The sequence below is a fragment of the Talpa occidentalis genome, unplaced genomic scaffold (assembly GCF_014898055.3).
Source record: "Talpa occidentalis isolate TD23 unplaced genomic scaffold, MPIMG_talOcc4v2.1 talOcc4.5, whole genome shotgun sequence".
Classification (NCBI taxonomy): Eukaryota; Metazoa; Chordata; class Mammalia; order Eulipotyphla; family Talpidae; genus Talpa; species Talpa occidentalis.
The window spans coordinates 77,666,397-77,788,292 of NW_023604861.1; the positions used below are offsets into that span (position 1 = coordinate 77,666,397).

At 40.6% G+C, this 121,896-nt stretch overlaps 1 protein-coding gene and 1 long non-coding RNA gene across 5 annotated transcripts; one reads left to right on the top strand and one right to left on the bottom strand.

Annotated features, from left to right (window-relative positions):
- Positions 1–38,881: 38,881 nt before the first annotated feature.
- LOC119259843 (uncharacterized) lies at positions 38,882–41,933 on the bottom strand. Of its 2 annotated transcripts, none has more exons than XR_005128582.2 (3): positions 41,555–41,933; positions 40,080–40,166; positions 38,882–39,036 (listed from the first exon to the last, which is right to left on the bottom strand). It is a non-coding gene; the product is annotated as an uncharacterized LOC119259843 (long non-coding RNA). The 2 variants fall into 2 exon arrangements; XR_005128583.2 differs by lacking the exon at positions 41,555–41,933 and adding an exon at positions 41,309–41,438.
- An 89-nt stretch (positions 41,934–42,022) lies between these two features.
- Positions 42,023–97,327, top strand: ACTR2 (actin related protein 2). Of its 3 annotated transcripts, XM_037527501.2 has the most exons (10): positions 42,023–42,238; positions 49,868–49,934; positions 69,987–70,097; positions 75,632–75,847; positions 79,106–79,178; positions 83,532–83,668; positions 86,683–86,832; positions 89,577–89,722; positions 93,629–93,761; positions 96,804–97,327. In XM_037527501.2, exons 1-10 carry the CDS (start codon positions 42,225–42,227, stop codon positions 96,972–96,974), a joined length of 1,218 nt encoding a protein of 405 aa, XP_037383398.1. In that variant the 5' UTR covers positions 42,023–42,224; the 3' UTR covers positions 96,975–97,327. The 3 variants fall into 3 exon arrangements, with proteins under 3 accessions (XP_037383398.1, XP_037383400.1, XP_037383399.1); XM_037527503.2 differs by lacking the exon at positions 49,868–49,934 and having other exon boundaries at positions 42,208–42,238; XM_037527502.2 differs by lacking the exons at positions 42,023–42,238; positions 49,868–49,934 and adding an exon at positions 61,867–62,002.
- The last annotated feature ends 24,569 nt before the right edge of the window (positions 97,328–121,896 follow it).

The window sequence follows — 121,896 nt, forward strand, 5'->3', positions numbered from 1 at the left end:
TATCTCACTTCTATGTTGTCGGTATCACTTGGTATGAAAGAAATCACAAAAGTTCCCTTTGCTTCCAAAGAGAGCCCTCAGGTAAAAAGCTGAATCACTCTGAAATCAAGCAGTTACTTGGAATATCAATGTCTCTTTGCAACAATTAGATATATGTGACTTGCTTCAAGAAATTAAGTGAAATACACATAGTTCTCAATGTTCAGGTCTAAGAGTCACTGGTTGAGAGAAAACAGGAGGGTTCCTGTGGCCTCCAATGAGACCTAATGAGGAAATGCTGAAACACTGAAAACCACACTTCTTGGGACTGTTCAATGTCCAGGTACAAGAGATACTTATGTGACTGTGCACAAAAAAAGTAAGTGAAATGCAGAGATATCTCACTTCTGTGTGTGTGTTACTTGGTATGAGAGAAATTACAAGTGTTCCCTTTGCTCCAAAGAGTGCTCTCCAGTTGTAAAGGCAAGAATAGACATGGTGCAGGTTTTCTGATCCCATGCAGACCGGGTAAAGGAGCAGTCAGAGTCCTCAGTGGTTTTTTGCAGGTCTTTTATTGGGATTACCAGGTACATGGCAGGCAGGGGTGCTGGGGGGCTGGGAGGCCAGCAAATCTTCACTCTATCTGGGCTCTCTAGCATTCTCTGCTTCTGCTTCGGGTTTCTTCTCTTTCAGCTTCTGCTGGTGTCCCCGTGACACCACCCTTAAAAGCACAGTCTTAGCACAGGTGTACCCACTTCAGGTGCCCACCATCAGGCATGCATTCAGGATCACAGGGTTCCCTCATCTATCCTGATGGCGGGAGGGCAGAAAAGCCTGATTTTTTACCTTACCCTACACCAGTAAAATACTGAATCACTCTGAATACGTGGAGTAACTCTGAATATCAATGTCTCTTTGCAAGAATTGTATATTTGTGACTTTCCTCAAGAAATTAATGATGTACACATACATCTCCACTATCAGTTCTAAGAGTTACTGGTTATGAGAGCAATCCAAAGTGTTCCTTTGGCCTCCAATGAGACCTAATGAAAAAAAGCTGAAACACTGTGAAAACCACCACTTCTTTGGAATGATCAATGTCCAGGTATAAAAGTAACATATATGTGACTTGCAAAGAAAGTAAGTGAAAAACAGAAATATCTCACTTCTGTGTGTGTCACTTGGTATGAGAGAAATTACAAGTGTTCCCTTTGCCTCCAAAGAGTGCTCTCAGATAAAAAGCTGATTCACTCTGAAATCAAGCAGTTACTCCGAATATCAATGTCTCTTTGCAAGAATAAGATATATGTGACTTTCCTCAAAAATCTAAGTGAAGTACACATACATCTCTGTACTCAGATCTAAGAGTCAGTGGTTACGAGAGAAATCATGTGTTCCTTTGGCCTCTAATGAGACTTAATGAGGAAAAAATGAAACACTGTGAAAACCTGCACTTCTTTGGAATGTTCAATGTCCAAGTGTAAGTTTTTGTAAAGGCAGGACTGGACCACTGAGCAGGTTTTCTTTGATCCCATGCAGACAGGGTAAAGGAGAAGTCAGAGTCCTCAGTGGTTTTGCAGGTTTTTATTGGGGTTCACCAGGCATATGGCAGGCAGAGGTGCTGGGGGGCTGGGAGGCTGGCAGTCCTCCCAGCTCCCAGCAAATCTTCACTCTATCTGGGCTCTCTGGCGTTCTCTGCTTCTGCTTTGGGCTTCTTCTCTTTCGGCTTCTGCTGCTCCTGGCGTCCCCATGACACCGCCCTTAAAAGCCCAGTCTCAGCCCAGGTGAATCCCATCTACCTATGCCCACACCCTACTCCAGGTGCCCGCCATCAGGCATGCATTCAGGACCGCAAGGATCCATCATCTATCCTGATGGTGGGAGGGCAGAAAAGCCTGACATTTTTCCTTACCCTACAGTATTACATATATGTGACTTTACACAGGAAAGTAATGAAAAAAAGAATGAAAAAAATGCCTCAATTGATTCAAATTGATGCAAATTTTGACAGCAAAAATTTTCTACCAGGGACTACATAGACTGTTGGAGATATACCTGTTTTGTTTGACATAATACTGAAAATGTTTTTACATTTTGCTCTCATTCAACAAAGTTTTCTTGTTTTGACCGACCAGGATCTGAGCAATGCTGTATTTTTTTTTTTTTTCAACAAAGCTAACTTGTATTTACATTTTGTTGTCTTTTAGTGAAATTCTTCCAGGGAGTTGACATAAAAGCTAAACCAAAAAGAAAAAAAAAAAAACTGCTGCTTTGTTCATAGGGTTCCAGAGACCTCCAAAAAAAGATGAAAAATCTTGCCTTCATTGACAGGACTGGACAACCTGAGAAAGGAAAAAGTCCTGGTACCCTCGAGAAGAGGAAAACCCAGGTGGAGTCTGGCGAGACCAACTGTGTTCCTGAAGCCTACGTGGACTGGATTTTAAGAGTTCACTCTGATCCTATATGGAGTATTCTAACAAAGCCAACAAAAATTGCTGTTTGGTTTTTCTGCCTTGTGATTTTATACAAAAATAGGTAAATTGGTCTAAAAGTAAATTTTGTTCACAAATATTTTGCTGTACTGTTATATAAAATTGGGATCAAGGTGGAGAAAACTTGCTTTTAAATAAGTTTAACTAGTTTTAACATTTTTCTTTTTGCTTCTTTTTTTCCTGTAATTTGATATATTTACTGCTTTGTTTTGGCTAATGCCTCCTGATGCTTTTTTTGGCATGGCCTAACTAATTTCCAGTAATGAAGGACTGTCATATTGGACCTTCATGGGCAATACTGGTGACAGACTTATTTTCTAACATACACTAAAACCCTGAAAAAAACCGTTTCCTAAGACTACATCCTGGGATCTTCCCTTAAAATTAAAAAAAAAAAAAAAAGGGAGATTCCCCCGCTACACCGATTGCTCAAGCACTTATTACTCTAAATATTTTCAATTTGCAGGCTGATAATGACTGTTCTGCAGCTGAAAACGGCATTAAAAGCGGCTATAGTAAGCCAGGCGTTTGGTGGAAAGTTGAGATGACAAATCAATGGGAAAAGGGAGAGGTGCTCACATGGTGAAGAGGGTTTATTTGTGTTTCTCCAGGTCCAGAAGCCAGAGAGCGGTGGTTACCTTCAAAACTGGTTAAGCCTCGTTATGGCCAAGATGGGGAGATTCGACATCTAGCCTCCGACTCAAGAGATGAACGGCTTGAGCCTGAAAGCAGTGACCAACCCCACTTTAAACACCAAGAAAGCAGATCCTCTGACATGGGGACAGCTGAGGAAGCTGGCACAACAAGCTAAGAGTCTGGTGGCCAGTATGGGGAAACCTCGAAATTCTGTGATATTGTTTTTTGCCATGATGGCCATTGTGGAGGTAATTGCTGCAATATCTTTTTACTGGACCTATGTTCCTAATCCTCCACTGCTGCAGACTGTGAGCTGTAACACAATGGCACAAGGATTCCAAGCAGCTTTGGCAATAGCAGGTTCATCTACATGAGGAACTGGAGGGTCACCTGGGCAAATTACAACAAGCTGTCCAATGGTTAGGTGACCAGTTTGTAGCACTTCAACATCAGATTATGCTGCATTGTGACTAGGCTGTGTCAGTGTACTGTGTGACTCCAGTGTAGTACAGTAGTTTGAACAACTTCTGGCGTGCAAACCAATTCCATCTGGAGAGAATATCTAGTAATATGTCCTTAGATGTTCATGCTCTTCAACAACAGGTGTTGGCTTACTTTTGGCATGACCTACGCAAGGAGACATTTGAAGGAGTGGCTCAAGAAATAGCCGAGGCGCTTCAGGGAATGGACCTGTGGTCATTTATGCAGAGCATGACCCACAGTGTTAGCAGTGCTGGGATTGTTTTACTAATATGTGTGATTTTTTTTGTGTAAGATACTCCTGCCTCTGTTGAACCATGCATGAACAATATTCCAATGCAAAGGTCTTAACCCTCTTTTTTTTTTTTAAGATTTATTTATTTATTAATACAAGCACTGAGTACAGTCAGAAGCACGGGAGGGTGAGAGAATTCACCAGAGCCAGAGCGAGGAACAGAACAGGCAGATGACCAAAACACACTGCTGAGGGGAGCAGTGGGTATGGCAGGAGAGGTCTACACGCCATGTGGGACCCTCGCCTGCGGCCAGGGATCAAACCAGCACTGCAGAGGTTGTGGCAGCTTCGCAGCCCAGCACTCAACAGCTGCACCATCAGGGGAGGCCCTTTAACCCTCTTCTTAAAGAAAAAGAAAGGGGGAGATGGTGCATAAGGATGATCTAGAGGTGACCTGAGGACTTCAGGGAAAAGAGCTGACAGAAACGCTGAGCAGACTTGCATGTGCTAGGACGGCAAAATGCCTGGGAGGAATGGCTCTGTACTTGGCCATCCTTGGAAGACTCCTCAGTCATAACTTAGTGCAGCAGTAGTCCACAAGGACAGGCATGTCCGGATAAACCCAAGGGCTCACATACATAGTGTGCCTGGACTTATGTAGATGGCATGCTTGGGCTCACATACATGGCATGCAAGGCAAGGTTGTTTAGTTTTCTCTTACTTATGATAAAACACAGATGTCCTTGTTCACAATACCTATATAACCATGCTGAGAAAAATAATCATTGCTTGTAGCTGACAGCAGTCTCAGTCTGGTAGATCATTTGCCATCAGCATCCCAGGTCTCAGAGCCCACTAGAGGCTCACACAAGTGACATTGACAACACAGAAGTGATATATCTCTGTATTTCACTTACTTTCTTGAGAAAACTCACATATAAGTAACTCTTGCACCTACATATTGAATATTCTGAAGAAGTGAAGGTTTTCATGGTGTTTCAGCTTTTTCTCTGTCTCATTGGAGGCCAAAGAACACTTGTGATTTCTCTCATACAAGTGACACAACACAGACGTGAGATATATCTGTATTTCACTTACCTACTTGAGAAAGCTCAAATATATGTAACTTGCATCTAGGCATTGAACATTCCAAAGAAGTGCAGGTACTCATAATGTTTCAGTTTTTTCTCATTAGGTCTCATTGGAGGTTAAAGGAACACTTCTTATTTCTCTCATAACCAGTAATCTTAGAGCTGCAAATTGAGATGTATGTGTATATCACTTAATTTCATGAGGAAAGTCCCATATATAAATTTTGCAAAGAGACATTGATATTGCAGAGTGAGTGCTTGATTTCAGAGTGATTCAGCTTTTCACCCGAGAGCACTCCTTGGAGACAAAGGGAACATTTGTGATTTCTCTCATACAAAGTGACACAAAGCAGAAGTGAGATATATCTGTGTTTCCCTTACTTTCTTGAGTAAACTCACATATATGTAACTCTTCAACGTAGATATTGAACATTCCAAAGAAGTTAGGTTTTCATATTGTTTCAGCTTTTTCTCATCAGGTATGATTAGATACCAAAGGAACACTTCTGATTTCTATCATAATCAGTGACTCTTAGAACTGCGAATTTAGAAGTATGTGTATATAAATTAGTTTTTGAAGAAAATCACATATATCTAATTCTTGTAAAGAGACATTGATATTGCAGTTACTGCATTTTTCAGAGCTGAGAACTGAGGTGTATGTGTAAATCACTTAGTATATTGAGGAAAGTCACATATATCTAATTCTTGCAAAGAGATTGGTTATTGCAGAGCTACTGCTTAATTTCAGAGTAATTCAGCTTTTTTTTTAAGATTTGTTTTTATTTATACAAGAGCTGGGGTACAGGCCAGATGCAAGGGAGGGTGAGGATTCACCAGAGACAGAACAGGGAACAGAACAGGCAGACTGACGAAATACACTGCTGAGAGGAGCAGCGGATGAGACAGGAGAGGTCTGCTCGCCATGTGGGTTGCTCTGAGACCGGCGGGGATCAAACCAGCACTGGAGAGGCTGTGGGCAGCTTCACAGCACTGTGCTCAACCTCCTGCGCCACCAGAGAGGCCCCTAATTCAGCTTTTTACCCAAGAGCACTCTTTGGAGGCAAAGGGAACCCTAGTGATTTATCTCACACCAAGTGACCCAACACAGAAGTGAGATATAACTGTGTTTTGCTTACCTTCTTGGGCAAAGTCATAAAATAAGTAACTCTTGCACCTAGATATTGAACATTCCAAGGAAGTGCAGGTTTTCATAGTGTTTCAGCTTTTTCTCATTAAGTCTTATGGAGGCCAAGGACACTTGTGATTTATCTGATACAAGTGAAACTCACAAAAAAGCAGTGAGATACCTCTGTTTTTCACTTACTTTCTTGAGCAAACTCACATATAATTAACTCTAGTACCTAGACATTGAACATTCCAAAGAAGAGCAGGTCTTCATAGTGTTTAAGCTTTTTCTCATTAGGTCTCATTGGAGGACAAAGGAACACTGCTGATTTTTCTCATAACCAATGATTCTTAGAGCTGCGAATTGAGATGTATGTGTATATCACTTAGTTTCTTGAGGAAAGTCACACATATTTAATTCTTGTCAAGAGACTTAATATTGCAGAGTTATGGCTTGATTTCAGAGTGATTCAGCTTTTTATCCAGAGCACTCTTGGGAGGCAAAGGGAACACTTGTGATTACATACCAAGTGATACTTACAACACAGAAGTGAGTTATATCTGTGTTTTACTTATTTTCTTGAGCAAAGTCACATATAATAACACTTGCTCCTAGACATTGGACATTCCAAAATAGTGCACGGTTTTTCATTAGACCTCCTTGGAGACCAAGAAAACTTGTGATTTCTCTCATACCAAGTTACAGTTACAACACAGAAGTGAGATATATCTGTGTTTTGCTTACTTTCTTGAGCAAAGTCACATATAAATACACTTGCACCTAAGGAAGTACAGGTTTTCAAGTGTTTCAGCTTTTCTCATTAGCTACAAACTCTTGTGATTTCTCTCACACAAATGACACTCATATCACAGAAGTGAAATATCTCTGTATTCACTTACTTTCTTGAGAAAACTCACATATAAGTAACTCTTATACCTAGATATTTTAACATTCCAAGTTTTCAGGTTTTCATAGTGTTTCAGCTTTTTCTCATTAGGTCTCATTGGAGGTCAGAGAACACTTGTGATTTCTCTGATACAAGTAACATTCACAAGTGACATTCACATTCACACAGAAGTGAGATAGTTCTGCTTTTTACCAGTAAGTCACATTGGAGGCCAAGGGACACTTCTGGTTTCTCTCATAACCAGTGACTCTAAGATCTTCGAATGGAGATGTATGTGTATATCACTTAGTTTCTTGAGTAGAGTCACAGATTTCTAATTCTTGCAAATAGATTTGATGTTGCAGAGTTACTGCTTGATTTCAGAGTAATTCAGATTTTCACCCAAGAGCACTCTTTGAAGAAAAAGGGAAAACTTATGATTTCTCTCATACCAAGTGACACAACACAGAAGTGAAATATATCTGTGTTTTGCTTACTTGCTTCAGAAAATCACATATAAGTAATTCTTGTACCTAAGTATTGAACATTCCAAAGACGTGCAGGTTTTTACAATGTTCAGATTTTGCTCATTAGGTCTCTTTGAAGTCCAAAGGAACACTAATTTCTCTCATAATTAGTGACTCAGTGCTGCGAATGAGATGTATGGGTATATCACTTAGCTTCTTGAGGAAAGTCACATATATCTAATTCTTACAAAGAGACATTAATATTGCAGAATTACTGCTTGATTTCAGAGCTGCAAATTGAGATGTATGTGTATATCACTTAATTTCTTGAGAGAGTCTCATATATCTAATTCTGCAAAAAGACCTGATATTGCAGAATTACTGCTTAATTTCAGAGTGATTCAGCATTTTACCCGAGAACACTCTTCGGAGGCAAAGGGAACAGTTGTGATTTCTCTCATACAAGTGTCCCTCACATCTCTGTATTTCACTTACTCTCTTGAAAAAGAGTTAAATTTGCACCACTAAGTTAAATTTGCACCTAGACATTGAGCATTTCAAAGAAGTACAGGTTTTCATAGTGTTTCAGCTTTTTCTCATTAGGTCTAATTGGAGGCCAAAGAACACTTGTGATTTCTCTCATACAAGAGACTGTCACAACACAGAATTTAGATATATCTGTATTTCGCTTACTTTCTTCAGCAAACTCACATATTGGTAACTCTTGCACCTAGACATTGAATATTCAAAAGTGGTTAAGGTTTTCATAGTTTTCCAGCTTTTTCTCATAAGTCTGATTGGTAACATCTATGGGATTTTTGTAAAGAAAGAAATTAAAACACACAGTTATCTTAATGTCATGTGTAAGACTCAAGGAAAGAATGAACTAAATTGTCCTCCACTAACTCCAGAAAATGCAGAATCTCTGAAATTTGCACTAATTCAGTAACTTCAATGCCTGTTAAATTCTATGAGATTGTTTTCCACAAAAAAATACGCAGGTTTCTTAATGAAGTGTCTAAAGAATCTCTAGGAAAGAACAAGCTCACTAGTCCATCAACTAAGGCAAGAAAGTGCTTTTGGGGGTAATGCTGACTTACTCTGACAACTGGTATTAACTCAGTAAGTTCAATGTCTGGTACAATTTTATTTCTCTCCAGAATGAAAATAAAATACACAGGTATCTTAATGTGGCGTCTAAAGACTCTCTAGGAATGAACAAATTTACTGGTTCTCCAACGAACTCCACAGAGTGCTTTGGGGCAATAAGGCAGAATGACTATGAAAACTTGCAGCAACTCAGTAAGTTCAATATCTGGTAACTTCTATGTGATTTGTTTTTCTCCAGTACCAACCTGATAAACAATATCTTAATGTGATGTCTAAGACTCTTCAGGAAAGAACCACTCACCGTTCCTCGAGCTATCTCTTCAGGAAATATGAATGCACTTTTCCTCGAACTAAATCCAAAGAATGCTTGCAACCATTCAGTAAGTTAAATATCTGAAAATTTCCATGTGATTTTTCTCCAATACCAAATTGATAAACAAAATATTTTTTAATGTATTTATTTTTTTCTTTTATGTATTTTTACATCATTTTTCATTTTTGCACAATGTATGCATTTTCATCTTGATTATTGTCCCCATACAATTCCCACCCCCTTTATTTTGACCCTAATCCTCCCCCCACCCCATAGAGTGTCTCTGGTTTGTAGTTGCTTGTTGATTTTGATTTTTACTTTAAATAGTTTTTCCCCTGATCCCTTATTTAGGTATTCTAAATTCCTGCTATGAGTGAAACCATCTGGTATTTTTCTTTTCAGAAGGAAATAGAGGCAAAACTTACATGACATACAACTCAGTAACATCTTTAAAGAATCATCACCCAAAGCAGTGATAGCGAAGGCAAAGATGAACAGCTGGGACTACATCAAATTAAAGAGCTTCTGTACAGCAAAAGAGATGGTTACCAAAACAAAGAGACACCCCACCAACTTGAAAAAATTTTTTGCACACAACACTAATGGTAAGGGATGGATCATAAAAATCTACAAAAAGCTGAAGAGACTCAACAAAAACAAAGTAATAATCCAGTCAAAAAATGGGCAGATGAGCTAAAAAGGAACTTTTCCAAAGAGGAAATGCAAATGGCCAACAGGCATATGAAAAAACGTTCAGCATCACTTGTAATCAGGGAAATGCAAATCAAAACTGCAATGAGATACCATCTTACACCAGTGAGAATGACACATATTAAAAAAAAACTACAAAAAATTTGGCAAGGATGCAAAGAAAAAGGAACTCTCCTACACTGCTGGTGGGAGTGCAAAACTGGTCCAACCACTATGGAAAGGTGTGTGGAGATTCCTCAACCTGTTGAAGTTGGAGCTTCCATATGATCCAGCAATTCCACTCCCAGGTATTTACCCAAAGGACACAGATATATTAATTCAAAAGGACACCTGCACCTTTATGTTTACAGAAACACTATTTACAATAGCTAAGCTATGGAAACACCCCAAATGCCCAAAAATAGATGACTGGATAAATAAAATCTTAATGCAGTGTCTGAAGACTCTTCAGGAAAGAACCACTCACCATTTCTCAAACTATTTCTTCAGGAAAGACCCATACACTGTTCCTCGAACTAACTCCACAGAGTGCTTGCACCAACTCAGTAAGTTAAATGTCTGTAACTTCTATGTGACTTTTCTCCAGAAGAGAGTAAAATATGCAGTTACTTAATGCAGTGTCTTAAGACTGTCTAAGAAAGAATGAATCCAATGGTACTCCAACTACCTAAAGAGAGTAATTTTGGATGATAATGCTGAATCACTCAGAAACATTGTGATATCTCAATAAGCTCAATGTCTGGTAACTTGTATTGAATTTTTGTAAAGAAAAAAATAAAACACACCATTCTCTTAATGTTATGTCTTAAGTTTCAAGGAAAGAATGAACTCAATGGTACTCAAACTAACTCCAGAAAGTGTTTCCTGGGGTAATGCTGAATCACTCTGCAAACTTGCAGCAACTCAAAATTCTTGTCTAGTACCTTCTATGGGTTTTTTGTAAAGAAAGTAGGTAAAACACACAGTTAAGGTCATGTCCTAAAATTCAAGGAAAGAATGAACTCAATGTCCTCCAACTAACTCCAGAAAATTCAGAATCACTCTAAAATTTGCACTAACTCAGTATCTTCAATGTCTGGTAAATTCTATGTGATTTCTTTCCAGGAATAAAGTGAAATCCACAGGTTTCTTATTGCAGTGTCTAAAGACTCTTTAGGAAACAAAAAACTCACTAGTCCTCCAACAAACTCCAGAAAGTGCTTTTGGGGATAACGATGCTTCACTGTGAAAACTTGCACTAACAGTGAGTCAGTGTCTCTAAAATATTGTGTTTTTACTGAGAAAGAAAGAAATATACACATGTATCTTAATGTGCTGTCTAAAGACAAACTTACTGGTCCTCCAACAAATTTCACAGAGTGCTTTAAGACAATAATGATAAATCATTCAAAAGTGCACTGTCTCAGTAAGTTCAATGTCTGGTAACGTCTATGGGATTTTTGTAAAGAAAGAAAGTACAACACACAGTTATCTTAATATTAGGTCTAAGACTCAATGGCCCTCCAACTAACTCCAGAAAGTGCTTTTGGGGGATGATGATGAATGACTCTGAAGACTTCCACTATTGACTGAGTCAATGTCTCTAAAATTTTATGTGATTTTTCTCCAGTAAGAAATAAATATGCAGTTATCTTAATGTGGTGTCTAAAGCACTCTAGGAATGAATAAACTCACTGGTCCTCCAACTAACTCCACAGAGTGCTTTAGGGTGATAATGTTGAATCACTCTGAAACCTTTCAATAACTCAGTAAGCTCAATGTCTGGTAACTTCTATGGGATTTTTCTCTATATCTTAATGCACTGTCTAAAGACTCTCTAGGAAAGAACACACTCACTGGTCCTCCAACTAATTACACAGTGTGCTTTTTGGCAATAATGCGGAATCACTCTGAAAACTTGTATAAATCAGTAAATTTAATGTCTGATAACTTCTCTGTGATTTTTCTCCAGTAAAAAAAAGTAAAATACACAGGTATCTTAATGCAGTGTGCAAATACTCTCTAGGAATGTACAAATTCACTGGTCCTCGAACTAACTCCAGAGTGCTTTTGGGTGATAATGCTGAATCACTCAAAAAACTTGCACTAACTCAGTAAGTTCAATGTCTGTTAACTTCTGTTTTTTCTCCTGAAAGAAAGTAAAATACACAGGTATCTTAATGAGGTGTCTAAAGACTTTCCAGGAAAGAAAGTCCCTAGTCCTCCAACTAACTCCACAGAGTGCTTTTGGGAAATAATGATGAATTACTCTGAAAATTTGCACTAAGTTCAATGTCTGGTAACTGCTGTGTGATTTTTCTCCAGAAAGAAAGTAAAATACACAGGTATGCTTATGCACTGTCTAAAGACTCTCTAGGAAAGATTGCACTCCATCTCCATAGTACTCCAACTACCTGCACAGAGTCCTTAGGGTGATAATTCTGAATCACTCTGAAAATTTGCACTAACTCAGTATTTTCAATATTGGATTACTTCTATGTAAAACAAATAACCCAATGAAAAATGCATAGAATAACCAATGAAGACATTAGAATGAGCAGCAGGCACTAGAAAAAGTATTCACAGTAACTTAGAGAAATGCAAATCAAAACCATAGTGAGATACTATCTCACATCTGTCAGAATGGCCCATATAAAAGGGAACAGAAACAATAATTGTTGACGAGGATATGGAGGAAAATGAATCTCCTACACTGTTGGTAAGAATGCTAACTGGTCCAGCCCTTGTTAAATGTAGTATGGAGGTGTCTCAAAACATTAAACATGGATCTGTCATTTGAGCCAGTAATTGCACTCATAGGCATCTACCCCTAAAATTCAAAAACACTACTTGGAAAGGAAACTTGCATTTTATTGTAGCACTATTTACTACAGCTAAACTGTGGAAGCAACCTAAGTGTCCCAGAACAGATAAGTGGAGCAAAATTATATATGCACAATAGAATACCACTCAGCAATCAAAAAAGATAAATTCATGCCATCTACAGCAACATGGATGGAGCTTGAAATGATAATGCTAAGTGAAATAAGTCAGAAAGAGAAAGGCAAATACAGAATAGTGCCATAGTCAGATAGGGGCCTTCCTGGTGGTGCAAGGTGTTTAGCACTGCACTGTGGAACAATCCACAGCTTCTGCAGCATGAATTCAATCCCCTGCCTGCCAGGGAGCAATACACATGGCGAGGTAGACCTCTCCTGTCTCACCTGCTGCTCCCCTCAGCAGTGTATTTTGGGCAATCTACCTGTTCTGTTCCTCACTCTGCTGCTAGTGAATCCTCTCACGCCCTGCATCTCTGGCCCTTACCACAGCTCTTGTATGCATAAATAGATATTTTTTTAAAAAAAAGAGTCAGATAAAGACAGGCTGAAAAACTAACCCTTGAATGCTGACTATAGAAGTGAAGCACTATGGTGAGGAATTGGTAGGAGAGCGGAAAGAGCAAAAAGGAAGCACAATTGACTATGGTGGTGGAATAAGTGTGTTGTTGGTAGGAACACTAAGGTAGTAATACCTGATTGGGGTACCCCAATATTACCTCAGTGAAAGATTTTTTTTAAATGAAGGTAATGTATTTCCATTTTGAAAATTAAATTTTGACAGTATTTTCTTTTTTTTTTTGTTCTCTGCTAGTGAATATGAAGAACTAGGCAGAAATTAACAAATGAAGCACTTATGAGTTTCAGTGTAACACAACTCTTCTCATTATCTTTAAATTATATTAACCCAATCATTGTCTTATATTTCTTACAGGATCTTAAATACTGTCATTCTTTTTAGTCTTTCATCCCCAACTCCATCACGTCTTCCCTATGAGAAAAAAATCCCCCATAAGACCGTGGCCTCTTCATTAAACCCTAAAACTGATATTCCAATAAAGGAATAGAAAGAGTCTTGTAATTTCCTTATCTCCAAAGAAATTAATTACATCTCCAGAGAACTTTGAAAATAGTAAGATCAAGCTCAAATGTTTATACAAACAAGTCACTTTCGTTCAATCTCTAGTCAGAATAAAAGGGAGTATGTATATATATTTTTTACACTATCTTTTAGCATTCCTTTTTATTAAATACATGGATGGAAGCATGCCCCAAAAGAAGTTGTCAAAAAAAAATAGCATAAGAGAGAAAAAAATCATTTCTTTGGATATTTATTTGCCAACTGGTAGGTTTTCTTAATCGAATGGAGGTGACTTATTTTGGTAAATTCTAGTTCTTCATGAAGACTGAGTTTGTAAGAAGTCTTCACAAGTACTTTTCATTTCTAAAATGAAATGAAAATTTCAGTCCCAAATTTGAGATTAAATTCTGATACACTACTGAAATTAAAATATTCTTATGGGAAAAACTAATTTTTACAAAGGTCTTCCTTTATAATTGAAAATTGATGTTTCTAAAGGATTATTGCTGTCATTGCTAATATTAGTATAAAATCTGCAAACACAAGATGTGTAGTTTAAATTATTGGATTTTTCTAGAAATAGTTTCTGTTCATATTAAGGAGAATCTGACCTTACTTTTACTTTTTCTCTCTGTTCCTAGCTTAGCTTTTGTTCTTTTGTGCCCTTGCCACAAATGGGATGACTAACAAATACATTATACATTGGCTGGAGAAATCTGCTTCTTTTTCTCTATAACTAAGTCAAACTATGAAGAGATGTTATGACTCTCCTTACTGCCAAATTATCAACAACATGCACAGAAGGCATCCATGCTACTCTTCAAAGCTTTTAGCCTTGTACAGGAGTTTTCCTGTACAATAGATGAACAATGACTCCTGTGGTTGTAATTTCATGGACTAGTAAATATCAAAAGACTGCGACTTGCCAACTTTTTATGTTGCCAAAAATCAAAAGTCAATCTACAGTCTATCTACCAACATCACTTTATAAAAGAAAGGCCTTTTTATTTATTTATTTTTTCTAAAGAAGACCTTTTATTTATTTATTTATTTATTTATACAAGCACTGGGTACAGTCAGAAGCACGGGAGGGTGAGAGAATTCACCAGAGCCAGAGCAGGGAGCAGAGCAGGAAGAAGGACCGAAGTACACTGCTGAGGGGAGCAGCGGGCGTGGCAGGAGAGGTCTGCGTGCCATGTGGGACCCTCACCCTGTGGCCGGGGATTGAACCGGCGCTGCGGAGGCTGCGGGCAGCTTCGCAACCCAGCGCTCAACCGCTGCGCCACCGGGGAGGCCCAAAAGAAAGGCCTTTTTAGCACCAAAATAAGACATCTCTTAATAAGTAAATAAATAAATAAATAAATTCATTTAACCTCAACTTTTGGTGTTTTAATGGTGGGCATGCTGTGAAAGCATACATTTATTGAAGTATGAACCTATACCACTGAAACATATCTGTGTTATAAATCAATGTGAACTCAAAAAACATAATTATATAAATAAAAATTCTTTTAACATCTCATAAACATAAAATCAAAGAATGAAAGCTTCTTATGGTTGTCATGGGAATTAGGTGAGATAATGCTTACAAAGTGTTCAATGCCTCCTGCAAGTAGGTGCTCAATAAACAGTAATGTTTATTATTGTTTTCTCTAATTATTGGAAACAAATTTTGAGAGTTACTTACAAATGCAAAACTTTATGGTAGTGTTAGAATCTTTTAAAAAATGTGAAGAAATGGGATCTCTCAAGAACATTTCAAGATATTTACTGAACACTTTACAAGCTAGAAATTATCTTGATGATGCCTCTACATTTAGTGGTAGATATGGTGAGATATATCAGTTACTGAGAAGAAAGTGAACTATTGTGAACTATTACTCAATAAAAAGAAAAAAGATGTTATTAAAAATGACACTGAAGGGGCCTCCCTAGTGGCACAGAGGTTGAGCGCTGGGCTGCAAAGCTGTCCGCAGCCTCTGCAGCGCCAGTTCGATCCCCAGCTGCCAGGCGAGGGTCCCACATGGCTCACAGACCTCTCCTGCCACCCGCTGCTCCCCTCAGCAGTGTATTTCGTCAGTCTGCCTGCTCTGCTCCCCGCTCTGGCTCTGGTGAATTCTCTCACCCTCCCATGCTTCTGACTGTACCCAGTGCTTGTATAAATAAATAAATAAATCTTTAAAAAATAAATGACACTGAATACTCTCACATGTAGAATATCAGATCATGAAAAAGAATAACGATTTCCTACCTAGAGATTAGATGGCCCTTAATGGGTTATGAAGGCAGTTCAAAAATATTTGCACAATGTCACATAGGGAGAAGGAAAACTGAGATGGAACATGAGGTCCTAACTTCATTGTTGGCAAGAGAAAGGACAGCTGCTGACAGGAAATGAAGGACCTCAGCATCCTCTCTTAGGATCCTAGCTTTGGGTCTCTGGACTTTTCTACCCTGTAAGGTGGTTGTTTTTATATCCTCTGTTCTCTTTTGTGGATCTAATATTCCACCACAAAACCTAATATATGTAGCCATTTGATGAAATATGGCATATCTCTGTACCAGGTCCCCTATCCCTGCCCACCCTCACCCAGGAAACCCCAGCCTCCCCATGATTTAATCCCACTACCACTGCTACCCGCCATCTATTCTGAATGTTGATGGCTATGCCATGCCAGTTGCGAAATATTTCAGTATCTCTTCTGTCCTTTTGGCAAGATGTTGGACTAAAATAGCAAACTCACTTTTAGAGTCTGATAAATGATAGTGAGGTGATGGGAAGTCACAAAGTCCCACTTTATTAATAACTTACATCATAAAACATGATTGTGTTGAGTAGTTCAACAAGTGTTCATGTTTTTTTATTAATCCTTTTTAAAAAAAGTTTTATTTATTTATACAAGAACTGGGGTACAGGTCAGATACACAGTAGGGTGAGAGGATTCACCAGAGACAGAGCAGAACAGGCAGATGGACTGAAAACACTGCTGAGGGGAGTGGCAGGTAAGACAGGAGAGGTCTGCTGTGCCATGTGGGTATCAGCCTAGAAGAACCCAGAGGGGTACAGAATGATTTCCTTTGCACCCGAACATGTAGGACTTTTGACACCAGGATTACCACTTCACTACACTGCCCAGGATCTCTGCTCCTCCTTCCCACCCTGTTAGAGGACAGTTAGGGGCAAACAAGGGAATGATGTCCCGAATGAAATCCACTCCTTGACTTTTTTCACAGGCTTTAACCCCATCTCTCTCAGGAGCCACGGACTGCAAATCCCAGCATGTCCTGCACTTCCTGAATAGGTCACCACTGGGAGGGGGTGGGCAGAGCTAAGCAGCTGTACTTGGCTTATAACTGAACACATGTATGATGACGCTTTTGTTTTTCCAGCTTCAACTTGTAGCCTCAGATGGCATTGCTGGTAGGATGTGTCTCACCTCAGATGGCATTGCTGGTAGGATGTGTAAGCCAATTAATCTTGTGAGTGTGTGTGTGACTGTATTCTCCCTTTTCTCATTCTGCTTGTAAATGAGCCTTTTTATTAATTTCTCTCTGAGTATCTGCACTTGGATTTTGTCCTAAGTTCTTAAAGTGAGCAGATGAGGACTCACAACTTAGGTCACGCCATTGTCCCCTGGAGTCAGCCCTGTAGGCCTCACACTGATATGGTGATTCATAAAACTCAACCTGAAAAATTGATTGTGGGGTTATTATGGTTTGAGAATTATCCTGGTAGTTGGGGAGAGGAGGAGAAGCAACAGAGGGGTTGAAGAAGCGAAGCCCTGTGGGTGGAAGGCAGGGGGTGGTGTTTCTGTCAGTGGGCTGTGAAGGGATAGGAGCAAGGCTTGGAGGGGCCTTCTCAGCCCCTCTTTCTCTGAGTGGCAGCATCAAAATAGGGGAGGGCTTGGATTAGGGGTTCCTTGCTTCATTCAGTCATTTTCTATTTTTCTTTTAGTTCACAGTTCTTTTTTGTTTTTACACCTATCATGCCATATATTCTTTTTTTAAAAAAGATTTATTTTTTGCTTATACAATAGCTGGGGTACAGGCCAGAGGCGCAGGAGGGTGAAGGGGAGCAGAACAGGCAAACGGACCAAAAGCACTGCTGAGGGGAGCAGCAGGTGAGACAGGAGAGGTCTGCCGCGCCATGTGGGAATATTCCTGGCCGGCCGAGAATGAACCTGCACTGCAGAGGCTGTGGACAGCTTCACAGTGCTGCGCTCAACCTGCTGCACCACCAGGAAGCCCGTATATTATTTTTTTTTAAGATTTATTTTATTTATTTATGCATATACCAACTAGGGCAGAGGGCCGGGGGTGAGAGGATTCACCAGAGACAGAGTGGGGAGCAGAACAGGCAAGCGGACCGAAAGCAGTGCTGAGGGGAGCAGCGGGCGAGACAGGAGAGGTCTGCTGTGCCTTGTGGGTAGCTCCCTGGCATAGCTGGCAATAGCTTGATAGGACTGAGACTTTAACCCCTGCACCACCGGGGAGGCCCAAGCCATATATCCTTAAGATTTCCAATCACCTAGGTTCCTTTCCATGGGTTCTCACAAAGACATGTGAGTAGATCTAAAACAGACATAAAAACATGTTTCTTCTAAAAGCCCACACCTCCATTTAGTGAGCATGCCCACAAGGACAGGTGATGGAACATTGATTGCCTTCCACTGCCTACCCCTTTCCTGCCAAGCTCACTAACATTTCCTACTTTACCATCACAGTCTTTGACATAAAATAATGTTTTATTTCACTTGATTACTAAGTTTTGTGCTGCCAGCTCTTTATAAATAAGCAGCCATTCTTGAATGTTCATTTTCTCTTAATTTTCTTGAAAATTTTTTTAAAGATTTATTTATGTATGCATACAAGAACTGGGGTACAGGCCAGAGGTGTACGGGGTGAGAGGATTCACCAGAGACAGAGTGGGGAGCAGAACAGGCAGACTGACTGAAACACACTGCTGAGGGGAGCAGCGGGCGAGTCAGAAGAGGTCTGCTGTGCCATGTGGGTGACTCCCTGGCCAGGGATCAAATTCACGCTGCAGTGGCTGTGGATAGCTTCATAGGTTGCGTCTTAACCCCTTGTGCCACCAGGGAGACCCTTAAAATTATTTAAAGGCAAAATGTGTCAGAGATCTTTAACCCAAAATCCAGTAACTGGTTAAGTCAAAAGTGCCTTCATTACAACAGTACAAGATTGTATGTCACATCATCTAAATGCTCAATAAATATTTCTTGAATTAAAAATGAAGCACGAGGATCACCACACAGGGAATTAAAAGACCTTTCTCCCTTCCCCCTCACTTATTTGCTGTATGATCTCAAAGCAGCTATTTAACCAACATAATGTAAAACTACTAAAACACACTAGTTCAAAGTTCATAATGGGGATGTGGAAGACAAAATAATGCCTCCCACCTTTCCCAAGGAAAAAAAATCTGTGAACTAATCCCCAGATCCTGTAAATATGTTAATATCCAAGTAGGCTAATTAGATGGTGGTAATAGTTGCACAATACAAAAAAAAATTATTGTTATAAACTTTAAATTATGAATTTTATTGCGTGTGATTATATCTCATTCAAAAATAATTACTTAGAAACACATGCAGGTTTTAGCAAGTCAGATAATAACACAGTTGACTGAAGAAAGGGCTGTACTTTATTCTCCATTTAATCTCACCCTCCCATATAAAATTTTGATCTATTTACTTATAATCTTTTCTTCTTGCTTTTATAGACACACATGCAGGTAAACAGGCTTTATCACTGTTTCTTATCCTTACAAAAATAAGATCAGCTTATACATAATTTTCTTTTTTAATATAATTTCTCAGGCTATCCTGTCTCTATGTATTACATACATATGTAAACATACACTTATTGACTTTAATATATATTTCACATCTTTGATGTAGCATAAATTATCCCTTTTTCCATAATCTGATGGTATAAAATGATATCAAAATATACCAGAACATCAAGTTGCATATCTTAAATATATTTAATTTTATATGTCAAAGATATTTCAATAAAAACTGTTCTCATCTCATCCTTCCTCAAGGGCAATAGACATTTAAACAAGAAGAGCGGGAAGGAGGAAGTGATGTCGTTAAATGCAAACTCATTACTCTCACTACCCAGACTCCTACAATGTACTGCATCTGATTTCAGATTTTCCCAGCAAGGACCAAAACACATAATCCCGCTTATATGAGCAGTCATCTTAAGCTAACCTTGAATATTTATTAAGCAATTGAGAGCGGCTCAAAGTTTTGGGCGCAGTTTTACCCTGGTTCACTTCAGATATTCAATAATTGAATCAGGCAGTCATAATCCGAACATAAACCGATCTCGTTCTTAATTGAAATCCTGGGTAACTGTTCCTGCTCGCCCCCTTCTGGCTGAGTAGCGCACAGCACCAAATGACCCGTTTTGTTCACTGCAGCTGCTGACAAAGGCAGACAGAAATTGCCGTCAACCAGGGGAGAGGAAAGTTCGTTTTTTAAATAAATCATTCGGACTTTCCTTAGATCTTTTTTCAGCATTTCTTAGTAAATAAACCAACAGCCCATTCAATTGCTCTGAAAGTTTCCTAGGGGCTAACGGGGGCACTTTTCTTTACAGTCATATAAACTGCTTTCTTAAAGTTTTGTTGTTTTTTTGGTGATTCCCCCCTCCCCATCCCACCCCACTCCCTTAGAAATCAGAGGAAAGACTTGTTAAGGAGTGAATCAAAAGCTGGGCTGGGACACGTGGTGCTTGGAACTCCACCAAGTTATTTCTCTTCCCTTATTGATGGGAGGCAGCAGCCCCAGACTGCTTTTGCTGCGGGGCTTGGTTTATAAGGATAGTCAAGTAACCTGCACCAGGGTGCCTGGGTTAATAATTTCTCTAACTGGGACGAAAGCCATATGCCACTGCGATGCTGCACTTTAGTCTGTTTTCCAAACTAGTCAGCTATGTATGCTGATGCTAAAACTCACGTGCAATATATGTTCATAGTGCTGCAAGGAGCAACAGAAAACTTCCTTTTCTGATAGTTCTGTGATTATTCTGATAATCCTGAAAGGAAAAAGTGACAGAGATGAGAGCATTTGGGTAATATTTAAATCAGGGTTGGATCTCAGATCTGCGGTAAATTTTTATTGACATGTAAAGTGAATTTTTATTGACATTTTTTTAAAGATTTATTTATTATGCATACAAGAACCGGAGTGGGGGGTGGGGGAGGTGGGGAGAGAAGATTCACCAGAGACAGAGTGGGGAACAGAACAGGCAGACTGACCGAAATACATGGTTAAGGGGAGCAACGAGCAGTCAGGAGAGGTCTGCTGCGCCATGTGGTAGCTCTCTGGCAGGGGAGCCTGTTAAAAATCTACTGAAGTCTCTTTTCGTCTGCGAGAACTGAAGATGCACCTACCCAGCCTGGGGTGGTTGCAAAACACTCATGTCTTAATATCTATGTTCTCGAGCCTCCCCGGTGGCGCAGCGGTTGAGCGCTGGGTTGCGAAGCTGCCAGCGGCCTCTGAGGCGCCGGTTCGATCCCCAGCTGCTCCCCGGCCACCGAGGAGGGTCCCACATGGCACGACAGACCTCTCCTGCCACCCGCTGCTCCCCTCAGCAGTGTACTTCGGTCCTTCTGCCTGCTCTGCTCCCCGCTCTGGCTCTGGTGAATTCTCTCACCCTCCTGCGCTTCTGACTGTACCCAGTGCTTGTATAAACAAAACAAACAAATAAATAAATAAAACATGCCTCTATTAAAAAAAAATCTATGTTCTCATCTTTAAGTTTGTAAAGTTCATCTGTTTTGCTGCATGCAGTTGTAATTTTTTATTCTCACCAATATACAACATTCCATTATCTGTATATATCACAATTTATTCATCCAATCTACCATTGATGGGCACTAGGGCAATTTCTAGCTTTTAGTTATTATTTTTTTAATTTATTTTATTTATTTATGCATACAAGAGATGAAGGTGTAGGCCAGAGGTTGGGGGAGGGTGGGTGAGAGGATTCACCAGAGACAGAGTGGGGAACACTCTGTCTGACCCCCGCAGGCAGATCTACTGAAATACACTGCTGAGGGGAGCAGCAGAGGAGACAGGTCTCTGCACCATGTGAGTCAGCTCCCTGGCCTGGGATGGAACTCATGCTACAGTGGCTGCCAATAGCTTCATAGTGCTGAGACTTAACCCCTTGCGTCACCAGGGAGACTCCTAGCTTTTGGTTATTAAAGATACTGCTGCTATGAAATTCATACACCATAGATACACATTTCTATTGTATATGTATATTTAGGAATAAAACTGCTGGGTAATACACATAAAATCACATATATATGTAAGCATTTGTATAAATTTAGCATTAGCAGATAACATAAGTTTTCCAAAGGGATTGTACGTATGTGCATTTTTGTTGCCCTTGCTGTCTGTCTTTGTCAATGCCTAGTATTTTCTATTTTAAACTTTGGGTAGGTAGATAGTGATATTGTATTGTTTTCCTTTTTAAAAAAACCTTTTCATTAAAATATACTCAACATATAGAAAAATAGAAGTATCACAAGGGTAGAGCACAGCAAATTTTCATGAACTCAACACAACTGCCATCATCAGCACCCAGATCCAGCACCACTATATTGCCATTCCAGAAACTTCCTCATATTCACCTTTAATTAGTACCCTCCCAACTGTTATAGGACTACCCTGTAAATGGGTTGCTTGACTGTGGGTCCTCACCTACGTGCTTAAAAGGGACTCAACTGCAGGCACACACAAAAAGGTTAATAAAGGGCTTATTTACAAAAGATGGGGAAATGAAGAAATGATTAACTCAGGGAGAAAGGAAGAGAGGTAAATTGGTAAATGTGTCCTGCCAGTTCTACTGAGCTGGAATCTCAAAACATAATGACAGCTGGCAAAAAAAAACAAGGACCGCCAACACCCACATGTCCAGTTATATACCAAACCTGGGTGCTTAACTCCACCCTCAGTTCCCAGCAATCCTCCCTTCAGTGGTGATGACATTATGGGATTTGTAGTCCTTGTAGTCTTGGATCTCTTTGGTCTGGAGTGGGGTGGGACCCATAAAACCTATTTGTGGAGTTTGTTCAGGACATCCTTTCCCCCCAACACTTCCACAGAGATAATTTCTGTGCTGACTTCAAACTCATAGATTAATTTTAACTTGTTTTTGTACTTTCTGTAGGTAAAATAATAATGAAAACACCTCTGCTTCCTACTGCTCAACTCTAGCAATGTATGAGGGTTCATTCTTGTTCCATCGCCTCACGAATTCCTGGTATTTCCATCTCTTTAATTCAGTCATCTTCATGGGTATTTAATGTATCACACTAATTTTGTAGAATATCACATTGTAATTTTAGTTTGCTTTATCTTGATAACCAATGAAATCAAACTTTTTACATATTTTTAAACTATTTCAATCCCTTCTTCTGTGAAGTTTGTTCAAGTGTTTTCCCTATTTTCTGTAGGGTTGTCTGTCTCTTATTGATCTGCTAGTTTATCAGCTTCTCATAAAGTTAAACATACACCCATCCTATCACCAAATTATTCTAGGAATTTAGTTGAAATAAAACTATACATCTACAAAATGACCTGTATATGGCTGTTCATAGAAGCTTTACCCACAGGGCTTGTCAAATATTGCAAACGACCTAAACAACCATTAACAAAAGAGTGTGTGATCAAGTCATAAAGTGAAATACTATTCAGCAATAAAAATAAATGGACTACTAATAATGTGCAACATTATGAATGAATTTTAAAAACATGCTTTGTAAAGAGGCCAGTACAAGAGCACTTACTAATCCATCCCATTTATATAAAACCTAGAGCAGAGAAAGTTAGCCTGGTGAAAGGAATCAGGGCAGTGGTTGTTATGGGGGTGACATATGTCATTCTACTGCCTTCTGAGCTCCATTGTTTCAGATAAAAAACCAACAATTAATTTTATTTGGCTTCCCTAGTTCATGACTAATTCATGTGGAAATTCCTGGGACAAGAATAGCCAAAACAATCTTGAAAAGGGGTAACAAAGTTGGAGGGCCCACACTTCTACTTTCAAAATTTACTAAAAGCTATAAAAACTAGGAGAGGATGAAATGTAATTGAAAATCTAGAAATGAACCCTCGTATTTCTGGTCAATTAATTTTTGACATGGGTGTTAAGACAATTCAGCAGGGAAAATGGTACTAGGACAATGAGATATGCACACACTTAGGGAGGAAGTTGGCTCCCTACCACTGAGCCTATACAAATTTAAATCAAGATGAATCAAAGACCTACGTGTAAGATCTGCAACTATAAAAATCTCAGAACAAAACATAGGCTTAAGTCCTCAAGACCTTGGATTAGACAATGATTTCTTAGCTATGACTTCTGAAGCACAAGCAACAAAAAGTAAAATACACAGAGGGACCCATATCTAATATATATAAATAACCTGTTAAAAATGAGTAAAGGATCTAAATAAAATGTTTTCTTCAGAGAAAATACACAAATGGGGCCTCCCCAGTGGCGCAGCAGGTTGAGCTCCGCTCTGTGAATCTGTCCACAGCCTCTGAAGCACAGGTTCGATTCCCAGCAGGCCAGGGAACAACCCACATGGTGCGGCAGACCTCTCCTGTCTTGCCCGCTGCTCCCCTCAGCAGTATCTTCAGTTCATCTGCCTGTTCTGCTCCCCACTCTGTCTCTGGTGAATTCTCTCACCCTCCCACGCCACTGGCCTGTACCCCAGTTCTTGTATAAATAAATAAATCTTTAAAAAAAAGTTCTCATTTAAAAAAAAAAAAAGAAAATACATGAATGGCTAAGAAGCACATGAAATATGGTCAACACCACTAGCTGTCAGTAACATAAACGAAAACCACAATGAGATACTATTTCACACTCACTACCATGACTATGATTAAAAAGGACAGATAGGGCCTCCCCTGGTGGCTCAGGCTGCTGAGCGCCACCCTGTGAAACTGTCCACAATCTCTGCAGCACCGGTTCGATCCAGGCCGGCCCGGGAGGGTCCCACATGGCTCAGCAGACCTCTCCTGTCTCGCCCGCTGGTCCCTTCAGCAGTGTATTTCCTCAGTCTGCCTGTTCTGTTCCCCATTCTGTCTCTGGTAAATTGTCCCGCCCTCCCACGCATTTGGCCTGTACCCCTGCTCTTGTATAAAAATAAATAAATCTTTAAAAAAAAAAAAAAAAGGACAGATAACTAGAGATACTGGCAAGGATGTAGAGAAACTGGGACCTCACATGTTGCTGATGGGGATGTAAAAGGGTGCAGTCACTTTGCAAAACAGTCTGGAATTTCCTCAAAAGGTTACCATAGCTCTTCTGCCCATATTTTTACTGGATTATTTTCTTTGTTTTTGTTGAGTCTCATCAGATCTTTGTAGATTTTTGTGATCAGTCCTTTATCATTAGTGTTGTGTGCAAAAATGTTCTCCCAGTGGGTGGGGTTTCTCTTTGTTTTGGTTATTGTCTCTTTTGTTGTGCAGAAGCTCTTTAATTTGAGCTTAAAACAGTAATCCCAGCTGTTTATCTTTGCCTTCACTATCACTGCTTTGGGTGATGTGTCTGTAAAGATGTCTTTGATGTGCATGTCATGTAGTGTTTTGCCTATATTTCCTTCTATGTATTTTATGGTTTTAGGTCTTATGTCTAGTTCTTAATCCATTTTGAGTTGGTTTTTGTGAATGGTGTTAGGTAGTAGTCAAGCTTCATTCTTTTGCATGTAGCGACCCAGTTTTCCCAGCACCATTTATTGAACAAACTTTCTTTGCTCCAATGCATATTCTTCGCTCCTTTGTCAAAGATTAGTTGACCATAAATCTGTGGGTTTATTTCTGGATTTTCTATTTGATTCCATTGGTCTGTGTGTCTGTACTTGTTCCAATACCATGCAGTTTTGATGATTATGGCTTTGTAGTATAGTTTGAAGTCTGGGCGTGTGATGCCTCCATTCCCTTCTTTTTTTTTTTTTCAGAAGAGCTTTGGCTATTTGGGGTTTTTGGTGATTCCATATGAATTTCATCAATAATTGTTCTATTTCTTTGAAGAATGTCATTGAAATTTTTATTGGAATAGCATTGAATCTGTATATTGCTTTTGGTAAGATGGCCATTTTAATAATGTTTATTCTTCCAATCCATGAGCAGGGGATGTCTTTCCATTTCTTTGTGTCTTCTTCTATTTCTTTTAACAGTGTTTTATAGAAACTTCTCTGAAGAGGAAATGCAAATGGCCAACAGGCATATGAAAAAATGTTCAACATCACTTGTAATCAGGGAAATGCAAATCAAAACTACCATGAGATACCATCTTACACCAGTGAGAATGGCACATATTAAAAAAACTAGCAACAACAAATGTTGGCGAGGTTGTGGAGAAAAAAAGGAACTCTCCTGCACTGTTGGTGGGAGTGCAAACTGGTCCAACCACTATGGAGAGCTATGTGGTGATTTCTGGACTACTAAACATAGAGCTTCCATATGATCCAGCAATTCCACTCCTAGGTATTTACCCAAAGGACACAGAAACATCAATTCCAAAGAGCACCCGCACCCCCATGTTTATAGCAGCACTGTTTACAATAGCTAAGCTTTGAAAACAACCCAAATGCCCAAAAATAGATGACTGGATCAAGAAGATGTGGTACATATACACTATGGAATATTACTCAGCATTCAAAAAAGATAAACACATGCAATTTGCAGCAACATGGATGGCGCTGGAAGGGATCATGCTTAGCGAAATATGCCAGAAAGAAAAAGAAAAATACCAGATGGTCTCACTCATAGCAGGAATCCAGAAAACTTAAATAAGGCACCAGGAAAAAGAATAACTATAAGAAAGTAAATATCAAAATCAACAAACAATTATGAACCAGAGACACTCTATGGGGGGGGCAGGGAAAGGAGGGATTGGGTTCAAAATAAGGAAGTTGTAATTGTATGGGGAATATAAAAATAAAATTTAAATTAAATTAAAAAAAGGTTACTATAGATATAGAAAATATATGACTCAAAAAATTCTACTCCTAAGTACCTAAGAGAAATAAAAACATATTTGCATAGCTTGTACAGATGTAAAAAAATAACTAGCTTATGTATGTTTCTAGCAACATTATTCATAATAGTGAAAGTCAAAATGACCCAAATGTCCATCAGCTGATGGACAGATAAATAAAATGTGGTGTACTCAGAAAATGGAATTATATATTCAACAAGAAAGAGAAATGAAGTAGTGATACATACTACAATGTGGACAAACCTTGAGAATATTCTAAGTGAAAGAAACCAGTCACGAAGAGTCATATAATGTGTGATTCTATTTATATGAAATACCCAGAAAAGGTAAATCTACAGAAGTAGAAAGTATATCACTATTGCCTAGGTATAGAGGGAATGAGGGCCTTAGGGGTGATCGTTAAAGGATATAGGGGTTTTTTATACAGTAATAAAATATTCCAAAAGTCATTGATGATGGTTGTACAACTCTGTGAATATACTAAAAATCAAAGAATTGTACATTTTGAATAGGTGGATTGTATAATTTGCAAATTATTTCTCAATAAAAAAGATTGCTTGAAGTAAAAGCGAATGAATTACAAAGTTCTAAAAAAATTTTGATGAAATGATCATTTAAAACGAGAAAGGAGGGCCTCCCCGGTGGCGCAGCGGTTGAGCGCTGGGTTGCGAAGCTGCGCGCGGCCTCTGCGGCGCCGGTTCGATCCCCGGCTGCTCCCCGGCCACCAGAGGAGGGTCCCACATGGCGCGCAGACCTCTCCTGCCGCCCGCTGCTCCCCTCAGCAGTGTACTTCGGTCCTTCTGCCTGCTCTGCTCCCCGCTCTGGCTCTGGTGAATTCTCTCGCCCTCCCGCGCTTCTGACTATACCCAGTGCATGTATAAACAAAACAAAACAAAAGAAACCAGCAAACAAATAAATAAAGCATGCCTCTATTAAAAAAAAAAAAAAAAAAATCGTGGTATAAAAAAAAAAAAAAATAAAACGAGAAAGGAAACTGTTTTCTGATAACCTTACCTAAAAAAAAACCAATGAGGGGCCTCCCTGGTGGCGCAAGGGGTTAAGACGCAAACCTATGAAGCTATCCGCAGCCACTGCAGCACAAATTCAATCCCCGGCTGGCCAGGGAGCAATACACACGGTGCACCAGACCTCTTCTGACTCGCCTGCTGCTCTCCTCAGCAGTGTATTTCAGTAAATCCGTCTGTTCTGTTCCCCATTCTGTCTCTGAATCCTCTCACCCCCTGCACCTCTGGCCTGTACCCCAGTTCTTGTATGCATAAATAAATCTTTTTAAAAAATGAAAAAATCTGAAAAATTATTTTTTAATCCTGTAAGATGTTTGAACAATGAGAATTTTAAAATACTGATTATGTTATTTCTCTATTTGATCATTTTCTCTTCTTTCTTTCACCAAATTATATTTTTATGTCTTTGTAAGTCTAATACTACATTGATTTCAAAGCATTTTCACTTTAAACAGAACTGCATGTATAAAGGACACAGAAACAAGAGAATTACTTTACTATACATACATTTTAAGTTATTACAAATTAATATAAATGATCCTAGTTAAAAGAAATATAATAGGTCTCCGCATTTGAATCTCCCCTTAGAAAAAGCTACCATGTATTTAGAAGTCTAGTTTTTCTCTCTTGTTTTTCTTTATATTGATTTCTTAATGGGACTATGAACCCCTTAAGTAAAGTGAAATTAAGGACATTATTTTGAAAGATTTGCTCTACTGTTTGAGAATCATGTGTCTCCTTTGATTAGATCTAAATTCTTTAAACTTTTTTTTCTAAACTCTCTATCATTAGCAACTGTCACAATTCCGGAGTTGTTAACAATTTGGCTATGCTTTATGTCAGTAATCCTTTTTCTTTTAAACTTATTTATATCAGCTGTCCCCTGGGTCTAATAATGCTCAAAAATGTATGTATGCCTTCTTTTATATATCATGCTTTGGCAACCAAAACTGAGACTGAAAAAAATCCTATAAAGTCAATAATGTATTTTCTGTCTTTAACTCTTTCGTAACTACTTCATCTCATACTTGCACTGGACAAGAGCTTTCACTGGGGCTCAGGTCTTTGATATTTAGAGGCCGGGGCATCCAGGCATCAGGAATAGCTGTAGAATCTCTAAAGGAGGAGAGGAAGGAAGGAAAGCAGTGACAAGAAGAGTCTCCAAGAACCAAGACACACATTCTGCTTGCTGAACTCTGAGAAAACAATTATTGAAGATGACAGCAACACATGCAGTCAGCATGGTGAAGACCTGTCTCTTCACACAGAAAACTAAGAGACACTGGTCTGAGACCCAGGAAACATAATAAAAGAAAAGCATATCCAAATAAGAGAAAGGATGACAGCAGAAACAAAGAAGACTAAGAATAACCAGCAAAAAATATAATGCAGAAGATCACAGATGAGAAACGGGAGCACAGAACAGGGTGGAAACAAAAGTCAACAAGATGGATGAGAAGGCACCTTTGATGAGGAGGCTTGGTCCAGCCACTGAAGCGGCAGAGGAAAGAAATTAGCCAGTAGAACAGCCTCCGGAGAGGGGGAGAGAGATGAACTGGGAGAGAGGAAGGATTAACACCTACACTTGGTGATATTTTTATCCCAGAAGACAGGACAACTCTACAGTTTGGGTGAAGAGGAGAAAAGCAGGTGGGGGAAGTTTATAAAGGGCTGTGACATACTGAATTACTATTCCTAATTCTAACATTTCCCTTATTATACAATTCCCACCTCCTTCACCAGGGGAGGTGTGAATAGCATGAGCAAAAGTGCAAAATTGCAAGGTACAATGAGGAATAGAAAATAGATGAATTTACTTGTAATGGAAGGTACATAGAGGATGAAGTCAAATAGCTTAAGTCTTCAAATGTCAGAATAAAGAACTAGACTCCAGCAAGCAGAAAGGAAGGTGTAGCGGCAGGATGGCTCAGGGCAGGATCTCTATGACCTCAACAGACGGAGTAAAGGAGGAATCCTGGAGTCCTTGATGGCTTTTTCAGGCTTTTATTGGCAGGGGTCTCGGTGGACCGAGAGGCTGGCAGGCCTCCCAGCCCCCAGCAAGTGTTCACTCTCTCTGGGCTCTTTGACGTTCTCTCGTGCGTGGCCTTCGCTCTCGCTCTGTTGTTCTGCTCTCTCTGGCTTCTGCTCTTCCTCTAGCTCTGGTCTGCTGCCGTCCCTGTGATGCCGCCCTTATAAGCCCAGTCTCTCAGCCCAGGTGTACCCACTTAAGCATGCCCACACCCTACTCCAGGTACCCCCCCATCAGGCATGCATTCAGGACTGCCGGGATCCATCATCAATCTTAACGGCAGGAGGGCAGAAAAGCCTGATACTTTACTTACCCTACAGAAGGGTTTTCAGCAGGGAAGCAAAAGGGTGAGCAGTGTTTTAGGGAGAAAAGTTTACCAGTAGAGGGAGGGGGAAACTTTGGCAAGAAATGAGCTAGAAAGTTAAGGAGCTATAGTCCAGAACAAAGGCCTTGAAGAAGAATGGGAATGTATATCTTAAAGAAATGTATACAACATATTTATCTACTAAGGTGCTTATTATGATGTCCCTATAAAGTATCTATAATACTTCCAGTAATACTTTAAAGAAAATCCTTAGTGGCCATCTTTGCACAGACTAATCATTGTTTCCCAGAGTTCTATCTATGAGAGCAAAAAAATGAAGAAACAATTACCATTAATTTATATGGAGAAATTTTATATTCTGCATGATTAAAAATGTATGGTGTCTACCTTTCCCCATCTAACTTATCGCAATTAGCATAATCCCTTCAAGGTCCTGCAATGTCTCAAATGACAAGATTTCAGGGGGTTTGTATTTACAGTTGATTAGTATTCCATTACACACACACACACACACACATACACGCACACACCCCATATCTTCTTTATCCTTCTATCTGCTGATGGACACTTAGGTTACTTCCATATCTTAATTATTATAAATAATTGTAGGGTAAGGTAAAAGGTATCAGGCTTTTCTGCCCTTCCGCCATTAGGATAGATGAGGGAACCCTGTGGTCCTGAATGCATGCCCAATGGCGGGCACCTGAAGTGGGTACACCTGGGCTGAGAGACTGAGTTTATAAGGGCGGCGTCACACGGACGCCAGCAGAAGCCAAGAGCAGAGAAGCAGAGAGAACATTAGAGAGCCCAGAAAGAGTGAAGACTTGCTGGGGGCAGGGAGGCCTGCCAGCCTCCCGGCCCCCAAGCACCCCCGCCTGCCATGTATGCCTGGTAAATCTAAATAACTGACCTGCAAAAGCCATTGAGGGCTCCAGGACTCCTCCTTTACTCAGTCTGCTGGATCAGAAAACCTGCACTGTGTCCATTCCTGACCCTACAATAATGAACATAAATATTCATATAGCTTCTGAATCAGTGTTTTCTTTGGCTAAAACCCAGAAATGGACTTGTTGGAGGGGAAGGATGTCCTGAACAAACTCCACAAATAGGTTTTATGGACTCCACCCCCACCCCAGACTAAGAGAGTCAAGATGACAAGGACTACAAATCCCAAAATGTCATCATCACCGCAGGAGGATTGCTGGGTGGAGTTAAACAGCCAGGTTTGGTATACAAGCAGACATGTGGGTGTTGGGTGGGTCCTTGGTTTTTTTGCTGGCTGTCAGCGTGCTTTTGGGGTTTCAGCTCAGCGGAAATGGTAGGACTCATTACCAATTTATCTCCCTCTCTTTCTCCCTGAGTGATTCATTTCTTCATTTCCCCTTTTTTTGTAAATAAATCCTTTATTAACTTTTTTGTGTGCCTGCAGTTGAGTCTTAGTATCAGTCCCTTTTAAGCGCGCAGGTGAGGACCCACAGTCAGGCAACCCATTTCACATCAGGGTTGCCCTGTAACAGATTTGCTGGATCTATTCTATTCCTCTTTTAGCGGAATCTCCATACCATTTTCATAGTGGCAATAGCAATTTGCATTTCCACCAACAGTGTACAAGGGTTCCCGTTTCTCCACGCCCTCGTCAACACTTATTTCTTGTCTTTTTGATTACCGTCATTCTAACAGGTGTGAAGTGATATTTTGGTTCTTTCAATTGGCACAACCTTCTATTTATTCATATTATTAAATTGAAATAATAGAAATAAAAGCAAATTCATGAAAAAGGAACTCAGGAATGAGGTCATTAAATAAAACTAATACATCTTAACTATAAATACCATATATTTCCAGATTAGTATCAGATAAATACCTAATCTATCCCAAATTCCGGTGTCAGAGGAAAAGGTCAGAGACAATTATAAAGAAGGTGCTTTATATTACCAGGTCCATTTTTAAAACACTGAGATTCTTTGGAAAAATCCCTTTAGACTTTCTTTTTTATCATAGATTTCTGTTGGTCCTTTTGTTTGTTACCCATTTATATCTGCACCCATGTAGTCTCCTTTGCCTTTGTTTGTAACATTGGATTCTTGTAGAGCTTTTGAGGTTTGGTTTTTTTTAAGATTTATTTATTTATGCAAGAACCAGGGTACAGGCCAGATTTGCGGGAGGGTGAGAGGATTCACCAGAGACAGAGCAGGGAACAGAATAGGCAGACTGACGAAATACACTGCTGAGGGGAGCAGCGGGCACGACAGGAGAGGTCTGCCACGCCATATGGGACCCTCTCCGGCCAGCCGTGATCCAACAGGTACTGCAGAGGCTGTGGACAGCTTCACAGTGAGGCGCTCAACCACCTGCGCCACCAGGGAAGGCCCTCTTGTAGAGCTTTTGAAGACCACGTACAACTAACAAATAAAGATCAGAGGGTAGATGTATGGTCCCAGGAATTATTTGCAGAGGATACAAGGAATGCACACCACTGGCCTAGGTTTGAGCTCCTTAACCGTGACCACCAGGCCCAAAGGAAAAAGTCTGCACTGCCTGAAGGAGGGCTATGGGATTGTTTTCTTAGTTTCTCTTTCTGTTAATTCATTGTTTATATATAGACATGCAATGGTTTTTGTATATTTTGTAGCCTGCACCTTTGGTGTATTTATTTATTATTATTTCTAATAGCTCTTTTGTGGAGTCTTTAGGGTTTTCTATACCTAATATGTCATCCACAATGAGAACAGTTTTATTGATACTTTCTCCATTCCAATTTGGATGCCTTTTATTTCTTTTTCTTGACTAACTGACTATCGCCTTGCAGGGTGGCAGTGTTGGAAGTGGCACAGTATGAAGAAAAGATTACTCAGAGTCCATGTGAAGCAATGAGAAGCCTAGAGGGGCTACACTGGAAGTAACGTGCAGCCCCATCCAAAGGCAGTCTCACATTTATTCGCATTGAGTACAAAGGTGGGGGAAGTACATAGGGACTGTAAACATGTGGGTGATGGGGTTAGGGATGTAAACTAGGGTGGAGTGACCAGGGGTTATTGCCTGGGTGAAAGACTTTTGCCCTTGGTGAAAGGCGCCTTGTATGACCCTACACCTAGATGACAAGCAGGAACTCTGGGCACCAAGACAACTGAGAATAAGGAGGGCTGGGAATTCGACAACTGCCCCTGCCAGGGCTTGTAATACTTTGTTGAATAATAGTGACAAGGGGGCATCTTTGTCTTGCTCCTGATCTTAGAAGAAAGGCTTTCAGTTTTTCACCATTGAGTGTGATAAATACAATTCTCGATGGCATACATGCCTAGTTTGAGAGACTCAAAATAAGTCAGCAACAATGACCATGTAATAGTTATCCCAGAATAAAAATGTCTGATAGTGTCTATAAAGCATTCATAGTGTAGTGGACAGCTGTTGCTTTTGTTTCCCTATGTCCATTCCCCATTCTTCTGAGAAAAGCACACACAGCCACCTCTCCTGTTCTCAGTTCCTGTGGCTGGAGCAAAAGGGGCACTCCCTACATCAAGAAGCAATTTACATCCCCTTGGCCACAGTTATTGTGTAAATCTGGTCAATAAGAGCGAGGACCAGGATTTTGCATGGCAGTTTGAAGAAAGCAGCTTTCCTTTCCTTCTGGTCTTGAAGCAGAAAGGATGTAGAAAAGTGTTGCTGCTGTCATTTAGGCATTATGGCTGGGCAGGAGGAGAGTGCTGGAGTCTAATTGAACGGCGCCACTAGGTGGAGCTTGAGCATAACAGAGTTGACATTTTACTCGGTATCTAGCTAGATCTGAAATTTTATTTCCTTGGATTTTTCAGTTATGGAAGCTGAGTTGAGTATAGCTTCTTATTTTCTGTATTCTCAATGTTCTGGCACCTGGAACCTTGATGCTGGGGAAAATGCTTCTCCCAGAGCTAGCTAATGCCATAGCAAATTACACACCCTACACCGTCAGCACCACCATACCACACACACCCAGCATGTGCTTTTGATATATAAACCAACCCATCCAGAGGCCACATCAGCCATCACTCCTTTATCAAAATCTCCTGCACCAAACCAAAATTCCCCTGCCCTAAATCATCCCAGGGCCAAGGACCAGACAATTAGAGACTGCCCTTATAACCTGGAGCCTACTGAAATTAATTCAACTTTCTTATCCTAAATTTAATCAGCCTACCTACCCTGTTTTGTCCATACCTTCCCATGGAAACCCCAGTAAAGACTCTGGGCAGCCTCTCCTTTCTTGCCCCTCTGTGCCTCCTGACCAACCCTGTCCCGTCCCCATGAACACATGGCTCACATGCCTCCGGTTTCCGGAGCTCTCTGAGTATAAATGTCTTCCTGAATCACAATCATTTCCACATAAATTACCATACATAATGTAAACCCAAATCCTGGATGTATTTTAGAACAGAAGCTAATAAATAACAGGAGCTAATAAATGTCTTTCTTATTTTAAAAAGACAATTCGAGTTAGATTGTTTTAGTTGTGTCAGAAAAAGTCCTAATTGTACATGTAATTATTTATTGCATTATAGTGGTCTCCTGAGGCCTTTGGTTGTCTGGAGTGCATTCTTTTTCCCTTTTTAAGAGCACTCTGACTTCCTTTTAGCATTTCTTCCCTTACTTAGTCCATGTGCTGGAAGTGGGTGTCTCTCCTCAATCAAGGATTGAGGGTGTGACTAGGAATTTCTGTGACTGGTTCAGGGAGATCATTTGACCAAATCTTCTTCATCGTGGCGAGTTATGGGAAGACTTCTTTTCAACTAACTTAAGTTTCTCTTAATTTAGATAAGTTCCCCTTCCATTCCCATTATGTATGTGTGCACACACATGCAAACACATTTTTTCATGATATTGATGTATTGCAAAACCTGTGTTATTTATCCTGTAAAATATTCTACAATATGGATGCATCACCATGCTTCCCTGTGGTATCATTTATTTTCTATATTTTCATTTCCTCTAAATTTAAGTTAACTCTAGAAGCCTGATCAATTCAAGTTCAACATTTTGGGCAGGAATATTTTACAGGTAATGTTCCAAAAACACTTGTGCTGAAATAAGTATTTATCTCGACATGCTAGAATTATTGTCTCAAATCAACAAAATTAAATTAACCAGAATAAATTTTAAAAAACACCATTTTAAGTTGAAAGATAAATTGCAAAGTACAGATGGGAGACACCTGCATAAACATTCAGGGCAGACCACCAGGAGATTCTAACTGAGCTCTGCTGGAGGCAGCAGTGCACAGCAGTGGTTACCATCTCAGGTTGAAGTTGGACAGGATGGCCTTGATCCTTGACTCTGTCACCTACCGGCTCTGGGACTTTTGGTGTGTTAGTTGCCGTCTCCATTTCCTCACCAATTGTAATTTTTTTTTTAATTTTTTTTATATGGTATGGGCTTTTCTTGCTTTTTTTTTTTTTAAAGATTATTTATGCAAAGAAGAGCCAGGGTGCAGGCCAGAGGTTCAGGGGCGGGAGAGTGAGAGGATTCACCAGAGACAGAGTGGGGAACAGAATAGGCAGATCTACTGAAAATACACTTGCTGAGAGGAGCAGCAGGTGAGACAGGAGAGGTCTGCTGCACCACGTGGGTTGCTCCCTGGCCAGGAATCAATCTCATGCTTCAGATAGCTTCCTAGTGCTGAGGTTTAACCCTTGCTTCACAGGGAGGCCTCAGATTGTAATATGTATTTTTTTATTTCACCTTATTTTAATGTTTTCATTGGAGTAACATTGTTTCATAACATTATCTAAGTTTCAGGTGTGCTTCATTCTAAATCAACACCTGTTGATTTCATAATCATACATAATAGTATAGCCAGTGCTCAATAAATATTGACAGCTGGCATTTTTATTAAGTATGGAAAGGATGAAAAATATGACACTAGAAAAATTCTTGCACAGATGCACACAAGTCACATACAAGGATAATCATCACAGCAAGTTTTACAATAGGAAAAATTCTAAATATTCAGAAGTTGGTGAAGAGAGAGATAAAATGAAAGATTTTCATGTAATATAATCTTAAACCTTAGGACTAGGTGTCTATGTATTAACTTGGATGGATCCCAAAAACAGAATGCTAAGAGACACCAAATGACACCTTTAAGTTAGTTAGCCAAATGACACCTTCGATATGATGCTATTTATGGAAAAAATACATACACACAAGATCAACACTGAAACTTCGAACAGGAACGAATTTGTATATAATTGATTTTTTTTTTTGGCTTTGAGTTTTAAATTTTTAAATAATTATAAATTCATAGGAAGTTGCAGAAAATAGTACAGTGTTGTCCTATGCCTGTGCCTTTATCTAGTTTTCCCCAATGAAAACACATTACGTAAGTATAGTTCAATATCAAAACCAGGGAAATGAGATGTTGCCACATCTCACAAACTTTAGATTTCACCAGTTTCTTTTTTTTTTAAGATTTATTTATTTATTTGTTTGTTTATTTATACATACATACAAGAACTGGGGTACCAGCCAGATGCCCAGGAGGGTGAGAGGATTCACCAGAGGCAGAGCGGGGAACAGAACAGGTAGATTGATGAAATACACTGCTGAAGGGAGCGGCGGGCATGACAGGAGAGGTCTGCTGCGCCATGTGGGACCCTCGCCGGCGGGCCAGGATCGAGGCTGCGGACAGCTTCACAGCGCGGTGCTCAACCACCTGCGCAACCAGGGGAGGCCCAAGATTTCACCACTTTCTTATTCAGTTGTGTGTGTTTGTGTGTGTGTGCACTTCTATGCAATTTTATCACCTATGTAGATTTGTGTAACCAGTGCCACAATCCTGATACAGATGTGCTCCTTCACATGCCAGGATAGCCTTTACAGTCATATCTGTCCTGCTCCTCTGAACCTATTCCTAATGCCTGGTAACAATGGGTCTGTTCTCCAGCACAGTACTTAGTCATTTCTAGAAAGTTATGTAAATGAAACTAAATAGTATGCAACATTTCAAACTTTTTTTCACTCAGCATAATTCTCTTAAGATCTATTCAAGGACCTCCCTGGTGGCTCAAGGGGTTAAGTCCCAGCACGATGAAAATATCTGCAGCTACTATAGTATGAGTTCTATCCCCAGCCAGGGAGCTGACCCACACATGGCCCCAGGAGACCTTTCCTGTCTTGCCCACTGCTCCCCTCAGCAGTGTATTTCTGCTCCCCACTCTGGTGAATCCTCTCACCATCCCCCTGTACCTCAGGCCTACACCCCAGCTCTTGTATGCATAATTAAACAAATCTTTAAAAAAAAAAAAAAAAAGATCTACTCAGGCTGTGGTGTGCATTGACAGTTTGTTTCTTTTTATGGCTGTATGGAATTCATGGTAGCATGGACGTACCACACTTTGTTTTACCATTCACTCATTGAAAGATAGTTGTATTGTCTCTGGTTTTTGGCTATTACAATAAAACTGTTATGACTGTTCTTGTATATGAGTTCTTGCAAATGATTTTCTTACTGAATGTTTTTATTTCTCTGGGGTGAAATTTCAAGTATGCAATTTATGGGTTGTATAATAAATATATGTATAGTCTTATAAGAAATTGATGGACTATTTTCCAGACTGAGTATGTCAGTTTACATTCTGACCAACAATGTCTGATAGTTTCAGTTTCTATAGCCTTACTGTTATAGGACAGGGAGAGGGGCAGCCCAAACCCCGCAAACCTGCCTATTCTAAATGGGTTCTGCCATCCGCCGCATCAACAGAAAACATAGGAGACTTTAAGGGGAAGGAACTTTAATAAAACTAGGAAACAATACAGGAAAGGCAAATAATCTAGTTTCTAAATCAAGCACCCAAAGTTACCCGTCCCCTCGTGGGTAAAAGTCCATCCATATGGGATTGGCCCAGAGCAAGGCCCCAAAGCCTGCCACAAGTCTAAAGCATCTTCCAGTGGGGACCCACAGCAAAGGGTCAGAAACAAGCAGACAAGCCTGGAAGGAAAAGAGCAAAATCAACATCAAGATAAAAGCTGCCATTGTCACCTCCCCACGGGTCTCACCCACATCTGTGTCACCCAGTCCACGACCAAAAGACAAGCGCGGTTTCTTCACGTGTCTCTAGGCTCCATGCGCCTCCTCCAGGTCTCCTTCTGGCTCCATCCTGCTTCCTTCCTCAGTCTCTTCTGCCGCTTCTCCTCTTCCTGCTCAGCTCCACCCTCCCTTGGGTGGGGCAGGGAACCTCCCCCTTTCCTGGGGACCACCCTGTTGCATTACCATCATTTGGTATCATTGCTATTTTTTTTTTCAGTCATTCAAGTAGTCTAGAATATATGTAATGGCAACTTATTGTAGTTTTAATTGCATTTCCATAATGGCTAGTAATGTTGAATATCTTTTCCTTTGTGTCTAATGGATATTTTATTTATTTATACAAGCACTGGGTACAGTCAGAAGCGCAGGAGGGTGAGAGGATTCACCAGAGCCAGAGCGGGGAACAGAACAGGCAGAGTGATGAAATACACTGCTGAAGGGAGCAGTGGGCGCAACAGGAGAGGTCTGTGCACCATGTGGGACCCTCGCCGGTGGCCGGGGATCGAACTGGCGCTGCAGAGGCTGCGGGCAGCCTCACAGCCCAGTGCTCAACCACTGCACCACCAGGGGAAGGCCTTCTAATGAATATTTTTTAAAATCACCTCCAAGGATCCACCAAGACATGAAACAGGTTTTTTATTTATTTATTTATTTATTTATACAAGCACTGGGTACAGTCAGAAGCGTGGGAGGGTGAGAGAATTCAACAGAGCCAGAGCGGAGAGCAGAACAGGTAGAGTGACGAAGTATACTGCTGAGGGGAGCAGCGGGCAGCAGGAGAGGTCTGCGTGCCATGTGGGACCCTCGCCCAGTGGCCGGGGATCGAACCGGCGCTGTAGAGGCTGCGGGCAGCCTTGCAACCCAGTGCTCAATTGCTGTGCCACCGGGGAGGCCCCACAACTGTAATATATTCTTAAAGACAAATGATTCATATATTGTTTATATAATTAATCACTAACTAAAATTTTAAGAAACACAGAATACAGAGCTGAAGTAGTGTTTTATCATGGAAAGAACTCAGGCTTCAAACCAGGCAGGCTTGGGTTTGAATTCGTCCGTTCTTATCAGGTGTAACACTTTGGATAGGTGACTTTAACTTCTCAGTCTCACTTGTCTTACCTGCAAAATAGTAATAATAGTACCAACTTCATAGGATTCTTGTGAGAATCTATTTAAATGAGATAATATATTAAAAGGGTGAAGATAGGGCCTCCCTGGTGGCACAAGGGTTTAAGCATCAGCACTGTGAAGCAATCAGCAGCTGCTGCAGCAAGAGTTCAATCCCACTCCAGGGAGGTGACCCACATGACCCAGTAGACCTCTCCTGTCTCATCTGCTGCTCTCCTGAACAGTGTATTTCAGTCAATTTGCCTGTTCTGTGTCTGGTAAATCCTTTCGCTCCCCCTCCCATCTCTAGACTATACCCCAGTTCTTGTATGCATAAATAAATAAATCTTAAAAAAAAAAAAAAGGGAGGGGTGGTGAGGATAGAGTGTGGTGCAAATGAGCTGCACAATAAATTGTAGCTACTATTGCTAATAATGAGATTTTGTTATCTTCTTTGCTGCTAAATTTATTTAGATCATTGACTCTTCTTAACCTAAGCATGTGCTGTAGCATGGTTAGTGATCTCATTTCATGCTTTCTGGATGAGTAATAGCACTTTCAAGTTGTATTAACTCGACACTAGCAAGTCCCTAGTAAACTCTTCCTTGAGGTCCTGCAAATTTATGAAGACATCTGTAATGCTTAACAAAGTTTTTTTCTACACCAATGTGATTGTTAGGTCAAAGCAACAATGGAAAGTATTTCAGTTCCACAATCTTACCAAACAGTAAACAGCAATCATTTAGCCTTACATATATCCAGACTGGTTTGAACAGGTCTACTTGTTTTTCTGTGGCAACCTCACATTCCAAGATAAAATCTCATCCAAATATTCAAAAGGAAACTCAAGCTCTCTGTACTGTGGGACATATAAGGGTGTGTGTTACCATAATTATGTGACAGGTGTGCAAAGTTTGTCTACCATAGCATACCTAGGTTTCTTTGTCACTGGGGATAACTAGTCTATCATCAATGACAACATTGATTCAGGCACCTATACAGGACATCTATAGTTTACAGTGGGAATTTCAGTTCAAGGGCAATGTATCAGTTACCTGTGTCTACCTGGAGAAATATAAAGATGTAATCACAGTTCTAGGAATGTCAGTACAGGTCACAGATTAAACATGATGAATCTTATTCTGAAAATTAAGGAGAAAAAGAACACAAGGGAAGGAAATAAGGAACATTGTTTTTTCTTCTTCTTCTTTAAAGGGCTTTTCTCTCTTTTTTTTTAAGAATTATTTATACAAATGCTGGGTACAGAGGCGCGGGAGGGTGAGTGAATTCACCAGGGCCAGGGCGGGGAGCAGAGCAGGCAGAGGGCCCGAGGTACACTGCTGAGGGGAGCAGCAGGCGACAGGAGGGGTCTGCGCGCCATGTGGGACCCTCCTGCGGTGGCCGGGAGCAGCCAGGGATTGAACCGGTGCTGCAAAGGCTGCGGGCAACTTGGTGCTGCAAAGGCTGCGGGCAACTTCGCAACCCAGCGCTCACTCGCTGCGCCACCGGGGAGGCCCGGAAATAAGGAACATTCTGATAGTCATAATGCTCCTCTTAACCAGAATATCACCGATGAAAAAATAAAAAGGAAAAAAACAGAAATTTCAATATTATAACTGTAATTTATAAACTAATAATAACTTTTTAAATTAAAAGAGTAGTAACACTTATTGGGGGCAAATGAAAAATAGAATTATATAACATGAGAAAGTTCAAAAACCCTGGTCAGGATCACAAAGCTAAATCTTTTTTTTCTTTTCCTTTTTTTTTTTTTTTTTTTTTTGATAGAGGCATGCTTTATTTATTTGTTTGCTGGTTTGTTTGTTTGTTTTGTTTATACATGCACTGGGTACAGTCAGAAGCGCGGGAGGGTGAGAGAATTCACCAGAGCCAGAGCGGGGAGCAGAGCAGACAGAAGGACCGAAGTACACTGCTGAGGGGAGCAGCGGGCGGCAGGAGAGGTCTGCGCGCCATGTGGGACCCTCCTCCAGTGGCCGGGGAGCAGCCGGGGATCGAACCGGCGCCGCAGAGGCCGCGGGCAGCTTCGCAACCCAGCGCTCAACCGCTGCGCCACCGGGGAGGCCCTTCTTTTTCCTTTTTTATAGTCCAGGGCTTATTTTTTATTATTAGCTTTTTAATTTTTTGCCTTACATCATCTGTCACCTTTGTACAATAATTGTTCCCCGTAAGTGCAGTCCCGGCCACCCTCCCGCCACCACCCCAGTCCTCTATGTCCCCCTCCCCGGCTCCAACACCTCCACTCCAACCCTCCCTCGCTGCACACCCCAAATCTATGGTGGCCCCATGAGACTTGTCCTGTCCCTGGACCAGGATCTGCACTGCTGGACCACAGCAGATTAGGCTGCTGCAACTGCAGAGCCTTTCAGGAGCTTCCAGAAGGGCAGAGGTGAGGAGTGGCTCCCCAGGGGCCGTGATTCTGGAATTTCCTATGGAATAGGAGACTGTCCTGTGTTCTCCAGACCAATCTGGTCTCTGAGTTCCGTGCCTCAGTGGTTTATTTTTTCCTCACCTATTATGCCATGAATTCACAGGGAATGGCCCCAGCAGCTCAGGCTCCTTTCCACTGGTTCTCATAAAGTGTCCTGCTCCAGGTGGAGCAGACTGATACTTAAGTTAAATCCAAGTTCCTTTCCCTTTGTCTTTCTTTTCCCTCTGGTCTTTCTTTCTTTTTTTTTTTTTTCCTTTCCACATTTCAAAAGCTATCTCAGCTCTTTCTGTGCTTAATATGCTCAACACAAACATTAATTATCTTGGTAAGAATCTTGCCCTTTACTCATTTGTTTACCAACATGCCTGCCGGGAAACACAGATGCTCCCAGTTTTGCCATGGAAACATTAGTGGGATATTCCTTTTTCTTGAGAAACCAGATCTATACCTGTGTCTATTCTACAGTAGGCACACATAAGTAGTAAGTGAAGGACAATGAGGGGCATTCTAGAACTCTGTCACTTTTCTAGAATGGACCTGAAAGTGTCTATAACCCTTTTCATGGCAAAGGAGAACATTTTCTTATTTGTGAGTCATGCAAAAAGTATATTAAATCATAAAGGAAAACTCATACAAGTCCTCTTCTGTACATCTGTGTCTTCTGCCTTACTCCAAGCCATCAAGTCACTGGAACAGCTTAAGATGCCAAGTTGAGAACCACACACTCAGTTACACCTTGAAGTTCAAGGGTATGGGATGCATCAGGTACATATTCTTTTCCTTACCTCTGTGGCTTGCCCTCATGGCTCACATCCCCCCACCCCACCCCATCTAGTCTCTAGTAATCCCGCTGCCTCTTCCCAGGCTTTATGACCTTTGGTATTTGCTCCATTTCTGACCTCCCCCTCATTCAGAACTTCACTTTCATTTCTAAATATGTAGCTTTAATGACTTATTATATCCTTGTTACAGTATGACTTAGAAGTCCATCTTGATCTTGGGTTCGCTCTGTCTTTGTAGCTTTGAGAGCTCTATTCCATAAAGCATTGTTGGCAGAGAGAGCACTACCATGAAGCTGCTGAAACTTAAGCTTCAACTTCCCTCACATATGTGAGCTACTGTGAGAGCTGCCAGTTCCTAAGAATGCTAGAGTATTTTAGAGACGAGAAGTCAGGTTGCATTTCTGTGTGAACATTTCTGAAAAACTGTCTAAAGCAAATCTCAAAAGAAAGGAATGTGGCTAACAGAGACTTCAATAATGTTCATAATTTTTTCTCATTGAAATATTCTCTTTATTCCATTTTGAACAGTGCCCATCCCCTTGATGTGCCCAATATCACCTTGTACATTCACATGCATATGGCCAAACCAACAGGTTCATGTTTTTTTTTTATATATATATATTTTTTACATCATTTTTCATTTTTGCACAATGTATGCATTTTCATCTTGGTTTCATTCATACAGTTCCCGCCCCCCCTTATTTTGACCCTAATCCCTCTCCCACCTCCCCGTAGTGTGTCTCTGGTTTATAGTTGCTTGTTGATTTTGATTTTTACTTTATTATAATTAGTCTTTTTCCTGGTCCCTTATTTAGGTTTTCTAAATTCCTGCTATTTTTACAGAGAACACGTAGGGGGCGCTTTTCCTCCTTTCTCCTCTCCCTGGGTGGGTCCTTTTGGCCATTCCCTGAAAAAACGGCAATTCCAGGGACAAAACAGAACAGAGAATCAGTGAGACTAATTAATTAGGGTGTGTGCCACAGTGGTTATTGGGGCACATAACAGTCCCCAGCACAAGCTGAACACAGTATGTGCTCTGCTTGGCAACAGTTCAGAGCAAGAGCCAAAATTAAACAGGAAAGTATACTTCATAGGATCCTCTTGCTGAAAAGATTGAAAACCACCAGACTAGATTGCTGTGTTGCTTAAGCAGAAGTAGAGAGTTAACTCCCTGCCAAATGTTGTGCTGCCTACACCTTACCTGAAAGTTAAAGATTAGAAGATGAGTCAGAGTTTGAAGAGAGTTCATGGCTTCATCTGGGAGTTGTAGGTGAAATCTCAGCTGAGCTCATAAAGACCATAATCCAGATAAAGAGTAATCCCAGGAAGGTAGAAGAAACAGACCTTAGGCCTCCAGGCCAATAAAAGCAGCAGGGCCTATACTTAGTCTTATTAGGTTCTATTTGCATATTTTTATTTTAGACTTGTTTGTTAAGCTTCAAGGTCTGAAACAGCTTGTGACAAAAGCTCATGCTGTTCCACACGCTGCTGTTGGGGGATCTGGCCATGGAACATATCCTTTTTAATCTTTTATTGGAAATTTAAATTTATCATGGCCCCCACAAGCCGTGTGCATCTTCTCTTTTCACTAGCAAGTTATTAACATCAGATTTTAATCACAAGGTTGCTGCAACAGAATCTCTTATTTAGGTGGAAGATTGGTGTGTCTCCTGAATTTGATCAAATTTCATGCATTTTATCTAGATAACTCCAATGATTAAATTGAAATCTCCTTCTGTTCTGACCCTTTATTTATCCTTTGGTGATTACAGACCTGACCTGATGGTCAGGTACTTACCTCTGATGTTGGATGGTATTGTTAGGCATAGTGTTTCCCCTTAAAACTTGGGAAAAGAGAAGCTCAAATCTACTTAGTTGTCTTAAAAAATGATTCAGGGGCCTCCCTGGTGGTGCAAGGGGTTAAGTCTCAGCACTATGAAGCTATTTCGCAGCCACTGTAGCATGAGTTCAATCCCAGCCCAGGGAGCTACCCACTTAGTGCAGCAGACCTCTCCTGACTTGCCTGCTGCTCCCCTCAGCAGTGTATTTCAGTAGATCTGCCTGTTCTATTCCTCACTGTCTCTGGTGAATCCTCTCCCTCACACACACACACCCCTACACCTCTGGCCTACACCCAGCTCTTGTGTGCATAAATAAATAAATCTTAAAAAAAAAAGACATAGGACCCCAATTGAAAAGTCATCTAATAGTCAAATTCTGAGAGCAATGGCAGCCTCAGGCAATAACATGAGTGAATGAATCTCACAAATAAAATGTTGGGGAAAAGAAATGAAACAAAAAATATATATTATAATGATTGCATCTATATAAATTCAGAAATAAGCAAAGTTAATTTATGTTCTTTGAAGATGAATGTTTACCTTTGGAGTAGAAAACACTAAATTACATAATGTGTTGGGATAGTGATAGAGAGGGGGTGCAAATGCATCCTCTAGGGTGTTAGTAACATTCTAATCCTTGACCTGGGTGTGGTTACACAGCTGTGATCACCTCCTGATAATGTCTTGAGCCATAAAAGTATGATTTGTGTACTTTTCTACATATGTATTATACACAACAGAATATATTATACATTTTCTTTACTTTTTTAAATGTTAATTTTTAATTGCATGGGACATACAGGAAAACATTCCCTGTATTTTAAAAAACAGGAATTTTTTAAAGTAAGTCCTTTTTAATCACTTTCAAATGTGTATTCCCCCAAGAGGGTATTAGTTTATCCTTTTTATGTATACATAAATGTGCATTTACATACCCAAGTAAGGACATATAGAAAAATATAAAGTATCATTTTATGTGTATTTTAAGAGCTCTGCTCTTTTTAAAACTGTCTAGATTGATGGATTTTGCTTTACCCCTTTCAGTAACACAGGGTGTCAATAAAATCTTTCAAAAAGAAACCTCTGACCATCTTCACTAACATTATAAAGCTTTATGTAATAGGTCCTATGGACATTTTATCATATATGTTCTATTGGATATATATTTACTTATATATTTTATGTGATAGACATTTTATCTTCGTGTACCTCTGTCATACAACCGACAGTAAAACACACAATAAAAGAATCATTTTGTACCTATGAGTCAGCAATCCTCAAAGACAGAAAATTTAATTTGGAAGTGGCAGCCTATAATGGTCAAAAGTAAGTGGTTGAGTTTAAGTAGCAACATATAGAACAAAGTTGTAAAAGTGCTGCTGATGAGATTATGTTAGAGTGTTTTCCATTATGGAGAAGTTTATGGTTGCTCCCAAATCCAGGATTAAATTCAAGCAGGATACTCTTGAATTTGAATATTTGGTAATTTCTACTGTGTAGAATAATGGAGCCTTGATAGAAAGGAAGTCAAAAAGCTTAATTTAGTACTGAACATTCCATATACACTGTACAAACACACGCACATAGACACACACACACAGAGGTGAAAAAAAAATCAAATGCTTTAACAAAATGTATATTTGTGAACATCAGATCCCTGCCCTTTTCTCTCTCAATTTAGTTCCCCAAGGCAACTACCTTGAACTCCTTTGTATTTATTTTTTAAATTTTTTTATTTTTTACATCATTGTTCATTTTTAAACAAATGACTACACCCCCTCACTTGTAGTCCCCAGTTTCCTTCACCAATGCACCCGGGCACCATCACCTCAGTCCCCTGTGCTCCTCCCTCCCTCCCTCTGATCCCTCTCCCACCCCCTCCCCTGCAGGAGTTCCCTGGTTTATAATTGTCTGTTTTTGCTTTGTTGTGTTTGGTAGTATTATTTTTTTACACTGATGTCTTATTTGGTTCCCCTATATTCCTGCTATAAGTGAAACCATCCGATATTTTTCTTTTTTCCTTCTGGCTTATTGCACTAGCTTATTTCACTGGCTTATTTCACTAGCTCCATCCACATTGCTGCGAATGGCATGAGTTTATCTTTTTTGATTGCTGAATAATATTCCATTGTGTATATATACCACATCTTCTTGATCCAGTCATCTACTTTGGGGCATTAGGTTGTGTCCTTTGGGTAGATCCCTAGGAGTGGAATTGCCAGGTCATATGGTAGCTCCATTTTTAGTAGACTGAGGAACTTCCAGACAGCTTTCCATAGTGGTTGGACCAGTTTGCACTCCCACCAGCAATGTAGGCGAGTTCCTTTTCCACCACATCCTTGCCAACATTTGTTGTCTTCTGATATTTAATTCTATATTTCTGAACATGCTTATTCAGCTATTTCTTGATTTTTTTTTTTCAGATTAGGTATCATCTATTAACCATTGACTCTACAAGATCATTTAACTGCCTTACAACTCTTCTCCACACACATAATTCCTTTCCTTTCATTCTCCTAACAGCAACATTTCATATTTGATTTGACAATTACCTATATTTACATCTATGCTGAGCCACATGATAAACAGGATGACCTTTCATATTGCAATTATTTTTTCCTGAATTTAATCGATGCATCACTTTTCTTTTATTTACTAAGTTATCAATACTCACCAAACTCTCTGCTAAAAGTATCTATCTTTCAAAATCTTGACCCACATCAGAAAATCTATAGTTTGTCTATGCGTTGAGTATGTGGGGGGGGGTGAGGAGGAGAGAGAATGACTTCCCTCTTGAAGCATTCTGTCCTGCTTCTAAATTGATCCCTAGCTGATATTCTTGAGATTTTTGTTCCACCATCATTCTTAAGAATTTTTTTCCTCTCTCTTCTCTGGTGAATCCCTATACTCCTGTGATTTCACGTATCTTGAAGAACTCCCTTGTTATCTAGGAGTGCACCCTTCAATAACTTCAGGGAAAAGTCTAGAAAATTGTTTCTCACTTTCTGAAAATAACCTTATGCTGTTTCTCAAACTATTTCCTTTAGCTTCCTGTTCTGGAAATTAAAGTGATTTTTTTTAATTGAATTTCCTGGCCAGATACGCTCATTTTAAAATCTGTTCTTTTTTCCATTTTGTTGTCTTTTTTCTCTACTTTCTGGATAACTTCTTGAACTTTAAATTCTAGCTTGGGTATTGAATATTTTATTCAATTATACTTAATTTTTTCTTATCCCTCCAAAGGTCTGAAGACATTAATTATAATAAGCTACTTTTTTTGTTTTCTACTGTTCTCTACATTGTGAATGTTTCTTTATTTTGCATGTTACAGCAGGCCTCCAAGCCCCCAGCAAGTCTCCACTCTGGGCTTCTCTGGCTTCTTTCTTCCCTTCTCTCTCCTGCTTCCCTTCTCTCTCCTGCTTCCCTTCTCTCTCCTGCTTCCCTCCTCTTGGTGACTATCTCAATACTCCTCCCATAGCCCACAGAAGTAAATAGGACAGCTTGCAACAATATAACAACTACAGATACCCCATCAAGCAGGGCAATCCTAATGGTGGGAGGGCAGAAAAGCCTGAAAACCATTTACCAAACCATTTACCCTACAACCTACTCCCTCAGGGTTCTCTGCTAGACAGTTTATATATATACAGTTTTCCCTTAACAAACATAAACAATGCAGCCCACAAAAGAAAATAAACAATACAACAGAACACAAGTGAGTCCAGGCAGGGCACCCACCTAGTGGCAAAAGACAATTATTGGCACCAGCAGATGATCCACCATTTTTGCTGCAGAAGGCACTGCTCATATGAGGGAGGGAACCATGCGGGCATCTGCCCTCACACACCAGGATGCGTCAGGTTTCCTGGCCTTCTCTGGCTGTGGTCTCAGCCACAAGCCACACTGCATCCACCCCCAGGACGCAATCACTCTTGGATTGGTGATTTTGTACTTTGGAAGTAATCGCCCAATCCTCAGGGTTCTGTCTGCAGTTGCTCCAACACTTGGCTTTCATAGCCACCAATGCAACATGCAGGCCCCTGTACTCAGGCCAACCCATTGCACAGGCACATGGGTCAGGGATCAGTGGATACAAGCTCCACATGCGGCCTCTCTCGGGTCCCCTCTTTGGCTGTGGGCTCCACCACAAGCCACGTTCTCCACCGGTCCCCCAAGGACTGGCTCCTCAACAACTCACCTCACTCAACCATGAGCAGGGAATCACCCACAGGTGATTTTAAAAGACTCACTGACCTTCTTCAACATACTTAGGCTGCTTAGCAGCCGCTCAGGACTTCCCAATCTCAGCACCAGCTTTTGCCTTTTCCTCTGCCTAGCTGCTGTTCAGTACACAGGTTGCTTTTGGCCATCAAGGCCCACTGGCCACCCCCAGATCAGGGAGTACAAACAATACCATCCTCCCCCAGTGTCCCCAAAACAGAACATTACCCTGCCAAAGTTCCTCCGCCTTCTGGCAGGATTATAAGTCCAAGTCCATCAGTCTTTTCCTGCATCAGCACTGGTGAGCTCCAAATCGTGGTCCTTTCTTCCCCCAAAATTCTGCTGCCGCAGGGGTCGTGGGCTAGTCCTTGCCAGCCATCTCTTCCTCCAGGCGAGGTCTTGTCCCACAGCTCCCAGACCTTGTCTTTTGCTCCTGCAGCTTCTTTTGCCCTTCCCACAGCTCCTGGACTTTGGTCACTACCTGTGCTGCCATGGCATGTCCAGCGTTGTCACAGGCAAACACAGTCTGCTCCTCCTCAGTCCCTCCTGAGGTCTTCAGAGGGCTCCATACCCATCTGCTTCGCATTATCTTGCCGAATTACGCCAGTTGTAGTGGCAGGAAAGCCACTGAGCAGGTTCTCTATGATCTGAGCAGACTGGGAAAAGGACAAGTCCTGGAGTCCTTGGTGGGTTTCTCAGGCTTTTATTGAGCTGTTACATGCAGAGCAGCAACCAGGTACACAGCCTGCAGGGGTGCTGGGGGCAGGAGGCCAGGAGGCCTCCAAACCCCCAGCAAGTCTTCACTCTGAGCTTCTCTGGGGTTCTTTCTTCCCTTCTCTCTCCTGCTTCTCTCCTCTTGGTGACTATCTCAATACTCTTCCCATGGCCCACAGAAGTAAGTAAGACAGCTCGCAACAATGTAACAGCTGCAGGTGCCCTATCTGGCAGGACTATCCTAATGGTGGGAGGGCAGAAAAGTCTGAAAACCATTTACCAAACCTTTTACCCTATACCAATATTTTTGAAAGCCAAACACACAAAAAAAAAAAAAAATGGCGAGCAGCTGTTTTTAGTGCTGATTTGTGTTGACTATTGGGTTTTATTACAATGATAACTTGCAGGGATTTGTCTATTTTTATAGGTGACTCCCACCTATTTGTCTCTGCAGGTCTTCACTCTAGACAGGTTTTCATTTATTTTCTCAAGAAAGGATGGAGGAGTGGGATGGGCAGGGAGTGGAATGGAAGTAGAAAACTGGTTACCAGCTATTGGCAGTAGGAAGAAAATAGTTTGTTTCACCCACTTTGATATACACTTCCCCATCCCCCCCCCCTTTTTCAGTAAGGTCCCCTGTCCACAGCTGTGCCTGTCTCTGAGAACAGAGTGGAGTCTCTTTAACCTTAATCTAAAGTAAAGTCACTCTATTTCATGATGTCATGACAAGCAGCGGGGGTGAGAGGTAGGGCAGGTTGCTATCTGGTTACGAAGACTGTAGGAGGATATTTAGGAGTGCATTGATTTTTGCCTATTTTCAATCAATTCCTTTTCAGGATTCTGTCTCAGCAATGGGCTTACTTCTTTGCTCCCCGTCCCAACCCTGGGCATTTACTTTCTAAGGTTAGTAACAATCATTTCTCAGTTTTCTCTCCAGTTTATAAATAGTTATTGATATTTCTTCTCTTCTCTCTTTTTTCACATTTCTTTGTCTTGTGGCTTTCATGCTTTGTCATTTTAGTGGATTTAGGGAGAGTGGTGAGCGTGTCATGCTTAACTTGTCCTTACCATTCTCCAAGTTCAATTTTAAAACCTTCCAAAGATGTGCCAAGTGACTGGAATAAAATCTCATCTTTTGTGTGGGCTATGAAGCCCTATATGTACCACTCTTCCCTTTTTCAATATGCTCCAACCACACTGGCTGCCTTCTGTGTCTTGAATCAACACACCAACCTCACTGTTTTCCCCCCTTCCTCCCTGCCTCCCTCCCTCCCTGCCTCCCTGCCTCCCTGCCTCTCTGCCTCTCTGTCTCTTTCCCTTCCCCTCCCTCCCTCTCTCCCTGCCTTCCTTCTTTCCTTTCTTCCTTCCTTTTTTCCTCAGAATCTCTGTTCTTGCAGTTCCCTTCACCCATAAGTATCCAGCTCCCCCACCCCCACACACAATCACACAGCTGGATCCTTCTGATCAAATGCCTTAAATAAGGCAAACATCAACATCCTCCAGCAGCCATTCTGTTTTCTTACTCAGAAATAGAATGCCCAGTTTTTAACTTGGCATATGGCCATCCAAGATATTTTCTAGACTCTCTAACAGCTGATAAGGCTAGATTAGTGCTAGCCAGTGAGTATCTGGGTATCGCATGTGTAAGTTTCAGGAAGGGTCATTGAAAGTAAACTGCTTGCCCTTCTTCATTCCCTCCCCTCCCTTCTTCCTACTGGCTGGCCTGCGGAAATGACACCTGGAGAAAAACCTTCAGATACTGGGAGCCAGGATGGGGGTGGAGAGGGCAACAAGATGAAGAAGGCTAGATCCATGATGCTGCTGAGTCATTCAGTCCTAGAATGCTCACCTACACACTCCATTTACGCGGTGGAGAAATAAACACTTATTTTTTTTAAAGTCACTTCTATTTTAAGATTTCTGTCACTTACAGCCAAATCTAATCCTAATGGAAAAAAAGGTTCAGGTTAGTATCCCCAGAGTAGTATCCCCTATTTCATCACTTCTTATAACATCCTTATAACACTTTAGGTTACCTGGATTTACCATACTTTTAAGTTCTATCTTGGTTTAGTATTTTTCTCTCCCAGCTAGAACGTAAGCTACGTGAAGATTGAGAACACATCCAGGTCCTAGAATGGGAGCTGGCATAGACGAGATGTTTTAAACATTTGTTGACCAAATAATGATTCCTGGTCAGTCAAGCCAGAGTCCTGCTAGTATTAGGAAAGCAGGCAAAAGGCTCTAGATTCTCCCAGCGTGGAACAGTTTTTTAATTCTCTCCGCTCAAACTCCACACTCATTCATCAGATTTCTGACTACTAAGTCAATTTTCCAAGTCTTCGAAGCAAGAAAGTAAGGCCTCAAAAGAGATGACTCAAACCTCTTGGACAATAGAAAGGTTATGTCTCCTGTTATAAATTAATCAACTGGCCTTGTAATTTATAGCAGAACATGGGCAGACAAAAATTTGAACAGCAGTTTTACCACATAGAAATGTGAACTTGTAAATGCAATGTTACTTAGATCTGCTGAGGTTTGTTTCCTCATTTGTAAAAACTTAATTGGACTGATTTGAGGACCAAATGAGACAATGCTCTCAGGGGATTAAGCGATTTACTGGAGGAGAAGGCCTAGAAGTAGGAAAAGTAGATTTTAAATTCATATCTATATGATGTTGGATTCCTAGTCTTTCACCTCTATTCTATGCCACCACTAAAGAGGCCCCTGTGACTGTCCTTGTCAGTCTTATGTTCCTTATTTTTTAGAACATCTCTGCAACTAATTTAGAAAGAATGCTAATGTGTATGTGTGTGTGTATATGCATGTATGTATGTATGTATGCCGGCATGCTATAAATCTCAGCTTTATTTGGTTAAAAGAGACTCAGCATTTAAGACCTGGAGTTTGTTTAGTTATATAATTAGCGCATTTGGTAGGAAGAATAACTTTTGGTTTAGAAGGAAGTATGGGTACGTAGGGTAAATGATTGTTCGGGCTTTTCTGCCCTTCTTTGGTTAGGATTGCCCTGCAGTTGTTACACAGTTGTAAGCTGTGTTGTTTACGTCTGTGGGCCATGGCTCAGTATTGAGATATTCCCCAAGAGAAGCAAAGGCAGGAGAGAGAACAGAAGACAAGGGGAGAAAGAATGCCAGAAGAGAGAGAGAAGCCCAGAGAGAAGACTTGCCAGGGGCTTGGAGGCCAGTGCCTCCTGGCCCCCCGGGTACCCCTGTGTGCCATGTACCTGGTTGCTGCACTACATGTAAAAGCTCAATAAAAGCCTGAGAAAGCCACCGAGGGCTCCAGGACTCTCCTTTACCCGTCTGCCGGATCAGAGAAAACCTGCTGTGTGCCTATCCTGCCCCCACAATTGGCAAAGTTGGCAAGATAATTCGGAGCAGTCAGGTATGGAGCCCTCTGAAGACATCAGGAGGGATTGAGGAGTAGCAGACTTTGTTTGCCCCTGACGGTGCTGGACGTGCCACGGCAGCACAGGAGATGACCAAGGTCCAGGAGCTGCAGGAAGAGCTAAAGATGCTGCAGGAGCACAGGAGGTGGATAAGGTCCGGGAGCTGGGGGACGAGAGAGACCTCGAGTGGAGGAGGATATGGCCTGTGAGGACCAGCCCACAACCCCTGAGGCAGCAGAATCGTTGGAGAAGAAAGGACCACGATTCGGAGCTCGCCAGTGCTGACACAAGGAACAACGGATGGGCTTGGACTGACAACCCCGCCAGAAGGTGGAGGAGCTTTGGCAGGGTAATGTTCTGTTTTGGGAACCCTAGGGGAGGATGGCATTGTTTGTACATCCCAGGAGATGGGAATCTGGAGGTGGCCAGTGGGCCACAGTGTTTAAAAGCAGCCTGTGTCCTGCCCAGCAATCCTAGGACCACCGCCCAGAGTAGAGGCCAGAGTAGAGGAAGGGGCAGGTATGAGAAGAGCCCAAGAGGCTGAGGGAGGAAGCCCTTACCAAATTCTCTGCAGCCAGGCAGAAGAAAAAGCCAACATAGATAAGGCAAAAGCCAGTGCTGAGATTGGGAGGCCCTGAGCAGCTGTTAAGCAGCCTAAGTATGCTGAAGAAGGCCAGTGAGTCTCTTAAAATCACCAGTGGGTGATGTCCTTTTCATTGTCGAGTTAGGGTGAGCAGCTTAAGAACCTGTCCTTGGGGGACAGGTGGAGAACGTGGCTTGTGGTGGAGCCCACAGCCAAAGAGAGGACCCAAGAGAGGCCGCATGTGGAGCTTGTATCCACTGATCCCCGACCCATGTGCCTGTGCAGTGGGTTGGCCTGAGTGCAGGGGCCTGCGTGTTGCATTGGTGGCTATGAAAGCCGAGTGTTGGAGCGACTGCAGACAGAACCCTGAGGATTGGGCGATTACCTCCAAGGTACAAAATCGCCAATCCCAGAGCTAGTGCATCCTGGGGGTGGATGCAGTGTGTGGCTTATGGCTGAGACCACAGCCAGAGAAGGCCAGGAAACCTGACAGCTCCTGGTGTGTGACAGCAGACCTGAGTGGTTCCCCTCCCTCACATGAGCAGTGCCTTCAGCAGCAGAAGTGATGGATCATCTGCTGGTGCCAGTAATTGTCTTTTGCCACTAGGTTGGTGCCCTGCCTGGACTCGTGTTCTGTTGTATTATTCAGTTGTATTTTCTTTTGTGGGCCATGGCTGCAGTGTTTACGTTTAAGGGAAAATTGTATATAAGGTATATGTAGACTGCATAGCAGAAAACCCTGAGGGGGTGGATTGTAGCGTAAATCATTTGCAGACTTTTCTGCCCTCCTGCCATTAGGATTATCCTGCCTGGTGGGTACCTACATTCGTTACATTATTACAAGTTATGGTGTTTACTTCTGTGGGCTCAGTATTGAGACAGTCACCAAGAGAAGCAGAAGCAGGAGAGCTAAGGGGAGAAAGATGCCAGAAGAGAGAGAGGGAGAAACCCAGAGTAAAGACTGGCCAGGGGACTTGGAGGCCTCCTGCCTCCCTCCCCACCCCTGTGTGCCGTGTACCTGGTTGCTGCACTACATGTAAAAGCTCAATAAAAGCCTGAGAAAGCCACCGAGGGTTCCAGGACTCTCCTTTACCTGGTCTGCTTGGATTAGAGAACCTGCCCTGTGCCCATCCTGCCACCACAGGTACAATCAGTGAATTCCAGTTCTAGTCCACCATTAACAGTATAGAATTTGTCTCTGAGAGAACTGCTTTAATAAGTTTTATTGTGAAAGCTAAAACAAATAGTGTTGAGATATAATACACATGCCACATAATTTGGTTATTTACAGCATACAAATGAAAGTAGAATTTTGCTACAATCATCAATTAATTTAGAACATTTAATTACCCCCAAAGAGAAGCTCCATACCCATTAGCAATCATGCTCCATTTCTCTGCTCCTCCTCCACATCCCGCCAATCCAGTCATAGACAACCACAACTCTGTCTTCAGTCTCTGTAGATTTTCCTGTTCTAGATAATTCATATAAATGGAATCATACTTTATGTGGCCTTTTGTGATTGTTTTCTTTCACTAAGCATAACATTTTTCTTCCTTGTAGAACCTTGTAGCAGTGCTACATTTCTTTTTATGGATAAACAATAACCCATTGATTGTATATTCCACATTTTGTTTATCAACTCATCAGTTGTTTCTGTTGTTTCCACATTTGGGCTGTTAGGAATAATACAGCTATGAACACTTATGTTTAAGTTTTTATATGGACTTGTTTTAGTTTCTCTGATATTTAACCAAGAGTGGAATAGCTGAGTCATATGGTAACTTTTGAAGATTAACCTTTTGAAGATTTCCAGATAGCTTTTTAAAGCAATTGCATCATTTCAACATTCCAGCAATTTCTTCACATCCATATAGCACTTATTATCTGTCTTTTTGCTAATAGCCATTTTTTTTTTAAAGATTTTAGTTATTCTTACATAGAAGAACTGGGGTACAGGCCAGAGGTGCAGGGGGCAAGGGGCAGACGGGTGAGAAGATTCACCTGAGACAGAGTGGGGAACAGAACAGGAAGATTGACTGGAAAACACTGCTGAGGAGAGCAGTGTTAGGAGAGGTCTGCTGCACCATGTGGGTAGCTCCCTGGCGAGGAAGCTACCTGCTGCAGTGGCTGCAGATAGCTTCACAGTGCTAAGACTTAACCCTTTGCGCCATCAGGAATGCCGTATATTAATTTTTATTTATTTTTTTATTTATTTTGGTGGGACCCTCACCAGCGGCCTGGGAACGAACCGGCGCTGCAGAGGCTGTGGGCAACCTCGCAGCCCAGTGCTCAACCGCTGCGCCACCAGGGGAGGCCCCGTATATTAATTTTTAGAAGAGTTCTTTATAGATTACATGTCTTATATCAGATATGAAATTGGAAAATATTTTTTCCTAATATAAAAATTGTCTTCACTCACTTAATGGTGTCTTTTGTAGCACAAATGTTTTTAATTTTGATGAAGTTCAAATGATGTTTCTTCTTGCATTATTTCTTTTTTTTTTTTTTTTTAATAGAGGCATGCTTTATTTATTTATTATTTGTTTGTTTGCTTCGTCCATACATGCACTGGGTACAGTCAGAAGCGCGGGAGGGTGAGAGAATCACCAGAGCCAGAGCGGGGAGCAGAGCAGGCAGAAGGAGCGAAGTACACTGCTGAGGGAGCAGCGGGCGGCAGGAGAGGTCTGCGCGCCATGTGGGACCCTCCTCCAGTGGCCGGAGAGCAGCCGGGGATCGAACCGGCGCCACAGAGGCTGCGGGCAGCTTCGCAACCCAGCGCTCAACCGCTGCGCCACCGGGGAGGCCTCTTCTTGCATTATTTCTAAGAAACCATTGCCTAATCCAAGGATATGAAGATTTAGTCCCTATGTTTTCTTCTACTAAGAACTACCTACCTCAACCCTACCTCTCCAACCAAAGGAAAATATTACCTAGCTTCTAACAACAGAAATTAATTTTGCCTATTTTTGAATTTATATAAATGCAATCATTACAATGTATATTTTGGCATTCATTTCTTTTGCTCAATACTACATTTGTGAGATTCATTCACTGATGTTGTTGCCTGACGCTGCTATTGCTCTCAGAATTTGACTATTAGATGAAGTTTCATTAAGGGACCTATTATTCCAAATCATTTATAGTTTTTACCTCTTAAATTTACATCTTTGATCCATTTCAAGTTAATTTTTGTATATGGTAAAGTGGGGAAGAGAGATTAACCGATTGAGGAATAGTACAACTAAAACCATAGCTTATATACATTAAGTACCTATGGGATTTATTTTTCTACTTTAAAAATAATTTAACTATCAGCGAAATAAGCCAAAAAGAAAAAGAAAAATACCGGATGGTCTCACTCATAGCAGGAATCTAGAAAACTTAAATAAGGGACCAGGAAAATGAATATAAGAAAGTGAAAATCAAAATCAACAAAAAAACTATGAACCAGAGACACTTTTTGGGGGGTGGGGGGCGGGAGGGGAAGGATTGGGGTCAGAATGGGGCGTTTGCAATTGTATGGGGGAATATAAAAATAAAATTTAATATTTAAAAAAAAAAATAATAAAAATAATTTAACTAACCTAGTTTCAAAACTATAATTTTTCTAGTTGAAAGCAATTACAGCAATTAGGTCAAAACCTGATTTAGAAACAAATTGTAGGTCAGACAAGCTGTACTTGATTGTTCTCTGGTCGAATCAGCAACAATCATTGATGGCTGCTAAAACTGTTAAATGAACTCTGGGGAACTCTGTAGATTGTCCAGTTACACCAAAAATTCAATGAATAATCTTAATATTATTAAATGTGAGACACCCAGATGTTAGGTTCCTTCAACTGTGATACAAAAATAATTTTGGCAAATTTAAAACCTAAGTCTAATCAGATTTCTAGCTTTAACTAGCAGTTTCCAGATAATGCAGAAGCTAGAAGAACAAAAAAACAACAATACAATACTGCAGTGATAAAATCGGTCAAATCTGGAATGTGGGACATTCTAGAAGTTAAATGAAAGTTTCTTCACTAAAAAAATGTAATAAGAAAGGAGAGAGAGGGCCTCCCCGGTGGCGCAGCGGTTGAACGCTGGGTTGCGAAGCTGCCCGCGGCCGCATTCGATCCCGGCTGCTCCCCGGACACCCGAGGAGGGTCCCACATGGCGCGCAGACCTCTCCTGCCGCCCGCTGCTCCCCTCAGCAGTGTACTTCGGTCCTTCTGCCTGCTCTGCTCCCCGCTCTGGCTCTGGTGAATTCTTTCGCCCTCCTGCGCTTCTGACTGTACCCAGTGCTTGTATAAACAAAACAAACAAACAAACAAACAAATAAATAAAACATGCCTCTATAAAAAAAAAAAAGAGAGAAGAGTGATAGACTAAAATAATCTTAAGAGACATATCAACCAAATGCAATGTGTGGAATTTGCTTAGATCCTGATTTGAAAAATCAACTCTAAAAGGAAAATTGAACATGGACAGAGTATTAGAAGATAAGAATTTATTAATTTCATTAACTGTAATGGCATTACAATTATGTTTTTGAAGTTTTTATGTGAGAAACATTCTCAGTTATTGAAAGGAGAAAGTGCATGATGCTCCCTCGAGATTTGCCTTCAAATGCTCCAGCAAACAAGGTCAACAACAAAATTGTAGAGGGAAATAGATGAAATAAGAACAGCAAAAAAAAGGGTGGCTACTGAAGTTAGTGGCATGATGCAAGACGGCTACTTGGGTTCATTTACTATACTGGTGTGTTTGAAAATTTTCCCAATAAAAATGAAAAATAGTAATCAAGTAGATTACTACTGATTAATACATTAAAACATAATTTAAAGCTATTAAATTTTGAAACACACAAAAATTCTTTAGAATTATTTTCTTCCAATGCTAAGATGTACTTCTACATCAGAGAATCTAAAAGGAAGCAAGAGACTAAACAAAGCCAGGAAATTGGATAGTAAATTCATTAATTTTCATTATATTGACTCCCTTTCTCAAGCATAGATCCCAAATCGCAGATCCTTACTTTTATTTATTTTTGGCAGAACAATTGTACTTTTTTTGGCCAGATCAAATCAGGACAAAAGCAATGTTTGCAGAATTACAAGATCTTCAATTGATTTGATGAGAATACAAGGTTAATTTTAGCAAATAATATCCAGATAGCACACCCTGTCTGTAGCACTCTAATATGTGACAATAATGTTACTTACAAATGTCACAAAAATTTAATTAACCACGAGAAAACAATCAGACAAGTCCAGAACATGGCACATTTCAAGAAGCCAAAATGACCTGACCTCTCAAAAAGTCAATGCTTAACATTTTAGAGGACACATTTTGGGGAGTGTATATTAAAAAGGCAATGTCACAATTAGTTGAAAGACATCTAGATAAAGAGATTAAAGACACAACAACAAAGCCACTATATGACTCCTTGTTGAATGTCAATTTGGGGAAAAACAGCTATAAACACTTTTTTCTTTTAATTTTAGTTAATTAATTTACATATATTTTACATCATTGGTAATTTTGTACAATGTATGCTTTCTCCTCTCAGGTGTAGTCCCTATAAAATTCCCACCACCATAGTCCATTGTGAACAGTTATAAATGCTTTAAGGACAACTGGTGAAGTATGAATATGAACTGGGTATTAGATGACACTGAATCATTACTAATTTTTTAATATATGACTACATATCATGGTTTTGTAAGCAATTGCCCTAGGATGGGCCTGCTGAAGAAATTAGTAGTTAAATGACATTGCATCTGAAAAACTTCCCAAATGAATTATTTGCTTCCAACCAACTTGATTTAGCACTATTAATATAAGCATGAATCTTAGCAGCATAAATGAGAATAACTTAGAAGAGCTTAAATGGATACTTTTCTGTGTTAAGTACACATCTCTTTATTTGATAACTTTTTTTTTTTTTTTTTAAGAATTATTCCTTTAGGGCCTCCCTGTTGGCACAGGGGTTAAAGTCTCAGCACTGCCAAGCTATCACTAGCCACAGCAACTTGAGTTCAATCCTGGCCAGGGAGCTAACTCGCACATATGGTGCAGCAGAATTTATACTTAATAACTTAAACTGCAGTTATAAATAGCTACATATTTTAAGGAGAATCTGAGATCATTCTTAGCTTTAAATTCAGAGATGAGTTCTTTTTTGTTTTCAATTACCAGTAGACACTGTTTTCCTTCTCAAGTACAGTACATACCTATGTGTATGGGTCCATTTTAACAGCCACTGTATTAATCTGTAACCATAAAAACATACTCATCTATTTCCATTCAAGAACAGAAGTTATATCAGGTTCAAATGAAATGCAGAATCCCTCAGGAAAGTCATGTGCAATGCTACCTCATACTTCCAGTTTTTATAACAGATCCTTAGGGTAGAAACTCAGGCTTTGGAGTCAGACACACTTATGATTTATCCCAGTTCTGACACATCATAGTTAGGTGTGTTAGGGTAGGTAACTTAATTTTTTTAAACTTTGTTGACATTACAAGGTGTAATTATGTATCTCAAATGTACAGTTTATTTTTAGTAAATTTATATAATTGTGCAATGATCAGCAAAATCTAGTTTTAGATTTCCATCACCCCATGAAGTTCTCTCTTGCCTACTTGCAGCCAAACCTGGTTCCCAGCCCCTGCAATCGCTGATCTCCTTTCCATATCTAAATATTTTAATTATCTAGAATTTCATATAAATGATATCATGCATTATGTAGTCCGTTGCACCTTGTATATTATTTTTTTAGTTTCATCCATTTTCTGGCATGTTTTTACTTTTTTATTGCCAAATACTATTCCATTACATAGATATACCATATAGTTTAGATTACTCATTCACAAACTGATAGACATTTGAATGGTTTCCACCTTTTCCTACGATAACATTTTTTTGTGTGTACAATTCTCAACCAATATTAGCTGGACTGGATCCAAGTTTCATTCAAGTCATTGTAAATGTACAGCCATGGAAAAGGTACAATTATAGTTCTCACTTCTCAAAAATGATGGCTTTTTTCCTAGATGAATTTTAATGAATTTTAAATTTACCCAATATTTATTGACTGTTAATAGCATTCCAGGATGTTCCACTGGATGATCTTGGAAGGTGTAGGACCCCTTAGGCCCAAAACAAAATAATGTATTCATATACCCATACTAAAGTTACTAGCAAAAAGAGTAAAGCGTATGTTGAAATTTATCAGCATAGATGTGTCAAGATGGGTCTTAGAGATCTAATAGAAGTCTCCCAAATGATTAAAAAGAAAACAGGTGGGCCTCCCTGGTGGCGCAGCGGTTGAGCGCTGGGTTGCGAAGCTGCCCGCAGCCTCTGTAGCGCCGGTTCCATCCCCGGCTGCAACCCGGTCTCCGGAGGAGGGTCCCACATGGCGCGCAGACCTCTCCTGCCGCCCGCTGCTCCCCTCAGCAGTGTACTTCGGTCCTTCTGCCTGTTCTGTTCCCCACTCTGGCTCTGGTGAATTCTCTCATCCTCCCGTGCTTCTGACTGTACCCAGTGCTTGTATAAATAAATAAATTAATTTAAAAAAAGAACAGGTAAGGGCATTATAGGTAGAACCGCACTTTTAAAAATATGGAATTAATAGTTGCTACTATGGGCCTCCCCGGTGGCGCAGCGGTTGAGCGCTGGGTTGCGAAGCTGCCCGCGGCCTCTGCAGCGCCGGTTCGATCCCCAGCTGTTCCCGGCCACCGGAGGAGGGTCCCACATGGCGCGCAGACCTCTCCTGCCGCCCGCTGCTCCCCTCAGCAGTGTACTTCGGTCCTTCTGCCTGCTCTGCTCCCCGCTCTGGCTCTGGTGAATTCTCTCACCCTCCCGCGCTTCTGACTGTACCCAGTGCATGTATAAACAAAACAAACAAACAAACCAGCAAACAAATAAATAAATCATGCCTCTAAAAAAAAAAAAAAAAATAGTTGCTACTATGGAATGCTTACTCTGTGCACAGAATTCCATATTCTCACAACCCACAAAAGTACAGGTTAGCTCCATGCACATACAAGGGCATGTCCAAATCACAAAACACTTGAGCAGCAGAACCAGATTTGAAACTGGGGTTGCCTGGTTTCAATCTGCGACTGGGTTCAGATAGGTCCAGGGGTTGCTGCTACAGATGGGGTGACCGACGAGCGTGGACATGCAGGCACCCGAACGCTCACTCGCTTGACCAAGGGCCACCGGGGCTAAGAGGGAGAGTGTCAGGCTGCCTCGCGAGCAATCAGCATAAACGCATGTTTTCAAGTCTTGCGTGTGTGTGTTGAGCACAATTCTATGTCTGCTATGTTCAATGGTGGGGTCGGCAGGGACGGCCGGCTCTGCGCCCCGCCCTCCCGGCTGACTTCGCCGCCACTTTGCACAGCCGCCTCGCCGCAGCGGGTGTCACCACCTGCCGGCGCCTCTGGGCCCCTGGGCCGTCGGGGCGGGGGGCGCGGGGCAGCGCTTTCCGCCTCCACGGACGTGGGCTGACCTGGCCCGTGTCTTCCCGAGCCTTCCACTCCCGCAGTCCTTCCACACCTCGGGGAAAAGGCCTCAGCACAAGCCAGGTGGACTGCCACTCACGCTCGAGAAGCCACAGGAACGAGACACAGAGAGGAAGAACCCGGGTGGGAGGGACCGTGACCACGAAGCGAATCGGCCTGCGGGCGGGCCTTGGGGCTTCTCCGCTTCTTATTGGAGCTTACCGCTGCCAGTCACGGCTTCCTCCCGCTAGTCCCCACCCTTTCCGCACAGGCTGTCAGTTAACTGCTGGGCGGCGTGGGGGGACTTCCGGTCGGGCTGAAAGTTGGGCCGTGGGCGGGGCCGCGCAGAGGGAGGAGGCGGAACAGGACGGGGCCGGGCGGCGGCGGCGGCTCTAGGTTGCTCGGTGGCGGCGGCGACTCCTCTCCGCGCGGACGATGGACAGCCAGGGCAGGAAGGTGGTGGTGTGTGACAACGGCACCGGGGTAAGCGGCCGGAGGGGGGCCGCGGCGGCCTCGGGGCCCGGCCGGGATGTGCCGGGGGAGCGCGGGCCCGCGGTACCGGCCCTCGGCGCGGCGCCTCGGGGCCCCTGGGCCGTCGGGCGGCGGGCGCTGGGGCGCGGGGGGCGCGGGGGTCGCGGGGAGCGCGCTGACCCGGCCCGAGTGTCCCGAGCCTTCCCCCGCGGGCCTCGGGGGTCGGGGCCGCGGGCGAGGCCGTGTGGACGGGAATCCCACCTGCTGCTCGGCTCGGGCCGGCTGCGCGCTCGGGCGGGGACAGTTTGGCTGAAGTGCCCGGAGGGCTTGAAGCCCGGGGTGTTCGCTCGAGGAGGGCTCCGCGCCCCGGGCCGCGCTGTATGAGAAAGGAGAAACCAGCGAGGCCTTCCTCTTCCTGTGTGGCTGGAGATCCGAATCGGAGGCAGGAAGCGGGCTTAAAGAAAAAAAAAAAAAGGGAAGTGCTGTCATGTAATGAGCCTCACCCCTTTCTCGGTGTTTCAGGTTCTTTTTCCTTTTCTTTAGAGAAGGGGAGTCCAGACCAGCAGTTCATCCCTTTTTATTCTGCATGCTGGGAATTTGGCCCTGATGCAGCCCCGCAGAGACCAGGGTGTTCAAGGGATGATCTTGGGAGGTGTAGGGCCCCTTAGGCCCAAGTGTTAATTTCACTGACTTTAAGGGGAAGTTAATTAGTTTTGGTTTCTCCCCCCCTCTTCTTTTTTTTTTCTTTAGGTGTAGAATACAGATAATGTTAATCTTTAAAAGTCTAGTGCAAATAATTGTAAAAATTTGACTGAAACACTGATTGAGAAATTGTTTGAAAGTTGTTACTTTCAAATGTTCCCCTTCCTCACTATTTTTTGGAAAAATGTCTTGAATTACAAAGCCAGCAAATAAGGAGACAGAAATGTTACTTATCTGGATGAGTTCTGTACTGGTCTTTTCCCCATCCATGACAAAGATGTCTAACCGTTTTGGAGTTGCAGTATTTTGTGATTTTTTTCTCTCCTTCCTTCCATGTGACATATGAATTAAAATAGGTTTTATTCGATCTTTAGTACAATTTGGAAACTAGATTGTTGAGGGGAAAAAAGGGTGCATATTCACTGCTGTAATATTGCTCTTGATTGAATTCGTTACAGATTTTTACAAGCAATAATTACACTCCTTTTATTTGAACTTAATTGAAAACAGACAAGAGTAAGAAGATTGTTATCGTATAGTGGAACAGCCATACAAAATGGAATACTTTTTTTTAAAAGGCAGCATATCCATCAGTATGGAGGCATGTCAGAGATTTATTAAGTTAAAAAAAATGTTTAGAATGAACACATTTATGTGTTTCTTTAATAGAGGTACTTACATGTCCACAAAGGTATCTATGTATGAAAGTGTTGGAGGGATACATAAGAATGATCATAGGGATGAATGATCATAGGGATAAATGATCAAGAGATAAAAGTAGGAGGTGGAAACGTCTTTCTCACTCTTCTGAGTTACTGGGGAAAAAAATTTTAAGCAAAACATTGTTAAATGATCTTTCAACTAAATTAAATATAAATATGTATTTTACAATGAAAGCTCGATAAAAGCTACTTTAAAAAATATTAGCTTGATTCCCACTGTAGTCTCACAATGATCTCTAGATAAATTTAAAGCTTTAAAAATTGAATTTAAAATATTTGGTGAATATGTCAAGTAGTTGCTTTAGAAATTGCACTATATTATATTTTAGTGGATTCTTCCTTTTTGAAGGGCAATGAATCCCATATTTGAGGTATGTATGAGGGTTTTTTTGATAATTAGAATGAGATTATTAACTATAAGGTCATTTTTATATTTCTATTTCATTAGTTTAGCATTATTAGAAAGTTGTTTGTATGATTACTGATTAATCTTATATCTATGACATAATTTAAGAATCTTGTTTATTAAGACAAAAGAAAAGTTACTATGACAAATAAGAGAACTGTAGTAAATTGAAATAAAAATGTATTTGGTGTTTCTTTTCCATTTTTTAAGTTTTATCCCAGACTTCTACAGATATGATTGATTGTAAATGAGGAAACAGATCTGATACAACAATGTGATAAGGAATATTGTTATATTTCTAAAATCAGAGAATTAGGACTATTCAGGTTCTATATTCTATTTCTTATTGTGCCATAGTAATCTTGATTTTATTTAGATACCTGTGGTATAACGATTCCTCTGCAATTAAGTGTTAAAGAAAATACTGAAATTTAGTTTCTAAAGACTTGCGGGAATAGTTGTCACACTAAAGTACCTTGCCTCTTCCATGTCTTAGGTTTTAAAATACTACGTTATTTGAAGAATTGTTTTTTCCTAGCCCCTCTGACAGGCCCTAAATATTAGAATACTGTAGTTCTTATAACATGCCAGATGTTGGTCCCTCTTCCCCACCAGTCCCCATCTGGATTAGTGACTTATGAGGGTGATCTAGAGGAGGAAAATGGTTTGATTCCAATAATTTATGCACACACATTCATAACTGTTCAAATAGTTTTTATAGTCTGCTAAAAAAAAAACCTCATAGTGCTAGAATGATTATACTTTAATTTATAATTTACATTTATGATTGATTGTGACCTGCTTCATCAGACTTGTGCTAATTTATATGTTGAATTTAGGAGTGTTTAAAATAGAAATAAACCAAAAACAAATTTGGTTTCACCCTGCATAATGCTTTGGAATAAACAGTATTTTGGTGGTTTAGGAGGATAATAATCCTCAACAAATCATCCATCAGTGCCTTCAGATAAAAATTAACAAAGGAAAAATACTGATTAAACAAGGCTTTGTAAATCCAGTTGTTTATTTGAGGGGAGAAAGGTAATTTTGGAGCAAATGTGGATGGACTTCTTCATTTTTTTCTTGAAAGAACATTTACTGTTCATGTTCTTACCATTTGATGACTCAGTGGGAAGTAAGGAAACCAGTTTAAACCACAGTGCTATGCAGAGGAACTATATATGGTAAAATCTATTTCTTAAACACAGCCTTATTGCACACAGTGAGAGCTAAGTTACCATGCTTAAAATTATTGGGGGAAGGAGGAGGAATTTCAAGGATTAATATGATGCCAAATAAGTAGTTCAGAAAAGAGGTAGGTTTTTTTTGTATTTTATCATATCATATGGTTTAGACCTTTTTAAATACTGACCTTTTAAGAAAAGAAATGCCATTTGTCTATTTTATGTTTTTGAAAATTACATTATTTTAATTCCTATTTTAATTCTTAATACATTCATATTTGAAATAATGTGAAATGGTATGGTTATTTCCACTTTGATTGAATATCTAATACCCTGTAGAAATGCTATCTCTACATTAGGAGGTAGCATCTGCTTCCAATAAGTTACTGATTAAGCAGAATAAATAATTTCATTAATAAGCTATTGATACCTTTAATTTGAATTTCCAAATTTCCCTTTTTTTATGAAGCACAGAAATAGATTTGCAATTGTTTTATCGTTTCAGGGAATCTCTCAGCCTTGGGTATTTGGCAAATATTTTGCCTCTTAAAATATATTCAAACAAGAATTTTGAGATACAGGGCCTCCCCGGTGGCGCAGCGGTTGAGCGCTGGGTTGCGAAGCTGCCCGCGGCCTCTGCGGCGCCGGTTCGATCCCCGGCTGCTCCCGGCCACCGGAGGAGGGTCCCACATGGCGCGCAGACCTCTCCTGCCTCCCGCTGCTCCCCTCAGCAGTGTACTTTGGTCCTTCTGCCTGTTCTGCTCCCCGCTCTGGCTCTGGTGAATTCTCTCACCCTCCCGCACTTCTGACTGTACCCAGTGCATGTATAAACAAAACAAACAAAACAAATAAATAAATAAATAAACATGCCTCTATTAAAAAAAAAAAAAAAGAGTTTAAAAAAAAAAAAAAGAATTTTGAGATACAAATTACCCAACTGAACAATTATAACCAGAAAACATTGAGTGATGTGATTATGTACAGATTTGGTACCGTAGGTCTGCATACACGTGTGTGTCTCACAATGAGGGGAAACATGTCAAGGGTAGCAGTTTCTTCCTGGCACCAGGGCTTGATTTATGCCCCATCCCAGGCTTGTCCTCCTACCTCAAACTCTGTTACGATTTTTCACTTAATTAAATCATTTGTTTATATTTAATATGCTGTAAATGAGCCTTACAAACTTGTTTCTTTTTTGCAATCATTCATTTAGTGCTTTTTTTTCTTTTTTTTAAAGATTTATTTATTTATGCATACAAGAGCTGGGGTATAGGCCAGAGGTGTGGGGGGTGAGAGGATTTACCAGAGACAGAGTGGGGAACAGAACAGGCAGACTGGCTGAAATACACTGCTGAGGGGAGCAACGGGCAATACAGAAGAGTCTTAGTCTGCTGCACCATGTGGGTTGCTCCCTGGCCAGCCGGGAATCAAACTCGTGCTGCAGAGGCTGCATATTGCTTCATAGAGCGGTGCTTAACCCCTTGCACCATCAGGGAGGCCCCCATTCTGTGCTTTTTTTTTTTTTTTTTTTTTTAATGTTTATACCCATGTAAGTGAGACTTTCAGCCTGCCTAATGGACATTTCCCTCCTGCCAAGTGTCCATATTTGTTCATTATTTTGAGATAAAACATAAGAATGTAATATCCATATAGTATTTACTGTCTATATTTGGAATAGCTATGTAAATTATGACTAATGATAATATTAGGCTGGTGATCATATAAATTTTTATTTATATAGCTATCTGGGTATGCAGTACTGAGGGGAGGTTCCCTTTACCATATATTCTAGTTCTTATCTAGTAAACTGTATTTTGATTTAAGGACAAAAGAAAGTTTAGGATTTAGAAAAGAATAGTAGTAATATTACTAGTAGGTAATATTCTTTTCCTCTGTGGTCATTGTCCCTTAACTTCTTCTGTGTCACATTGATAAATAATTTGAAAAGACTGTGGAAAATGAGTTTGTATGTCTGAACTCTGTTTAACACTCTTTTAGGGTGAAAAGCATATTCTGGTTCTTACCTGTCAGGCACTATTCAAATGGGGAAGTAGTTATCTGTAGCCTATGCATCATATCACACTAACAACAGCCTTGAACCAATAAAAATTATAATGTAGCATTAAAAATGGTTAGTAGCTGTACCTGCAAAATGCTCAAACCTTAGTTGCTCATTGGTAACTGATCAGGACTTTGTGAGTTTGGGATAAAACATACCTGAATAATATGTTTTATATAGATTCTAAAATGTACATATGACCAGAGAAGATATGCTATTCCAAATATGCAGCTTCCTAATTTCAAACGGATTTTTCATTCAAATGGCCTAATCTGCTTAAGTCATGACTTTAACATATTTTTAAAATTCTATTTATAAGAGACTTGAAATTCTGGATGGCAAAATGTTCTACTCTATTTATAACTGAATGTGCTGTACTTCATCAACATCATTTCCAACAAACTTATAGATATCTTTGAAATAAAAAATTTTTCTATTGTGGTGGGTTAGTCAAAAATCGTTAAGTTTGGGCCTCCCCTGGTGGAGCAGGCAGTTGAGCTTGAGCGCAGCGCTGGTTCGATCCCGGCTGGCTGGCAAGGGTCCCACATGGCGCCGCAGACCTCTCCTGTCTCGGCCGCTGCTCCCCTCAGCAGTGTGTTTCTCGTCAGTCTGCCTGGTCTGTTCCCCGCTCTGTCTCTGGTGAATCCTCTCACCCTCCCGCACATCTGGCCTGTACCCCGGTTCTTGTGTAAATAAATCTTTTTAAAAAATCACTAAGGGCCTCCCTGGTGGCGCAGCGGTTGAGCACTGGGTTGCGAAGCTGCCTGCAGCCTCTGCGGCACCGGTTCAATCCCCGGCTGCTCCCCGGCCACTGGAGGAGGTCCCACATGGTGCGCAGACCTCTCCTGCTGCCCGCTGCTCCCCTCAGCAGTGTACTTCGGTCCTTCTGCCTGCTCTGCTCCCCGCTCTGGCTCTGGTGAATTCTCTCACCCTCCCGCGCTTCTGACTGTACCCAGTGCTTGTATAAATAAATAAATAAATCTTAAAAAAAAAAAAAAACTTAATAGCAACTTAAATAAAAAACATTTAAAAAAAAATCACTAGGTTTAAGATTACTATTCAATTTTATCAGCATACCAGTTTGTTGTACATAGTGGAGTCCTATCAACCAGTAGGTTAATAGTTTCCATCCACCTTTGTGTTAGTATTGTCATGTCACAGATAGTACTTTTCTCATTAATTCTAAAAGAAGGTATGGTGCTCAGAACAATGGAACAATCGACATTTACTCAATATTAAATTTCTCTATGTTAAAGTAATTGTAGTATCATACTCTCAAATCCACAGCAAAACTTTTTTTTTTTTTAAATGAACTCTTTTTTTTTTTTATATAGAGGCATGTTTTCTTTATTTATTTGTTTGTTTGTTTGTTTTGTTTATACAAGCACTGGGTACAGTCAGAAGCGCGGGAGGGTGAGAGAATCCACCAGAGCCAGAGCGGGGAGCAGAGCAGGCAGAAGGACCGAAGTACACTGCTGAGGGGAGCAGCAGGCGGCAGGAGAGGTCTGCGCGCCATGCGGGACCCTCCTCCAGTGGCTGGGAAGCAGCCGGGGACGAACCGGCGCTGCAGAGGCTGCGGGCAGCTTCGCAACCCAGCGCTCAACCGCTGCGCCACCGGGGAGGCCCCACAGCAAAACTTTTAATGTTTATTCATCAGTTATTTAATATGTACTTACTAAGTGCCAGATGCTCTTCTGGGAGTGGGATTCATCAGTTGACACAGAAACCATTGCACAGTGTGGCTTAAATTGAATAAAGATTTGTTAAGAAGGAGGGTAGAGACCCTGATTACATTTCCTTTTTATATTGCTCCCTTTCCTACTCTCAGGTTTTTAATAGCCTTTTCCTTGCCATGTCCACTTTTACAAAATAAGACTAAACAGACTGTTATTCATATAAGAATTAAAAACCCTTGGTCTATTTTTAGTGTTACTATAGTTGTTAATCTTCTATCAATTTGTTATGCATAAAATGGAAGTATAATCAGAATCAGTGATATGCCCTCTTTGGAGAAGTACACTATCTGAATATGAAATTATGTTCCTTAGTGTTACTAAATACATTTATCGACATGTAAAAGTCTAAATATCAAAAATACCTAATAAATGTTTATTTTAATAAGATGCTAGCTCCAATGCCTTTTGGTTTTCTCATTTTGAAAAATGAAGTTGCTTAAATGAATTGTGTGCGATGAATGAAAGCCTCCTTTAGAATTTAATTTAGTTCGGGCCTCCCCGGTGGCACAGCGGTTGAGCCCTGGGTTGCGAAGCTGCCCTCAGTCTCTGCAGCGCCGGTTCAATCCCCGGCTGCTTCCCGGCCACCAGAGGAGGGTACCACATGGTGCACAGACCTCTCCTGCCGCCCTTTGCTCCCCTCAGCAGTGTACTTAGGTCTTTCTGCCTGTTCTGCTCCCCGCTCTGGCTCTGGTGAATTCTCTCACCCTCCTGCGCTTCTGACTATACCCAGTGCTTGTATAAATAAATAAAAATAAATCTTTTTTTAAAAAAAGAATTTAATTTAGTTGTGTTCATTTTCTAACATTTCTCTTAAAAATTGTTAGCATTTGTTGAGTGAATTTGTCCAGTCTCAAATACTTCCTGTGTGACCACTGTGTGCTCCAGAGCCTCTTCTAGCCATTAGCTCCAGGGCGAGCTGCTCAACTTAACTCCCTGCTCTTCTGAGTCTTTCCCTAAGTGGGGAGACTTAAATAAGTAGTTAACCAGAAGTAAATATGAACTCTAACAGTCAGTGCCATAAAGGAAATAAAAAGACAAAATAGAAAACATTGGGTAACTACATCGGGTGGTTTGAAAGCACCAGAAGTTTAAAATATTGTATAAATGCAAAGCGGTATTTTTCATATGTTTTAAAATGGGTATGTGTAATATCTTGACACTAACCCACTTTTACTATTCTCTTCCAGTTTGTGAAGTGTGGATATGCAGGCTCTAACTTCCCAGAACACATCTTCCCAGCTTTGGTTGGAAGACCTATTATCAGATCAACCACCAAAGTGGGAAACATTGAAATCAAGGTAATATTTTATTTTCTGATAAATGAGGGTCGAAACTGTGAGGTGTTCTTTGATTTAAGTAGGTTTAAAATATTATTGCCATGACAAGCAAGAGGGAAGGGCAAAATTTATTTTAACTTGCATCAATATCCAAAGGCACAAAAAAAAAAAACTAAAGTTAATTTCATCTGACTTTTTTTTTTAAGTATGGCTTGATGCCACTGTTCTCTGAATGAGGTAAAATACTAAGATTTTTATATTGATATGATATCTGTATTAGTGATAGAGTCCTGTTCATGATATAATCTTTAAAAGGAATTTTATGTCCTTCAATTCCATATATTTGTCATTTTATGTTAGTTGGAAACTGACTTTTCGATGTTCTCATGGCCTGGTTCCTCTACTTTTTAATATAACTAGTCAGGAAAACACAGATGCAAATCTGATTGGTTCCTCTTTTCACTAATAAAATAGTTGATTTCCATAATGTGCAGGAGAAAGCCATGCAAGTTTTTATTTGACCTTGCATTGTTTATCTTACCACAAGGAGAGAAGAGGGCAGGTTGTCATTTCTGTTCACTGTACTTACCATAAGAGACTCAACATTAAGGAGAATACATTTTTCCCTACATTAAAGGGATTGGAAATCATCTGGGACTTATGATACTTCAGGGGAAAAAGCATAAAACAATCAAAAAAGACAGTGGTTAGCAGTTGACTTAAATTCTTCACGTGGCCTCGTTGAATTTAGGGGCTCTCTACTGAATTATTTGTGAACAAACTAGCATTGTTGGTCTGTATACAGTCTTAGGCAAGACTGTTAGGTTTATGAGTCATTCGAAATATGAGATAGGGTGTACCTCTTTGGGACATTTGGTTGAGATATCTAGATAGGTGACAATAGATGGTAGAGATTTGCTACTTGGTAGCTCTCTGCTGTTGAGACTAGAGAATTGAGTTACACAATAAAAATACAAACTAAAATTTAGGTTCTTTGTTAGTTTTTTTGAAGACTTAAGATAATGAATCATCTGGCCTGTTACTTTACAATCAGATGGGACTCTCAATATGAGAGTGCTATTTTTAGGGTCTTTTCTTTGGAAAAATTTCAGGGTTTCTTTATTCTCTTTTTGTGAACTCCTTTCATTCTCATTGAATTCAATCATAAATGAATTTAAAGTTTAGCTAATATTGTTAAGAATAAACTTTTTTAATGAAGTTGAAAGTCATACTTTTTAATCAGTCTCAGGCTTTCAAAGAAAATTGGCTTTTTTATGTACTTTATGGACAGTAATACTTGAGGATTTAAAAAAGATACATCACATAGATCCACTTTCATTCTTCAGCATAGACACAGAAAATTATCTCTTTTCACTCCCACTTTCTTGCTTTTTAAGACCAAGTGATAGAGAGCCTCCCTGGTGGTGCAAAGGGTTAAACACAGCACTTTGAAGCAATCCGCAGCCACTGCAGCACGAGTTCAATCCCCAGCCCGCCAGGGAGCTACCCACATGGCACAGCAGACCTCTCCTGTCTTGCTTGCTGCTCTCCTCAGCAGTGTATTTTCAGTCACTCTGCCTATTCTGTTCCCCACTCTGTCTCTGGTGAATCCTCTCACCCCCTGCACCTCTGGCCTAATCACCCAGACCTCAGTTCTTGTATTTATAAATAAATAAATTGTTACCAAAAAAAGACCAAGAGATAAAAATGAAACTAGTCAATATTCTGTTAAGCTATTTTTGCTAAGGAATTCCCCAATAGCATTTGCTTGTATGGTTTGTTATTCTGTGTTCTGTTGGGTCCGTTCTGTTCAATCTGCTCAGTCTTTTAAGTCTTTCAAGTTAATCTGTTCTTCCAGTAGCAAATAGTAAGAAAGTCTTGTCAAATTTAACTTGATTAAATAGAGCTTGAAAAAACAACTCTAAATTTACCCTGTACCTGTTCAGACCTTTTCTGTTATCATTTATTTTCCTTAACTAAGGCTTTTAAATTCAGTAATGAATTAAAGAAACTCAACTTTTTTGGAATTCCTATGCCTAGTGGATTGACATAATTTTTGTGTGTTGTTAGCTCAAATGTGGTGGTAGACTTTAAAAAAACTGAATATTTAAATTGTTTAACAAGTTAACTTTCATTTAGGAGTAATAACTGTCCATGTTAATTTGGCCCTGATTTATTAACTCCATAAAATATAGTAGTACTGCATCTGACCTCGACCTAATTTGTCTCTTATTGCTTGTATGTTTAAAACTTTCAGTGAGTATTTTATGTAGGCCTTTTCTGACTCTTACTTCTACCTTCTCTCTCTTCACCTTTCTTGACCTGTTGAAGTAGAATAACAAAAAGATGGTAAGTGAGGTTACACACATGCTCTCTGTTTGTTTTCCACTTTTGCTTGATGGGACAGTAGTTGTTGTTTTGTGTCCCTTTAGTGTTGGGGAGGGGGGTAATTCCATATTTTAATTTTAAGTACTTTGATTTTTAACCTTTTTCATTGCTTCAATTTGGTAGCAACTAATTAAGTCCTATACTTTCCTGATTGCATAAATGGACCAAACCAGAACTAATAACTAACATAGTTTTGAATTGTTTCCATGTGTTTCTTTTAGATGAATGTCATAATTAAAATGGAGTGTGGTGTGCATAATAATAGAAGCCAAGTACTTGGTTTTATGTAAAATATGTGTGATCTAGAAGATTGCAGTGAGGTTGTTAAATTCCGATATACTCACTTGTTGACCAGTGTTAAATTGAACATTGCCTTACACAGCCTCTGTATATTTGCATCTAGTATTGTATCTTATGTGTAGTTAATAAACTGATTGAAAATGTAATATGCACATAAGCTGTAGGTATTAAAATGGTAGGAAAAGAGAATGACTAGCTTTCTAAACAATCCTTATTGATTAGCATATTTTATAGCATTTTCAGAGGGTAAAAAGATGACAGTCTTATAAAACTTTTCCATAATAACAGGTTTTCTCCCTAAATAAATATCATTGCATGGAGTCTATTTCTTTTTCATTAGAAGCTTCCTGGGCACATCCCAAACTACTGACTCATTCATTATGTATTTCTGTGATAATCTGAGCACCATATAGATATTTTCAGTTTTGCTTTTAATATTATTTGTAAGCTGCTTTGACAAGGTTGAGTATCAGGCATTTCTAAAGGTATATTTTAAGTAGTAACGGTAACTTTGTAGGGTTTTCATTTGAATAAATAAAAGCTTTTGAATAAAAATTAATAAAAAGAAGTTCCTATATTTATCATAAATAAAAGAATCATACATTTCCCTTAAAATTGTAAGGAGATTAAGAGTGTAGTGTAGAGAACATTATAGGTTTGATTCAATAAATGTTTCTTATGTAATTTCCTTCTAGGAATTTACCTAGGTTTTAAAATTTGTGTTTGCTCTATTTTTTTAGTTTGAGGTGACTTTATTCAAAGTACTTCTTGGCAAATAGAATCTATATACCTGCTTTTCATTAAATATAAATGCCCTTGGAACACCTTTGAAAAGCATCTCAAACATTTACTATAATTTTTCATTCTTTCAGGTAATAGATTTGGGTTTAAGTTCCAGTGAGGGAGGTGGTAAAAATCTAAGGCTTGGTCTGATTGCTTATAACTTGTTTCTGAGGTGTGAGGGCAAGTTACATAATGTTCTTGGCATTTTGGTTTTGGGAAACTGAAATGTGCTAGGGAACGTGTTTTAGGATTTTTTAATTAAATTTGTTCAGAGGAATAGCTAGTATACTCCATGCCAGACTTTTCTTTCAGTTAATTCTTTATACTGTGTACCTCCAATACATGAGACTTTTATTTTGAGTTGAAATTGGATCAGACACATGTAAGCCCCTGTTCTTACGTGGACTAAAAAGAAAATATTTAATGAAATCAGATCAGACTCTTAAGTTCATTGAAATATGGCTGTGAACATATATTAATTATATGAACTATCACTTTGTACAACACAATGAAAGGTATAGTCTAGAGGAAAGTAATAAAATTATGTTCTAAATTGTATTTGTGCATTGCCAAAAGTAATACATAAACTTGCAGATAATGATTTTCTCCTCCTAATATTTTATTAAGAAGTGTTTGGAATAGCAAAGTTGAAAGAATTTTATAGTGCAAACCATGCATCCATCACCTAAATTCTGATATTAATATGTACTATACTGACTTACCGCATATCCTACCCATCCATCTTCTTTTTTGATACATTCAAAATATCTAGTATACTGTTCCCTAAATAATTCACCATATGCATGTCATTAACTGGAATTCATAATTACAGATTTTTGTTTTGCCTTTTTCTGTTAAATAATTCAGAACAATATTAAGTTTGAGTAATATGTTATACTGAAGTAGATTTATAAGAAATTCTTTGTACAGAAGTTTTAGTGAACATTTTAGCATCTGCTTTAACTTTGTTTTCCCTTTTTGTTTTGCTTTCAGTGGATTTCCCAGGAATTTGATTAATTGTTATTTTTTGAAGTTTTATTTGTATGTATGTATGTGTGTATATAAGGTGTCATATGTTAATTTTACTGTTTCCTTTATTTTCCCATAATTTAAACTTCAGGTTGTATAGTAAATACTTATTTCTGATACTAGTTATTTTTTTAATTGATTTCATCAGTACATGTAGAAATGAAGATCAGTTAATACCTTGGCTAGCTGATTTCTAAAATAAAAATTTCAAGTTCTAGGACATTATTAGCCTTATACACACAAAATTTGACTTCTCAAATGTGGGTCGTGCTAAGTATGCTTTCATTGGAGACAACACTTGTGAGTATTCTTTTCATGTGTGATAGTATAGTTTTTCATTATCACACTTTAAGATTGAACATAATGCTCATGAGATACTTTTAAAAAAAGTTATTTTCTTGAGTCATAAGTTTTTTATATCTGCAAATTCTCAGTCTTCAGGTGTGAGATATATAGAAACTTAATTTCAGTTCTAATTCAGGCATATGTAAATAGAAGTTTGTGAAATTTACAAGTGGTGCACAAATGTGTTATTACAGTGTTATAAGGGATCATTTCATTTTTTGTTTCTTTCATTATGCTTTATAGTATTTACACCTATTTTGATTTAGTACAAAGAAATGTGCTGTATGTGTTAAGCATTTTTCTTCAAGTTTTTTCCCCCTGATGTGCTATTTCACATATCACAGGCCTTATTTTTTGAACATTTGAGCAAAAGAAACAGATGAAATCTCATACAAATCCCTCCAAAATATGAAAATGTGGGGTTTATTTGTGCTAATGCTCTTCTTTTGGAAACATGTATTAAAGGTAAGGTCCATTTATTGATTTAAACCACATACATAAAACTTGATTATTCATGGTACAACGTTGCAAATGACTGTTCTTGAAAGAAGAGTTTTAAAACGTGAAATGAAGAACTTTATTTGAAAGTGCCAAAAAGGTTAAAATTAATTATTCCCAAGTTTTCCAAAATATCATGGGAATATAATTTTCTGGAGATATTTTAAGCAAAAAATTGACTGGTCTAAAGCTTTGATATTATAATTTTCTAGGATCTTATGGTTGGTGATGAGGCAAGTGAATTACGCTCGATGTTAGAAGTTAACTACCCTATGGAAAATGGCATTGTACGAAATTGGGATGACATGAAACACCTGTGGGACTATACATTTGGACCAGAGAAACTAAACATAGATACCAGAAATTGTAAAATCTTACTCACAGAACCTCCTATGAATCCAACTAAAAACAGAGAGAAGATTGTAGAGGTAAGATTTTGGAGAGATATTTATATTGGTGTTTCTGTCATGTAACAAAGCAAACAGTCTCACTATACCTTGGTTGTTAAGGATAAAGGGACTAAAATAGTTATTTTCCTCCCAGATCCTATTTATGATTCCCTAACTATATGCTAGTTATTATTTCTAAGTAGATTTATCAGTAAACGAAACAAAATCCTGTTGCCATGGAGCTTACATTCTAACAGAGAAACCAACTGCCCCTCTTCTCCCTCCAGGTAGGTGAGTTAAATAGTTAGAAGACAATAGATTTTAAAGGGGCCGAAAAAGAACAGGTTAGAGGCGATGGGAAGCAGGGAAGGTTGCGTTTATACATGTGGTGATAGGCCTTCATGAGAATGTGATGTTTAAGTAAAGACAGTAAGAGAGCTAGCCAGGGTATATGAAGGATGACCATCCCAGACAAAGGGAATAGAGTGTAAAGATCTTAAGATGGGAACAAACTTGGCATGTTAGAGAGGCAGCAAGGAAGCCAGTGTGGCTCGAGGCTAAAAGTGAAGAGGGGTAGAGCAACAGGAGATGAGGTCAGAAAAATAATATGGTCACATCATCTAAGAGTCTTTGTAAGCTCTTAAAGGGAATTAGATTTTTACCATAAGTGAAATAAAAGGGGAGTAGACATGCTCAGATTTAGACTTTCTGGACAGCTCTGTTGAGGGTAGATCTTACAGAGGCAAGAGAAAAAATAGATTAGTTTAGACACTTTTTCTCAATTAAGCAAAAGATAATGATGGTTAAGATTGGGGTAATAGCAGTGGAAATAATGAGAAGTAGCCAGGTTGTGGGCCTATTTTGAAGAGTGGGCCAAAGAATTTCCTGATGCATTAGTTACAGGTTATGGGGGTTTGGGAGGAGATAGGGATAATGCCAAAGGTTTTGATTTGAGCAGCTGGATGATGGGGTTTCCGTCAACTGAAGTGGGGAAAGACTGTGGTGACTGGGACAGGATTTGGGAGTTCAGTTTTTAGACATGTTAGATTTAGGGTCCTCATCAGATATTAAGGCAAAAATGTCAAGTATATAAATAGGTTAGGTGAAATTCAGGAGAAAAGTCTGGGGCTGGAGATAAAACCTGGGAATCACCAGGATATAAATAATATGGCACAGGACATCCCTAGTGTCTTAGGGGTTAAAGTCTCAGCTAGACCACCACATTGGTCTGAGTGTCCTGAGTTCGATCCCCAAGCAGGGTGCTAACCCACATATGGCACAGCAGACCTCTCCCCTCTTGCCTGCTGCTCCCCTCTGCAATGTATTTCAGTAGATCTGCCTGTTCTGCTCCCCGCTCTGTCTCTGGTGAATACTCCCACCCCCTATATATCTGATCTACCCCCCAGTTCTTCTATGCAAAAATAAATAAAAATCTTACAGTAAAGGAATAATTCTATTTAAAAAGTGGTAGTCTTACATTTAATAAATAAATAAATATGGTACACAAAGAAGTAAGAGTAGATAGTTGTAAGGCCAAGGACCAGGGATATTGCAGAAGTTGACAAAAGGAGATCGAAAAAGCTAACGAAATAAACAGTTACAGAAAGCAAGAAATCTATATTCTTAACAGTTTAAATAAGTAGTTTTTTAAGATTGTCTTTCATTTTGTTATATATGTGGTAGAAACATAAGGTGTGTGTTTTGGTAGTTTTTCAGTTATTACTATTTTGTTTTACTCTGTCACTGTGTTTAGATGTTCGTGGACGTTTTGGAAGGGGTGTAGAAGAGATTAAGTCAGTATTTTAAAATCTGAATTAAGACTCAGTTTTGATATTAAGTATTTTTAAAATTTAAGATCATGGTTTTAGTTACAGAATTCTTACTCTTTTTTGGTTCATATTTTAATATACCTTTTTTCTCTCCTTTCACCACTAAAACAAAGGTGAACTTTGTTGTTTTAGTTCATATTTTACTGTATGTTACACTCCCTAAATGATTTACAACCACTTAATGATAAGTAGTCATTTGTAATGCTGTTTATTTTTAGCCACACATTATAAAATCAGACTGCAGAGATATTTTTTGCATTAAACCAAAAGGTTCCTATACAAGGAAATCTCTTTAGGAAGGTAACAAGATGTCAAAATGAAAACAAGTTTTCTTTCTAATAAAGTGTTAAGGAGATGACATTAGGCCTGGATGCTTCTTTCAAATACTAGTAATTTGGCTGCGACATGAGTGTTTTTTAATCTACAAGAAATGACAAAAATTGGTCTCTCTGCCCTCTAAGATTTTGTTTGCTGTGAATGTTAATTTGGCTATGACTGATAGTGTCCTACCTGAAGCTAATCCAGAAAGTTGTTTTAGTGCTACAAATACTTTTTACTGGTCTTTTTAGTAAAAGCAGACTTTCAGGTTAAATAATGCAAATACTGCAAATAATGCCTCATTCTTCCATTTTCATCCCTGTGGAGGGAGAGTAATGGATGAGGTGGGATAGAATACTGGTTAGAATATCTCGTTGCTTGAGGAGTATGCATTTCAGATTTGTAAATTTTAATTCCATATAGTTCTCATTGTTGTAAAATTTCTAAATTTGTAGATATTTAGAGTGGTAGTCGGTCCAGCCAATCAAGGAGTGTTCATGATAGATGACAGAAAAAATGCTTTAGGATGTTCAGAACTAATCCAAGCAATAAAACATGAAGCACAGTTATGGCCAGGGGAACTCTTCTTCCTTCCAGTGATCCACAACCTAGATTCAAAAGGCAGTCTTAGTAGCTAACCAGTTTTCATATCTGCCAACAATCAGGAATCACCAACATTAATTTTAATGTCTCTCTACTAATTTTTTTTTTTAATTGTTGAAGGTAAAATCACAGTCTGAGCCCAGGTGGTGGAAGAGTGATTAGAGCGTCAGTACCTAATGTAGTTAAGCAGTTTCTATAATTGTCTTTGAATAAGATATTTCCCTTATAAGACATCAGTTAAGAAAGGCTTGTTCACATGCAGAAAGCTTCCCCCCCCCCACTTTAATTATTAACTAAAAACACCCATACATACTACAAGCTTTGTAGCTTGTCTGAAATTCTTGGGGGATACAGTGTATATCCAAAAACCTGTCCCCCAAGTTGAAGCTTTGTGACAGCAGGACTTTAGTAGGGGCAAGAAGAGCGGGAAAGATGTTTGGCCTATTGATTATATTTTAGGCAAATAATCTACTCTATGAAGAAACTGTGTCAATATTTTATAACTTTATAAATACCAATGTATATTTTTTTCTTTCTGTATACTCAGGTAATGTTTGAAACTTACCAGTTTTCTGGCGTCTATGTAGCCATCCAGGCAGTTCTGACTTTGTATGCTCAAGGTAGGTGAAGCTTAACTTTTAGAAACATTAAATTTAAAAAGATTCACTAAGTGTATTTTATGTCCAAATAATTTGATTTTTCAGTGTCATAAAGCTGAAAGTTGTCAAATTATGATATACATTTTTATTTTTTAAACAAAGAAGGAAACTTCAGGTAAAAAGACTTTTTAAGTGGGAGGGTCTCTTCTTTGAGGCTACTTTGAAGTAAAAATTGTTTATGTAGTTGAGAATGAAAATGGAATTTCTCCTCAGAATTGTCTCAAGTTAAAAAAAAAAAACACAGAGGGCGTCCCTGGTGGCGCAAGGCGTTAAGCACAGCACTCTGAAGTTATCCGGAAGCCTCTGCAGCACAAGTTCGATCCCTGGTTGTCCAGGGAGCAACCCACATGGCGCAGCAGACTTCTCCTGACTCACCTGCAGCTCCCCTCAGCAGTGACTTTCAGTCAGTCTGCCTGTTCTGCTCCCCACTCTGTCTCTGGTGAATCCTCTTACCTTCCCGCACCTCTGGCCTGTACCCCAGATCTTGTATGCATAAATAAATAAATCTTTTTTAAAAAGGTATGCAGAGATCAAAAAATATTGGTGTAAGAAGCATGATGGTCATACATAACAGAGAGAGTTCGTTTTTCCTTATTTACATCATTGTCAAATACATAAAAGACAGATTTTTGTGAGTGCCGTACTCACTTTGAGGTGTTTTCTTGGTCCTGCTATTATTTCATTTTTTTTTTTTTTTTAAGATTTATTTATTTATTTATACAAGCACTGGGTACAGTCAGAAACGTGGGAGGGTGAGAGAATTCACCAGAGCCAGAGCAGGGAACAGAGCAGGCAGACAGACGAAATACACTGCTCCTCGAGGGGAGCAGCAGGCGCTGCAGGAGAAGTCTGCTGTGCCATGTGGGACTCTCACCAGTGGCTGGGGATCGAACCGGTACTGCAGAGGCTGCGGGCAGCTTCGCAGCCCAGCGCTCAACCGCTGCGCCACCAGGGGAGTTTCCTTGGTCCTGCTATTATTAACTTTTATTATTAGAGGGAGGCACCCTCTCTATCAGAAATACAATTTGGACAGGTAGAGAGAACTTATGGGGCTGTTAAATATGTGCCTTGGAGTTGTTAGGCACTGGAAATGTAAAGATGCACTCAGGGGATTCCAAGTCTAATAGGGACAAGATAGAGAAACATATTTTGATTCAGTGTGTCAGAGATTTTTGAGGGATGTAGCAACTGGGCTTAGTCCCAGAACTTACTACATAGGCAGGGTCAAAGACATAGTACTTAGAAGACAAACTTTCATATTATCTTGATCCATGTGATTTCACATATGAATTAGTAAAAATCATCTTGAAAAAAGATCTGTTGAGTTGTTATTTTTAACTGTCTTTAGTACTACTTAGAATTAAATTTGGGGGGGAATTAAATTTTTAAAGAAGCTTTATTTGCTCACCAAGTATAACTTGTGCATTGCACACCCTGTTTAAGTGCAAAGGATATAGCAGTGAGTAAGGTAGACATGGTCTCCTTGCTATTAAGGGGATTACAGCTCTGTGAGTAATTTTTCCTTTGAGGGAAGAATCAAAAATCACTCCTTTAAGAAGGAGTGCTTGTCTGCATCTAGGTAATTTTATTTCAATTAAAAATAAACCTCAGAGGGCCTCCCCAGTGGCACAGCAGGTTGAGCGCAGTGCTGTGAAGCTGTCCGCAGTCTCTGCAGCGTGGCTTTGATCCCGGCGGGCCGGCAAGAATCTCACATGGCACGGCAGACCTCTCCTGTCTCACCCACTGCTCCCCTCAGCAGTGTTTTCAGTCGTCTGCCTGTTCTGCTCCCTGCTCTGTCTCTGGTGAATTCTCTCACCCTCCTGCGCCTCTCACCTGTACCCCAGCTCTGTATAAATAAATAAATCTTTAAAAAAAAAAAAAAAAAGGAAAGAAACCTCAGAGATAATTTTAGAAAATACTTTGGGAAAACTGTATTAAACAGTTCAATCTAAGTTTGAAACTTGGGATAATAGTTCCATTTAGGTACTAGAGATGAGTCTATTCTGCTGAAGTGAGTTTTTGTTTGAATTATATTTGAATAAAATTGACCTTAAGAGAGATTTTTCTAGCAGTATTCACAAATTTCTGTCTGATGAATGACACCTTCTTAATTCCCGATATTTAGCTACTTTTGTTTAATTGTTGAATTCTTAAGTTTGAGAAATGATAGTGCAATAATATTAACCACAAGAACTCTAATCTGGGGCCTCCCTGGTGGCGCATGGGGTTAAGCACAGCACTGTGAAGCTATCCACAGCCTCTGCAGCACGAGTTCGATCTCCAACCAGCCAGAGAGGTGACCCACATGGCGCAGCAGACCTCTCCTGTCTCGCTCGCTGCTCCTCTCAGCAGTGTACTTCAGTCAGTCTGCCTGTTCTTTTCCCTACTCTGTCTCTAGTGAATCCTCTCACCCCTAACACCTCTGGCCTGTTCCCCAGTTCTTGTATGCATAAATAAATCTTTTAAAAGAAAAAGAACTCTAATGTGGAGTGAAATTCTCCTTATAAATAAGGTGATTGGTGCTACTAGTTTAAAACATTTTTTTAAAGAAGGAAGAAGCTTTCAGATACATGGAAGGTTTTTGAATTAGAGAAGGCATCCATTTAGGAAGATTTAGGAAGTTATGTTTGACTGCATGTTACAGACAGGATTGACAAGAATAACTGGAATTAAGGAATCTAGGCTTGAGGTTAGAATGGTCAGAGAAGGTTTCACTGAAAAAGTAAGATTTAGATGGGGCCTTAAAAGAATCTGTAGTGGGTGAAGTGAAAGTATAGCTCGTTCGGTGATGAAAGGGTGTGGCACTGGAGATAGGTCAGATATATATATAGGGAAAGGCCAATATGTAAACTGGTGGGAATGATAGAAAATCAAGGGAGGTTCACTAGGAAGTACAGCTTGGAAATTAAAATGTGAATTGCTGCTCTACTTGATATTACTAAGAGTATTTTTCAATTAATGAGGTTATATAGTCCTCTTTTTTTTTTTTTTTTTTTTTTTGGCAGTAGGTCTCGTTTAAAAAAATGCAACATTAAAAGCCAGTATGTATGAGTCTTACGTGGTTTATAGCATCACTTAAGGAAAGACATACCAGCTTCAGAAGGAGAAACTAGGAGTAAATGTATTCGAAGACAAATCATTACAATTAGATACCAGAATGAATGCAAGTTAATGGTTCTAAAAGAAAGGGAGAAAGCCTGTTTAGGGATGGGGAAATGATTAGTAGGGTTTAAGTAAGGTATAGATATTGCGTATTTTGGTTAAAAAAATTTTTTTTCTATTAGAAAATATGAGTTAGAAAGTTTGCTTGCTCAGTTTCCCTGAATGTACTTTGGTGGAAAAGGTGGAAATCTAACTTTTGCAGCCATATATACTTTAACATACATATATACTTTTATTTATTTATTTATTTTTAAAAGATTTATTTATTTATTATTTATACAGGCACTGGGTACAGTCAGAAGCGCGGGAGGGTGAGAGAATTCACCAGAGCCAGAGCAGGGAGCAGAGCAGACAGAGGGACCTAAGTACACTGCTGAGGGGAGCAGCGGGCGGCAGGAGAGGTCTGCGCGCCATGCGGGACCCTCCTCTGGTGGCCGGGGAGCAGCCGGGGATCAAACCGGTGCTGCAGAGGCTGCAGGCAGCTTCGCAACCCAGTGCTCAACCGCTGCGCCACCGGGGAGGCCCCATATATGCTTTTAAATAGCACATATGATAAGGCAAATTCTTTGCTGTTCTTTGACAATAAAGTTTACCTGACATTGACATTCTGGTTTTGGGTGAATAATTGAAATGATCCTGTGGCTGGCCAAAATAAGTTGTTCTCAGATTTCTAGCTGTCTAGTACCATCAGGCATTTCTCCAAAACAGCAGTTTTGAATATATGATATGACAAAAATAATAAAGAGCTAGATTATTTCAGCTGATTTATTAACTTGTGTAATGCTTTTCCAGTGGTTTTTGTAAGTTGTTCATGATGCTACAGAAAGTTTAATGTCAGGTGAACTCTGGGGTCAACATTGAATTGGAAAGAAAAATGAATTGTATTGAGCTTTAAGAACATGTTTAATTTTTTAGTCCTAAGGTTCAGCATCTCTTTCTTCCCGTCTTCTGGGGTTTAGCACATAATTAGCCTCAAAGTCTCACAAGAGATAGGTGAGAGGACTGAGTTTATTAGAAATAAATTGCAGAACGAGCAAATAATAAACCATTCCATTTGAAGTTTCTAGTGTGGCTTTTATACTAATATCTGAAATTTGCTGGTTTTGATTTTTCTGATTTTGCTTTATTTAAAACTTCATGATTCTTATACAGGTTTATTGACTGGAGTAGTGGTGGACTCTGGAGATGGTGTAACTCATATTTGCCCAGTTTATGAAGGCTTTTCTCTCCCTCACCTTACCAGGAGACTGGATATTGCTGGGAGGGATATTACCAGGTATCTCATCAAGGTAAGGATAAGAAAATATCACAGAAATTAGATTTTGTAGTTGGCGTTTACTGACAACACAAAATTGAATATATCATCTCAGGATTCTGTCATTTCTTCTGCACCACCAGAGAAATGGACCAATTAGATTTGCATACATGATTTCCAAGATAATGAAAACACATAATTTCATTAAATAAATATATGTGCTATTCCTGAGAAATAGGTTAGAGAGATGTTTTAAAGATGGAAGAGACCCTAAACTTCCTTTAATAATTTTGGCAGCCTTTTCTGCTATAAAACTTTTCTTTGAGCAGGTATATGTTAATAAGCTATATTCTTGGGCCTCCCTGGTGGCACAGGCGGTTGAGCACTGCACTGTGAAGATGTCTGCAGCCTCTGCAGTGTGTGTTCAATCCTGGCCTGCCAGCGAGAATCCCACATGGTGTGGCAGACCTCTCCTGCCGTGCCCGCTGCTCCCCTCAGCAGTGTACTTCGTCAGTCTGCCTGTTCTGTTCCCTGCTCTGTCTCTGGTGAATCCTCTCACCCTCCCGTGCATCTGGCCTGTACCCTGGTTATTGTATAAATAAATAAATCTTAAAAAAAAAAAAATAACATGGTGAGAGAAAGAACTAACCTGTTGTTTTTTTTAAAAAAAAAAAAAGCTATACTCTTGATTGCATTGCCTTATTTTATCCTTTTGCATAAAATGGAGTGAGAGAATTAATGATAATCAATTTAAAACAGGGCCTAGTGCCAAACTAATTTCTAGTAGTTTTCATGGAATATATCCATTTTTAGTGTTTATGTTGGGGACCAAGACACCTGAGGGTCTTTGGTGCCTCTCTAGATGGGTACAGGCCAGATGTGCAGGAGGGTGAGAGCATTCACCAGAGACAGAGTGCAGAACAGAGCAGGCAGACTGACTGAAATACACTGCTGAGGGAAGCAGTGTGCAAGACAGGAGAGGTCTGCGGTGCCATGTGGGTAGCTCCCTGGCCGGCCAGGATCAAACCCAAACTGCAGAGGCTGCTGACAGCGTCACAGTGCTGTGCTCAACCACCTGCGCCACCAGGGAGGCCCAACAACAGAGTTTATTAGGAAGCAAAAGTACACTGCACAGGAAGGCAGTCTCAGAAAAGCTAGAGAGCTGTACTAAGGCCATCAAAGCAGTAGGGTTTTTTCCTTTCTGGGTGGCAAGGGATCCTTCTCAATTATGCATACCTTTTCATGCTTTTTGCTATGGACTGATTGGAACTACCCCTTGCATACCTGCTAGGTCTCATCTAGTCCTTGAAACAAAGGACAGTCCCAGCTGCAATGTCAGTGCAGAAATGCAGCTGTTCTCTGGGGGAGTGTGAGAGAATTTTCTATCCCTAACATTTACTATTTTAAAGTTTACTTCTGGATTTTTAATTAGTTATAATTTTCTTTAGAAAGTTGCTGAAGAAAGCTTTTAAGGCCACTACTTGGAGTCATGTGTATTTCTTTAATACGAAAAATGTTTAGAATATTGTCTGTATCAGAGTCCTGTAATTAATGTAGTCTGTCCAGGTCTTTGGCTCCCAATCAGAGACAGTGCTGCCCCCCAGAGGACATCAGTGTCTGAGACTTTTTTGGTGGGAATGCTACTGAACATCCCATACTGAACAGGGCCTCTCCCACAAGAAAAAGTTACAGGGTCAAAAATGTCAGTGGTGAAGCTATTGAAAAACAATTCTAGGGTAACAGCTGTGCAATAAATTGGGTTGCATTAAGTCTTCACCTTGACATTGGGTTCTTTTAGTCTCATTTAGAGTAATAGTAAGATTAAGTTAATGAAAATTTTATTTTCATTCTAAGCCAAAATTTATTTTGTTTCTGTCAGAGGGGTTGACTTATCGAACAAATGGTATTTCCCATCTAATATGTGTCAGCATAATATTAGAAACTAGGGGTAGGGCTTCACTGGTGGCGAGCGGTTGAGTGCTGGGTTGCAAAGCTGCCCGCAGCCTCTGCAGCACTGGTTCGATCCCCGGCCGCCGGGTGAGGGTCCCACATGGCTCGCAGACCTCTCCTGCCACCCGCTGCTCCCCTCAGCAGTGTATTTCATCAGTCTGCCTGCTCTGCTCTCTGCTCTAGCTCTGGTGAATTCTCTCACCCTCCCACGCTTCTGACTATACCCAGTGCTTGTATAAATAAATAAATAAAATCTTTTAAAAAAAAAAAAAAAGAAGGAAGCTAGGGGTAGAACTTTTTCTAAGACCTAGGGGTATTTCCTGAATATGGCATTGATTAAGCAAATTGCCAATTATAGGAATTCAGTACTAAAATAATATTAATAGATTTTTAAAAACATAAAATTGACATACAATGTTGTGATATACCATATTATGATGTAATATTTGTATATACTATGAAAAGATCACATGTATCATTACTCAGTTGTAACTTTTTTCCTGCTGTGATGAGAACTTTATTAATAGACTTTGATAATCAACACTATCTAGACATTAATACTCAGGTAGTGCTTCTAAAAATAGCTTGTTTTGTGTGTTTTGTTTTTTTTAGCTTTGTTATTCGTTTATTATTTAGGAACTTAATTCTGTCACTTTCTGTGAAACTGAAATATAAATCCTTTTATGGTAACTAATATCCTCATTTCTTAAATATTCAGTAAGAACTTAGGGTCTTATTTCCATTGCATTTGTTATGATGTGACACATATAATGAGCAATAACTTATGCAGACTTTAACTCATTAAGAGTTATGGTGAGCCCTGGGCTCCGAAGCTGCCCGCAGCCTCTGCAGCACCGGTTCGATCCCCGGCCACCGGCAAGGGTCCCACATGGCAGGCAGACCTCTCCTGCCGCCCGCTGCTCCCCTCAGCAGTGTGTTTCGTCAGTTTGCCAGTTCTGCTCCCCGCTCTGGCTCTGCTGAATTCTCTCACCCTCCCGCACTTCTGACTGTACCCCGGTTCTTGTATAAATAAATAAATAAACCTTAAAAAATAAGTTACGGTGAACTCACTGTTTTTTTTTTTTCCCTTGGTATTAGCTGCTTCTGTTGCGGGGATACGCCTTCAACCATTCTGCTGATTTTGAAACAGTTCGCATGATTAAAGAAAAACTGTGTTATGTTGGTTATAATATTGAGCAAGAGCAGAAACTGGCCTTAGAAACCACAGTATTAGTTGAATCTTACACAGTAAGTATTTCCAGAAATAAAATATATATGCTTTTAAAGTAGACTCAATATGATTGGTGTCTACTTAAGGAGATTTTCTTGGAGTTCATTATTTTGCTTTTAGGTTGTTGTGATATGTGTATGTGTGACCATTGATGACTTTCTCTATTAAGATTCTATTTAATTATTTTAGGACCATATCATGTAATATAGGGCAAAAATCATAAAGTAGCTTCTCTACTTTAGGACATAATTAGATAAGAGACATTATTTTTATATTCTAGTATCTAGAATAGTGCTTTTCAATATGTGTTTTATAGAGAGTTGTTTCTTTGAGATGTTAATAGATACTTCACAAAAATTAAAATAATGGTTACAACTCTTAGAGACTCAGTTTTGCTTCTGCAGGACTTCTCAGAGTGTACCTGACTGTGAGAATGTTGTATACCTCTTTTTCTACCTAAAAGACTGGGACTCTTCAGTATTTGATAGGACTAATGTTCTAGGAAATATACGTGGGGTATCCTGGAGTATTGTTTTAATAATTCAGTAGGTGGCAGTCTTTCCCTGACTTTATGTTTTTTTAATATGATGTTCAAAACAAATGCTAACTTGACCTTACAATTAATGCTAGTGAGACTTAGAATCTAATTATATCTTACACTAGGAGAGATGATTCTACTTGGATTTTAATGTATTGCTTTCTTAAGTCTATTATATTCATTTCAATATAAAGTACTTCCATATCTCATCTTTGATCTAGTTATTACTAAAATGAAATAAACAGCAATAAAAGCAAGTATATTTAGACCAGTTGATCCATATAAGCGCTGCATATTCACAAATATGTGTAAAGGTCATTTAAAAATACTAATTATATAAATTCTTTTGTCTAATTTTTTGAAGTTATTGATACAAATAGTTAATAAGATCTATTTAGTAAGTTAATGATCTCCTTGTTTGCCTGAAGATTCTTTCCCAAAGCCTTCTCTACAATGTCTCTTGATTTTCAGTTTTCTGTCTACTTGATTTATTTAGTAGAAAATGGCATTAGGCAAAAGGTGAGGGAACTAGAAATGTAAGACATTTTTTATTTATTTCCTTTTAAAGAACTTGAGGTAGCTTACAAAAATATGTATAAATTAAAAACAGTATACTGATTAGTAAGTAAAGAGGTACCAGTTCAGACAAAAGATAGAGTAAGATTTGGTATGAAGAAGTCGGAACCAAAAAAGAAAAAGAAATGGGAGCCATACAGACTTAACAGTTCCTCGAGGCTGGTAAAAACCTTGAACCCCTCCTGGCCAGTGGCCAAAGCAATGAGAGAAACCCCAACATCAGAGAGACTGGTCTAAAGAGGTTTTGCTAATAACCATCTATCTTTTGAAGTTTTTCCTGTGTTTTAGGTGATTTTGTGAGGTTTTTTAAACTCACCTGGTGACTTTTGTCTGTTTTTTAAGGGTAACTGTTTTAATAGGTATCCTTTTATTTATTTATGCTAGAGATTTGATACCATTTATTTAAAAAACTGGCGTTTTCGACAAATGTGATTGCTTTACATACATCTGTAGACAGTTACAGTAAAACAGAGTTAACATTTCAAAGAACTTGTTTTGTAGCACTTTGTTGTATTGGAAAGTCAGGATTGGAATCTAAATATAAGTATTGTTAATTATGTAACTTTAAACGTTAATATAAAACTAACTCTGTTATCTCATATCAACATCTATGTGCCAGCATATACAGGTGTGCTTGTTACTTAGGTCAGTCCAATGAAATCGTGAGGTAGTTTAAGACAGTTTAACTTTCTATTTAACATTTCTCATTTAATTAAATATAAGCATGATGTGACATAAGAGTGTTCTGCACAAGATCATGTTATAATGATACATGATCAGTTTGATTCTTCCTTTAATTAAAATTCTATTTATCCATTGTATAAAATGTAGTAAGACCTACTAATTAGGCTACAACAGAATTGCCTCCTTAAGCTTTTCTGGTCATAAAATTTTTTGGATTAATTTGACAGAAATAGTACAGATGATAAAGTGTTTTGATGGCAAAATAATAAAATTTCACAAAATATTTGGGGAAAGAAATTATTTAAATATTTAATATGTTTATATGCTATGTGATAAAATAGTCATAAAATGATAAGATGAACAACTTTTTTTTAAAGATTTATGCATACAAGAACTGGGATATAGGCCAGAGGTATGGGGGGCGATGAAAGGGTGGGGAACAGGACAGGCAGCTTGACTGAAATACACTGCTGAGGGGAGCAACAGGCGAGACAGGAGAGGACTGCTGCACCATGTGGGCCACTTCCTTGGCCGGGGATCAAACATGTGCCGCAGATAGCTTCATAGTGTTGTGTCTTAACCCCTTACGCCACCAGGGAGGCCCCAAGATGAGTAGCATTGACACCACCAAAATCCAAATGCAGTGTTTGATCACTGTTGTTTGTTAATGTTTTGCTGTACATACCAGTGGAACACCACGCTCTCATTCACTGGTGACTTTTAGAAATTCCTGATATTTAGGGTCTTCGTATACCAATTTTAAGCAGAATAGTGTGAGGTAACAAGAACAATTATCTAAATGTATTTTATTTTACGGGTTTTTTTTTTAAGTATATTTTAGGAGATCTATATTACTGATAGTGATTTTGGTTATAGAACAGATGTGTTTAAAAGTACTCAAGTCCTAAAGAACACTAGCAAATTGTAAAAATTTTCTAATACCTGGTTATTCTTGGTTTCTAGCTCCCAGATGGCCGCATTATCAAAGTTGGTGGGGAGAGATTCGAAGCACCAGAAGCTCTATTTCAGCCTCATTTGATCAACGTGGAGGGAGTGGGTGTGGCTGAGCTGCTTTTTAACACAATACAGGCGGCTGACATTGACACAAGGTAGAAGAAATTGTGTTTTCAAATTTATCTCTCTTAAATAGATGGAGTATAAATGGAGTGACCAAGTTGTCTATTATCTAATCTTGTTTTTGAATAGATAAGGCAAAATAATTTTGGCAGGCAAAAATTCTACCACTGAACCACCCATGCCAAAATAATTTTTTGATAGGGTGACACTGGATATTGAACACCATATATCACTGTCTCAGAAGCCCCTTCCAGAATTTCATTTGAAAATAATTTAAAACTGAAAGGAAGATTATGGAGTAATAGAGCACTTCTGTATACTCATTATGCAGTTTCTCAATTTAACATTCTGCCTGCTTGCTTTATCATACTTTTTTTTTTTTTAACCCCCCTTGAGTTATTTGAGAATTGGTTGAATGCGTTAGTCCTCTCTACTCCTTAATAGTTTGTATTTCCTGAGAATGAAGATATTCTGTACCCATAGAGTAGCTATTTGAGTTCAGGAAATTGATTACTGATATACTTGAATCTACCATCCATATTTCAGTTTTGTCCACTCAGTCTCCCAAAGATGTCCTCTATACAGTTTTTCTCACCCCCAGTAAAAGATCATACAATGTATAACTCTCTTAGTCATCTTTTGTCTTTTACAATTCTTGTCTTTCATTTGGGTTTGAATTTTTTTTTTTTTTAAGATTTATTTATTTATACAAGAACTGGGGTACAGGTCAGAGGCGCAGGAGGGTGAGAGGAGTCACCGGAGACAGAGTGGAGAACAGAACAGGCAGACTGACTGAAATACACTGCTGAAGGGAGCAGTGGGTGAGACAGAAAAGGTCTGTCCTGCCATGTGGGTTTCTCCCTGGCCGGCTGTAGACAGCTAGCTTCACAGTGGGATGCTCAACCTGCTGCACCACCAGGGAGGCTCTGAATGTTTTTTTTATGATTCGATGCAGGTTATGCATTTTCGGCTAGGCTAGTCCCTAAGTAATGTTTCCTCAGGTATCACATCCAGAGGGGATGTCGTACTGCTGATTTTAGTGTCAAGCTCTTAGAGCATTTTACTTTTCTATACTGTGTAATTTTTCTACTTTTCCTAGTTTATAAGTAACTTATAGGAAAATACTCTGAAACTATGTAAATCATCAAACTGCCTCCCCCCTTTTACCATCTATTGATGATTCTTGACTAAATCCATTTTTATTGTGATAGTCACAAAAATTGTTTTTATAATTGTTATTCCTTCTGTACTTACTAATCAGCATTCTAGCATTGAAAGTGCTTTCCCTCCTCCCTTGTTTTGTTTGCTTGTCTATTATTAGTATGGACTCAGTTTTATTCAGTGGATTATAATTTATTACTCTATTTAGGTATTTTGATGCTTGAATTGTTCCTGATTTGGCCATTGAGAGTCCTTTCAATGGACACTCAATTCTTGGCTCTTGTTCTCTGACATATCCCCATCTTTTTCTGAGCACATTTTGTTTTGTGGCAGAGAATAATCCAAGCTCACTTTTCATTTTGTTTTCTGAGTAGGCAAACATTAACAGTACAGTCAAGTAAGTATAAACAGTTTAGTCAAGAGAGTATACTTACCAGTGATGATACTCTCCCTGCTCCTTGTTTCCCTCCTATAGGTAAATGGTCTCTTGGTTTCAGGTTTCTCCTTGCTTTGTTTATTTCCTTTTACACAAAAAACAGCATAGTATAAATACTTTGTACTTTGCTATTTTCATTTTATGTAGCCTAAACAACCTTTGTTCATTTCCTGGGGATTTTCTTTGTACTTTTTTACAGTTGCATAGGACTCCATTGTTAGTACATAGCATAGTTTATTTAACAAATCTTTTATGTTAGGTTATTTAGGTAGATTCCAGTATTTATGCTGAAAAGAAATGCTGTGATTAATAACCTTATGCACACTGTGTTTTTATATTGTTGGCCATCTGTATTTTGAAAAAAACTTCTGAAGGGGAAATTGTTGGGCCCAAGGGTGAATGCATGTAGTTTGGTTATGGCTAAATTCCCCTCTGTGGAAGTTGTACCCACATTTCCACCAGCAGTCTAGGTGTCCCCACAGCTTGTTCTCAGTCAGGTGAATATCTCACTGTTTTTAATTTCATGCCAGTGTGATGAAGAGTGAAAAAAGATATCTTCTTATAGTTGTAATTTGCATTTGCCTTAAGAGTTAAGTTGATCATATTTTTTTATGTTTCAGTCCATTTTGTTTATTTTTAGTGAGCTATCTGTTCTTGTTTTTTCCTCATTCTATAGAAGTTTTGTCATTTTTTTCCCTGCAGTTTCTGAAAATTCTTTAACTTTCTGTGATAATCTGTGCAGTCATTGTCTCCTGTTTTGTCATTTGTCTCTGACATGTTTTTGGCCCTACAAAAATTTGTTTTTATTTAGTTCTATAAAAAGCTACATAATCTTTTCTTTTGTTGCCCCTAGAATTTGAATCTTAGAACGCCCTCCTCTATATACAGGTTATTGGGGAATTCACTCAGAAGCTTTCTGTAAAGCAGTGTTTGCTTACGTATTTGTTTAACCCTGAATTAAACACCCACTAATTTTGGTGGAATGGCTGAGATAATAATGGAAATTTTAAAAAATAGCAGTTGGCTTATCACAATCTATAAATCTAATGGAAGTTGACAAAATCTAATCTGGTCTTTGTGGTAGAATCTTACAGTAGGGATAAGGTAGGTGCTTTGTCCCTTGGTTTACTAATCATTAATAGCAAAAGTGCATTTAAAAGTCCATGCCCTTTAGTGGTTATTAAAGGTTTGACATTCCTAAAGCACTGAAGTTCAGTACCCTCTCCACAGAGCAGGCATTGAAAATAGTACAGTTCAGATTTTGCTTTGTGTAGCCTGCGTATTGAAAGCATATATATAAATGCCCATGGGTACATAGCTTATGTAATCATACTTGAACTACTTGGCTTTTGCTATACTCATGCAAACTTCTGCAATTAAATACAGAAATACTGCTTTTCTGGAAGCAAGATTTACAGTAGCCCGAGCCATTGGAACCTGGAAGTCTGTGAAAGTCTGGAAGGCAGCTTGAATAAGGCCAAAAATGGATGTGACTCAGCTTCTGAACTATACTATGAGAAGAGTTCCTCAGACTTAGATTTCATTACTTTACTACATACGCAATTATTTTAGATTTGAGTATCATAGCTATCAGCATGTTAAGAAAGAAAGGTCTGCTATAAGGAGCAAACATCTAACCAAAAATAACAGTGGGCAGCTCAAGGTAAAGGAACAAGAGGAAAATTGCAAAAGGCAAATGGAAAATTAAAAGCAGGATCTCAAATCAAAGTAGAATATGGTTGATTAAACATCCACATCTCAGTAGATTTCAGGAAGCCCTTTGGTAACTCATTACAAGTATTGGAGGTTTGTTATGTAAAAACTTGGTTGTTGGGGCCTCCCCGGTGGTGCAGTGGTTGAGTGCTGGGTTGCAAGGCTGCCCACAGCCTCTGCAGCGCCAGTTCGATCCCCGGCTGCTACCCTCAGCCATGTACTTCGGTCCTTCTGCCTGCTCTGCTCCCTGCTCTGGCTCTGGTGAATTCTCTCGCCCTCCCGCACTTCTGACTGTACCCAGTGCTTGTATAAATAATAAATCTTAAAATAAAAAAAAAAAGTGACTATTTAAAAAAAAAAAACAACTTGGTTGTTGGTAAAACAATCGGTTACATTTGCAAGAAAGTGTCATGTGCTTTAAAAGTACTTTCATTGAATTATAATACTTTTATATGAAAAGAGGATTTGTTATCTAACATTGTAATAGCATTCAATCCTCTGATTACATACTGAATTTTCTTTACTTCTGCCAGCAGCCGGTCAGATTGACACAAGTAATAGTTAAGTACCTCTGAGATACACTTTTCCTAATCTGAAACCTCATGAATACCTATTATGTTTTTTTTAGATCTGAATTCTATAAGCACATTGTGCTTTCTGGAGGGTCTACTATGTATCCTGGTCTGCCATCAAGGTTGGAACGAGAACTCAAACAACTTTATTTAGAACGAGTTTTAAAGGGAGATGTGGAAAAACTTTCTGTAAGTAACAATAATTCAACTGTAACCATACTTTAAAAACCCTGCAAGGTAGTTTATGAATCTTGACTACCACCAGAGGGAGCAAGAAGTCTTCCTAAATAAATGCCTAGTGTAGCAAAAAAAAAAAAAAAAAAAAAAAAAAAACACATCCTTGAAGAGCTAGGAAGGAGTAAATGGTTCAAGGTAAGCGCTGTCCCAGGACGATTGTAATGCCTGGTTGGCTCTGTATTCAGTAGGCGGAGGCAGCTAGTTCCAGGGTCAGCAGGTCTGGTTCGTCTCTAACAACCTGAATTCAGTGTGCCTCTGAGTACCTGGAAGAACCTTCTATACCATGCAGAGATAGATGCCCACTTGGGGTATTTTAAGCTTACTTGTTGGCTTTCCAACTAGACTTTGGGGCAGTTCTTGAACTATCTCATATTTCTAAATTTAAGTAGTTTTTTGGCTCTTTCTTGCATTATCTTAACTCCCCAGTCAGATGTAAAACATCATGTCTCCAGTTGTTTGCATTCCCCATCAACTACCATAGCTCTTTAATCATAGACTTTCATTGGTAGTTATGGGTGTATAAGGTATAAAGAAAAGTTAGAGTAGCTGGTAGATCTTTGGCAGTGATTTTTTTACTGTGAACTCAACCAGGAATCATTTACTTTTGAGTTAATCTCAGTTTTGTATCTCTGACTTAGACCAACTGTTAGATAATGAATTTTCAAACTACAGAGGACTCTATGTATTATAGACAGTAATGTTACAGCTTATATATGTGACTTAAATTGAATGGACCTAATACATTTAACAAATTAGGAAAATGAAAAGAAGCAGTGTTGTCTTAAGTACCTCTCTCATTTGTCTCACTTTATTCAATTACACATATAGCTTAGTCATTTATTTATTCAGCAAATATTTTTGGCACTCTTGGGTATCAGATAGTGCTGTAGGACTAGGGACACAACAGTGATGAACAAAACAAAATCCCTGTTTTAGTCTATAAATAATATGTCAGTAGTAATAAGCATTATGATGAAAAGTAAAGAAAGTGTGAGCTGATAAAGCCTCTCTAATGAGGTAACTTGAGCAGAAGTGAGGGATTGAAGGAGAAAGTGAGTCAGGTAACTGGGGAAGAATTTTCTGAAAGGCAGAAACTGCAAACACAACAGACCTGTGTAGTTACAAGAATACAGGTGTGGCTGGCTGACTGGAGCAAAGGAAGCCAGGAGGTGAGGTGACAGAGGTATTAGGGACGCAGGTCTTATTTAGCCACAGGAATGAGTTTGACTTTGCTCCAAGTGAAATGTAAGGTCTTGAGAGGGTTTTGAGCAAAGAAATTACAGAATCTTACTTGTTTTTAAAGAATCATCGGATGTGGTAACTTGATGAGGGGGAGGGGGAAAACAAAGATGGTATAGAAAGACCACTGAGGCTCTGAGAACAGGGTGGGGGTGCTAGACGCTTAAAATAGAGGAGACGGCATCAAATGATTTGTCCTGGAGAGTGGAAGAGAGAAATGTGTGGATTGCTGAGCAGCATTAAGGGGTTCAGTTGAGGTAAGTGCTATATTAAAGCAGGATGTTTAGTTTCTCTGGTGTTTTATTCAGTTGCTTGAGGGGTGAGGGTAAAGTAAAAAAATAATATCTGAGTTGATGTCTTACCAAGAGGCATGAGAGGGAGCGGACAGTATCTTAGGATAATATCAGGAAATAGTAGGGAGCATTAGTACTCTTTTGTATGAGATGAAGTAGCTTGGAAATCAGAGCTGACTTGAGCAAGGAGGAGTTCTAGGTGGTATGGTCTGATAGCATGAGTTTCAGAGGTGCTGTGGAGTTTCGGAAAGAGGGAGAAAAAAGCAGCAGTGAGGAACAAGATTTCTGTCTCCAGACCCCCAGATGAGGAAGGTACTTTTAGAGAGAGGGAAAATGGCAGCCAGTTAAGAAAGCTGCAGGAGCAGCAGTGTCTTCAGGGACCAGCCAGGCTTCCCTTAGAGCCGGGCAAACTACATCCCTGTGCCAAAAATTGGCTGTTTTTGCAAATAAAGTTTTATTAGAACATAGCCAGGCCATTTTTCTTTATATAATGTCACCTGTTGTCTGAGACTGTCTTCTAGTTACACCATGTATCAAGTGGTTGCTAGAGACACCTACATATCCTCAAGTATTTTGTTTGGCCCTTTACAAAAGTTGCCGGTTTGCCTAAGAGCAAAAAAGTAACTAGCGTAACTAAAATAGTAGAATAACCTGAGAATTGAGTAATAAGAAAATTGGCATGTTTCTATGTCATTTTGTCAGATCCCTATAGTTTGTTATGTGACATAAAGACAAATAATTTAGAATGACAAGGTTACTCTGAGTTTTTTTTCCAGGATTTGTGGCACTAAATAAAACTATGCCACATAGTGTTTCTCTTTCAGTTGACTGACCATCCAGATTGAGGTGTACCCTTATTAGAGAATTAATAGTGGTTATGGACTCTCTAATTTTATTTTGCTTACTGTGTTCATTCTTTCTAATATCTCCATGATTTATTTTGACCATATTTGGACTTATTTTGAGAATATTTCATTTGACTATGAGACAACAAGGAAGTGAGTTTTGCTTCTAAGAAAAGAGCTTAACCTTCCTCCGTTGCACAGACCCGGAATCATAGCAGTGTTAGACCTTGAAGAATTGTAGAAGTCTTCTTATCCAAATGCTTGATTGACAGCACCTGCTATCGTCAGGCCTCTGGTTCTCAGGCGCTCAGTAGAGAGATCAGGAAATTTATCATTCAGATCAGGACACTTTTGAGAGTGACAGAGGCTGCTGTTAATGATGGAGCAACAGATGTGAATCAGAACTGTTCTGATCACACTGTGATGAATGTGTGCTCTAGCTCTGAGCTTTGTGCAAAATGACAAAATGTCCTTGTAGCTCAGATACCAAAGGTGGCTGTCTTGCTTACACCACAGGACTTTTGTGAGAACTCAACAAGAGAATATATGAAAAAGTCATGGCACCCGAAAGTCCTCTGCACATTGTAACATTTTATTATCTCCTCTTTTCCCTTTAGAAATTTAAGATCCGCATTGAAGACCCACCCCGCAGAAAGCACATGGTATTTCTGGGTGGTGCAGTTCTGGCCGATATCATGAAAGACAAAGACAACTTTTGGATGACCCGGCAAGAATACCAAGAAAAGGGTGTCCGTGTGCTAGAGAAACTTGGTGTGACTGTTCGATAAATTCCCAGGCTTGTCTCATCACACCTCTGTGCTTTCTTTTTTCCTTTATTGCCAATCTTTGAACTCATTTAACTCCTGAACATGGAGGCGACTTCTTTATGCCCTTTGACTGGAAAGGTCAGGTTTTTTTCTGGTGTCTTAGGGAAGCTTTGTTAAATTTTCGTTAACGTGGATAAGTGGGTAATTCAACCACTTCCCTGCAAACGGGATGAGAAGGCAAAGGGTCCTGTCTGCTGCGTTGTTTCTTCTAAATAGGCATTTAGATCGTTCCTGTAGGCTTCATATTTTCACTTTACTGCTCTAATGCTGCTAGTTTTAGTCTTTAGCACACTAGGTGGTATGCCTTTACTAGCGTAAGGAAAAAAACCTTAACAGAAGCTTTTACATATTATTGGGGTGAGGGTATAAGGGATGGGTGGGCGAGCCCTTTACTGTAGTGTGGCATTTTCAGCAGTTACTGCTACAGCTTTTTAAGTACCTTAAAGCTTCTCATATTAACATTTTAGGGCAATGTTAGGCTCAGAACTAAAGTGTTGTGGGTGGGTTTTTGTGTGGGGAGGGGGGTGGTCTTTTGGTTTTGATTTTTTTCATTTGTGAGCTTTTCTAAAAGCTCTGGGGTACATAAGATGAACTTTATTTACAGTACTTTGATTTGGCAGATTTTCTTCTACTTATGGTCTGCCTGGAACTTTTTCCATATGGTATAAAAAGCAAGTGTAGTATTCTATTATCATGTGACTTAGGGTTTTATTTGTTTTTTTAAAATCAACCAGGCTAGCTGGGACTAGACTCCCTAGACTCTATCAATGGAGAAGTAACATTTACAAAATGCTTTTGGATATTCAAATTACAGATTAAAAAAGTGCTTAAGAGCTGGTATTTTCTAAGTGCTTCCATTTATATCAGAAGCATTAAGGTAACCCAGTGCCAAGTACTATTCTTGCAAATGATTCTTTTATATACTGGCCAGTACTTATTTAATAAAAACAAGTAAATACATAGAATAATTACTGGCAGTAGGTTATAATTGTTGGTTTAAAAATAATATTGAAATATGGGACTTGTTGCCAGTTAGGTAATTTCTATTAGTTTTTTTTTTGTTTTGATTTGAAACCTGAAAATGGAGTAAAACTTGACTTTAAAATGTTGGCAAGAAATCAAGATTTAAATTTGTATTTGTACCCAAAAATTGATCATAACACCTACTAAATCTCAGCCATCTTATGCTTGAAAAAGAGTTGTTGGCATTTTGTAAATGTTAGCAGACTTTCCTCCCTGTGTCAGAAGATCTTATTTATGAATCCTGCTGGTATTGCATGGTATCTGAGAAATTATCAAATAGTGCTCAGACGTGAGTTCTTGCTAAATTTGAAAAATAAAGTACTATGAAATTGTACGAAAGTACAATTGCAGATTCTGTACAAAACGCGGATTCTGGGGAAAAATATTTTCTCTTCATTTCAAAATATTCTTTACTGATGGCTTTGAAAAAAGCAGCTTCCTTTTGAGGGTGACTAAAATTGGAGAAATTGTGAGAAAACTTAAAAATCTAAGCAGCAGCCGAAGGTTAATTTTAATTATACAGCTTCTGTTCATATTAAGTTGGGTTTTTCTTTTGTCTGTTTCACCTCAATTTGAACCAATAAATTTACCTGCATGCTGGACATGCTTCAGTACACATGAATAGCCTATTAAGACGTCTCATAGGCTTTAGGAACATGGATGTCAGAGTCACCTGAGAATTCTAAAGTGTCTAAATCATGTTCTTATAAATCCCCCCACCATTTGAGCACTAGACTTGTTAAAGGACACACATGGACCTACTACCTATTCCTTTCAGGTAGATGGATTGACTCCTGGTCTTTGGTCATGATTTTTAATATATGAGGGAAGAAACAAAGAAAGAATGTAGTCAGACTCTTTAAATAAAACAATGAAAGAACATTTGTCATTTGTCCCATGAATGTAGAATTTGTTTTTAATCTCATAATCTGCTAGCAAACATGGTGTATTGAGATATATAAATATCTATATATAGCATAACTTTAAAATTCCATTTTATAATTTTCCTATTTCAAGATTAAATAAAGCATTTAATAATGTTGGGGTGGGGAAGTATTACTTAATCGAAGTTGTCAGATATGAATCCCTGAGAAATTAAAAATTTTTCTGTTTTAAATGAGATCTGGTTTTTAGCTCTTGAAAACCAACTGTCACTTAAACTTCCAGTGATGATTAAGATTCTCTTCTTTTTAAATCAGAATTGCCAATGCCTTGAGAAGGTCCTCCATTTAAACCTTTTTTTCTTTAAAATGTGGTATTGGATGTTAACTTGCATAGTTCTGAGCACTCAACAATATCTGGAAAGTATTTTGAAAGATAATGGAAAAGTTAAACATTCTAAATTTAACATACTTCTTTTGATTCAGAAAATAAAATCAGAATTTTCAAAGTAAATTTGGATTTTGTCTTTTACTTAACAGTTTTGCTTTCTTATTTTTATTCATGTTTTAATTTTAGCCAACTAAAGATGGATTGACAACTTTATGGTAGTTGGTAGGCCAAGTTCAGTTCAGTATTCAATGGTTTGACTAAGAAACCTGTACTTCTGGTATGCCTTTAAACACAAAAGAAAAAAAAATAGAAATAAGAGCAAATTACAGATTCACTAGAGATTTTTTGCCTTGAACAGACTGTTTCGTTTGCCAAAAGACTTAGGATGGTAGCTTTCAGAGTATTAGGAACTCTAGATAGACCTGTATGTAACATGCCTCTTTTCAGGGGTATTTTGGCTCACCTGCAGACTTTTTGGCGTACTATTTTTTACAAAACAGCTAAAGGATAAAGTTTATTAAACTGGCCCTTGATTTTTACTAGCCTTTGAGAATGGGGGCTGAGGAATTGACGAGTATTTTTGGTTTTCCTCCTTCATCGACTCTTATATGTTTGAACCTCACTGCTCCCTTTACAGCCAGAGTCCCCCCAGCACTTGAGGTTTTCCTCCAGTACTGTCATCTAGTCTTAGAAGAATAATGTGACGGCTCTCTCCATATGTTACACGGGAAGAAAATGCTGGACTCTGCTTCTGGTGTCAATGTTGATGGAATGAGTATCTTGTGAGCTTCATTTTTTTCCCTCCACCAACAAACTGAGGCCACTGTACAACTGAATCTGTATCTGTACTAATTTAGGAATTTTCAAAGAGGCTCTTCAACATAAGTAAATCAGAAACTGAAGGGTTGATTTTAGCTCAATATTTAACATGCTATCTAGCCTCAGACTGATTGTCCAACTACCCACGACAGTACTTGAAATATTTGTAGGGTCACTTTTTTTCCTGCAGCTCAAGTTCAAAGGAAAATTCAAATTGAAAAGAAAAAAATGAGACATCAGAGGTAAGTGAGAGAAAGGACTGAGAAAACATTTGCAAGTGTGAATACTCAATGTAAAGCCAATGTACTGACTTTGACCATTGATTGCATAGAAGTTATATAAATTCCAGTGATTTTCATATGAAAATTTAAAAAGCATCTTGCTCTGCATTGATTAACGTCTGAAGTTATGGAGAAACTTTTAGATTATAGTTACTTTTGTTAAAATCATCTAGGCTATGGCAGTGACAAAAAAGGATTCTTGTGCCTATTATAAGTATCTGTTATATGCAGATTTATATGAGTGGGGATGGGATCCAAATTATTTCTCTCTTCCCTTTGGCAGAATAGAGTCCTGTCCTGTTTCTTATATTCACTTTTTCTCACCCACTAGAGAGGACAGTGGAAAGACTAGAAACCTCTCTGCAAATAATTTTCCTTGAAATAAGTTGGAGAATATTTTAACTGCATGCCCAAACTAATTGAAAGGTTTGGTTTTGGAAAGTGCGAAACCAGTCTCAGGAATAATAAGCTTTTTTTTTTTTTAATTACCTTTCCAAAGTAGATTGTGTTTTTTTTTTTTTCCCCAAAGATTTATTTATGCATACAAGCACTGGGGTACAGGCCAAGGATGTGGGGGGGCGCGGGTAAGAGGATTCACAAGAGAGTGGGGAACAGAACAGGTGGATTGGGTGAAGTACACTGCTGAGGGGAGCGACGGGTGAGTCAGGAGAGGTCTGCTGCACCATGAGGGTATATCCCTGACCGGGGACCAAACTCCTGCTACAGTGGCTGCAGATAGCTTCATAGGTTGCATCTTAACCCTTTGCGCCACCAGGTATGCCCTGGGAATAATATGCTTTTTAAGCCCCAGGTAGATTCTGACAGTCTCCTATGTCAATAACCTTGAGTTTTTGCCTAATGAATGCTGTTTGTTTTTTGTTTTTTTTTAAATGATTGGTTAAAAAAACCTCTAGGGAGCTGCTTTGTTCTTCCTTGGGGTTTGAAAATGACTAAGAATTTTTAGGGCCTCCCTGGTGGTACAAGTGTTAAGTCTCAGTACTGTCAAGCCGTCAGCAGCCACTGCAGCATGCAGCTTCTCTCCTCAGTGTATTTTAGTCTGCCTGTTCTGCTCGCCACTATGTCTCTGGTGAATCTTCTCACCCCCCACACCTCTGGCCTACAACCCAGCTCTTACATGCGTAAATAAATAAACCTTTTAAAAAAATAAGAATTTTATACATAGAAAAGTAATTATAAATTAGGAAACACATCTGATTTCTTGAGAATTATTTGTACTGTTACATATTCATATTTCATGCCAACATAGTGTTAGGAGTAAAATATTTGAACTTTAACTGCAGTTCAATTGTCAAAAATAAATATTTATAATAGCTAAGTTATGGAAACAGCTTGCATGCTCAAAGGCAGGAATGGATTAGAAAAATGTGAATATATGTATACAATAGAAGACTACACTATAAAAGAGGATGAGCTTTTGGGTCTCCCCTGGTGGCGCAGGCAGTTGAGTGAAGCTCTGTGAAGCTGTCCGCAGCCTCTGCAGCACAGGTTCTATCCCGGCTGGCCAGCAAGGGTCCCACATGGTGCGGCAGACCTCCTGTCGCACCCGCTGCTCCCCTCAGCAGTGTATTTCAGTCAGTCTGCCTGTTCTGTTCCCCACTCTGTCTCTGGTGAATCCTCTTACCCTCCCGCGCATCTGGCCTGTACCCCGGTTCTTATATAGATAGATAAATCTTTTTTTTAAACGTCAATTAAAAAAAAGAGGATGAGCTTTTGCCATTTGCAGCAACATAGATGGAACTGGAGAGGATAATGTTAGGCGAAGTAAGTCAGAAGGGAAAGATATCTGATGGCCTCATTTACACGTGGGATATAGAGAAGCATAAAGGGTCAGTCAAACTCAAACTAAGAATAAATTCTCAACATCGGGCTAAAATTTAGGCAACCAGAGAGGCAGGGTGGACGAATGAAGATGGGAAGGGACCCAGTGGAACATGGTGAATGATTATTGGGGCGATGGTAGTGGGTATGGTGTGAGACTATCCATTTGTAGAGGTTTAAACCTATAACCCCTAAAGATACAACAATGGAGGCTAGCTACAAATTCAATGAACAGAAAAAGTGGCTAATACCCATTTGGCCCATTGATTTGAAACCTTCAATCTACTTTGTGTGTTGTGTGTGTGACATCTCTATTTGAAAGCTGCTGCCATTAGTTTAAGAACTGTTGAAAAGGAATATGATGGGGGCCTCGCTGGTGGCTCAAGGGGTTAAGCACCGCACTATGAAGCATTCTGCAGCCTCTGCAGCAAGAGTTCGATCTCCGGCCGGCCAGAGAGCAACCCACATGGCGCAGCAGACCTCTCCTTTCTCCTGTCTCGCCCGCTGCTCCCCTCAGCAGTGTGTTTGTCAGTCTGTCTGTTCTGTTCCCCACTCTGACTCTGGTGAGTCCTCTCACCCTCCCCCCACACACACACACACATCTCTGGCCTGTACTCCAGCTCTTGTGTGCATAAATAAGTAAATCTTTAAAAAAATATGATGACTAGATATGATTCGAAGTCCCTTGATGATCAATTAAAGCTGTTTTTCTTACTTGTTTTTACTTAGTGCTTTAGGTGGAACCTAAAATTAAGTATACTATAGGAAATTATGTAGCCAGAATATAATCACTTGTATTTTGAACAAATTATTTGCCCCTCACTATCTCAGTATGAAGTCAGAATCACTGGAAGTACTTAAAAGTGCAGGTCACTGAGCACCACGTGGACCTACTAAATTGAACTCCCGAGGGCTTCAGGGGATTTACCTGTTTGCCAGCTGTCCTTATGACCAGTCCAACAAAGTACTCACCCCTGCTATAGCAAGCTAACAGTATACCCCAAAGTATGATCCAGTCCCCCATGTGCATACCTGTGTGCCCTTGCCTCTTCAAAAAACTTAAAGAGCTTTTAGCAAACGGTCAGAATTGAGATGGGAACAAATCCTGGAAATCAACTCTCGGCGGTTGGTTGGCCACTGTGGTGAGCTCCACCCCACCCCAAGACTAATCCTCAATTCAGGTGGGTGTTAATATCCTTTACTCAAAACAAATTCCTCTGGGAAGGCTAAAGCATCAGTCTGTGTTATGCATTGTGTGAATTCAAGGGAACTCCAGTGGCTCAAACTGCCTCCTGTGGTAAAGCTTAGCAGCTGAGGTGATTAAGTGAAGGGCGGGTTTGTAAGTTAGGAACGAGTTGTTGCGATCAGGCAGACTCGGGAGGAAATGTAAAGTTACTAGGGATCTTAGGGATCCCATGTGTATAGGAATTGGGTACTAGAAGAGAAATAATCAAAGAATACTGTGTGTTTCAAAATTGTTTTTAGAGATTCTTTTTCACTTCTGGCTTGCATGGTTCCCAGCTCTCTGATAAAAAGCTAGTCCCCCTAGTGCTACAGCTCAGCCACTCAGGTTAAAGAATAGTATTCTGGCCAAGGAAGCTGCCCCCCACCCCATGTAACTTTACTTCTGGAGAAGAAATATGTTTCAAGTTCCATGCAATTGACTTGTAAACAAACTTGAATGCAGTTTGGCAGCCACCTATCTAGAATTCAAGTTCTGTTTTGTTGTGTTTTTTTTTTTTTTTCAAAGTATAAACTTATTTGATTCCAAAATTTGGAAGTTTTTGTGGAGTTACTGTAGTTGATAGCTAAAGAAAGAAAAGCTTGCTGCTGCTTTTGCTCTTTTAGGCAAGGATGATTTCATCCAGAGATTGGAAGGGGAGGGCAGTAGGCTGCTACTATATATTAAAATTATGTAACCAGGTGTAGGTAAGTACTGAAGGAGGAAAAGGAACCAGCTGTTTATAAGTACATGAATGAGAAACTTAAGGAACTGCAGGTAGCTGTGTGGGTAGTTTTCAGCGCCGGAACCCATTCTAGGCATTTGATGGATCCTCTTAGTAGGAAGTGACTATCTTTTAAACTGAATTCTGCAGCCCATACAGGTAAGATTTACAGTTCTCGCTAGTCGGATTGTGTAGTTGATGCTGGAGGCATTTGTTTTCTGTTTGGTTGGGTTTAGCTATGTGTTTGCGCGTATCTCATACCTACTGTTTACACTGTGAAAGCTTCACCTTCAGTTTTCTCTTTCACAAATATTTTCCAGCATTTTAATTTTTAAGCACTATCTCTGACAGTATGGTTAGCTGCAAACACATGGTCATTGTAGAGGCAGACATGGGCACAGTGAAGGTTTTCTGATCCAGCAGACCAGGTAAAGGAGAAGTCACAGTCCTCAGTGGTGTTTTGCAGGTCTTTTATTTGGGTTACCAGGTACACAGCAGGCAGGGGTGCTGGGGCGCTGGGAGGCCGGCCAGCCTCCCAACCCCCAGCAGGTCTTCACTCTATGGGCTCTCGGGCCTTCTCTCAGCTTCTGCTTCTCTTGCTTCTCTCTCAGCATCTGCTGCTGCTGGTGTCCCCGTGACACTACCCTTAAAAAGCACAGTCTTAGGGCCTCCCTGGTGGCGCAGTGGTTGAGCGCTGGGTTGCGAAGCTGCCCGCAGCCTCTGCAGCGCCAGTTCGATCCCCGGCTGCTCCCCGGCCTCCGGAGGAGTGTCCCACATGGCGCGCAGACCTCTCCTGCCGCCCGCTGCTCCCCTCAGCAGTGTACTTCGGTCCTTCTGTCTGCTCTGGCTCTTGTGAATTCTCTCACCCTCCCCCGCTTCTGACTGTACCCAGTGTTTGTAAAAATAAATAAATAAATCTTTAAAAAAAAAAAAAAAAAAAAAGCACAGTCTTAGCCCAGGTGAATCCCATCTACCTATGCCCACACCCTATATTCCAGGTGCCCGCCATCAGGCATGCATTCAGGACCGCAAGGATCCATCATCTATCCTGATGGCAGAAAAGCCTGACATTTTTCCTTACCCTACAGTCATACTTCAGAAGACTTGAGGTGTTTAGTTGTTCATAATGACCAGTAGTTACATTAATTTTAATGACGGCTATAAATGCATTTCTTTAAAAAAAAAATATTTACACAAGAACTGGGGTACAGGCCAGAGCACAGGAGGGTGAGAGAATTCACCAGACAGAGTGGGGAGCAGAACAGGCAGACGGACCAAAAAAACTGCTGAGGGGAGCAGTGGGCGAGACAGGAGATGTCTACCGCACCATGTGGGTATCTCCCTGGCCAGCCAGGACTCAAACCTACACTGCAGAGGCTGCGGACAGCTTCACAGCGCTGTGCTCAACCCACATGCACCACCGGGGAGGCCCTATAAATACATTTCTTATGACAACAAACTGACGGGAAAATCTCAAGTTTCCTCAAAGCAGAACGTTCACAATGTGGATTTTTGGGGTATCAGTGTTCCACTATTTGTCTCTTCTCAAACACAGGTAGAGGTGGTGGGGGAAAACTGACTTCTGACTTCAAGCTATTATTTTAAAATGGTATGCAAGCTCATGTTTATTTCCTTAGTTTTGGGTAATTCTACCACTTCCTGAAAAGAGGTAGATGAAAATCATTGTTTTCTTCTAGTTTTCATTTAATATATGTAGTAGTTTTATGCCTTGTTTTCTGTATACCATTCAAATGAAGCTAAGATTGGTGTCAACCAACAAAAATCCTCTCAGGTGCTTTAAAAAAACAATAAGGAAGGCATAAATATTCTAAAGAAAGTTTGTTTTGTTGTATTTGTGGGTCTTTTGAACAAAATGTGAGGGGAATTTTTTATGTAATAAAATTCCCATATGTTAAGAGTCTAAAGAGGTTTGGATTTATGGTGCTCCCAATCTCCCACCATCACATCAGTGAGACTGGAAAACTTGAATATAGCTCAGATCACAAAACCTTTCTTTGCATTTCCCAAGTTCCTGGAAATGACAGGATAAAATGAAATATCTTAGACTTTCAGAAGGAAAGATTTGCTGACTGGCAAACTAAACCAAATGGTAGCTGACTTTATTCAGAAACGGACCCAAGCAGGGAGTTTGCCCATTAAATTTCAGTACTGTTATTACTTTCAAGAATATGCCCTGTTTTCTTCAGGAGTGGAGCTTGTCTGCTAAAATAATTAGCTGTGAGGCAGACAGGGAAAGAATTGCATCTACAAAAAGGCAGGACAGGGTCAGGAAACGAAGAGGAGTTAACCCTCTCACTTGACTCAAAACTGCCCACCCTGCAAGGAGCAGAGCTTGCCAAGAATATCCGTGTTGATTTATGGAGGGAAAATGAGGAAACCATTTACCTAGCTCTCCTGGATGTGGGACAATAACCGTGTCAACTATTTCCATTTAGACCAACAGAGAATTCCACGTCTGAGGTGCTCCCCTCCCGCTCAACCCCCTTCCTCTGCTGGCGCTGGCAGCAGCTTTCAGCCTGGTAGTTCTCCAACTTTGGGGTGCCGAGTCTTGGGAGTTAATGGCAATGCAGTTACCTGACCCCACTTCCAGAAGATGAGGTTAACGCTCTTAGAAAGGGTTCTTTTTGCTTGGAAAAACAGCAATCAGAAATCAAGGAGGGGGCCTCCCGGTGGCGCAGCGGTTGAGCGCTGGATTGCGAAGCTGCCCGCGGCCTCTGCAGCGCCGGTTCGATCCCCGGCTGCTCCCCGGCCACCAGAGGAGGGTCCCGCATGGCGCGCAGACCTCTCCTGCCGCCCGCTGCTCCCCTCAGCACTGTACTTCGGTCCTTCTGCCTGCTCTGCTCCCCGCTCTGGCTCTGGTGAATTCTCTCACCCTCCCGCGCTTCTGACTGTACCCAGTGCTTGTATAAATAAATAAAAATAAATCTTAAAAAAAAAAAAAAAAAAAAAGAAATCAAGGAGGTTTCATACAGATTAAACTACTACCTAAAGGACTAAAATCTGAGTGTTTTTCCAAAGGTTTCAATGAGAATGAAGATAGTTTCCCACCTAGAACTTGGGGGAGATTCTTGGGCTCCCGATTTCCCTCTCAAGGGCACCTACTGTGTGTCTTAAGTAAATGAGTTCATTACTGTGTCTTAATTTTATTCGCAAAGCAAAGTAGAATCAGTCTGATGTGTTTTAAAGGGCCTTTATATCAAATCCCTTCTGGAAAAGCGGTGCATTTTCCTGCCTCAGTTTACTGCCTTACAGAGAACAAGAATGCCTCTCCAAAAAAAAAAAGCGAATGTGTCTCAAGCTAGTGTTTATTAAACTTTTAAACACCCCTGACTGAGAGCTGAGTCCACAGGGGTCCTCAGGCCCCACATTAGTTAAAAGAGCCACACAGGAAGCACTAACACCTATGATGACAACACCACAGACAGCTGTAATGGCCGCCGGGTACTGAGCATTTGCAAAGTGCCAGGTGCGCCACCTTAAGCACTTCGCCAGCTCTCAGGTAATTCAAATAGCAGTCGCCCTCACTTTAGAGAGGAGAAAACAGACTGCAGTTGGTAGAGTCAGAAGAGTGAGAACTCAAAGCTAGGATGCTATCAAGGCAGATGGAAACTAGCTCATCTCCGGCTACATGACCTTTGCTTCTTCAACACCCCACTGTGGTTCTGTGTGATGGTCATCTGGGCCCCCACACCTCCCCCTTAATCAGCTTATCTCCATTTCTCAAAGACCTTGTCCCTAAGCCTCCATCAGCTTAGGATGCTGCTGGACTGTGCCTCTCACTCAGAGGCCTTGGGAAAGCACTTGTCTTTGTGTGCCTTGATTTAACTCAGGCAGATGAGCAGTGCCCCAGCCTGGAGTGGCTGATGTCCCAAGTGTCATTAGAAAAGCGCTTTGATATGAAGTGCCCCTGAGAGCTTGCTCTTCTGTTTATAGCAAAGCATTCCCGTGAAGAGAATTGCCGGCAAGCCCTGGAAGTGAACAAGTGAACGGCCTGTTGGCCACAGGCATTTAGCTCCAAAGGAGCGTGTCATGCTTTTAGGATTTATCAATTTTGGGCTTTTTTTGTTGTAGTTAGGATTCGGTTTTGCCTCGCAGGTGTTCTCTCTGGCCCAAAGCCCTGAATTTCAATCAGAACTCGACAAATTAGTCATTGGAGTTTTCAAAATCTCCACTTGCAACAAGAAGGCAAGAAATGGAAAGAATGTGAGTTATTAAGGTTAGCAGTGGCCCCTGGAATCCAAAGGGCCCTTCGAAAGAACACTTGCAGAGGGGAAACATTTGAATGGCTAAAATCAGCTAGGAACATGCCCTGTGCCGAATGCTGGGAGAGCGGTGCAGAAGCATGCTTGGGAGGGACAGACTGTGACAGGGACAACTAGGAGGACTGTCTGCAGAGGCTGAAGCACACAAGGGGGCGTGGCCGTCTGAGACTAGCTTCCCAGGCCAAGCACCGTGTGTCACTTAAGCAGCAGGTAATGGTTGTGTCTGAATCCTAGGGTGTTTCCCAGAACTGATGCTGCGAAGAGCGTGCTGCTCAAGACGGCCTCATGGCTTCCGCAGCACCAGCCAGGAGCACAGGGGGTGCGGGGCTGTGTCCCCTGCCCTGCTGCAGGACATGATTAGCGGTTAGCCTATCTCTAAACACCCAGGGGAGCAAAGGGAAGGAAGGAAGGAAGGAAGTTGTGTAGGAGAAACAAAACAAAGCAAAACCCAAAAAAGCCGCAAGAAAGTACTTCAGATGTGCAAGAATCTGTAATTCAAATACTCACGGGATAGTTGAGGGTTAGGACCTGGATTAAATGTTTTCACATGAAATGGGAATACCAAGAAAAGGCAACTGGGAGGGAGCAGTGTCTGGCTTGGTCTGAAGAGGTCCTGGAAACAGATTCCTCTTATGTTTCTGCATGTTTAGAAACACCAAGGCTTGTATGTAAATTGTTTAAAAATATCTCCAGCAAGTTTTAAAATAAGGCCATTCACACTGCCAATTCGCCGGCAGTTTTCCATGACAGGATTAAATAGGTTTTATGATCCTGTTGAAAATAACTCCATCTTTTTTTTTTTCCCCAAAATTGCGGTTTAAAAGAAGTGGATATACCGATGAAGTATGACATGATCTCTTGAGTGTTAATTAAAACCCATTCCGAGTAGTCTCTGGCAGACACCTCTTGAGAGTAGCTGGCGCCTGGTGGTCTTCACAGTTCAGCACTTTTGTAACATCGGAGCAGAGGTCCTTCAGGGCTGCTGCCATGTGCCACATCTCAGGGATGGGTTCTTTTCAACATCCTAATCGCCCTTTGCAAAGAGCCAAACACCTTTAAGAAGTAGGAGTGGTGGGCATTTAAATAGGCTGCCAAATTATCTCAGTACAATACAGAGAGTGCCAAGGATTACTAAACTAAACGGTATGCCTCTGTTGGACGTGTCAGCCTTGCACAGCTGTTCTGGAGTCGGAGGGGGCAGGGGAAGTTTCAGGGCCCACTCACGTGAAGTAAATTTGTAGATGATCTGTCCAGCTGAACTTGACACTGACCCCCACAAGCAAATCAACTCATGACAATGTTAGTTTTGGTTGTAAAATAAGCTCATTTGAAATTTGTGTGTATTAAGTTGACTTTGTAGGAAACAATTTTTTTCCATAGCTGGATAATATTTTATCCCGTGTTAGTTGCAATCTCTTGACTGCGAAGCTTGCACATAAGGTCAGGCATCCCATTGTTTAAAGATCTCAGGCTGCATTTCCTAAGTCAAATAGTCACTAGGGTAAAGTAACTTCCCAAGACATTCAGAAGAACTTGAAAGTGTGCTGTCCCCTCCTTCCCTTTTTAAAGGAGCTCTCAAAAACTGGTCTGAAATTAGGGATGTTTAAAATCATTCATATTTGTGTGAAAGTCTCTGGAGTTTAGGAGTTGAAGGAGTAAAGTATTCTGGGGCTGGAACCTGCCTACGAGGCAGCCTGAGATGATGGTAGTATTTTCCCAAGAATGTTCTGGGGACCCAAGTCCAAGCAAGAAGCCTTACAACCAGGTCATCTGTGTGGTCCCATGAGTGAGAGAGATGCCACACAGATTTTGCTGGCAGCACAGAGGGGAAGTCCTTTTACCAGAAATTCTGCAGGAAGGAAACTTAAGAGACTTCATCCAGGGCAAAGGCTCTCACCCATTCAAAGCCTCCTTCCCTGTCTCTTTTCTTCTCTCTCTGGCCACCACCTATTGACACTAGGCAAAGTACATTCTGGAAAATTCCACTCCTACCCAGTAGCATGGACAACTGTAGGTGTGGCCATAGTTGTTACTTTGAGTCTCTTCCTCAAAGTTTCTCTTTAGAACTAAGATTTGAGGATTTTTAAAAAAGATTTATTTATTTATGCATACAAGAGCTGGGGTATAGGCCAGAGATGCGGTGGGGGAGGGGGGTGAGAGGATTCACCAGAGACAGAGTGGGGAGCAGAACAGGCAGACTGACTGAAATACACTGCTGAGAGGAGCAGTGGGCGAGACAGGAGAGGTCTGCTGTGCCATGTGGGTTGTTCCCTGGCCAGCCAGGGATCGAACTCGTGCTGCAGAGGCTGTGGATTGCTTCATAGTGCGGTGCTTAACCCCTTGCGCCACCAGGGAGGCCCAAAATTTGAGGATTTTACAGATTTTTTTTTTACATTCAGAATAAGACATAGGATGCCAAAACAACATCATCAAGAGAGAGAAGACAGTAACTGAAAAGACAAATGCAATAAATTAACGAATATAAAGAAAATCTAGAAACTAGGTGCTCCCCCTGGATGGAAGTTCCCACACTGGTCTGTTTTAGTAGACTTGGGTCATGATCGGTGGCCACCAAACATCTTTTGAACTCTCTTCCCATACTGAGGAGCTATTTTTGTGTTCTGCCCCCTAGGACAGAAGCCCCTAACTCTCCCTCCCAGCCTTTCTTGCAGCTGATCTGCCCATCAGACACTTGGGAAGCAGGAACCAGGGGAGCCCTTCTCTGGCCAGGGGCAGCACAGGCTTGGGGACCCGGTGGGGCCAGGCACCTGGTGTCTAGTCCCGGGTGTCAAAGGGCGGCATAGAAGCTACGGCCAGCAGGGGAGGTGGCAGGGGTCCCTGCTGGAGGCCTCGTCCCTGCCTGGTTGGTCTCCAGCTGGACTCTGGCCCTCCCAGGGATCCCAAATATCACTTAGTAATTTCTTTTAAATCACCCAGGACAGGTTATGTGGTTTGCAGCCGAGACTCTGATTTAATGTAGGTACATCTGCCAAAAATGGCTAGGATGCCTTTGTCTTAATGAAACGGGTGCTTAAGCAATGAAGGGCACTGGAAGGAGTTCCAAAAGATTTAACTCAATAATAGAGTGTGTTTATTATCTCAAAGATCTGGGATAAGAACTCTGTATACCATACACAGAGACAGGCTCAATATTTGCCAACTTAAAGACAACTTTCTTTCTCAAGTAAGAGGCCTCTCTCATCCCCGCCCATCCATCTGGTAGAAAGAGACTCTGAGGTAAGAGTTTCATAACAGCAGGTCAGGAGAGCAGAGAATGTACTCAGGTGGAGCCTGCTGAGTTGTGTGTTTTTTTTATCCTGTGAATATGGGAAGAGTAATGAAATCCCAAATAAATTTCCAGGAAATATTCACGAATTTATAAATGAAAATGAAGTAAGAGAAATTCGCAGTAGGGTTTCCTCCTTTCTTGAAGGAGTTGGGGATAGAGTGGAGGATGGGTGGGTGAAGGAGCAGAATTTTATTTGTGCCATCTCCAAAATCAAACAGAAGTGTTAGAAGCGAAGAAGCCACTTAAAAAAAGACTTTTTCTTGATTCAGGAAACTGTGGGACCGTTTAATCAAATGAAAACAGACTTTGAATTCACTGTCTGCTGTGTGAGTGCCCTGTGGCTGCAGTGAGGAATTTGGCTGCAATGTTTTTCTGCAGGTTTGAGGGTCGTACCCCTTGGAGACCTTGTGCCCCTTGACCTATTCACGTCTCGGGGTGAATGTCCAAGAACAGGATATTCTCTGCACAGCGATAGCGCAGATGTCAAGCTCAGGAAGTGTGACGTGGTGACAATGGTGTTTTCTTTTAAAAAAAAAAAGATTTATTTATGCATACAAGAAATGGGGTGTAGGCCAGAGGTGCTGGGGGGTGAGAGGATTCACCAGGGACAGATTGGGGAGCAGAACAGGCAGATCCACTGAAATACACTGTGGAGGGGCGCAAGTGGCTGAGACAGGAGAGGTCTGCTGCACCAGTCCTCTCCCTGGCTGGGGATCCAACTCTTGTCGCAGTGGTTGGCCATAGCTTGATAGCACTGAGACTTTAACCCCTGAGGCCCAACAGTGGTGTTTTCTATTCTACCTTCAGGATTCTAGTTTTGTCCAGCAACCTCAAAGCACTTCTCTGGCCCCACACTGTACTCAGAGGTGATGGCTCTTGTTTTCTTTACTCGGGAATAGTTCACTAGTCTTTCTTTGTCTTTTACGACATTGAGACATTTAAAGAAAAGAGGCCAGTTTTTAAATTAGCACATTCCTCACTGTGTTTCTCGAATATCTTTCCTCATGAGCAGGTTCAGGTCATGCAGGCCTGGCCAGAGGTGATAGAAGTGATGGTGGGTGTTATCCATCTGCTAATGTCCATTTTGGTCATATGGTCCATGTGTGTCGGGCCTCTGCGCTGCATAGTTACCATTTGCTCCTTGGCAACTGATAAGTGGTTTGAGGGGTGATCGATAAACTGTCTTTTAAAGGACCAGGCCACACATTAGTGGAGGAAGCTGCTGAGGGCAGGGATGAGAACTGGCTTGAATCCTGACACTGCCATTCACTGGCTGTGTGACCTTGGACAAGTTCCTTAACCTCTCAGGTGCACAGCTCCTCATCTGTAAAATGGGATAGTATTTCTACTATTTCCCTTCCAGTATTGTCAGTGGGTTAAATATGTAGAATGGTTGAGCACTTTTTCTTCTTTTGAAAGTTACTTTGAGAAGGGTCTCCCCGGTGGCGCAGCAGTTGAGCGCTGGGTTGCGAAGCTGCCCGCGGCCTCTGCGACACAGGTTCGATCCCCGGCTGCTCCCCGGCCACCAGAGGAGGGTCCCACATGGCGCGCAGACCTCTCCTGCCGCCCGCTGCTCCCCTCAGCAGTGTACTTCGGTCCTTCTGCCTGTTCTGCTCCCTGCTCTGGCTCTGGTGAATTCTCTCACCCTCCTGCGCTTCTGACTGTACCCAGTGCATGTAGAAACAAACAAAAAACAAACAAACAAACAAATAAATAAATAAAACATGCCTCTATTTAAAAAAAAAAAATCTTTAAAAAAAAAAGAAAGTTACTTTGAGAAGAGTGGTGTGTTGATCTCTTGCTATTGTTTCTGACGCTGTGAAGGGACAGCAGGACAAGCAAGTCACTCAACCAAGGCTGGGGACAAGATACTAAACACTAGATATGTAACAGGGGCCCAGTAGGAAAGGACAGAGTTCTCATTGGAAATGGCGGGAGCAGGGTGGAGGCAGCCACAGATTAACTATCTTGAGGTGCATGGTCATGCTCAACTTAGAGTCAGCCCTCAGGAAAATGGTCAACACAGCCTAAAGGGGTGACCTTAGCCCCAGGGCTCCCACTCTGTAACATCAAGGACCCGAGGGCTTCACCCCCCAGCCAGGCTGGGGGCTGAGGATGCAGGGCTGAACGTGCCTGGAAAAACCACCAATCTTCTCTGAGTCTCCATTTCCTCATTTGAGAAATAAGGGGTTTTGACCAAATCTGTAGCTGTTAATCCATTACAATCAGTAGGGGAATTTTAAGAAAATGCCAATGCTTGGACCTATCCCCAAAGAATTAAATCAGAACTCAGTCATCAAAATTTTTCAAAAGTTTCCCAGGTATTTCTACTGTAGGCCAAATTTGAGAACCATGGGCCTAAATAATCTTAATGTCCCTCCTAGCCACAAGTTTCTTTGAGTCCAAGTATGGAATATTCTGAGGAACTGAGTGTTCTCCTGAACTTAGAATTTACCATCATAAAGTCCTTTTTGTTTCTATTCCTATTTTTAAAAGTGCTTCTACAATGTGTCTAAAGAATCTTGAAGGTCCTTCCTACCTTAATGCTTCTATGGACGGTGAGAGGATCTTCTGAGGAACTGAGTTGTCAGTTTCCACCAAAAAATTCCCTTTTTTTAACAATTTATTAATTGTTTTATTTATGAATATAAGAGCAGAGGTGCAGGGAGGGGGTGGATGTAGTGAGAGGATTCACCAGAGACAGAGTGGGGAGTAGAACAGGCTGATCTACTGAAATACACTGCTGAGGGGAGCAGCAGACGAGACAGGAGAGGTCTGCTGCACCATGTGGGTTAGCTGCCTGGCCGGGGATCAAACTCATGCCACAGTGGCTGGCGATAGCTTGATAGTGTGGAGACTTAACCCCTGCACCATCAGGGAGGCCCTCCTCTTTTTTTTTTTTAAATAGTTATGCATACAAGAGCTGGGGTACAGGCCAGAGGTGCGGGGGGGTGAGAGGATCCACCAGAGACAGAGTGGGGAACAGAACAGGCAGATTGGGTGAAATACACTGTTGAGGGGAGCAAGTCAGGAGAGGTCTGCTTTGCCATGTGGGTTGCTCCCTAGCCAGCCAGGGATTGAACTGGTGCTGCAAAGGCTGTGGACAGTTCCATAGGTTGCGTCTTAACCCCTTGCACCACCAGGGAGGCCCCCTCCTTTTCATTTTTATTCCAAACAGACAATCACTGCTAGCCTAGAGTCTACCACATGGTACCTCCCTAGCCCGGGCTGGTGATACTTACCTCTGACTGCCTTCAAACCCCGCTCATCCTGAAGCAGTCATGACCAGTCAGTAGACATTTGTGATGACACCCATTTGCCATTCTCAGTAGGGAATTTAGCTCAGTGCGTCTTTCATAATGGGATGTCTCTTCAAAAGTAAGATTCCAAATAACCCTTCTTCCAGCCCAGATCCTCCAAGAGCGTAGGCCACAGAATTGGTGGTTAGGGGGCCGTGCTGGGTGTGTACTAGTCTGGGTAAACTCTAGATATAAACACATACAGTTTCTATAAAAGTATGCTTTGCTGCAGTTTAATTCTACTGAATACAGAGATGTTCTGGGGAAACAGCGGAGCAAAGAATGTAAGAACTTCTACCATTCACTAGTTGGGTCACTTTGAACAAGTTATCCAAACTTTCCTCTTCATGCCACAGTTTTCTCATCTACAAAAGATGACTGGTAATAGTTTCTACATCCTAAGGCTATTATAAGTGTGAGTGATGTAACAGACCTGACACCAGCGAATGCTCCATAAGTGTTCTCTGTTTACCTTGTTAACACTGCTCATCCAGGACTTCAATAAGTGAATTATGATCAGTCAAAATTACATGGAAATAGTAGCAACGATACTAGAAATACTTATATCACGCCACGAACACCAGCCAAAGAGAGTGTTGGCTAAGGCAATCTTGGGAGGCTGCACCCCACATCTGAGACATGGTTCTGTAAGCCTGGAGTACTCAACAGGTGCTCCTGGGCCCCAGAGGGAGCTTTTGAGAGTTGGTTTGTGTGTTTCTTTGTTGACATTTGGGGATGGGGAGGAAGCTAGATGTTTGGGAGAGTTCCACACAATGGAAAACTGTCTCGTGTCTTATGTCACATGTGCCCCAGACCAAACTCATTACAAATGTAAATTAGCAATACTTGGAATACTTGAAAATAAGTTCTAAGAAGTTACTTGGAAAGACCAGTCATTGAGAAGATCATTCCATAGAGAGAAAGTTAAACACTAGAAAGAGCTTGTCTAAAATTACTGAGTAATTGTTCACACCAAGCCAGTTGCTATCCAGTTGCTGGCTCTATGCATTAGCATTTCTAACTATAAGTTTTCCTGAAAAGGATTTCAATGCAGTAGGGTGGTCACTGTACATTGAAACCAATTGAAAATGTATGCTAGATATTTGAGATTTCTTTGAACAGAACTTGAACAAGATATAAATTAGCAGACTTGTGAAATGCAAGGACCTCACTGAATTTCATTAATGTTGTTTTAAAAGTGATCGTTCTATTGTTAGTCTGTATTCATATATAGATATATAAAAATTTAGATGTAGCAATCTAGGTTGAGAATGCCACCTTAAAATTCTTTATTTTCTAGTTACCTGTTCTCAGCATTATTCTTTTGTCTTCCCCACTACGTGGTCTCTTCCAATTCATCCTCATTGTCCTTCACCTCTCACAGAAGACAGTCCCCAAGTTCAGGAGTGCTGGAGACTCCATCACTAGGGCAATACTCATGGCCATAAAATAGGGAACCACTCTGTCCCTAAAAGTCTACTGTACTTATGAATAAGCCCCAGGTCATTTATGACTTTGAGCCTGAAGCTTGACTTAGTATACTATCTCTATTTTATTCTTTTCTCTTATATGTAGGTAAGTGTTCTCTTATCATTACTTGTTATTACTTAGCCTAACACTAGTTTTTATGCTAATGTTCACCCATACACTGCCTTTCATTTTCTTGTTCTTGTATAAACAGCTTCTGACCTTCTTCTCTTAGACCTAAACCCATTCATTAGTAAGTAGGTGCAGGAAAGCTGGCTGCCTCATTGTGTCCTCTGGTGCAGCTGTGCTTGAGCATTTATGTTTTGAGAGACATGTTGCTGTAGTGTACAATATTGCCTTTTTATTTATCCTTTATGTTAGGAGAGCGGCTCTCAATGGGGTGCAACTTAACCCCTCAGGGGACATTTGGTCATGTTTGGAGACATCTTAAGTGGTCACGTCTGAGAGCAAGGAGCTGTAGACATCTCGATGTGGTGATGCCACTAACCACGCCGCAGCCACAGGAGGTCCCACAAAGTCACGTGGCTCCATGTTCATAGCTCCGAGCTTGAAGGTCCTGTGTCAGAGTTAAGGTATTTACTACTTATGCAAAATGCTGAGATAACTTACACCATCCTGAATTGTATTTGGGGTATTAAAGGGAGTTTGCAGAATATTTATTATACAAACAAGCTATAATCCACTGGCATAAATCAAAATAAGAGGAAGTTGTCTGGGTAGACTTTGGATTCCCCACTTTCATCACAGCCCTTGAGCCAGTTAGGTTAATAGAAAACGACTTGGAAAAATTTTCTGTCCCTTAATTTTGTAGGGAAGCCAAAGGTCAGATGTGAGGCCGCAGTGTGTGTACATGACTGAGTGTCTATCCTTCCAGTCGTGCTTCTCAGCATTCTGGTTTCAGGCGACATTTGTTCAGCATCCGGTGAATGCAGACTTCCCCTCCCATTTTGATGGTGAGATTTTAGGGGATCCTTGAAAGGGTCTACAGTCACGCACAAGATTTGGAAGCACTCGCCTCTGAGCCAGCGCCCATTCTGGGTCTTCATCCCAGTCCCTAGCCTAGAGGGCACAGCTGCAAGGAGGCACTGAGGGCTTCCTCCCTGTGCCACAAATATCTTGAGAAGAATGTATGAGAATTATTTAAAGGCGTGACACTTAGTGTGGCTAATATGTGGGAGAAGTGAGTTTGTATATAGGACCATTCAGCACATTCTTTCTCAAGATGCATCAGGAAGTGTTCACTATAAGAGGCATTAAGCTAATGGAATGGAAAATTCCAGAGTCTGCAGACCTTGAAGGAGTTGCTTACTCTCTTCTGGAGTAGTAAGTCGGTAGGATCTGGACCCCAGTTCTATTATTTGTGATGCAGTGTGGCTTTGGGCATATCCTTATTTCCCACTGATGGTGTCTTTGTAAGAGGGATAAGGAAGCACCTGGCAGATGCCTGACACACAAAAATGCACCCTAGGCTGCTTTTGCTTAATGTGTTCAGAACTGTGCAGGAACAGCCGGGTGGGCTCGCCCATGTCAAAACTGGAGCTTACTTTAAATGAGTGACATTTCAGGACTGCTTAGTTCATGCTCTGCCGGGGTCCGAGGTGTCAAGCTTGCTTTGTACTCTGAGCATCTTACTTAGGCACTAACTTTGGACATTCAAATCCTGTGGTCAACATGTGCCAGATTATATGTGCCGTTATCTCCTTTTCTTCCCACACTAATCCAAACTAAAGGTGCTGTGGTGCCTTTTAATGCAGGAGAAAAGTGAGGTCCAGAGCAGGGAAACAATCTGCCAAAGTTCAGGGTGGCAAAGGCCCTAAAGACCGAGGCAGGACTGTGCCAAGGCGTGGATCTTACCCACTGCACCTGGTCAGGGCCTCAGCCCTTCCTTCTGGGGGGAATTGCTGCCAAATCAGACTCACACCACCTGGGGGAGAACAGGAGGCAGCTGCGTGAGGCCTGCCAGCCCTTCTCTGGGGCTCCCAGCGCCTGAGACTTCTTGCTTCCTCTCTCCTGCTCTCAAGGCAGCACCAGCCCCTCAAGCCTTGGCTCCCGACTACCATATCTGCTTGGTGGAGAAATGGGAGGAACCCCAAGAGCAGATTTATTGCCTCTCCAGCGCCTTGGGCTCCGTCCCAGCCACACAGAATTGCAGCAATGATGAGGATAAATGTGTCTGACTCCAGAGTCAATCACTGAGGACTGACTTAGCACCTGCAGGAATAAAAAACCATGCCAGAGAACAAGGCACCCGGCAGCCGTCTGGGGAGGCCTGGAGGAGGGCGGGCTTGTTCCTGGTTGCTTGCAAACTAGTGCTAGAGCAGAGGTGGCTCCTTGTAGACTCTGAGAGGGAACAAGTGAGATAGCTTTGGGGCCACCCCAAAGCTAAGAGCTCTGAGGTCACACAGCCAGTGAGAAACCCAAGCTGCAGAGCCTGTGACATTCACACAAGCTTTTTTTCCCTTCCTTTTTAAACACATGTGGAGGGGCCTCTCTGGTGGTACAGGGGTTAAAGTCTCAGCGCTATCAAGCTATGGGCAGCCACTACGGCATGAGTTCAATCCCCAGCCAGGGAGCTCACCCACTAGGTGCAGCAGACCTATCTTGCCCGCTGCTCCCCTCAGCAGTGTATTTCAGTAGATCCCCCTGTTCTGCTCCCCACTCTGTCTCTGGTGTCTCTGTCTTACCCCCCACACCTCTGGCCTTCACCCCAGTTCTTGTATGCGTAAATAAATAAAATAAATCTTTAAATAAATAAACACACATGGAAAAATAAAATAGAAAATATTGCTAAGTGACAGAAAAATCACCCCATACCACACTGTCCAGAAACAGCCAGCTTGGTCTCTCTGTGCCTCAACTTATAAGCTCTGCATGTGTGGGTCAGGCCCCTGCTAGTCTCCCTCACAACACGCACCATCGTTCCTATGGTTGCATATGGACAGGGAAAGGGGATGCTTCCCAGACTTGCACCCCACTGCAGGTAGCATTGGAGTACAAGGGGGTGACCTTCTGCAGGGCCGCAGAGGGTGGGTGGTGTGGGAGGCTGTTGAAGGGGACCAGTTCAGCTCTGGGGGCTGCAGAGGAGGCAGAATGGAGAAAGGGTGTGTCTTGGGGCTGCTGTGAGTGAGAGGAGGAGCTGGCAGCCATTTTGTGGAAGGAAAGTCCCATCCTCTGGGTTCTTAAGTAATCAAAGCAACAGACTTTCCTGCACCTTCCTACACACCTATTCAGGCACACTTCAGTTGAAAAGAAAGGACGGAACCAATGTTTTCCAAAATGGGTCTCAGGGAACAAAAATCCCAAAAATCTAGGGAAGGGGCAGAACAAAAGTTGGAGAACCATGAACTGTGGTGACCTCATCCTGGAGAATCACAACACGGAGAAGTTCACCCACCTCTAGAGAAGAAAGATCAGCTTCATCCCACATTTTCCAGGTGTATTCTTAGACTGGCTCTTACCATCCATGGAATTCCTCCCACTCTGAACCTAGTGATATTGGATAAGGCACCACAGGGCAACTGCCTGGGAGTCTGCCCTCATCGAGGTGACTGAGATGACATTCAGCAGGAAGTGCAGCAGGCCTGAGGTGCCACACCTGCCCCAGGGCCCTAAAAGGGCAGAAGGCAGCAATCTCAAGGCCTCCTTCAGCTCCAACTTTCTGTTTCTGAAATTCACCTTGGTCTCATTTTACCCATGGGGCGTGGTGGTCTAGGCAGTTGAATTTGTTATTTAAATGTACTCATTTACCCAACAAATATTTAAGTTCCTATTTGCCAGGTGCTGTTCTAGGCATTGGTGATTCAGGAATGAATGACATCTTTTCCCTTATCACTGTAACGGGAAAACGGACTACAAACAATGACATAATTATGTCATCTAAGAGCTGTAAGGAGAAACAAAGTAGTATAAGCAGAGAGCAGCGGATGGGCATACTAACAGGGAATGCTATTTTAGGTACAGTGATCTGGGAAGGCTTTTCTAAAGAGGTAACATTTGAGCAGAGACTGAAAGGAAGCAAGTATGAAGCCACGCAGAGATCTCAAGGTAGAGCACTGCAGGTGGAAGGGAGAGTAAGTTCAAAGGTCCTGGGGTAGAGCATGCTTGAGGAACACTAGGGGACCAGTGTGGCGGAGGGATTAAAAGATGGGGAGATTGTTAGGAGATGAGTTCAGGAAATAGTGGAGGTCCTGATCTTGTAGGACTGCTAAGGTCATGGTCCGAACTTTTCTTCAGAGTGAATCAGGAAGCCAGTGGAGGAATTGAGCAGGGGAGCAACATTTCTTAAATAGAATGAGCTAGAGTAGGCGACACAACCCCTGTTCTCAGGTTGACTTTTATTTTTTCCTTTGAGAGTAATAGTTTTTAATGTGATTTGTGCAAAAAGTTTTCAGTTTCAGTTTTCTGTAATGAGGAAAGGTGTGCAATATGCTGCTTCAGTTCTTGTGAAAGATGCTAAATTTATTTTGACTGTAGAACTGGAACAGATATATTTTCCATTTTTTTCTTAGAAGTAGGACTTTTAGGCCTCATCTAGCTGAGTTGAGAAACCTGGGTTTGTCCCTTAACCTTTTCAAATTCCTTGACCTCTCCAAGCCTGCTTCTCATCTGTTCTATACTCCAAGACTTATCATCTGTCACAGTTGGTCTTTTGCTAGAAACAATAACCAGTTGAAGAGAATTTCATTTGTCTATTCGCGCATGTTCTACTTTTGCTTCATTCCCTGGTAACTCAAAGAAATTTTCATTCAACTCTTTTTTTCTTCAGTCTTTGCCTTTTTTTCCCCCCTCTTCCTTTTTCCTGTTTTGTTTGTGAATTATGAACAGCCAGATGGAGAGGTGCAGAAGATGAATCCAGAAAGGGCCCACATTCAGGAACTTCTGTCCCCATGGACTGGGGTGCACCACCCTCCCCACATTTGGATGCATTCATCAAGTCAGCAGCTGCAAGTTCATTTTTCAAAGATCACTTGAACTCTGGGTAATGGGAATCAGGCTGGGAATGTTTGTAGGGGACCCACCAGCTCACCTGGATGCTCTGCTCAGCTTAGGAGGCCCCCAGCTCCCCTTTGTTCAGGAAACGGGGGTGCTGCAGTGACCTGTCCTCTCCTGGGCACAGCCCTGTCAGTAGAGGGTAGATGTCAGTTGGCACAGTCCTACAGCATTAATGAAGTTTAGGATGTGCTTAGCTGAAAAGGCCACAGTTGGGGTAATTGAATTGGTGTCCGACATAATGGCTTTGAGAGTCTTTCTCCCTCGTTGGTAAGAAGAGCCCTTTCCCTCACATCCTCAGTAAAAGCTCAAGGAGAAAAGGATGTTCACCCAGCTATATATCAACTCTGTCTAT

Excerpts from the sequence above, each read along its gene's own strand:
- ACTR2 (XM_037527501.2), top strand. Across the intron at positions 79,179-83,531 it reads TCTGACTTTGTATGCTCAAG|GTTTATTGACTGGAGTAGTG; the intron begins GTAGGTGAAGCT and ends ATTCTTATACAG. Across the intron at positions 86,833-89,576 it reads TATTAGTTGAATCTTACACA|CTCCCAGATGGCCGCATTAT; the intron begins GTAAGTATTTCC and ends CTTGGTTTCTAG.